The 118814-nt window shown below is 44.3% G+C and overlaps 6 protein-coding genes across 8 annotated transcripts; 3 read left to right on the plus strand and 3 right to left on the minus strand.

The window, feature by feature from the left end:
• Window positions 1–23727: 23727 nt before the first annotated feature.
• LOC148836445 (ICOS ligand-like) lies at window positions 23728–29330 on the plus strand. 2 transcript variants are annotated; one of them, XM_088913517.1, is made up of 5 exons: window positions 23728–23813; window positions 24908–25246; window positions 25569–25850; window positions 27479–27626; window positions 28486–29330. In XM_088913517.1, exons 1-4 carry the CDS (start codon window positions 23753–23755, stop codon window positions 27622–27624), a joined length of 828 nt encoding a protein of 275 aa, XP_088769643.1. In that variant the 5' UTR covers window positions 23728–23752; the 3' UTR covers window positions 27625–27626; window positions 28486–29330. The 2 variants fall into 2 exon arrangements, with proteins under 2 accessions (XP_088769643.1, XP_088769644.1); XM_088913518.1 differs by having other exon boundaries at window positions 28709–29330.
• A 3308-nt stretch (window positions 29331–32638) lies between these two features.
• Window positions 32639–41253, plus strand: LOC148836446 (CD276 antigen-like). The gene is made up of 5 exons (XM_088913777.1): window positions 32639–32756; window positions 33696–33800; window positions 35403–35738; window positions 36770–36964; window positions 37634–41253. Exons 2-5 carry the CDS (start codon window positions 33740–33742, stop codon window positions 37675–37677), a joined length of 636 nt encoding a protein of 211 aa, XP_088769903.1. The 5' UTR covers window positions 32639–32756; window positions 33696–33739; the 3' UTR covers window positions 37678–41253.
• Window positions 39554–53228, minus strand: nit2 (nitrilase family, member 2). The gene is made up of 10 exons (XM_088913776.1): window positions 53134–53228; window positions 51508–51626; window positions 49715–49835; window positions 48996–49084; window positions 47661–47754; window positions 47186–47260; window positions 46313–46391; window positions 45770–45868; window positions 44777–44832; window positions 39554–40195 (listed from the first exon to the last, which is right to left on the minus strand). The coding sequence occupies exons 1-10, from the start codon at window positions 53159–53161 to the stop codon at window positions 40101–40103; spliced, it is 855 nt and encodes a 284-aa protein (XP_088769902.1). The 5' UTR covers window positions 53162–53228; the 3' UTR covers window positions 39554–40100.
• A 560-nt stretch (window positions 53229–53788) lies between these two features.
• On the plus strand, window positions 53789–54186 carry LOC148836448 (histone H2B type 2-F-like). Its single transcript, XM_088913906.1, has one exon. It carries the CDS (start codon window positions 53809–53811, stop codon window positions 54184–54186), a length of 378 nt encoding a protein of 125 aa, XP_088770032.1. The 5' UTR covers window positions 53789–53808.
• Window positions 54187–56303: 2117 nt separating this feature from the next.
• tbc1d23 (TBC1 domain family, member 23) lies at window positions 56304–91565 on the minus strand. 2 transcript variants are annotated; one of them, XM_088912829.1, is made up of 19 exons: window positions 91461–91565; window positions 84277–84388; window positions 81783–81888; window positions 74595–74799; window positions 72453–72576; window positions 71265–71389; window positions 70519–70565; window positions 69587–69690; window positions 68905–69027; window positions 68569–68661; window positions 67947–68117; window positions 67705–67747; window positions 67011–67120; window positions 65236–65378; window positions 64333–64377; window positions 61352–61440; window positions 59622–59757; window positions 58681–58875; window positions 56304–58154 (listed from the first exon to the last, which is right to left on the minus strand). In XM_088912829.1, the coding sequence occupies exons 1-19, from the start codon at window positions 91496–91498 to the stop codon at window positions 58073–58075; spliced, it is 2091 nt and encodes a 696-aa protein (XP_088768955.1). In that variant the 5' UTR covers window positions 91499–91565; the 3' UTR covers window positions 56304–58072. The 2 variants fall into 2 exon arrangements, with proteins under 2 accessions (XP_088768955.1, XP_088768956.1); XM_088912830.1 differs by lacking the exon at window positions 64333–64377 and having other exon boundaries at window positions 91461–91517.
• A 7581-nt stretch (window positions 91566–99146) lies between these two features.
• tomm70 (translocase of outer mitochondrial membrane 70) lies at window positions 99147–114834 on the minus strand. Its single transcript, XM_088913405.1, has 11 exons — window positions 114496–114834; window positions 110470–110770; window positions 109265–109374; window positions 108670–108818; window positions 107623–107830; window positions 105302–105436; window positions 104723–104830; window positions 104021–104137; window positions 103371–103468; window positions 102885–103007; window positions 99147–100436 (listed from the first exon to the last, which is right to left on the minus strand). The coding sequence occupies exons 1-11, from the start codon at window positions 114745–114747 to the stop codon at window positions 100283–100285; spliced, it is 1755 nt and encodes a 584-aa protein (XP_088769531.1). The 5' UTR covers window positions 114748–114834; the 3' UTR covers window positions 99147–100282.
• Window positions 114835–118814: the final 3980 nt, after the last annotated feature.

Below are 118814 nucleotides of genomic sequence, written 5' to 3' on the forward strand. Positions count from 1 at the left end.
AAAGGGGAACTGCAGTTCCAGTTACTCAGACCGGTTATTAAATCTCGGTAACAAAATAAATTAATTGATCGAACGAAGCGCAAAATTGTGAACTTTGTGGAAGTACTGTAAGTCACAATTGTTGTCACGAACTGCTGGTCTTGCTATGGAAATTGCTCGAATTGCGACTTGATGCAGCCCTTCCTGCTCACTAGTCACCATGATGACTAATGTAATGCAACGTAGGAATGAATAAGTACAGGTTGTGCAGCAGTCATTTCGTTGCAGAAATGTTCCAACGTGATCGGCATGTAGAGTTTAACAAGTAGTATTTGTCAGCAAAACTGTCTCAAAGCTGAGAGCAATGTTTCCATTGGATTAAAGGAGATGTATTCACAAGCCTGCCTGTGTACAATGTCATAGGGCTGCTTCGCATCACCTGATGTTTTGTTGCGTCCTTCTGAATGTGCATATCTGTAAATTTCATCTATTTTTAGATGTAAATTTGAGGTTTTGCAAGTTACAGTGTACATTTTACTTTTATTGTGGTTTGAATTCCACTCATCAATGTTGGGTCTGTCTAACCCCAGAATATAAAAGTTGCATTGCATTTCCCCTTTGACATCTGGGAAAACTGAGCCTGGTGTGAGTGTGTTTGTGTGTGCTCTGTGATGGTCTGGACTCCCATCCCATCCAGGGTTAGCCTGCTTTGCACCCATTGCCTGCTGGGATAGCTCCAGCTTCCCTGTGACTCCGTTTTGAAATAAGTGGTTAGGAAGTGGATGGAAGGACGTTCTCAATTTGACCTGTCTCTTGTTTTTAGAGCTGTGCGACATTTCTGAATTTGCTCTTTTGAACAAATTCTTCTTTTCTCAAACTCAATAAAATGGATTGAGGCACAGGTGTTTAAACGAGAAGAATTTGCTTACAGTATGTATGTCTAAAGACTAAGAGACAGAAGCTACTGCATTAGCATGTCACAGGTGTGTGAATGGAATCCCAGAAACACAGACAACACTGAACAACAGTGAAGAACGTAGCTTAGCCGTGTTCAGACTTTCGAAAGCACTTAACTAGTTATTGGAAGCGAACAATTCATGAGCTGGATAGATGATATAGAGTACATGGGTACTTTGTTATCAATACCACTGAATACTACAGTGCCGATCATCTGATAGCATATTTAAAGTACATAACCATATATCAGCCCCAAACCTGGATATACACCTGTAAGACTACTATGTGTTTTTTGTTTTAGCATCTGAAAGACATTAATCAGTGACAGAAGACCCTTGACTTAGATTGTTAAACATTGTTTTTGTCCAAAGGTGGCAGCTCATTATCCATCCAACATCCAGGTGGGGCTGCACACTGGTGGTGGTGGAGGGGAGTCCTGTAAAGCGCTTTGAGTGGAGTGTCCAGAAAAGAGCTACTATATATTGTAAGGAATTATTATTATTTTGTGCTCAGCTGCAAACCCCATTCAATTCGTTTGTTTTATTTAATTAGTCACATTTACATTTAAGCAGTAGTATAGCTTATCAACTCTCTATTACAGAAATTGTGGACATTAAATTCAAATTCATCATTTCATAATTGTCCTTTTTTTTGCAATTACTTCTTAACTCATGTTCTGTAATAGGGTGTTTTGGCACAAAGAAACTTAAAATCATTACACAAACATCTACACAAAAAGGTGGTCTCCTTTTAACATAAAAAACCCCACAAATCTCATTTGGTAGTTGGCAGTCAGCTGATCTAAGGATATTAACCAGCTGTTTCTTGAAAGAAGCCAAAGTATGAGCACCAACCACATGGCTAGTTCATACTCTCACTGCCCTTTGATAAAGAGGTGTTTCATATTCTTAGTTTTTAATGTGCTTCCAAATAGTTTCCACATGTATCCTCTGGTACGTTTTGCACCGGTCATTCTGAAGAAATGCGCTGTGATGACATTTGTTGGTCATGAACACTTGTATTTATGTGGAGGTGTGTCCTTATGTGACCCAGAATGGACAGATGGACTCTGGGACCTGTGAAATTATTGTAGAAGAGAAGTCATTGAAACGCTCAGTACTAATCAAAGTTAAAACAAACATACTAAAGAATTTTCTCAATGAAAATGAGCAGCAGAATAATATCTATAAAATTTTGTAACAACATTTAATATGTTTATATTTTCAAAGTATAATCTTATTGTAAAAAAGTGTCAGAATCCCCCTGTAGGTTAGTGGAAATGGCTTGTAAGTAAGGCAGAAATAGCTATACAGTAGTGCTTTGGAGATAAAGAACTTGAGGGGAGACCCAAAGACTCATTGTGTTTTCAAGAAAGACTTAAGATCTGTGAAGAAAGATGATAAAATAACATGCTAGAATAACAACAAATTCCATATACAACGACATTTTCAAATATTGTTTGAAAAATCAAAGCTCTCAACAATCTTCAAGAATATCTTCTCCTTGTAAAATGAAAATCCACCAATGTTATAGAAATGCTTCATACTAGTTTTAATTTATATGGCTCAATTAAATACATCCTGTTGACAAACGCATTATAATGTAACCTATAATGTATTAAAGATTGATAAAAAGTGATTTTTTATACAGTATACAGTAGGTAATGATACAAAACTACAAACATAAAGGCTACTTAGTGGATATTCATTTTTATGTTCAACGCATTATTAGAGAAAATTAAGATCCCACTACAGTATAAGAATAGGATTTTGTGTTGCCCTAGTTCTTAATGAGCAAACATTACTTAACATCAATAACAATAACATTTTTAAAGCTTACTACTGTGTTCCTCCTTCATTGTTTTATTTATGTCCAGGCAAAACCAAAAGAAGCAGGAGAATCCAACAGGATGAACAAATTCTAGAGCCCGAGCTTGCCACCGCTAGAAGGAATAAACACAGAATTAAAACAAAACCTACAAACATCATTGCAAAGGCTTTCTACGGGATCATTTTCACTGTACAAGCAGAGCCTTGTAAAAAATATTCACCCATTAGATTTCCACATTTTGCAGTCGGATAGGATGTTTAAAGAAAAATGATTTAAACATGATTCTCAATTGCATAAATCCTCAAACTCTTTGGTACTGCAACACTAGGTTGGTTCAAGTGCAAAAGAGTGATTTAAATTCACCAGGACAGCACCCAAGAATTAAATGTGTTGAATGGTTTATTGAGCATTTTAGTCACCGTAAATTTGGCTTAAGCTATTTGTGCTTAACCCTAAGGACATGGGTCCCACTTGGAACCCCCATGTGGAGTGAGAAGTGACCAAGGGGCTGCTGCAGAGGTGGACGCAGAATAGAGGAGGGGTACAGGTGTCATCGTGTATAAGATAAGATCACTTTATTAGTCATATACAGTTTCTTGCATTAGGAATTTGTCTTTTTGCATATCCCAGCTTGCTCTCTATGAGACACAGGCAGGGAGAGAGAAGCTTGGGGTCAGAGTGCAGGGTCAGCCATTTATTAAGCACCCCTGGAGCAATTGGGGTTAAGGGCCTTGCTCCGGGTCCCAACAGAGTAGAATTCCTCTGCCAGCCATGGGATTCAAACCAGCAACCTTCCAGCCATAGGCACAGAGCCTGAGCCACGGTGCCACCGCCCCACCCCATGTGAAGGAGAGAAGGGGATTATGAATATTATTTATATTTTTTAATGTGAAATGACATCAGGAGTGATTATGAATTTCTGACAGCTGACATTGACTGAACTTGGCTGTTGCCATTCCTCCTGAACTTTTGTTCAATTAAAAAGTCACCTAAAAAGCGTCATTTGTGTGATTTAAGTGGCTTAACTGGTTTCAGAGCACATGCATGAGTCTCTGTAGGAGCCTGAGTTTACCTACTCTGGTAATCTATTCTGAAGGTATTGAATTTCAAGCTACAGGTCACATAGTGACTCAAGAAATCAGCATTAATACGAAATCTTATTTATTTTATCAGGAATAAAGTGGAATAGCAGCACAGATTAGGAGCACTTTTGATACAGCAAAGTGCATAAGCAGGAAATTAAATGATCATCATACTGTCCAAACACTACCGAAATCGTGAGCAACAGACAGGACCCTGGTTAGGCCACTGTGAGGCCAAGGGTGACTTAAAAGTACAGTATCTGCAAAGTTCTTTGTCTGAGATGGCTGTCCGTGTTCATATATTGAAAATATCCTGGTTCCTACCCAAACTGGACGAGTATGGTTGAGTGGAAATACTACAAACATGTGTCAGAAAGTTTAATGATCAGACAAGAGAAAAACCTTTTGGTCTCAATACAAAGTGTTATGTGTGGCACAAACCCCACACAGCACATCACCCAGTCAGCACTATCTTTGCTGTCTAGCATGGGGGTGGAGGCATCATGTGATGAGGAATCTCCTCATCAACAGGGATGGAGATGTTTTGTCAGGATTCTAAAGGAAAACCAGCTTGGATCAGACAAGACATGCCCAAACAATGGGCTGAAAAATTACACATTAGCTGGAGAATGACCTATAGCAGAAGGCCAAAGCCACACTGAAGTGGTCTGAGAATTAGTGCCCTTGAGAGGCCCAGTCTTGACAAGTCTTGACTTGAATCCAATAGAAAGTTAATGGTGAGGCTCGACAACTACAGTCCATCAAACTGTAGTCAGAACTGGAGAAAGTTTGTCAGCAGGAATAGATATAATTACATCATCCCACCGTGCAACACAGATAGATACACATCCCAAACACAAACAGCAGCAACTGCTGACAAAGGTTTTCTGCCAAGTGCACTTTTAAATAACCGAACACTTATGCAATCAGAAACTGTTATTTGTATAGCTTGTTTGGCTGACATTTTAACTCTTTCAGTGATCAAAACTATAACAGTCTTGAGTTCTGATCATTACCGTTTAGAAACAAAAACTTTATGAAAAAAAAACATTTCATGGGTCTTTCACTGATTAGATCAGGCTATAATACTGATTAGAGCGTTCATTGTAATTAATAGAGACTCCACTGTCTTAACTGATGTGATTGCACAAAGGTGTTCCATGGAAGATATTATATATTCATATACAGTTTACATACTGTATGTTGTGAAAAGGTTTTACATTACTATTACTTTTTCTGATAAATTATGAATCAACAAAAGCTTGTAACCCCCCCAAAAAATACTACCTTATAGGACTTCAAAATATTTGAAGTGCTTGTTGGCCATTTTTATTTTTTGCATCATATCCATATTTTACGGATATTAAAATTTAACAGGGGTATTTTTTTAAAACACACACTTTTATTTGCTTCGGAAAAGAGTATGCACACACACATTTCATATATGAGCATCCAAAGGTCTACATGTTTCAACACCGTACACATAAATCAGCAGAATTACAGCAGATTCCAAAGCCATTCCTAGTCTTTTTTAGATTTCCAGAAAGGTGAAGAAATAAAATTTAAGAATCAAGATTCTTTCATGGAAAATGTGCTCCATTTTATCGAACTCTGTAAAAGATCATTCTGGTCAAATGATGTTTAGAAGGTGAAAATACAGTACTTAAAAGTCTTTACAAAGACTTTTGGACATTTTGCTGTATAACTCAATGTTTTAAAAATCTTGTTTATGTGCAAGGTGTTAAAGTCACCTTCTAACCTTCCTCATTTGTACATCCTGTCCCACATGGTGCAGATGTGGTGTTGTGGTTTCACTCTTCTGCTTTTTAAAGCAGAGCAAGTCAAGCAAATAAAGTGAGAAGACGGGGTTCAGGGTTACAAGAAACAGTATTATTACCCACGCTTGCTTTCATGGAATGAATTTTGTCCCCATTTACTGTTTAGCAAAAGTTTTTAAGGTGCTATGTCTGCAAATCTGTAAATACAAACATGAAATTAACAAACAGATGAAAATGTAAAACAGTATGAGAGCTTCCTAGTGGTATCACATTTAAAGTCTTATGTCATTATTGCCCAAGCATACTGTAAGCGCTTTTGAATAACTCAGGGTTTGTATGTCTCTCTCCAAGTATTCTATATTCATCTTTAGAAATGGTCCATATCAATGTCATAGCACTAAATATTACATAATACCATTTATTATCATGAAAATACACACAAAACCCTGACCAGATTTTAATGAGAAGTTTTTTCCTGCAGAAATCATATAAAAGCATTAGCACCTTGTACTTTTGAGAGATCATTTGTTTCGTGCAAATGACTTACTTGAGAGTGTTTTCCCAGCTGTAAAGTGGAGCTCCCACTGTCCAGAGCTTGGCTTCTGTTTTCTCTGAGCACAGTAATATACTCCAGTGTGATCTTCTGTGACCTTAGTGATGTTTAGGTGAATAGTGTCATCTTGTCTGAAGATCTGAAAAGCACTGTCAGGCTTTGTGTAATAGACTGGATCAGGCAGAGCAGTTACATAAAAAAAGATAATCATCGCAACTGGAGGATCGTCTGCGCGCTGGTTATACAAGTAAACATCATTTCCATCCATTTTGCAATTCAGATGAAAGCTGCCTCCAAGGGGAACACTCACTGAAGGGTGACTTTTGTCTTCTAGCTGTGGGCTGCAAACTCCACCTGGAATATTGAAGCTGGTTTTAACTGTCAGTGAAATCAGGTGTGTGAAATTAAAGACAGAACCTTGAACAGAGTACTGACAGTTTACATTTTTCCATATGGCACAGGCCAAAGAATAGGTAATGACTTCACTTTGGATTGAAGAAGTGACACAAGCTGTCTCATATACAATGTATACTGTATCAATGGGAGTGTGTTAGGTGTAACTTTAGTTTTTGCAATTGTTACAGCTTTTAGGTGACTGAGAAGTGTCACTTAGATTTTAGATTAAGTTTGTGATGCTTGAAAGAGTAAACAGTTCAAACTTCAAAGCAGAGAGGATGTTTGATGAGGTCTGGGGGGTCCCTTGAGCGGAAACAATTGTAAAGCTTACCTTAGTGTACCTAGGTATGTTGTGGGTTAATGATTGTCAATGAGCAGTACAGAAATACACAATATAAGATTACATTAAGATCACAGAGAAAAAAAGGGAAGAAACAAGAAGCATGGAACAAGGAAGGAGAGAAGAGTCCGGAGCAGTTGGGACTTGAAGTTTGCACCAGGCGAGAGCCCCTGCTTCATGATTATCCAAACCAAACCTGACTGGAGCCCAGTATTTGACCCTTGCTAGAGAGAGCGTGCTGTTCTGTGTTTTTAGGGAACTTGTATTTCCGGGCTAAATTATCTTAGTTAGAAACGTCTTTCCTGCTAAGAGTGCATTTTTATGGATAGGGATATAGGCTCCATTGCATTGTATTTAGTTAGAAATCAGCTCATCTCTTGTGTGGCCTCTGTAGGCATTATGAGTTTAATACTTAATAGCAGTCTGGGGTTTTCTAGGTGACCAGAATGTTAGGCCTCTGAAACGCCTTGTTTGTAAATACTGTATATCAATGGTTCTCAAACTGTGGTATGCGTACCACCAGTGGTACGCAGAGCGCCCCCAGGTGGTATGCCAAATGACCCTGGAAATTTGTTGTGTGCACTTAAAAATTGGGACGGGTTTTTATATATTTTCTATTTTAATAAACTTAGTTTCTATGTCAAATACGCAGCCTACATACGTAGCTATGACGATACAGTATGTGCTAATACTTGAGTGGACACAAGAGCTACTATGTAATTCTATACCATTGTATAGGAACGCGTGCTACGAACCTAAGTGACCAATTGTATTAAAAGAAGTTTATCTGTAGCAGATAGGGGGGTAGGAGAATAAAAACTTCTTTTAACTTCTGAGATGGACTCCAGATTGTCTTTTAAGGGGAAACGTAGAAGAATTTCTCCAACAGTGCCAACAGAACAATTTATCGGAAAGGAAAACCTCGCAGAAATCAAGTATTATGTAATGGCTGAAAGGAATAGTCACCAAGAGTACTGATCTTTCTGTTCTGTAAGCCGCTACCAACAAGAACTACAGGAGAGCACATATTTCAGCTTCTGAATGAATTTATCGAAGAGAATGACATCGACCGAGTGAAAAAAATGCGTCGGTGTTTGTGCAGACTGTGCTAGAGAGATAACAGGTAGACACAGCATTGCACGAATTAGGTTGCTCCAGATATAAAGTGGACACACTGCAGCATCCATCGTGAGGCTTTGGCAATCAAGAAAGTGCCTGATGATTTAAAATCTGTGTTAGACTCTGCTGTCAAAGTTGTGAATTGTATCAAGGCTCGACCAATGAATTCACGTCTGTTCAGTGTGCTTTGTAATGAAATGGGCAGCAAACATGTGCAGCTTTTGCTACATACTGAAGTGATATGGTTATCAAGGGACAAAGTGCTCATGAAGTGCACTCCAAGATAGAGATGTTTTTTCATGACAAGCAATCTCCTTGGCAAGTCTATTTGATGATCCAGTGTGGCTGGTAAAATTAGCCTACCTGGCTGATATATTCTCACGTTTGAATGAGTTGAATATGGGACAGCAGGGGCTCTCTTTAACAATTTTTGACATGTCTGACAAGATCACTGCTATGAAGAAAAGGCTGCAGCTGTTGTTAATAAAATCAACGCAAGTGATGTCTCTGCTTTCCCAACTTTGGAGAACTATTGAACCCTTTGGGCAAGGAATGTTCCTGTCTTGTGTACAACTACGCCACCTAGAAATACAAACGGAGTGCTAGGCCCCCTCTACATTACCACAGGTTCTGTTTATCTCCTAGAATCACCAATGCAAACACACAGAAGCGACAAGCATTTTTATCGTATAAGTGCCGTCTTTAGTTTCTAACTATATTCACATTCGCTATCACCCAAAGACACAACGAAAACAGCATTTGCAGCAACAAAAGGTCCTTCCAAGGTTCATAAAAAATCCAGAGGGACAGCAGTCTTTTCTGTAAAGTACTGAAAAGAGACCACTCGAACATTTCTTCTTGGTACCTGGAAAGTTTTTGATGGCCCATTTGAAGGAGAGGGGTACTACCCAGTCCAATTTCCCCAGTGTCCATTCAGGTTACACTAGAAATCCTCCCCCGGGATATATTCCATTCCCCTCAGTTTGTATCGGCTAGCAGGGCCAGTTTCTTTGCTCCTTGCCTTCAGGTATTAAAAGTCTCTGTACAATACCTCTGTTCCAATGCCAATGTCTCCCGTGGTCATCAGTTCCTGAACCAATAGGTCCTTGCCTCCATGGTTCTGCACTCTGCACCAATAGGTCCTTGCCTCCATGGTCCTGCACTCTGCAGCTTCCCTTGTGCTGCCTGTGTCGTCTCCAGGGTCTTGTGCGAATCGGGAGCACGCTCTGTTCCGGCTCAGATGTTTTTACTCCTCCCCTCTGCCAATCCCCCTCAGGGGGGTTTCCACTATCCCTGTCAGAAACGTGTTTGCCCAGTATTTTACCAGGAGGAAGCTTGTGTTGTTTGAGAGGTGTAAGAGTGTCGAGCTTAGGTATTATGGGCCCTTATCACTTCTTTGTTCACTCTCCAGCTCTCCCTCTTCCTCCCTTGGTCTGGCTAAAACTGGCTCAGCGACTCCCCACAGCTCCAAGCATCAGTACCTAATTGCTTCCTGAATGACTTGGGTGTGACCTTGTTACTGACTGTTCCCTGCTAGGCCCTTCTTTGCACTTCTGTCCTCTGCCCTATGTGCTCCTCTGACACTGACCCCTCTTGGTCCTGGCTGTCCTCTAACTCAGGGATGTTGCAGAGACGCAGGTTATTGTGATGTAGTGTCCTTTCAGGGCCTTCCCTGCCCTCAGGCCTAATCCTGTATACCGGACTTTTGTCGTTACGGGTCCCACTACCACATGGAATTCTGGCCCCCACCGAGGAGCTAACTTACCCCTGGCTCGGCTCCTAAAGTTCCGGATGAGCACCCTATCGGCGTAAAACTAAATGCACCTTTTGACCACCTAGGTGACCGATTGCCTCATGGTATTCTCTACAGAGCTCATTTCTATATCTTGGGGGCACAATTACTTGCATACTCTTACCAGCCCCCCCCAGTCCCCTCTGTCTCTAGGACCAGCACCCCCTCTTGAACCTTCATCTTACTCCAAAGGAGGAGATACTTCTGGACCCCTCCTCGACAACAGTGTTGCTTTACTTCCTGGCTGGATTTCCCCTGCTCAATTCCTTCCCATATTACTTGTAGGTCAGGATCCTCCTGCTGTCAGGGCCCCCATGCAAAAAACTCTGGGAGTAATCCAGTTCCTGCTCCTGCCCCTCCTGGAACGGCCTGCTGTGCTCAAGCGGATACCTTGGCAATACCTGTGGGCCTCTTTGACAATATATCAGCATTACGGTTGAGCACCCCTAGTCTATACTTAATATCAAATGAAAAGTTTGCTAACTGAGCCACCCACCTCTGCTTAGTTGCACCAAGGTGGGCAGTATCCAAATGCACTAGGGGGTTATTATCTGTAAACACCATAAACTCTGCTCCCCACAGGTAGTCCTTAAATTTCTCCGTGACTGCCCACTTCAAAGCCAGCAGCTCAAGCTTGAATGAACTATAGTTCTGATCGTTTCGTTCTGCAGGATGGAGACTATGGCTGGCATATGCAATGACCCGCTCAACTCCTTCTTGCTCTTGGGTCAACACTGCCCCCAGTCCCTCGAGGCTGGCATCAGTGTAAAGCTTGAATGGCAGTCTGAAATCTGCATAAACTAGGATTGAGGCACTGAGCAGCTTCTCCTTCAGTGTCTCAAAAGCTTCCTGGCAGGCCAGTGTCCAATCCACCTCCTTTCCTTTTTTTCCGAGGGCAGCTGTGCCACACAATAAGGCATTCAATGAGGCTGCAATCTTTGAAAACCTTGGGATGAATCTTCGGTAATATCCCATGAAACCCAGAAACGAGCGCACCTGGCACACCGTCACAGGAGGTGGCCAGTCTTTTACTGCAGATCCTTTTTCAGGGTCAGTCTCAACTCTAGCTTTACTGACCACATGCCCCAGGTACTTTACCTTTTTGCGGAACAGAACACATTTCTGAGGTTGTAGTTTTAAACCATGATCTTTCAGTTTCTCAAACACCTGTTCCAGATGCTGCAGGTGAGTCTAAAAGGTGGGTGAGTACACAATCACATCATCTAGATATATCAGTAGTGACTCATTTATCATTGGCCCAAGGTAGTGCTGCAGCAGGTGTTGAAAGGTTGCAGGGGCATTACACAGTCCAAAAGGCATACGCTTAAACTCGTACAGCTCCACTGGAGTGGTGAAGGCAGTCTTTTCCCTGTCCTGTTCACTAACTTCCACCTGCCAGTATCCGCTGGCCAGGTCCAAAGTAGAGTACCACTCTGTCTGTGACAGTGTTGTGTCTGTAAAAAGACATCTCGATAATCCTATACGTCATCTTCTGCAGTCCTACTCAACTCTGCCAATGGCTGTCGTGAAGGGAGTTCCAAGCAATAAGATAAGATCACTTTAGTGGCCCTATACAATTTCTTGCATTAGGAGTTTGTCTTTTTGCATACCCCAACTTGCTCGCCAGGAGACACACAGACAGGGAGAGAAGCTTGGGGTCAGAGCACAGGGTCAGCCATTTATACGGCATCCCTGGAGCAGCTGGGGTAAAGGGCCTTACTCAGGGGCACAACAGAGTAGGATTCCTCTGCCGACTGCAGGAGTTGAACCTGCAACCTTGCAACCACAGGCGCAGATCCTTAGCAACAGTGCCACTGCTCCACACATTCTGTATGCACAAGTTCTGTAATGCACACAGGGACCCGTCCGTCCTTGGTCCAGCCCACGGACCTAACCACCTGCCACTCCACTAACATGCAGTGACTCCCTCGCTGGGAACACTCTGGGACCCGGGCCCACACCACCATTTCACTGTTTGGAGGAATCTGGACTAATCTGTCATGTCAGCCTGGCCCTCCCGATTCGTCCTTCGGATTCTTTCCAGCCTCCCTTCCACTGGCATATGGTGAACATCCTCTCCCACTCACCCCGGGACTGCCGAGGGACATGGGCTTGAAAGGCTTTAAGATGGAGCTGGAGCTCCAGTCGTAACTCAGTACGTAAGGCATCTGCCAACTGTCCTGGTGCAGGTCCATTTGAGGCCAGGGGGAGTGTGGTGATTGAGGCACTGGCTGTAGCTTCGCATTCTCCCCCCCAGTCTTCCTCTTGTAGCAACCATTCCTCTCGGGCCAAATCCTGGAAGGTCAGGGCGGCCTCCCTTCGAGCTTGATGCTGTAGCTCCTTCTGTAGGGGTCCTGGCTGCAGACCCACTAGAAACTGTTCACGAAGAATGTTTTCCCTGCTTATAGAGCCCCCTGGTCCTTCTGCCCTCCAATGTTTAAACAGCTCCGCAAGCGGAGGATAAATGCCTCCAAAGATGCCAAAATTCCCTGTCTGGCCTTAAAAAACTCAGACCTAAGACTTGCTAACAAAGTCTTTTCCTTAAACAGTTCATCCAGTGCAGTGAAAATCCCTGCTACCGTTGACTGAGCCGCAGAGTCCAAAAGTGAAACTTTCATATTTTCTATTTGAATAAAATTAGTTTGTGTCAAATACGCAGCCTACGTACTTAGCTACGTCGATACAGCACATGCTAATACTTGAGTGTTCGTACTCCTCTCAAGCTTTCAGAGCTCAGCGCCACATTCGCCAACAGAACAAGTGATCAAAAATGAATACCTCGTAAAAATCAAGTATTATGTCGTGGCTGAAAGGAATAGACGCCAAGAGTACTGACGCTGGCTCCGATAAATCACGCACACCCGTTGAGAACGAGGCGGATTATACATCAGCCACTAGGGTTTTACCATATTTGAACATAAAAAAAGAGGACACCCTGAGGAACTTTCCTATTGCCTTATGTGGGAAGGGGTTGGGATGTTTTTTTAAAAATATCCCACATTTTATGTTCATTGGTATAGTAACTGTGATGATGTTTAACTGTGTGAAATGCATAAGTCCCCTCTGCTGCAGTAACAGTATCCTGTGTTTTAATTTTATATTTTACAACATAATCTGTTAATTTGGGTGACGAACTCTCTCCTCGAATTGCCTTTTTGTGTTTGAGTCAACATGAGCTTGCAAGTCAAGTACACCTTTATTCGCCAAGGAGACAAAAGTACGAGGCTTACAGACCAAACATTCAGCTCTCTTCCACTTCGAAAACACAGAATTTGTTTTTCCACGAAGGTCCCAAGGTGAACTAGAGAGGTTAAGACACTCTCTCTCTTTCTAACTATCTTTAAAACTTTTGTTAATTATTCTTCGTGGTGAAAACAACGGGGTCGAAATCCCGGAAATATTTGAAAATTCCCCCCTAGACGGAGATATAAGGATCAAAATAGAGGAAATGTTGGGGGAAATCCAGACATATGATAACCCTATCGGCCACCAAAACTAGCTCTTCTGCTGAACCTGACACAGACAGCACTGCTAGCGTAAGCAAGTGTTGGAACAAGGTGGTATGATCCAAATTAACTAAGTGCTCGGTGCTATTTTTATTATACTGTATATGTGTGTGAGTGTGTGCATGCGCACACTCATGTTGGTCAGTGAGATTTTCTGGGGTTCCTATGAGAAGATGACTTGTAGGTGGTACTTGGATGCTTTGGTTTGATCAGGGGTGGTACTTGGTCCAAAAAGTTTGAGAATCCCTGCTCTAGAAAATAATGATAAAATGTGTTTGAACATAACTGTGCTTCTATTTATTAGTAATATTATTTAACTACTGTAATTGCTGGGATAACGAGAATAATAAAAGTCTTCCCACAATTCAAACTAATGTGCAATTTTTCTTCTAATTACAAGCAAGTCTGCCCTTTATCTCTTCACCCATAATATACATTTTGGGTAAACTTCCAGCTAACTCTAAAGGGAGATTTTAAATTCCTTGACTGATCAAAAAATATGCAGAAAAATTTGGTATTTTTTATCTGAATTGTCAGAGAGTCTTGGAGAGTCTTATGACTTATGACAACTAACTGGAAGTAGGTAACAAATATAAGCTTCAGTGTTTCAGTTAATGTGATGTTATGATTTTTCTCAACAGGTTTCACACTGCTTATACTGTAGATCTCCTGTAGATTACATGTTCATCATTGAGTGTATCGTTGAACTTTTATCCAGGATTTATACTCACTATTTTTTCCTTTTCCAAATATGTACACATCCTTGATTTTTTTAGCACAGTAATACGTTGCTGTAATATTCCTCTTCTGAAAGTTTTCTTGCTTGATTTCTGCTTTCTCAATCTGCACAGGATTGTGATTTGGACACTGTTTATACCAGAGCGAGCCTTCGTCCGTCTCTTCACAGGTAACATCATGTTGGTTGTTCGCTACCCTAGATTGTTGGGTACAGCTGATGTCTGTTGAAATGAAAAGGCATTCAAATAATTATCTATACTTTTTTAAAGGAATTTCTGATGGTCATTGCTCTTTATTTAGGTTTTCTAGATTTTTCTGCTTGACCATTAAAAAAAGAATGAAAATGGCAAGCTCTCTGAAGTTGAAGTAAGACTTCTGTATCATGCAAAACCTGTCATTACGTATGGAATTTAACTGTTTGGAAATTTGTGAGCACTGTAAAATGAACTAAATTAGAGAGTCATTCTACCCAGATCATTTATAATACTGTTTGAATCAGAGTTCCAGTCATATGGACAACCAAGACTGCCCCTGATATTCACATTTTTCAGATTTTCAGATATTCAGATTTAACCCACTTCACAGCTGCAAAATGAATTCTACAGAGTTATGAACCTTGTCTAGTACTGTACATGTCTTATCCCTTACTGTTTAACAATACCCACTTCGAAGGCTTGTAAGATAAAAATTAGTTTTAAAGGGCCAGACAGAATTTTTGTTCTATTCTGCTTTCCTGGAACACCAATATTTATGTAGTACTTGTACTGAAAAAGATATACAACATATTAGCAGAAGAACTAATATACAAATATTTTTTTCAGAATTGTTGAGTATCATTAAATATTAGATAGATCAAGATTTTAGTATAACACTGCATAGGTGAATTTTTCTGAAAGCTTATTCTATTTCTCATATTTCAAAATATTTCAAAAGATTTTATAAGCAAAGATGAAATGCGAACCAACTTACTGTATATGCAACTCCAAAATAGATTAAATTAATTCGTAGATGTATACAGTAATAAAAAAATGTTAATAAAATGTATACAGTACTTACTTAACAGGATGAAAATAATGGTAAATTTCCTACTCATCTCAAACGTATCTTTTCCGGTACTAGGGATGTCTTCCAGTATGTACTATATACTGTAACTAAAGCTTTAGGAATGGAAGAATCTGAGCAGAAAACTGTACTAGAGAGTAGGCGGGTTACAATGACGCATAATGCTTTCATTAGCACTTGTATAGAATGCTTACATTTTTCTCATAAGAAGTTTTTAACAGAAGTTAAAAGAGGAAGGTTAGATCCTCATTTTGTCCACTTCCATTCTCTTCTACATACAAATATATCTAATAATAATAATTGCGCTTCCCTGGACACTCCACTCAAAGCGCTTCACAGATAATGGGGACTCCCCTCCACCACCACCAATATGAAGCCCCACCTGGATGACGCAATGGCAGCCATAGTACACCAGTATGCTCACCACACACCAGTGGGGAGGAGAACAGAGTGATGAAGCCAATTCATAAATGGGGATTATTGGGAGGCCATGGTTGGCAAAGACCAGGGGAAAATTTGGTCAGGACAACCGGGTAACACCCCTGCTCTTTTTGAAAAATGTCCTGGGGTTTTTAATGATCACAGACTGCCAGGAGTTGGTTTTATGTCTCATTCAAAGGACGGTGCCTTTTTACAGTATAGTGTCCCCGTCACTACACTGGGGCATTGGGACCCACACAGACTGCAGGGTGAGCACACCCCTCACGCCACCCCATCTACACCTTTGCAGGTTGGCTCATTCCTCTCAAAAGTGAGGGATGAGCGTTTAGCCCCATCCTTACAAGCAGGCTGCTATTCTCTGAGCTAGGCCAAATACCTTCCACACATTTCACCCCTCTATCACATTCATTAGCAACCAACTCAACTACTGAAAGAGTTTTGGAAGAAGTGTTGTACAATACCTGCTGTAACTCCTAAGTGCAAAGGAAACAGAGCAGAATATTTGAATAGTATAGCACTATCAGGGTGAGAGATTCAGGTGTTTTCCCACTAACTGGGAATCCATCCACTTTCACAATTGTCAGTGATGTACTAGGGAAGTTAAACCATTACTTACTAAAGTAAACTAAACCTAACTCTAACTATGTGACTTCTCCATCTCTATTCATGATAGGTATCTGCTTTGAGAACTGTTGCTATTCAATCGCAATGTGAAACACTTACTGTAAGGTAAACATTTGATCTGTGCAGCATTATAGGGATCCCTTTAGTATTTACTTCAGCTCTTCAAAGCATGCATCTATTTTTGTGTTTGCAGGACATGGTATCCCCATTTGATGTGCCTATGATCAAAATAATATTCTTCCATCAACACTTTCTAATGAACAGAAAAGAAAGGATTTAAATGTCACCTCGATCCACTGCATTCCTGCCTTGGACCTGACCTCATCTTCACCCTACAAAACCATCCCCACTGGGCTTGACAGTCAGATTTGCAACCCATCAACACTTAATTAAGAACTTCAGTCCTGCCAGTTACAGAGACTACAGAGAGTTACAGATTTTGTAACTATGTCCAAATCAATACTTCATATGCTGATACGCATAAGAAAATGTCTTCTTTTGTCAAGCTTGAACAGCAGTTTAAAAATCTAGGACTGTTTAGGTGCAGATACAAAAATGTCTGGATTTGTTTTCACTTTGACATTATAGAGTACTTTGTGTTGATGAGTGGCAAAAAGTCTCAGTTAAATACATCATGTTTCCATGCCTTAACATCATAAAATGTAGCAAAGTCCAAGGTGGGTGAATACTTTTGCAAGGCACTGTAAGCGCTTATTAACAATTTAGTCACCCGACAATCCATCTTCCCATCTTGTATTATTCACAGGATACGATAATATCCCATCTTAAACACATGCTTGTGTGAAGACAACAAACAAGATTTTTTTTGCATTGCTCCACTTTTAATATCAAAACGTGCATAAATCCAGCCTTTATACCATTCATGGGGTTTATCTTGTGGCAAAACATTGATTTCTTTAGCGAACGCAATGCCCCTGAGCCAAGCAGGAGCATCCCAGCTGTGTGGAGGGGGTGTAGTCCCCCACTGAGTCTGTGGGTTGAGTAGTCCTCCATCACACTGGAACAAGGAGGGCTAGTACTAATTCCCCAGCTAAGGAGGCTGGCATGATATGACCCATGCTCAGTGCTAAAGCAATTTGGAGTGGTGAGCACTGGATGAGCATTTATGTCATGTCTCTTATCAGTACCCAGGAATGCCTGGCGAAGCTACTGGTTTGCCCAGCAGACTCAATTCTGAGAGCAGCTTCAGGAGAAGAGCCAAGTCCTAGTCTATAGTAAGTCTCAAAGCCAAGAACATACACAAAAAGTGTCAAACCATCCCCTTAGTAAATTTAGATTTGTGCTCTGTACACATTATGGAAAATTGTGATCCAGAGAGCTTGGAAAAACCCTAAGATTAAAGCATGAGGTCAGGGTACAGTGTTCTCTAGCCGAATAGAAAGAGGAACAGTGATTCATGTCACTCACCCCCCCCCATCTGAGGTTCATGCAGGAAACTCACAAGGGAACTGAAATGTAGAGGGCAAACAGCAACAGTTACTGTTAACATGATGAGTTTCGATCATATCCATTACTAACTGTTATTTGTGAGAAAGCTCTTCCAATGAGGACACTCTGGACCGTTATGTTATTACTTTGAAGACAGACTTTAAAACTGATGTGACAGATTCATTGCAAAGGGAAGCTAAAAGAAAAGCCAAAGAAATGCTGACCATGCAAATGTGGAGGAAGCAGCCTAGTATAATCCAAATCAGCAACATTTCCTTTTAGTAAAAAAAAATAATACAATGTCTTTTCTTGTCTCGTCTTTTCTGTCAGTGCAATTTCAGCATGGTCTGACCTGATTAAGGTGTGTAGACAAATTATTACCTGGTTATTAACTAAGGAAAACATTATTGCTATGGCTACAATCACAGCTTTAGTTGATGTGCAGCTTAAAAGGATCATTTTGCACTTTTAGATATTATTACATGTTAAATTTATAAAAGCCTGTGAGATGGCCAATGAAAGAAGTGTCAATTTCCAGGGTAGATCCATATTCAGATTTCTTTATTTTCAACTGACCTGTGGTACCTTTCAATACCAAACAAAACAAAAGGCTAACTACTTATTGGAGTCTTAATTTTATTTTTAATAAATGGCTTCCCTATCTAGGAGACAAGACTAATTCCACACACACCCCAAAACTCCCTGCCGTATAAATCAAATACTTCATCGTGGTTTAACTTTAGTTTTCATACATTTTCTCTGCCTCTCCCTCCATCTTTTCCTCAGAAAGACAGCCCTGTTTTTTTCTGCCAGCTGTGTCTATGTATCGCTGGGTTAGTTTCTGATGCCATTTTAGCACTGTGAGTCACCCTGTTACCCAGAAAAGCCACAATAATGACTTTCTGTGGAAATCTGAACATGGACAGCTACAAAGTCCACTCCAGAATGCTTCCTCACAGAGCCATTAGAGCCAATTTGTAGAACCAATTAAAACTGAGCTTAATTAAACATTAATTAATTAACTGTTTGTATGTTAGCATTCTGCAAGCATCTAAAATAGAAGGAAGCTGTAATGTAAGGGGAAAAAATACAGTGGCATAACATTTATATAATACTGTTTTTTTTTTTTTCAGGAAATGGGTCATGCATTTTTGCTCAAGTCTGTTCATGATTAGGTTTCCAAAAAATTACAGAACTTGTTTACCTAACTCACAGCAGGCATAGGGAAGATGTGGCCAATTTCGTCGTATGCCTTGAAACTACTAAATCGCGATATCCATTCTACCTTTAATAAAATAATTAACAGAGCCACTGCAGAGTGACTTAAGGTCAAATTAGAGAGGAAATCGCCTGTACTACCGATAAGCTCTCTCTCCAAAGAAGCAGTTTCATTCTGGGAGTCACTTCATCGAACAGGTCAGGCTGATGGAATCCCTGTCATGGTTTTGCTAAAAAGGTTTCATGTTCCTCTGAGGTACAACAGGCGATAAAACATAGAAGACATTTAGCGTTAGCGTCATCTTGATTAAGGTCAGACAGCTCTCCAAAGCCTGCAAACAAATTGTCATTGACATCCACAGGTTGGGGGATGGCTATAAAACAATCCACAGAAACTGCTGCAAACGATTGAGTCTATCCTCCTAAACTGTAGTGTCTGTTATTAAGAAATGTGTTTACCTCTACAGCAGTCACCATGCCAAACAATGTTAGACACTGTGTTAGACACTCCTTAATGTTAGTTACTGTTCCTTTAAGAAGAAAAGCAGCATGGGATGTAGTTTGGGACCAGCTGGGGTGGCGCAGTGGTTAGCAGGGATGGCTCACAGCGCTGGGGCCCTGGGTTCAACACCTGGGGTTCTATCTGCGTTGATTCTGCAAATGCTCTCCATGTTTGCATGGGTTTCCTCTGTTTGTTAGTTAATAGAGCTTGTTTTTTTACAGCAGAGTGTGTCAGTTCTCACCAATTTACCCTGTTCGTTTCTCAGCCTGCTGGCACACACGCAGATCATGGCAAAAGGGGAGCAAAAGGTAGAGAACACTATTTTTATAGAAACTACACTAAAGAAACAAGGCATAGTGTAGAATGCCACCAGTTTACCCTTAACAGCACTACATGAGTGGAGAAGCCAGTGCATATTTGTTTGGAGGGGTCCTCAGAAAGGTCAAAAGGTTGCAAACAGATAGGAGACTGTTTATATGCCTGAAAGTTTAGCTAGAGAATCATACCATTGCTGGAATAATAATAATAATAATTTCTGGACACTCCACTCAAAGCACTTTACAGGTAATGGGGACTCCCCTCCACCAATGTGCAGCATCCACCTAGATGATGCAACAGCAGCCATAGTGCACCAGAACACTCACCACACATCAGCTATCAGTGGCGAGGAGAGCAGAGTAATGAAGCCAGCTCATAGATGGGGATTATTAGGAGGCCATGATTGATAAGGGCCAATAGGAAATTTTGGCCAGGACAACAGGGTTACACCCCTACTCTTTATGAGAAACACACTGGGATTTTTAATGACCACAGAGAGTCAGGACCTCAATTTTACATCTCATCTGAAGGACAGCACCTGTTTACAGTATAGTGTCCCCATCACTATACTGGTGCATTAGGACCCACATAGACCACAGGGTAAGAGCCCCCTGCTGGCCCCACTAACGCCACTTCCAGCAGCAACCTTAGTTTTTCCCAGGAGGTCCCCCATCCAGGTACTGACCAGGCTCACACCTGCTGAGCTTCAGTGGGTTCCCAGTTGTGAGTTGCAGGGTGATATGGCTGCTGGAATGCTGAAATGGAGAGGATATCAGAGTCTAATGTTATTACTAAAAATGGCAACCAGGTATAGAAGGTCTAATGAATGTCTGTTCTGTATATTGGTAAGGGTTTTATGTATTTGTGTGTCCAAGTAGTCCAGACTACCGTGCTATGAGTTGTTTGTCTTGGGATTTTTGTTTTACACCATTTATAATGGTACAGCCCGAACCCTATTTAAAGAGTGTTGCAAGACCTAGTGGTGGTGAGTCATTAGTCTTTGAACGAAGAGCAAGCTGCTTGTGATATTATTTTTTTTTGATAACTGCTTAAGAAACCCGGTTAGTGCTTTTGTGGCCATCTGCATACAAAATGTTAATAAAACTGGCCTTTTGTTTGTTTTGAGTGCTGACTTGCCATCGTGTATCTTTTTTTCCTCTCTGTGAACAGCACGTTCTCCGACCAAACACTATCCACGCAGGAGGCGTTGTATGACAGAAGGTTAATTGACATCTGAGAAAATTGGCCCTGGTGTATTGTAAGTGTTTGTGTTTATGTCTGTGTCTGTGTGTGCTCTGTCATGTTCTAGCATCCCATCCAGGATGTATCCGGCCTTGCGCCTGTTACTTGCCTACTGTAGATAGACTCCCGCTCTCCCCATGATCCTGAATTGGATGAAGCAGTTAGAAAATGGTTGAATAGAATTAAAAGAAAATGCAGCCAGACCAAATGGGTGGGGGAAAAGTGTATTAATTGTGGCCTTTTGAGAGATTTCAGGGTAGAAGGAATGAAAGGACACTCTTGGTGGCTTCTTTTCCTGTTATGTGTTGCAAAACAGTTACTCTTGTTCACTAAAGCAGTATTTTCCAAGCCTGGTACAAGTGAATAACTATCTTCTGGTATATCCAACTGATTTCTTAACGCAGGCTCCTTGATTTCATTTTCCAAATTGTGGCATGTTTTATTTTTTCAGCTCTCAAAAATTCAAACGTGGATGTGGAATTGATATCAAACCTGTACCAGGTCCTAAGTTTCCCAGCTGCCCTCTTTTATTTATTCTGCCTGAAGTTTAATCAAGTCTGCAGAGGTGGGGGAAAAATATTTCTTCTGAGAATGTTTGATTCTGAATACATTGACATTCCCACCTGTTTCTGTTAATCATCCATTGATCACCAATAATGAGCTGATAAATAAAACAATTTATTTATCAGAGTCAAATTCTTAATTGGCAAGTTGAGGAGTGACTGCACAAAGTTTTGAATGCTAACCTTGTTGGAAATAATGTATTTTTTTTAAACAATCACTAGAGTGCAGAGCAGAAAACGTTTAAAGATAGTCACATTAGTGGGATGCATCAATTAGCACCAGTGATTAAGGTCCCATTTGGAACTAAAATCAACAGGTGCAGTGTTCCCCCCCTCCCAGGGCTGGGGTTACTAACTGCTAAAACTCATACCAAATTACCATATACTATTTACAGATTACGTTTTTACATATGTCTTACAAAGTTAATTTTTTCCTTTTATTAAATCATGGTCATTCCATCCATTATCCAGTAGCAAAACTGTTCATTTCAAAGCAGGGGTGTTGATCTCACTTACAGGAGGGTCTGGTCTTTACCAGTTTTAATTCCAACCCGAGTTGTCAATTGAATAATAAAGATGATTTTCTTAATTTAATCTTAAATGTAATGTTTTTTTAAGGCTCTTTTACAGTTGATTACCCAAAACGCTCACATCAAGTAAAGTGACTTTCAAAACACAACAGAGCCTTGTTACAAGTAATTACACTTCTGGTTACTGTAATAAGCAGATCCACTGTGAAATTGAGAGGAGCAGCAATATTGGCTCAGTGGTTGGAATTGCTCTCCTGCAGTGCTGGGGCCCTGGGCTCATTTCCTGAGATGCAGCCTGCCCGGTGTTTGTATGTTCTCGCCATGTTTGTGGGGGTTTCCTCCCACACTCCAAAGGCATACTGGTAGGTTAAGCGGCTTCATGGGAATTTGGCCCTGGTGTGAGTGTGAGCATGTCTGTGTGCACCCTGGCATCCTGTACAGGGTATATCCTGCCTTGTGTCCCCGTTGCTTGCCGAGATAAACTCCGGCTGTCCCCTTGAGCGTGAATTGGAAGAAGTGGTTAGAAAATGGATGGATCTAATTGACAGCTCATGTTGGAACAGTAACCAGATGACACTCCTGATTTAATGTCTTTTATTTAAGTGAACAAGCTCTTCTCTTTACAGACAGGGTTCCTTGTTTTATCCAAATTATTTTTGGACGTCTGTCAGGGAATCAGACTCAAACGTGTTTTACGGACAAATTCTGTTTGTACATGTTTGTGCAGTACCTTCCTTTTTGATTTTAATTATATACTTTATTAACAGTATATGGAAGAATTTTGGTAAAAGGTATTAATCTCTGTGCAGCTAATGTTCATAATTGCTTTACTAGGATTATTAAAAAAATAAACCTTTAAATACCTATTATAAGTGGATCTGAATAGAACTGACAAATATTCTTTATTAAAAGGATACCTCAATCTGTTGCAATACTTTTCACACCTTGTGACCTAACACCTATTGTGACATATGTAGGCGGGCTGCTTAAAGAAGATGTTTATACACTTTCACTTTCTTTCAGGAAAAAGCTGAATGGGGTAAGTACAATTGTTTTAAAACAATTTCAAAAAGAGTTGATAATTGTGTATATATATTATATCACATATCTTAGAATTATGGAATTATTTATGCAAAGTCTCGTAAATTAGGATTTATGAACAAAGTTTTAAATGTATACATGACAGACAATTCAAATAAGTGGACATAGCTTTTCTTAGTTTTTGTCATATCTAGATGTTTTTAAATACCCTACCAAAATGTGCTGTCTTGTCTGCTGCTTTGTGTACAATTTGCAAGCCAGATAGTGTACAGTGTATTGATAGGATATTCTTAATAAACAGTCAGTCCCGCACTTTAAAAAACAAAACCAATATTCCTGTACCAGCTGCACTTGAAAATGTCTTCCAAATAAGACTTATTTACTGTAAACTCTTTAAAAAGCTTTATACGTCAATAATAATGTGAATTATATAATTGAGAATGTGATTAAATCACCTGAGAAAACAAATTGAAAAACCTGCAGCTACCTGGAATTATTACTCTGTTAAATGTAAATAAATGTAGTGCAAATGACTGCAGTTTTATTCTGAAATGAAGATAGTTTAATAAAACAATAATTCACAGAATTTAAAAGAATATAAATCTTCATCTTGAATCCTTTCACTGTCCTTACTGCTATGTGATAACATTATCACAGTACTTCTGGTCTGTTTTGTCCTTTTCCCAGGAAAAATGTCTCTGTATTGTGTGTTGGGAGTTTTCCTGTGCTGTATAACCCTCATCTTGAGCACAGGTAGGTTCTGCATCATATAAAAATATATAAATTGGATCATTATAAGACGGCAGAAAAATATCACAATTGAATGCCCTTCAATAATCTAACTGTACCTGTTGATGTCCATTGAACAAGATGCTTCACTCAGATGTCTCCAGTAAATTTCTGAAATAGCAGTTTGAGCAGGGACATAGGTCAGAGAGTGTTGGCATCAAAGGAACAAGTAGAGGCTAATTCCACGCTGAAAAGTAGAAAGAAAAAACAATGTTCTAGGTGTTGAGCTTTCTTCAGGTGTAAGAAGGTTTAACAGCCTAGACAATGTTCTACTTTTCAATTTGAAACTAACCTTTATTTGCTCCAGGATTTACTGTACATTTTGCTGATTAGAGTTTTAAATTACATCACTAGATCACACTTGGTCATGTTGCGAGTCAGCTATCAGTGGGATTTGCAAGTGGTGAGACACGGGAAATGAGATGCAGAAAGATGCTCTTTCAGTCTGCACCCTATTTCCTGTTATAGAGTCTGCAGCCTTATACAAGATGAACGGCTCTGAAGGTGGATGAAAGTCCATCGCATGGCAGACAGACGAACACAGACACTCACACCAGGGCCAATTTTCCCAGAAACCAATTAATGTCTTTGGACTGTGAGAGGAAACCGGAGCACCTGAAGGAAACCCACTCAAAGGAAGAACATACAAACTCCACACAGATAGCACCTCAGGAATTGAACCCAGGGCTCCAGGGCTCCAGCGCTGCAAAGCAGCAGTTCCAACCACTGAGCGCCCATACTGCTCAATCAGTTTAGAACATCTCATTTACAGTGACAGCTTGGAGACCCATTTATACAGAAGCTTATTTACTGGAGAAATCTGAGTAAAGCATTTGCCCAAGGGACAATAATAGCATTGTCCCACTGGGACTTAATCCACTGTCCATTCCACCCACTCTTTTACACTGTTGATATATACTGTAAATAACACAATGATTTCTGATCAGAAATTGATAGAAACACAGCTTCTATTACGCATAATCATTCTGATTGGATTTCCACATTCTGTACTGCACGTACATTCATGCACTCCATGTATGTTTTTTCTTCCTTTCCAGACAAGGACTGTATTGTTGGAATTATTGGACAATCCACTTTGCTTCCCTGCGTGTATAACAATGGAAATCATAATATGCTGCTCAGTGAAATTGGCATCGAGTGGAGAGCAGACAGTGTTGTAGTATACAGCTTTGTCTATGGAAAAGAAATTCAGGAAGTACAGAGCAAAGACTACGCCAACAGAACTCACCTCTTCACTGAAGTACTAAAGAAGGGCAATTTCTCACTGAGGCTAGAGGACATTAAAGTGAAAGACATCCAGTACTATAAGTGTATTTTTAATCAGAAGGGATTTGGATCAAGTAAACATTTAGATCAGGTTTGCCTCACTGTTGCAGGTGAGAACTTCATGTGTGAATTTTAAATACTAATATGTGAAGAAACCTGAAGTGAAACGCAAAACCCATGGTCAGAAAGAACCTTTTGCTACATGATCAGAGCTCAGTACAGTTCTGTGCTGAATACCGAGAAGGGACAAATCATGACAGGGTCAGAGCTCGGGTTAAGATGTTACTGAATAACAGAGTGACTCATTCAGAAAGCAGCAATGATTTCATGTGATTGACAGATGTTGTCAAACTACAAATCATTATACATTTCTACTTTCTTTACTTGATGTTATAAGCGTTCATAGTATGACTGTTTTTCTCTGTTCAACAGCTCATTACACAGATCCAGTGGTACAGAGAGATGCAGAAGGAGGTGAAGCCCAGTTCAACTGCTCCTCTGGACAGGGTTTCCCTGAGCCCACAGTCCACTGGCTTGTTAACGGAGAGCGCCCCCCTGTGGACACAGTGAGATCAACTGTCACACAGGAGCCTGACACTAAACTGTTCTCTGTCAGAAGCCTCATCACTGTCAACATCACTCAGGAGATCACCGTGTCCTGTAGTATAGAAAACCAGAGGCTCAAAGAGAACAAGACTTCAGCAGTCATTTACTGTAAGTTTTACATACTTTGTATTATTGTAAAGTAACTGTATTTAAGATTATATACCTACATAGCTCACCCTGTGAGACTTTCTGCTCAGAGAACAGCCTGTTGATCAATAATTCACTGGTTACCCCAGCTTCCTTTATTTCAAAGTGTAGGTTACTTTGGGATAATTAGCTATCTGTTCAAATTCAAATTCCTATTATTCTGTGGATGGAAGATCCAGGCTTTTGTTTTATGGAACCTTCACAAAAGAAACTCTCAAAAATCTGATGTTTTGAAGATCCAGGATAATAATAATTATAATAAGAAGAATTCCTTACACTTATTTAGCACTTTTGTAGAAATTCCACTCAAAGCGCTTTACAGGTAATGGGGACTCCCCTCCACCACCTACAATGTGCAGCCTCACCTGGATGATGTGATGGCAGCCATAGTGCACCAGAACGCTCACCACACACCAGCTATCAGTGGAGAGGAGAACAGAGTGAAGAAGTCAATTTATATAGGAGGTTTATTAGGAGGCCAAGATTGGTAAAGGCCAATGGTAAAGTTGGCCAGGACCTGGGGTAACATGCCTACTCTTTTTGAGAAACACCCTGGGATTTTTAAATGACCACAGAGAGTCACGACCTCGGTTTTACATCTCATCTGAAGGACAGTGCCTTTTTATAGTATAGTGTACCCATCACTATACGGGGACATTCGGACCCATCCAGGCTTTGGGGTGAGCACCCCCCTACTGGTCTCACTAATACCTCTTCTAGCAGCAATCTTTGCTCAAGTTTTTCCCAGGAGGTCTCCCATCCTGTTTACCAGGCTCATGCCTGCTGAGCTTCAGTGGTCTACAAGCTGTGAGTTGCAGGGTGATATGGCTGCTGGCAAAGGATATTTCCTCTCTAATTTTTTTTTAAAGATGTTCAACACAAACACAAAAGTCTCAAAGTAAACAGACTTCTTAACAATTCTGACTTAACAAGTCTGACTGTCAAGTCATCGTAATTGTATTCACTTTTTATAGGGTAGGCAAAAACATACGTACATCACTCATTTCTGCAGTTTCACATTAAGAAAGCTGTGTCATTTCTACTTGTTACAGAAACGGTGAAAGCAATATGCATGTAACACAGGAATGGTAACTGACACGGTGTTGTACATCATGTATACAAAAGACAGAACACGTGCTCCTTTCGATGTTGTTATCCAAAAAGAGGAGTTTGACAATATTCTTCTGTTGTTAAAGTCAATGCTACTTTGCACAGGACAATATTATTGCATATGTAATGCAAGATTAATATAGTAGGCAATATTGTTAATAAATTAACTATTGCATTTAAAAGCAATAATATCTCTTCTAAGTCCAATAATTTTCTGTTAAAATGCAATACAACTTGAATTTTTTCTCCTTGTTGCTCATAAGCTACTTGTATCCAATCTGCCTACTTATAAAGATGCAAATAGTTAAATTTATTATTATATTTATGTTCAGAGGCAAATACACACTGTGGTGTACTTTCTTCAACTCATTTTATTTACTCGCAGCCAATGAAACATTGCAAGCAGGTGTTTCTTCAAACACCACCTGCAAAGAACTCCAGGATGTGATTTTGACTCGGATATTTCAATTTCATTTCAGACAGCATTCAGAAAGATGCAAACACTGGCACCAACACTGCAGCAGTGGTCGGAGGAGTAGTTGGAGGTTTTCTGATAGCTGTTCTGATAGGTGTAGCTATGTGGAAGAGGAGGGAGTTATTCAGACTGTGTGGTATAGCCCAGTGAAGGTAAGTGAAGTGACCTAATGAAATATTTGTGTCTAAGCTTCCCTGTTTGCTAATATGTGTGTGATGTGTGTCTCAGCGTCTGTGCTGACTGCACATTGTGTGTGTGTTTCAATGGGATCCTGATGAGATTGATGAATGTCCTGAAAAATCTCTGAGCACCTGAGAACTGAAGCGCTCGTGCCTCCTGAGCACAGGTAACACAGCCCTGTGGTGAAATTAAATGATCTCACTCCGTACTCCACATGTTGTCAGAATCTCATTGCCCTGTTCGCTGTCCTGTGATGCTTGCCATTCACATGGGGGCAGAGGCCTGGTGTTTCTGGCAGTGGAGCAGCACAGTGTCAACTCAGGCCCTGAGTGTCAGTACGCTGTCACAGTGCAGGTCCCCAGGCTTCAGAAAGAGCCAGGTACAGTAGATCACAGCCTGAAACTCTGTTGCAGGAGAGCAGCAGGTGTGGGGACCTGCAATTCTAGTGTAATTCTTTCGGATTTTAAACATCTCAAATGGTTTGTGGAGCAGCAAATAATTTAAAAATATTCAGCACTAATATTGCAAGAAATAGCAATTATTACTAACTGCAATACGTAGACTTCATAGTTGATCACTTTTTTTGGCTAGTATTTTAATCTGAAATATGAGCTTGTTTTAATAACTGTTAAATGATTGTTTCAATGCTGGAAAGAGCTATACAAAGCTTCACAATCTTAAATCTTTTCTGTTTCTGAGGAACAGTTGAGTTTTCCAGGGTATATAGTTTGCGAAGCACTACCTTAAATAAAAAGTGCTGTCAGTTTCAGTTAATTTGTTTCAGCTGTCAGTTTGTTTTTCACATAAAACAAGCCTCAATGTTTTCAACAGACAGCTGAGTGTCTTGCCCATCGCACTGGATTGTGTTGTTGAAGTGTACAGCTGGCACTCAGACGGAGATGAGCTCTGGTCCCTCTGCTGTGATGTCTTGTACAGGAAGCCGATCCCTGCCTATGGAACGATGACCCTCTCATGACTGTGTCTCTCGCTCTCTCTGTGTCTGTGTGCTCTGGGCAAGTGAGAAAGCTTACCATCTCTGTTTTCTCTGTTGAAGGAATTCAACAAGTGCTTAGACCATTCATTGCTTTTATACACCACTTGTTATCCCATGGCGCTAAGGAGAAACTGGATTCGGGAACAAATAAAGAGGATGAATAGAAGAATAATGGGCTAAATATGCTGACCAAAGAACACTTGAACACATTCTTTCCCAATACCATATTTCTGCTTAACCAGCATCCTCCCCCTACAACTCCACATTTCAGCCGAAAAATGTTGAATTAGTATTATTGCCAACTTGGTTCATACGTCCTGTACATTTTGCACGTACGAACTGGTGCGTTTTCCCATCTTGTTTACAGAGTTGCACCTTACTCCTCAGACAGTCCTTTCGCTCGTGGTCTGAACATGCCATGTGTCTTGCATGTACTATAATGTCTATTGTTTGTATATTTACACTGTACTGTAAAATGTGAATGTATGCATTTTATACTGTAATGTCTACATGTACTGTGAGGACATATTGTGACTGTGTTTTGTGTCTCCCCATCTTTTGTATATTGTCCAATGTAATTGTCAGTAATGTAAATGCTCCTTTTGCACCTGTGTGATCTCTGTGTTGAGCAGGTTCCAAATGTACCTGGCGTACAGGCAAATAAAAGTGATTCTGCTTCCGAGAGATACCACTGGTGTTGCCTTTTGAAACAGAACTTTAAATTCTAAACTTACATTTTATTTAAATTATTTTAAATACTGAACTTGTTTCCATTTTCAATTGTTATGAATATTCTGTACAGAACAAACTGCCAATTACATCATTAAGGTGACTGGAAGTGTCTCTTAGGTTTGAGATAAGGTTTGTGACACTTGGAAGAGTAAACACTTCAAACCTCAAAAGAGGGAGGATGTTTGCCGAGGTCTGGGGGGTCCCTTGAACAGAAACAATCCTAAGGTTTACCTTAGTGTACCTAGGGAAGTTATGGTTTAATGACTGTCAAGAAGCAGTACCGAAACACACAATATAAGATGGCATTAAGAGGGAGGAAAGGAGAAGGAGGGAACAAGAAGAATAGAGGAGAAACAAGGAGCAGAGAACAAGGAAGGATAACAGTCCGGAGGAGTTGGGACTTGAAGCTTGTGCCAGACAAGAGCCCCTACTTCATGATCATCCAAACCAAACCTGACTGGAGCTAAGTGTTTGAACCTTGTTATAAAGAGCATGCTATTCTGTGGTTTGAGTAAACTTGGGTTTCCTGGGTAAAAGATACCTCAGTTAGAAACATCTTTCCTGCTTAGGGTGCATTTAATGGATAGGGATATAGGTTCCCATTTATTTTGTGGCATCCGGGATGCAGAGAGAGATTTAACTGCAGGTTGCTTTGGATTTAGTTAGAAGGCAGCTTATCTCTTACATTATGTGGCCTCTGTAGGTGTTAAGACTCTAACTTCTTCAGGTCCTTAATGAGCCCGTAGGTGGTATTGTTGTTTCTCATGAGACTACAGGAAATATGTTTTGGTTATGTATTACAGCTGTCTTTAGATAATTCTTCAAGGTCAAGACTGCAGACCTACTAACAGAGAACAGTTCAGCTAAAAGAGTGCACAGGAATTTGGTGGTCTGTTTTGGTTACTGTTTACAAGGATCATTTTTGCTTTTAATTGCAAAAGTAATTTTCTTCTGACTATAGATTACCACTACTGTACTATACCTTCCAGTGCAGTGCGAGTCTGTGATGTGTATTGCAGTAATGTGTGAGTCTGTGCTGTACAGTATATTCCAGTGCAGTGCCAGTCTGTGCTGTAGAGTATATTCCAGTGCAGTGCCAGTCTGTGCTGTACAGTATATTCCAGTGCAGTACCAGTCTGTGCTGTACAGTATATTCCAGTGCAGTGCCAGTGAAGGCGACTTCTCCAGTGCCTTCAATACCATCCAGCCCTTACTTCTAAGGAGGAAGCTGGAGGAGATGCAAGTCGATGCCTCCATGACCTCGTGGATCACTGACTACCTGACAGGCAGACCACAGTCTGTGAGACTTCAGAACTGTGTGTCTGAACAGGTAGTGAGTAACACAGGGGCTCTTTCTCCATTCCTCTTCACCCTCTATACTTTGGACTTTAAGTACAACTCAAAGTCATGCCACCTGCAGAAGTTCTCAGATGACTCTGCAATTGTGGGATGCATCAAGGGTGGGCAGGAGGAGGAGTACAGAGGACTGGTCAGCAGCTTTGTGGAGTGGTGTGGGGAGAACCACTTGGAACTGAATGTAACAGACAAAGGAACTGGTGGTAGATTTCAGGAGGAAAAAGGTCAAACCTACTCCTGTCTACATCCATGGGAGTGGCATGGAGACGGTGGACTCGTACCTGGGAGTGCATATCGACGATAGACTGGAATGGTCTAAGAACATCGAGGCCATCTATAAGAAGGGACAGAGCCGACTTTACTTCTTGAGGAGGCTCAGGTCCTTCAATGTATGTAGTAAGATGCTACATATGTTCTATCAGTCGGTTGTAGCGAGCGCCATTTTCTACGCAGTGGTATGCTGGGGCCCTGGGATTAGAGCAGTGGATTCTAACAGGCTGAACAAGCTCATCAGGAGAGCAAGCTCTGTCATTGGGTCTGACCTGGACCCCTTGGAGGTAGTGGCTGAGAGGAGAATGGTGTCCAAACTAAAGGCCATCATGGACAACAACTCCCATCCCCTCTATGACAGGCTTGTAGAAATGAAGAGCACGTTCAGCAATAGACTGATTCATCCACGGTGCGACAGGAAATGCTACAGGAGGTCATTCTTGCCTTCTGCCATAAGACTGTACAACGCATCCACCTTGCGCCTGGGCAGAGGCAACATTGACATTGACCTGTTTCTGGACTGAACGCATCTACACATCTACTGCTATATCTGTTATTTTTCTTTTCCCGTTTACAACCGTTTTTTGTTCAATATATGCCAGGGACCCGTGCAATACATTTATATTTATATTTATATCTATATTTACATCTATATATTCATAAGTGCAATACGATTTTTCTGCGTACTGTTCTGTTCTAGTTTGTTCTTTGTGTGTCCGGACTGTGAGTAACACTTTTAGTGCACCCCCCACTGTACTGATTGTATTGTATGTATTGTATTATTATTATTATTGTATCATTCGTTACACTGTGGCTGTGTTGTCTGTGTTAAGTTGCTGTTGCACTGCAATTTCCCTCACGGGATCAATAAAGTATCTATCTATTTATCTATCTATCAGTCTGTGATGTGTATTGCAGTAATGTGTGAGTCTGTGCTGTACAGTATATTCCAGTGCAGTGCCAGTCTGTGCTGTATGTTCCAGTGAAGTGTGTGCCTTGCTGCTCTATTTGTGGGAGCAGCTCTGTGGGTTCGGGTTTTGTATGTCTTCCCGAAGGTCACACTATCACTTTAATAAACGCTAAGCCAATTCAGGGTCATGGTGTTGTGGAGCCTATCCCAGGAAACAATGGTTGCAAGGCAGGATACACCCTGGACAGGTCCATTGCATTGCAGTCCATTGCAGGACACTCACAGACCCAAACAAGATCACACCAGAGCCAGTTTTCCCAGACATAAATTAATCTACCAGTATGTTTTTGGATTGTGGGAAGAAATGGAAAAAAAAAAAACCCAGAGGAGACCCGTATGAACACGATTAGAACATTGAAACTCCACGCAGAAGCACCCCAGGGCCCCAGCATTGAAAGGCAGGTCAAAACAACCACATAAAAATTAAAATACAAGTGTCCCATTATTGCATTCCACCATTTCAGCTGTGAAGATTTCCAGTTTCTAGACCTCCTGCTCGCTCGATCAGAAGAGCTGCACACGGACCATGTCTCATCGCCTCAGGTCCTAAACGCTTGTTATGTGAGCAGATATGAAGAATGCGAGGAGCGTGTTCTTGTGTTCCCCTTGTTTACAGTCTGTTGTGGCTTTGGGCAGCTGCCAGCGAGGCAAACAGGCACTACAGAACCAGTTGGGGAAGAAGTAATGATTGCGGAAAAGCTGCCAGACCTGTCAAACTCTTTTTGCATTTGTACTTTGCATGCGGAGTCTGGAGCTTCTAAAACAAACTTGAGACGTTGGGTGAGTGGCAGGTTAAACCTTTTTCTCCAGCATACTCAGAATAACTTCTTAACCTGTCCTGTAAAGTTATCCAGTGAATTACAGGAAGACCCTCTGGGCATTGCAGGCTTGAAAAGTGAAGGACGGTGCAGTAATTAGGACAAAAGCAAGCTGCCATTAGTATATGTTAGAATGTGTTAGAATGAGGTTTTTTTTTAGCATGATATCCAGAGAAGAGCTATCTGTGTACAAGAGACAAACAATAATGTTAATAATTTGTTTAATTAGCAATTTTAACTGTACCAACAAGAAACGGTAAACCTAATTTTAATTTAACAGCAGGGATTTGGCGTGTCACAGCCAGTACAGTGTCTTTCCTATCACCTCAAATAAAATAACGCAGCCAACTTGAAAACTACAATTTGATAGTAATTATAAGGAATGGTAAGTATCTAGAAATTCTAAAGTGTTTACCGCTTTGATAAAAATATCCGAGCTTTGAATGCAGTATTTTTCACATAGTAACATGAAGAGTATTTTTATATATTCGACTACAGTACATGAGTAAGACTTGATACAGTAGAACAGCTGCATAGAGAATACTATACAGTATATGATATAATGGTAGTAGATAATAGAATACATTCAGTATCTTATGCCTTTGAAACACAAGGTCAGATAAAGTGGTTCTGCAATCTTGCACCAGGCTTGTTGAGGCTGGTCTTGTCCCTGTAGATAAAGGTAGATAAACCGCTTGAGAATTTTTGCATGTTTGTAGTTCTCCCAGTTTCATTTAATAACCATGTTGCAAAATATGCTTTGAGTGTTCTGCTCATTTAAGTTACATGCGATAAATAAGAAGCATATTGTCACCTGGACCTTATGAGTAAGTGTTTTTGAAGGGGAAAAATGTGTATCTCAGCCTTCAGTCCAGATGTGTCCCTGCTTATGTCCCACCAGCCCTTTCTTCCAAAAGGCACAGAGCTCTGTCTTCAGCCAGCAGAATGGAGCTGCCCTGGAGGATTGGGCTGTTTCTGAACTTCATTAGCTACTGTGCGTCCACAGGTATGTCCAGCACAGTTACTGTACATTAATGGCATGTGCAGATATTAACATGGAACTCTGCCAGGTAACCATAAGCAGCCTGGCATTCCTGCTTATTGATAATAAGGACACGAGAAACATTAAAAAAACAGGAGGCAATTTTGTTAATCTAATTAGTTTGACTGGTGGGATGAATTGATCCGAAACAAATCGAGCCATCCTGTTTTTGTAATGTTTTGAGTGGTGCTTTGTCAGAACCCAAGCGCAGGAGACTGGAGGGTGAAAACGAGATGATGAATTATGGGCCGGTGGGGCTTGATCTGCCCAGACCGGTCAGTAATGGGGAGAAACGACGATACCAGGAGGAGAAGCCAGCCCAACTGCATACCTGGCGGAAAGAAAGGCTGCTCAACAGCCCTGCGGAAAAAGGGAGTCTCGTGTATGGAAGGAATCTGAATAGCGAGACCCCTGAAAGGAACCGAACAGGCTTGGAAGGGCAGACCCTCAGGGGTGTCAGGGGGGGCAGGTCGGTAAACTAGAGGGTTGACACCGCCATAAGCAGTTTGAAATGTGATAGTGAAAATGATAAGTGTGGAAAGAAGTGCTGGCTAGAATCAGAGATTGCGTCAGGCGATGCAAAGAGCTGAAGCTGCTGTGGAGAGCAGGGGACTGGAAGCCAGGTTTGCTGTCAAACAGAATCCCCCGGTGGGAAAACAGGGAGCTTCGTGTACGGGAGAAACCAAATTGTGGGTTTCCTGGGAAAGGAGCCGGAAGTCTTAGAAGGGTAGGCATGAGGACGCTGAGGCTGCTGTGCAGAGCAAAGGCCGGCTCAGTGCACTGGGGCAACGCTGGAGCTGAAAACTGTTGCTAAGGCTACGGAGAAACCGAATAGCAAACTTCGTGACAAAAAGAGAGAAAGATTAAGGGAGGCTCGGATACAGAGAAACCAAATAGCAAGCCAGCAAAAAAAAGGACTAAACAGGTTTCAGGGCAGTCCTGAGACTACAACTTATGTGCAAGGTAAAGACTGTCTGCTGTAGCTCAGCAAGATAATTGTGGAAAGTGAGACAAAGGTGCTGTGACAAATCAACCAAGTGCCGTCAATGCAGGGCCACAGCTTTATATAGAAACATGGGAATTGAATAATAAGCTAATTAACACAGATCACTAAAAGGTGATCCGGTCAAGGCAGCAAAACCCCTGGAAACTGTGAGTCCTCGTGAGAATGTGGCAGTTTCCCAGGAAAACCGCAAGCCGAAGGACACCGGCATGACAGTGTTTCTTGAAAAAAGTCAGCGTACAAGTTTGAACATGGCTGAGCAACTTGTTCCATGCTCCCGCAAAACTTTGCATAGAGTGCCTCTTGTTCTTACTTTTAAATGCACTTACCTGTATGTTACTTGTATGTTATTATAATACTAACAAGCATCTGATTGCAAACCAGATTTGTAAGTCCGTGTATTTCCTGAGAGATTAGCATTGGGAGGATTAATATATATGTGTGTGTAATGTACAGCATGGGCAAGACACGAGTCTGATATCTGTCCTGGGCACGGGGTCTGATCATTCACTCCCTGTATATAACTACTGGCAGTCTGAGCTCTGCTTGCTTGCCTGGCGCAGGTAACGACTGTGTCATCAGCGTCACTGGGGGATCCTCTGTGCTCTTCTGTGTCTACCGTGGAGCACGGGGGCTACCGGTGAGGTATCTGGCCATCGAATGGAGGGCGGGGGGCGCTCTGGTTCACGGCTTCGTGACTGGTGCTGACCAGCTGGGCCGCCAGGACCCCTCGTACAGCAACAGGACCCAGCTGTTCCCCGCCGGCCTGCAGGCGGGCAACTTCTCCCTGTGGCTGTCCGGTATCACGGCAGGAGACGCTCAGGACTACGGCTGCTACTTCACTGACAGCGGGGAGGGCCCATTGCAGCGCCTGTGCTCTGTGTGTCTCACTGTGGCAGGTGAGACCCCATCGCTGTTTGTGAGTATGTAGACCTGCGGGTGAGGCTTGTAAATACTGTCTGCTGTATAGGAGTGGGAGTTCGCTCCGGGCACAGCATGGCAGAGCACTATTCATTAACCACACACACTGTGCACATAGCAGAGTGTAGGTAGGTAGGTAGATCTCCGGACTTGTCACTGGAGGGTTGTGGGTTTGAGTCACTGACAGTGCTGTTGGGCCTCGACTAAAGGTACTGTACCTCAGTGGCTCCAGTCCGCCCAGCTTCATAAACGAGGACCAGTGATGCTGTAGTATAAGCTAATAATCTATTCTCTGGTTTTGTCATTCTGCAAAGTGCTTTGAGAAGCTACTTTTAAAGGCACTATATATTTTTTTAGGTGGCTTTTCAAGGTGATGTAGTTGAGATTCCTATAATTCCTATAGGATAAGATTCCTAGTTCCTAGTTCATTCATACTGATGACATGCTCTTGGCAGTCGGCAGGGAGTTGGCATTCACCCCCTTCCATGTTATTATATCATTTATTAATAGAAAGCCACTGTGGTTACACTTATTTAACAAAGAGTTATCTTCTCATTTTGAGCAACATGGTGGAGCAGTGGCTAGCATTGCTGCTTCACAGCCCTAGAGCCCTGGGTTCAATTCCTGGGGTGCTGTCTGTATGGTGGTTGCATGTTCTCCCCAAGTTCCCATGTTTCCGCTGGGTGCTCCAGTTAGCTCCCACTGTCCTAAAACATACTGGTTAGTTAATTGACTTCTGGGACAGTTGGCCCCAGTGTGGGTGTGTGTATCTGTGTGTGCCCAACAACGGACTCCAGCTCACCTGCAACCCTGAACTGGAAGAAGTGGGTAGAGAACAGATGGATGGATATCTTCTAATATTATTTAGAATTCAGCGTTTTAGGGTTAAAACTGGGTATAATAGTTTTTACATACACATTTTGTGTATTTTTGGACTACAGAACTCTAGATGACACAGCTAGTGTTGCTGTTGAACTTGCACTTATTTGAGTTTTAATGCCTTCACCAGTGGATCGATCAGGCCGCAGATCCGGACTGCTGATCCGTCCCGCGAGTGCCCTGACATCAGGGCGCACTGGCTGGGAGGGAATGTGGCTGTTCGGCACAGTGCTGTGCGTGACGGTGGCCATCCTGGTGGCTGGAGTCCTGCTGTATCAGAACAGCCTGGACAGGAAATCAGAGAGGACACCCCAAGCAGATCAAGGTAACTCTGCCCGCCACAGTGCAGTGTTCCTGGACAGTATGGTTTCCCCTACCTGTTCACAGGTGTGAGATCAAGGAGACTCAACCTTTCTTCACATCTCCAGCACTGCCAGTGACAACACTTACCCAGCAACACTGGATCACTGTATATAAAACAGCTTTCCTGAGACATCTTGCTCAGGGCTATTCTAATTTCACCCATTCCATGACGCTCCGTTCCAGCGTCCACCTCCACAACTACTGTATGGATCTTGCAGTGCTCATCATCACTTAGATAATTAAGGAGCTGGTTGTAGCAGAATTCTGGGATGGAACTGGAATGGAAGTACAGCAAGTGGTCCTGATCTACCCGTTGACCCGCGAAATGGTCATGGGAAAACTCATCCTTTTTGTTCAACTACCCACATTCAACTAAAATAATGGAAAACTGAATTATATCAAAATACAAAAATGTGGTTTACTCATTTTTGGTTTTTATGTTTTAAGGCTGCTAATGATTACAGATGTCATTACAGATGTTAATACTCCCACGACGTAGCTCTGGAGAAAAAGAGGACGATGGGACAGATGATAACATGTGTCTGAGCACACAAGTCCACTGTCAACTTGTGTGTAAATGCAGCACCCAGCTGGTCAGTAACACTGCGTCTGCCTTGTGTGCTTCATCCAGAGAATCTGAAAGTGGGATACAGCGAGGGGATCGAGGAGGACTAGGACAGGGTGGTCCTGACGGAGACGGATGAAGGAGCTGACCAGGAGAGAGGCAAGCTGTTGCCAGGGGAGACGCAGGATCAGCTGTCACAGGGCACATCCACAGAAGGAAGAGGCACATAGCCTCTATATACAGAGTTTTCCCACACACCATAGCTCTGAGTGGACTGAAATTAGGGAAGCTATTGAGCTTGAAACGCAAAGTTTGAGTGACACTTTCCCAGGACTACGTTTATCATGAACATGTGCTCTGGTCTGCCATCTCTCTGTCAGTCTCAATCTGGACAGGACCTCAGACCTACTTGCAGACTCCCTCTGTGTCCATGGAGCAATACTGAGTCAGCTCGAGTCTCAGGCTGCCAACAATAATAATCAATTATTTATTTCAAATTGCTACTTTAGAGATGCTACTGATCCCTGCCACCACCACCCAGAATATCAGTGTTAGTGCCATCCAGTTCAGCACAGGCATATTAGTGATTCAGCAGTGTTTAATTAATGGATTTGTGGATTTACAGATCTTGTAAAAGCAGCAAATCTAAAACCAATAGATGTGCATACTGTAACTTGTTTTTCTGCATCGTGCCTTAAGGCCACAAAGGGCTACCTGAGGTTTCTGAATGCGTAGGAAGAAAGTAATGGTGTAACTGACAAAGAGCACCTGGCTGAGATTTGACGGGTGAATGTGATGAATTACTACTACAACACTTCGTGTCAGCAACTGGTGGGACAGTTTTATCCTGAGCTGTTGCAAACAGAGTAGAAGAAGATTCCGTTTAGGGTGAATTACAATTGCTAGATGACCAGATTGGTTTCTTCTCAACAAAACTAAGCTGTATGTGTAACAGCCAAAGTTGTCGTATCTGTAGAAAACACTAGGGAGGCTGAAGGTGACTCCTAATAGTGTCTTACCGTCAGACTGCTCCTGCTCACACAGAACACTGCAGCCCACCTTGTCTTCAATCTCCTCAAACACTCTCATGTTCCTCCTCCTTGTCTCTCTACATCAGCGTCTGGCCCACATCAGATTCCCTACCTTGGTTTGGGCTTGAAGGGCTTCCAAGGGGACTAAGCCTGCATACCTCCCAACCTGAAGGATCTGCTTCATCAGCCCGACTAGCAGTGTCATCACTGGCGGGCTCTGAGTCCCGGGTTCGTGCTGCCCCCTAGAGGTGAAATAATCTACCTGCCACAGTCAGAACTGCAGGCTCACTCCCCATCTTCTGAAAGAAACTGAAATCTGCCCTTTTCATATACAGTACCTGACTCCAGATGCCTGTGACTGACCATCACTTACTGACTCGGCTCTTATGTCACCACTTCCTGTCTGTCAAGCAGCACTGAACCATCTCAGTGATCTCCACCATCCTGGCACTTGATTAATACTGTGCTGACTGTGTTCTGTGGGTTTATGGCAGTTTTATTTCACTGTCATCTGCACCTTTTGCATCTTGACTGGATGTGATTGTGACTTGCATTGCAAATGTCAGGACGTTTACAGTGTATATATCCATCAAGAAAATGCAGACTTGCTTTTTCCCCTACAGTGAGTGCACTTAAAGCACCTGCCGAAGCTTCATGACTGTGAATCAAGAGGGAGCCCTTGTCTGGGTGGAAAATGTGAACTAGGGCAGCAGTTCAACCTGCCTTTCACTGAATTCCACTACAGTTTCACTTGCCATACAAGAGCCCATCACACAGTGAGCTGAATCAGAGGTGATCCACACTGAAGGAGATCAGGCTAAACCAGCTCTTTCCTTAATAAAAACTCATTTCTTCTCACTGGACAAATGCAACAAGTCAGGAATGTAACCCCATTGAACAAATGTGTCAGAAAAGTAATTAAGAAGCTAATCACTCATACTATACCATTGTATTAACCATAAAATACTTATTTTTAGTTGCAAATCAATCAATTACAAAAAGAGGTTTTGCAGATACTTTCGTAGAGAAACTTGCTAAAAGTTTTGAGATTTTTTTAAGTGCTCCTCCATAACTACAGAAAAACAGAACTTTCTTAAGCCTGGTGAAGATCTAGGCAAAATCATGGTATAAGAAAAGTTTAGGTATCGTGATTGAGTTTTCCTGACATGGGCTGTCCGCACTGCTTCTGCACATGCAACAGTCATTGATGAGCCAAAAGCATCTTTATAAATCTTTGATTAGCAAAGAAGCTGACAAGAAACATCTCCAAAGTGATGTCCAGAAATTCCTCACATTTACAATCCTTCGCTTGGAATACGCCAGCAGTCGGCCTCTTCCAAAGCCCTCAGCAGAACTGACTCCCAGCCCAGCCCGGCATCACAGACGTCAGTCCAGTGCAGTCATGGAGGGTGTTGAGATTCTGCAGTGGGATCGGCGCCGGGCAGCAGGAAGTCACTGGTCTCTGATGAGGGGTGCACGTTTTCGGGAAGCACTGGGGTCCCCTAACCATCCTGCAGGGCGCTCACCTTGTACAAGTCGTGGCGCCTCTGTGCATGGATGGGGATCTGCTGCCTCACCTCTGCGAGATACTGCAGGTCTGGAACACAGGACGCACAGTGTCACAGCTACCGCAAGGCTCCCATTCCACAGCGGTGTGAGCCGCTCTGGGTTTTACAAGCTGCCGATTGCCGTGTATGGACCAATACCCAGTGCTGGCTAATTCCGATTTGTCTGGCAGACTTTTCCACTAATCTGCAGCACGGAAACAAGATTAAGCTTTTATTTTCTTTTACCGTTTCTTCAATACAATTTTCTTAAGAGCGTAACATGCATAAAGTCTAAAATGACCAGGTCGCTATGCTAAGGGGGAGCTTATTTGTATCCCTGTTGTCACAATTTACTTTTTTTTACCAAAGTTGGAGTAAGTCATACCTTACAGATATCTAGGCGTCTGGCTGGATAGCTTTTTCACGAATAAGCCACAAGCCAAGATGGTTTCCGCAACATACAGTATCTTGTTTTCCGTATTGCCCCAGGTGTGCACAACTGAAGATGTCTATACTCATCTTGTACAGAATGGCCCTTAGGCCTGTTCAATCTTGAACCACAATCCCATACGATTGATCCCTGGATCGATCACAACTGGATCAATGTTGTCCCTCTCAACATTAGGATCTTTACTCTTTTTTCTTTTATTGGCTCTCCTTGTGTACTAGACAGAACCTTTGCTGGTTTAAATTAATTGACAGATCAGATATTTTCAGCATTCCCTGCAGTTGCCTCTACCATCTTACATTTTAAGGCACGTTACTTTTGTCAGATTGTACCTTCGAAGAGCACATTTATTATTTTTAGACACAGGAATAATTAGCCATGTGATCTAAAACTATAGTAGCTACCTTTCTGTCTGAAGGCATCTTCATTTGTTTCATTAAATTATTTCTGACCCAGTGTTTGCGATTGCTAATATTACCATGTTCAGTTCTGTTATGTACATATTATTAATCATACTTTTATTTCTTTCACTGCCTTGTTTTCTGTGCAACATTAATGTGCATGTAAGCATATTGGCCAGCTTGCTACTGTAAATGGGACTGGGGGTAAATGGGGGTAATCTGGTTAAATAATAACTAAATAAAAAATAAAACATCCAAACACTGAACCCTGAAGACAAGTTTGGAATATAACACAGGGGGCGGTGTAGATACTGTGTATAGGTTGAACAACAGACATGTCGAAGTGAAAACAATGCCCTCTGCCAGAAGGTAGTATCTGTAGGCAGGGTGTGAATTATATCTTGGCATTAGGGGGAGCTCACTCCTGGAGGTGCGGGGGACACATTACACATGAAGGGCCAGTCAACTAGCTCATACAAAATGAGCACCCTATTATATATAGTTATAATTTAACAGGAGTTACTCTGACCTTAAAATAGGAGTGACCACAGAGGTCTGGGCTCAGCTGTCTTTGGGGTCCGTCCTGTTGCCCGTGAAGTTGTCTGACGAGCAACTCCTAGCAGCAACAGTCAGAGCGCCCAGTTTTGGTTGTTTTGTGAACCCCAAATTAGCAAGTAAAGATCCCTGTTTTCTCTTGGGCATGATTGTCACGTTTCAGTAACATATATAGAAAACTGAATGTCAATGGAAATGTTCTCTGCAAATTCACTGTGCCCTTTTTTTTTGTTGAGAAAACTTAACCAAGAGTGACTCGTTAGTTTGTCTGCTTGTTAGGTGAAAATCTTAAGAAGAAACGTTGCCTACTTTTGTAACAGCACCACCATGGCCTTGATCAGTCATAGTATTAAGTTGCTTAGCTATTTCTATGGCAACAACATGCTCAAAACAGAAACATAAATGTAGTCTATACCGGAAAAAAAGTGACACATATAAATAAGAAATTTTTATAAATTGACAGGTTCCATATTTTAGAGACCCCCCAAAATTTTGCAAATGCTCTCTTCAGGGGAGCTCGTGCCTTATTCAGAGGAGCTAAGCTCCCCCTGGCTCCCCTGTAATTCTCACCTTTCATCAGACAATTTGCATCCATGCCTGTCACTTCTGCAAAGCAGGTACTGTAAGTGCTCACTTTAGGAAGTGTCATGTGAGTTTCTGTTCCCAGTGCCCAAATATTTCACACCAGGTAAAATACTTAGAAATAATAATGGAAGTCTTGTTCCAAAAATCACCCTGCAACTCACAACTGGCAACCCACTGAAGCTCAGCTGGTGTGTGCCTGGTCAGTACCGGGATGGGAGACCTCCTGGGAAAAACTAAGGTTGCTGCTGGAAGAGGTGTTAGTGGGGCCAGTATGGGTGCTCACCTTGTAATTTGTGTGCGTCCTAATGCAAAGTATATTGATGGGGACACTAGACTGTAAAAAAGCGCTGTCCTTCGGATGAGACGTAAAACCGAGGTCCTGACTCTCTGTGGTCATTAAAAACCCCAGGGTGTTTCTTGAAAAGAGTAGGGGTGTAACCCCGGCGACCAATCATGGCCTCCTAATAATCCCCATCTATGAACTGCCTTCGTTACTCTGCTCTCCTCCCCACTGACAGCTGGTGTGTGGTGAGCGTTCTGGCGCACTATGGCTGCCGTCGCATCATACAGGTGAAGGGGAGTAAAGTGCTTTGAGTGGAGTGTCCAGAAAAGCGCTATATACAGTGGTGTGAAAAAGTGTTTGCCCCCTTCCTGATTTCTTATTTTTTTGCATGTTTGTCACACTGAAATGTTTCAGATCATCAAACAAATTGAAATATTAGACAAAGATAACACAAGTAAACACAAAATGCAGTTTTTAAATGAAGGTGTTTATTATTAAGGGAAAAAAAAATCCAAACCTACATGGCCCTGTGTGAAAAAGTGATTGCCCCCTAAACCTAATAACTGGTTGGGCCACCCTTAGCAGCAACAACTGCAATCAAGCGTTTGCGATAACTGGCAATGAGTCTTTTACAGCGCTGTGGAGGAATTTTGGCTCACTCATCTTTGCAGAATTGTTGTAATTCAGCCATATTGGAGGGTTTTCGAGCCTTAACCGCTTTTTTAAGGTCATGCCACAACATCTCAATCGGATTCAGGTCAGGACTTTGACTAGGCCACTCCAAAGTCTTCATTTTGTTTTTCTTAAGCCATTCAGAGGTGGACTTGCTGGTGTGTTTTGGATCATTGTCCTGCTGCAGAACCCAAGTGCGCTTCAGCTTGAGGTCACGAACAGATGGCCGGACATTCTCCTTCAGGATTTTTTGGTAGACAGCAGAATTCATGGTTCCATTTACCACAGCAAGTCTTCCAGGTCCTGAAGCAGCAAAACAGCCCCAGACCATCACACTACCACCACCATATTTTAATGTTGGTATGATGTTCCTTTTCTGAAATGCTGTGTTACTTTTACGCCAGATGTAATGGGACACACACCTTCCAAAAAGTTCAACTTTTGTCTCATCAGTCCACAGAGTATTTTCCCAAAAGTCTTGGGGATCATCAAGATGTTTTCTGGCAAAACTGAGACGAGCCTTTATGTTCTTTTTGCTCAGCAGTGGTTTTCGTCTTGGAACTCTGCCATGCAGGCCATTTTTGCCCAGTCTCTTTCTTATGGTGGAGTCATGAACACTGACCTTAACTGAGGCAAGTGAAGCCTGCAGTTCTTTGGATGTTGTTGTGGGGTTTTTTGTGACCTCTTGGATGAGTCGTCGCTGCGCTCTTGGGGTAATTTTGGTTGGCCGGCCACTCCTGGGAAGGTTCACCACTGTTCCATGTTTTCGCCATTTGTGGATAATGGCTCTCACTGTGGTTCGCTGGAGTCCTAAAGCTTTAGAAATGGCTTTATAACCTTTTCCAGACTGATAAATCTCAATTACTCTGTTTCTCATTTGTTCCTGAATTTGTTTGGATCGCAGCATGATGTCTAGCTTTTGAGGATCTTTTGGTCTACTTCACTTTGTCAGGCAGGTCCTATTTAAGTGATTTCTTGATTGAGAAAAGGTGTGGCAGTAATCAGGCCTGGGTGTGGCTAGAGAAATTGAACTCAGCTTTCCAAAGATGTGATAAACCACAGTTGATTTATGTTTTAACAGGGGGGGCAATCACTTTTTCACACAGGGCCATGTAGGTTTGGATTTTTTTTTCCCTTAATAATAAACACCTTCATTTAAAAACTGCATTTTGTGTTTACTTGTGTTATCTTTGTCTAATATTTCAATTTGTTTGATGATCTGAAACATTTCAGTGTGACAAACATGCAAAAAAATAAGAAATCAGGAAGGGGGCAAACACTTTTTCACACCACTGTAAGTATAAGGTTATTATTATTATTCTATAGTAGGATTAAAACAAATTAAAGTTACTTAATGTATAAGAACCCTAAAGGTCATCCAATAATGACCTTTATCTATACAATTATTTTGGTTGTTGAGTTGCAAGAATGTTAAATAAAAATCTGTGAGGTAGTCTGCCATCAAGCACCTTCTCTTTAAGGGTCCCATTCCTACTGGGTGCCCCAGTGTTCCCACTGGGACTCAACAGAACCAGTCTGCTTCCTATCAGACACCTCGGACACACAGACACTTCTCCTGCTCCTCTCTGAAAACTGTAGCTTGGATCTGAATTGGGTTTTATGCGTCAACTGTACGGCAGTGGAGCAAAGGTTTGGGGGGTTCGGTCAGGCTGTAATGGGGACTCACCGATATCAGCGTACATGATGGTCTCATCCGCGCCAGCCTTCGCCACCACCTCGCCCCTGCCAACACCGACACACAGGTGAGTTGCGCTACTTCCTCTTTCTACACATCTGTTACACAGTTCAGGAACGGCACTCACCCACGGGCGATCTGATCACACTACAATATCCATTCACGATGAATGAACACAAACCAGCAGGGCAGACACAGAGGAACAGCTGGACACAAACCAGCAGAGCAGACGCAGAGGAACAGCTGAACACAAACCAGCAGGGCAGACACAGAGGAACAGCTGAACACAAACCAGCAGGGCAGACACAGAGGAACAGCTGAACACAAACCAGCAGGACAGACACAGAGGAACAGCTGAACACAAACCAGCAGGGCTGGCACAGAGGAACAGCTGAACACAAACCAGCAGGGCTGGCACAGAGGAACAGCCCAACACAAACCAGCAGGGCAGACACAGAGGAACAGCTCAACACAAACCAGCAGGGCAGACACAGAGGAACAGCTGAACACAAAAAAGCAGGGCTGGCACAGAGGAACAGCTGAACACAAACCAGCAGGGCAGACACAGAGGAACACCTGAACACAAACCAGCAGGGCAGACACAGAAGAACAGCTGAACACAAGAAGATACAACAGAACACAAACAGGAGCAACTAAACCCTCACAGAAACAGCTGAACACAAACCAGCATAGCAGACAGACACAGAGGAACACCTGAACACAAACAGGAACAACACAGAACAGCTGAACACAAACCAGCACAGCAGACAGACAAAGAGGAACACCTGAACATAAGAAGGTACACCTGAACACAAACGGGAGCAACTAAACCCTCACAGGAACAGCTGAACACAAACCAGCAGAGCAGACAAACACAGAGGAACAACTGAACAACTGAAGCAGACAGAAGAGAACCACTGAAAAGGCACCGAACAGACAGCAGGCCACCAACTCATTAGGCAGATGTCAGGACGGCGCACTGACCAGGGGCTGACCACACTGCTGTGGCCCCAGGCAATGTAGGGTGCTTTCTCATCCCGGGCTGGGGAGGCTGTGGCCACATACACCTGGTTATCCACAGCCCTGAGGATGAGGAGGAAGAGGAAGGGTTAGAGAGAGAAAAAACTAAATGTTTGCAGAACTCCCGTCTGCACTACCCTTAATCTTTCATCTGGAATGAACATCACAATTCAATTAATAATACAATTAAGGACAACACAAGGGTGTGAGGTATATTCACGTCCTGGATTAGTGGATTGTGTGGAGTCAGAGTGTTCTCTTCAGCTTCACGTGTGTTTTTCTCCTGGTGTTCTGGTTTTCTCCCAGCTTCCAAAGACTTGCTTTGTTAACCCGTGTCTCTATCTTGGACACCTACAGAATGTGTGTTGACCCTGTGATGGACTGGTGCCCTTACCAGCTCTGGCCTAAGAGCAGATACTGGCAGGCTGTCCCATGTTTTTAAAAAATCATGATTTACTCACACCCCTTTTGCCTGATCCGAGATGGTATAGTCCTCAAGATACTAACCTGCCCCTCTGCAGCAGCTCCCAGTGGGCTGGTCCAGTGGTCATGTTGAAAGCTCCTGGATACACCAACAGATGGCAGCCTGAATTCAGGATGGGAGGGGACACACCGGAGACCAGTGAGAAAACTGCAGACAACTTTCAGATCTTCACCCAAGATTCATGATTCTACCACAGGCTTAGAAATGGCAATCAAGTGTTTAAATGCCAGAAAGTGCTGAATTTTACTGTTACACAACTTGGCTAAAAGTCAAAATGAAATTCTCAGCCAAGGTCTGCACTCCTCTGTCCACTGATGTTAAAACACCAGGCCTGCAGAACCTCCATTTGTTGCAGTCAAGGTTCACATCACCCCCTGTCACAGACAGAGAGAATGAGGTCTGCCAACACATCGGCAGAGCATTAGTCCATAACCAGAAAGCTCGCACAAAATATTAAAAACTTAATAAATATTGAAACTGATTATGCTTATATTTAAAGGGAAACCCCTTCCAGGCTAGGGTGTGTACATGTCTTTCCTTGTAAAAGAGTGGACCGTGTATGCTAATTCGTTTTGAGACTTCACAAAGAAGAATAGCAATTCTTTTCAGCTTTATGTTGAAACAAACAATGAAGAGTGAGAACACAGAGCGTGAATTACGGGTATAAATATTGATTAGCTCTCATCCAGTCACAACACTGTACACAGCACTGTATTGGCAGGAGACGTCATTAGTATTCACACACAGAATTAATTTTGACACATTAGATCGGTAGATATAAATCCAAAGGATTGCTGCCTCAAGGAAACAGTCCATCTCAACAGAAACAGGTTTGTTCACCTGATTTGCAGAGAAAGCGTTGTGTGACCCCAAACTCAGAGTATGTCCACTCTCACCTTTCTGGGCGTAGATCTGGGCCAGCTCAGCAAACCGCATATCGTAGCAGATGCCCACCCCAATCTTACAGAATGCTGGGAATTAGGGCACAAGGGAAGATGACACCAATCAAACGCATATCAAGGCAAAGAGCAAATAATTATGGTTTAAAAATGATTTACAGCAGGGCTACGCCACTTGAGCCCTCCCAGTTCGCTCCATTCCAGAGTTTTGTTTCAACCAGCTCCTTAATTATTTAACTGGTAACTAATAGGATCAATATAGTAATTAAGGAGCTGAATGTAGAGCACTTCAGGAATGAAAAAGACTGGAAAGCCTGCAGGTGGAGTAGCCCTGATTTAATAGTAGATATATAGCTTTCTTTCTTCGAGGCAAACTCTGCTCTTAATTTTCTGGAAAAAAAGTCCAATTTAATGTTGCAGTATCCAGCCAGAGTTTATCAAGGTTGGAACAGTGTGAAGGAAATACACTCACGGGTCTCAAACACGGAGAAGCTGCTTCCTGGGCTGAGAGTCTCCGACTCCTGGAAGCGGATTTTCCCAGGAACATCAATGTCAAAAAGGTGGATCTGTTGAGGGAAGGGCAGAAACTGTGAGGGGAATACAGGCTTTTAAAATACAGTTATGAAAGTCGGGAAAGTACAGGGGATTCCAGGGGGGGTCGACACAACACAGGGTGAGATCAGGGGTTCGAGACTGGATTATAGAACTACCAGGCTGTGACTGGGATCCCCCAAGCAGTGGCACACGATTGGCTGAGCGGTGAAATTAGCTGTCCAGGATCTCTCTGCAGCCTCCTGGGCACTTGAAGGCATACAGTAATGTAGGTATGACAGCATGAGTATGTATTTGTGAGTGTATACAGCACAGTACTACCAGTAATGTACAGTAGTACAGCATTACAGTAATGTGGAGTTCAGTACTGACAATGAAGAGTGTGTCAAATACAGACCAGACAGTGGGATGCCAATGTGTATGTGTACTACAGTACTGATGTCTGTGTGTGTGTGTGTAGTAAAGTACCGGCAGGGGGACACCTGTGTATGTGTAGTACAGCATTGGCAGTGGAATCCCAGTGTGTTGTACAATAATGACAGAGCGAGTACATGTGTAGTACAGTTCCTACAAAAGGACACCTATTTGTGTAGTAAAGTACCGATAGTGGGAAGCCTGTGTGGGTGTGTAGTACAGTTCCTACAAAAGGACGCCCGTGTGTGTAGTTCAGTACCGACAGTGGGAAGCCTGTGTGGTTGTGTAGTACAGTACTGACAGTGGGATGCCCGTGTGAGTGTGTAGTACAGTCCTGACAGTGGGATGCCCGTGTGGGTGTGTAGTACAGTACCGACAGTGGGAAGCCCGTGTGGTTGTGAAGTACAGTACTGACAGTGGGATGCCTGTGTCAGTAGTACAGTACTGACAGTTAGACGCCAGTGAGGTTGTGTAGTACAGTACTGACAGTGGGACGCCTGTGTGGTTGTGTAGTACAGTACTGACAGTTGGACGCCAGTGAGGTTGTGTAGTACAGTACTGACAGTGGGATGCCTGTGTGGTTGTGTAGTACAGTCCTGACAGTGAGACGCCTGTGTGGTTGTGTAGTACAGTCCTGACAGTGGGACACCTGTGAGGTTGTGTAGTACAGTCCTGACAGTGGGACGCCCGTGTGGGTGTGTAGTACAGTACCGACAGTGGGACGCCCTTGTGGGTGTGTAGTACAGTACCGACAGTGGGACGCCCTTGTGGGTGTGTAGTACAGTACCAACAGTGGGACGCCCGTGTGGGTGTGTAGTACAGTACTGATAACAGTCCCCACCTTCCTGTGCTTGAGCAGCAGGGTCCCGTCAGGAGCGAACACTGGACAGGTGTTGTACAGCTTCCCCCCATCCTCCTCTGGGATGGATCCTAAAACACATAGACAGCATCTTCTCATGCACAGCACAGGGCTGCCTGGACACTGGTCTTAAACATCTAACAGCATATACAACACATCCAGAAGAGTAAGAATAAGAAGAGTTCCAATTATGCACAATGGCCTATAATAGAATTCTGAACTATCGAGGGATGCCAGCCAGTGAAACATTATGACTCTGGACCTCTGTTTTCTGCTGGTTACTGATTAAAACAAGGTTTAGCTGTTTGTTGGCTATATGGGTAGTGCATTTTCATCACTGAGTTTTTGCAGTGCGCAACTGAAAATTACTTGGCACTAAATTTTAGAAATAAACTTTCTTCTTATTTCTGCACTGTGGTATTTATAGTGGTGACAACCTGAATATCAAATGCATGCATCATGGTTTTCCCTGTTATATCTAAATAACATCTGGAGTGAAAACTTTCTCAAGAGCCTAATGCAGGAGATGCCATGAGGACAGCTGTTGAATCTGATACCCGGCCATCTATCAAGAAATGTCTGGATGTCATCCTTGGATCAATGTAGCTACTATATATCCTCTTGTTTCAGAACTTACTTTTGTTCTTGAACATACAGTCATGAAGGGGTGGATGACAGCTGGGAGAGATCAGGCGTCTCACCTCCGATCAGATAAACACCATTTTCCTTCGCTGCCTCTGACAACATCTTTGTGGAGTCCCCAGGGATTGGTTCAGCATACTGGGGGAAGTATCCTGTGCCATATGGAGAGTTGAAGCACTCCTACATGTCCAGTCAGGAAGAGAGAAACTTCAGTTAAGATAACAACCTCTCAGTTAAAGTACAGCCTGCCTACACTGCACTGTGTGACTTTTTGATCTGACGCTACAAAACTAGAGTTGTTTCCAATGCTTTGGCACTCTTATACTGGAAGACATTTACAAATCAACTAGGGGTCACAGGAAGCAATAACATTTGTAGCATTTTTTAAAGCCTCTCAACGTATTCAGTCATAGTCCAAAAGAGGGCAAGAGAGCACATCCTTCCCCACAAAGGGCAAAAGGAATAAAACCTACTGCATGGCAACTGTCACAGATGGGCTTGTTCAACATCCACAATGACAACTTCTGCCCTGCCTAGATATTTTAGAGCCCAAGCCAGGTTTATCGAACAAGCAGACCCACACTTTCCCAGTGGGAGTCAATTACCTCTGGGCAAAGCCTGGGTCACGTTATTATCTGGCTGTGGCCCGGATTTTCCCAACACAAATGGCTAAGAGCAGCAAATGGTGGTTGTGTATTGGTCAGAGTTCTCTTGGCTTTCACTGCTAAAGTGACTCTTTGGACCCGCCTGGAGCCTGCAGACTAGCAGTGACATCACTGAGAGATGCACCTCTCCTCCAATCAGCACTACCTCTCCTGTAAGACTCTGTAAACCTGTAAACCTGGGATCAATCTATGTCTTCTGCATCTGAGAAGCCTGAGGTTAACAGGGAGATAGGGGATTAAGTCTGAGTTTGAACAGGGTTTCCTTTGAAAGAAAGGGGCAGGGGCTGACACAGAACATTTCCAGTACAGAGGTTAGTCCTCTCTGGACCTGCTCATGTGGAGTTTGGGACACAAGGTTCATGTTAAAAACAGTATTTTCATGATTTGCCTTAGAAGACTACACAACAATATGCTGCACACATACTGGGAATAGGCACAGCTGTGCAGTGGTTAGACCTGCAGTCTCAGAGCACCGGGGCCCTGAGTTTAATTTTTGACCTAGAGCGCTCAGTACATGCAATTTGTAGGTCCCCTCCATGTTTGTGTGGGTTTCCTCTGTGTGTTCCAGTTTCCTCCCACAGTCCAAAGACATACTGGCAGGTAAATTGGTTTCTGGGAAATCTGGCCCTGGTGTGAATGTGTGTGTCTGTGTGTGCCCTAAGACAGAACTGGTCTGAAGACCATGCAACTGAGGAGTTAGTTCTGTACAGTGACCGTACTGTATGTGTCAGTCAACTGGGTGCCACAGGAAAGGATCTGCAGAATACAAGCCTACACTACTTGAGTGTCCAGCAGCTCCTCCTGCTTTATGTAGGCGTTTTCTGCAGTGTATCGACAGTACATTCCCACTCACATACTTAGTATGTGAGGGCCAATGATTGATCATGGGTGGGATAAGGTTAAAACTTTGTTGCATTATTTGAATCTGAGGACATTTAAAATTAAAATTAAAAACCTCAGTAAATATCTCTGAACCCTAAGGTTAGTCAACCCCGTTAGGCAAACGTCTGCTCACTTTCTTTAAACAGCAGTAAACTCACTGCTCTGCCATGACAATAAAATCCATCCCTATTTCCAGTCCCGTGATCTGAACATGAGGCTGCATCCATCCTGTGAAAATGACAAGAGACACCTCGTGTCAAGCTGCTCTCCTGGAATGATAAGGAGGGCTGGAGCACCATACTCACTGGAAGGGTCACGACCTTTGCCCCTTGCCCTGCTGCCTCCTTGATGAGTCCGCGCGCCCGGTTCAGGTTGTCCGTCTTTATGGTGGACACGTGGAGCTGCACCAGAGCCAACCGGAATGCTGCACGAGACCACAGCCCTATGAATGCAGGCCCTCTGGAGCACTGCCTTCACCTCCCACACTCTGGAACACTCTATAACATTCCAGAACATTCCACAACACTCCAGAACACTCAGGAAATCTGGCCAACATTCTGTTCCCAGGTTACGGTGCACCTTGGCCAGACACTGTTCAATTCAATTCAAACTATACACCAACAGTCCAACACAACAGTACACGAAAGAAGACAGTACAGCAGTGTTTCAGGAGATTTAGGAGATTTACTTTGCATTGTTTGACAGTGAGATTGCAGAAGGGATGAAAGATTTCCTGAGCCTGTTACTGTTACACATGTAGTACCGATGAGAGGAGTATTAATTTGCTATGGAGGGGCTGAGCCACACACTCCATAATGCACTTCACCTCCTTTAAAACTCTCTGGTTGTAGAGGGAGTTTAGGTGTATTTGATTTGCTCCAATAATACATTTTAGTACATACTGCATTTTTACATCGGAGGGGTGTAACTTCACTGTTTTAGGGGCACCATCCATGCAAGTTGTCAAAATTGATTCCAATTAGCCCTGTGTGTAGCTCAACTAGATGATTAACAGCTTGGAAGGATTGAACCTGGAAGAACCATTGGCTTTAAGGAAAAGAGCTCAGCAATTCTGCAATGTACAGAAAGGATTTCAGGTACAATATAAAATAACAGCCTAACAACACCATTAATAAAGGAATGTGTGCATAGAACTAGTAAATACTTCAAAGGACACACCGAAAATCCTTGAGAATACTACCACATGTTTAAAAACATGAGTTTAACAGCAGGCTCAAGGACTGATGTAGTTCTGTCCAGCAGCTCTGTATCAGAAACAGTGACAACAGACTGAGCTCAGCACCGCGTGAAGACACACACTGACCAGTGAGTACAGAGGTTAACCAGATTAGGAATCACGGGTCTGTTAAACCAGGGACCAGGGTGCTGGACAAACAATAACCTGTCCCCCTGATCACTGAAGGGACACTGAGCCTATGAGAGGAGAGGTGGGCTCTGCTAGTAATGGACTCTAGTCACAGACACTGGCTCTGTCCTCTGCCACTGACCCCTACAGCCTGGGTTGAGAATCAGACGGACAGTTCGCGGCCAACTGCTTAAATAGCGACGGACAGATACAGTAACCGAAAGGCGTCTAAGGATTTTGGTTTCTGAAATTGTGACAGAGCAGCATATCGGAAAGAAGTCCCAGTGTAAACGTCAGAATACCAAGAGGAGGTTATTAAAATGCTGATTCACGATCACTTATCAAAACCACAACAGCCAGTGAAAGACAGATAAATATAACATCAGAATATTATTATGCTTCACAGAACTCTCCTGCATTGCAACCCGAGGGCTGGATTTTACTGTTCTACAGTTGTCAAAGTTTTCAAAAGACATTACAGCAATCCGCCACCCATATTAACGTTGGTTTATATGCTGCCCACATTTTAAGTATTTCTTAAATCGATCAAGGATAACATACTTACCAGTCATTGCTTTTGCTAAAGTGGACATAACACTGAATTCTCTGTTGCAACACACTTGAACTCCACCGATTCTGGAGAGGAAGTCGGTACGCCGCGACTGCAAAGCCTTCTGGGTGTTGTAGTTGACGCGTCCCTAAAACAACCTGCTGTAATAACAGTCACCAGACTATCCAGTTTAGGCCGCTGCTACCGATAGCTTCAACGGTTACTTACCAGCGGAGAAATCAAGACAACAGAACATAAATGGTAAATTATATCATTTTAAAAAGTCTGAATATTCTAACCAATTAAGATGTTTTAATTAGAATTAAGATACGCCATCTTTAATACTAAATATAAGAGAGTTCCGTAATATTTCTATTTATAGAATTGACATATGTAGATATTTACCAAAAAGCTCCCACGTTCTAATTTAAACCCGCAGTCCTTTTCTGACTGGTCTGCCGTCTACACACAGATCTTCGTAGCCGTTCATTCATAGAATCCGCCGTGTACAGAGGAGGCGATTCTCATTGGCTAACACACACTCATTGCTCACCAATGAGAAACTGGCCTCCCGGCCATCAATACCTAATTTGCATCCAGGCCCTAATAAAAAAGGAGCCGCACCTGCAGCGTCACTATGTAGCTGCATCGCATGCGAGGATAGATACGGTGTTGTCTTGAATGTGAACGATGCCTGACCCTGCCAAGCTGCCGGTGCCAAAGAAAGGCTCAAAGAAAGCCGTGACTAAAATTGGGAAGAAAGGAGGTAAAGGCCGAAAGGGACGCAGGAAGGAGAGTTATGCTATCTACATCTACAAAGTCCTGAAGCAGGTGCACCCGGACACCGGGATTTCCTCCAAGGCCATGAGCATCATGAACTCCTTCGTCAACGACATCTTCGAGCGCCTGGCGGCCGAGGCGTCCCGCCTGGCTCATTACAACAAAAGGTCCACCATCACGTCCCGGGAGGTGCAGACCGCCGTGCGCCTGCTGCTGCCCGGAGAGCTGGCTAAGCACGCCGTGTCCGAGGGCACCAAGGCCGTCACCAAGTACACCAGCTCCAAATAGAGACCTTCCTCCAACCGCGTCTGGACTGGCGTGCGATATTTGGTGCCGCTGAAGGTGGCCGCACTTTGAATTGACTGTCATCGGCTGATAGTGAAGTTCCCGGCCAGACTGATGACTGGGTTTAGACCGGGTGGATTTGATAGACTGTCCCTGAAATGCAACTCAAAGACGGTGTGTATTCTGAGCGGAAATCTGTGGGTATCGTTTCTTAGTCTCAACTCGGAAAGCGCTCTCTCTCTCCTGTGCGGAGCTCTCCACGTCAATTTAATAGTAGCTGAGCAATTCGTTTAAATCGAGTGCAGTTATGTTCCCTTTTGCTACTCCCGCCTCTCCGCGTTCTAGCTATTGGACTTTTTGCCAGAATGCGAGTCTGTTTTTTTCGTGCCTGGGACACCCCTTCTTTCGGAAATCGGCGGTCAGTATGTGGATCCCTGCTCCGTCCGGCCTGGACTGGGATTTTGCTGGTTAACAGGGGAGATTTAAAAGGACACAACAGTAACGGCTCATCAATTCACATGCTTGTCTTGGGTCTCAGCTTCCCGAATTAAGTTCAAGAAAAAGGGCTTTTTTTTTTTTAAAAGGAAAAATAAAGCACTGCATCTCCATGTATAAGCTGTGTGGCTTAATGTACTGTTATTGGGGGGGGGGTTAATTTTATTACATGCTAGAGTAATCACTTCTTACCCCTTTGTACTTGCTCTGCTTGAGTTTAATTGATATTTGGAACAGAGCCCATTAACAACTCAGAAAATTAAAAGATCTTGGACCGTGTGGAGACTAGTGGCTCAAGGTTTTTGTGCTATAACGAGGGTAATACCCTAATGTAGTTGCTGGGTATCTCAGTTTCTGCACTGTCCAGGAGTAGTTTAAGCTGAAGCCTTAAGAGCTGAAGATCACTTTATTAGCCCTATACAATTTCTTGCATTAGGAATTTGTCTATTCACATAACCCAGCTTGCTCTCCATGAGACACATGGGCAGGGAGAGAGAAGCTTTGGGTCAGAGTGCAGGGTCAGTCATTGTACAGCACCCCTAGACCAGTTGGGGGGTTAAGGGCCTTGCTCAGGATCACAAGGGAGTAGGATTCTTCTGCTGACAGTGAGATTTGAACCAGCCACAGGCGCGGATCTTTGGCCACAGTGCCACTACTCTGCCGCTTGCACAATAACCCTCTGAACATCCACAGGCTGTTTTTGCGAATTGGTACTTGGAAATGACCCACTCCATTAGGAATCTGTGCCCTACCACATTTAACTGAACAAGCTTAATGCAATACATTTATTCTAATGCATGCAGGGTGTCCCAGTATTACACCACCAACCACAGAGCAGACACTAATGCCAGCATTTGCTGCAAGGCCGTACTTGGTAAAGGCAATAGGCTGATTACTATTCCAGACCTGATTTAAGAGTGTATGATTGCTCATTTAGAGGTAGTGCTGTGGATAGGACAGGGAAGAAGCTCTTTCATAAAGAGCTGAGAAACTGGTTTTGCTCTGCTATGAGAACTGAAATGTGTATTTGTAACTTGTATTTTGAAGCACCTTCCAACCCCTCTACTCCTTTCACCAAAACAAAATGAGTGTTGAAATTGACATGAGGGTGAATAATTACTGCCGGTGGTTCTCCAAACCTTGGCTACCTCCTTTCATTTGCAGTTCACCACTTCTTGAGCCTAATTTGTGCATGCACTGCTCACCAGTTTTTCTAATGTCCTCAACAGGAGCCAGGTTGACGTGAGGCCCTGTGCTTCTTATAGAGAGATGCATCATGGGGGAATGAATATGCTCCCATCTCTGGGGGGAAAGCACCTTAGTGTTCATGTACAATGAGGTAAACGAAGCTTAAAGTGTAATATCTTACCTCCTACAGCACCAGTGGAACTGTAGGTCCTATGAACAGGACTGAACAAGATTATGTATTTAAAGGAAGTGCATACTTTTTTTTTTCCTTAAAACACTTTCCCAAACCTTTTTTTTTGTCTCATTCTTGCTCCACCACAGGCATCACCCGTTAACGGCAGCGAGTCGCGGACGCTTGTAATGAAGGGGAAGAGGAACAACTTCCTGTCTCGACACACCGCAGCAGTGTGGTTTGAAAACAAGAGCCAGGGCCAGAGTTTGCTCTGTAGATTTATTAAAGTACAACAGAGGGTTCCCCCCCTTAAAAAAAAAACCCAAAACAACTTTAAGGTGCAGTTTACACAAAACAATTACTACAAATTTTTACAGATAGGAAAAGCTGAAGCCTATTAATGAGGGTCATTTGAAAATAGTTGTGGGAGGGAAAAAAAATATTCCCCATGAGTTATCCATGAGCACCTGTGTCTCCTCTCCCCCCACGCCAGTGTTTGCACACTATACAGGTCTGTAGATTTAACAACCCTCCCCCCCATCCACATAGGGAACTGCTACAGTGCACTGAAATTCGTATACAGACTGCAGGGAAGGAAGATTTTAAAAACTGGTTTAACAAAATCATGCTTCCCTGTCATCACACCTGCCATTTAGGTTTATGGTGGTGTGGTCACATCCACTCTTCCAGATCTATTGTTTGTGATTTGTAGTTAACACGTGTAAAATATATACAGTAAATATTTATATTGTTACACCAAAATTCACTTGAGGCCTGTCTGCTGCACACAGGGGTGGAGGCTTTCTTTTCCTATCAGAGCAGGTAAAAAGCAGCAGAAACCCCTAGGCTCCCCTTCTGTGCCCAGGGAGAGCTCCAGAAATTTAAAAATCTGGAGCCCAGACTGGGATGAGGACAGGGAGACTGAAGCCAGCCACAGGAAGGGAGATAATGTCTTGAGTTCATGGTGGGTGCCCACAATATCCTGTCAATCCCACACCGATCCCTTTCCTTGTGTGAGAGATCTCAACCGGAAATTTGTTTCTTCCCAGAATGCACTTCTTCCAGGTCTGGTGTTTGTGGTTTAGAGTTAACACAAGTGTAAAATATATACAGTGAATATTTATAGAGTTTCACCTAAATTCACAGCAAGGTATGGGTTAAGGCTAGAAGCTTATAAGGACAGGTATCAAAATGATTTAACCTTGACAAGGAATCAGAACTTTATCATATTTCATTTACAAGCATGTGTACACAGGAGCTGGCCTGAGCAAGCTGGACAGTCTTTCCCTAGATGCGTCAATCGAATGAAGAGTGACTTAATCACCACTACAGAAACGGCACAGGGTTCTCATGTACACTGGCACTGCCTAAACACTGGAGTAGAACTCACTCATTCAGGATCCCAAAGCAGCATTACTGGGTTCAGAGAGAGGGCCTGTTCTCCCAGTGACTCCTGCGCTCTCTAGTACTTGTCCAGCAATGGTTAAGAAAAAGAAATCTCTGTGAAATTCAAGCAGTTTAGTCAAATGAAAAGATTGCTGGTTGTTAAAAACAAAAACTAGTCAATTTTCAGTGATCAAATATCCAACTGAAGTGTTTTGCAGAGCTCCTCACTGAACAGCCGTCTTAGCTTGGACTGGAGTGCTCACAAACTGTTTTGCACCTGTTCTCATTAAGGCTAGAGGTCAACACTAGAAACAGAAGGTAAGAGGAGCTATAATAATACACTGCATCTTTTAATTCTTTTTTCTTAAGATCCAAAGAAAATTAAACAGTGAAGAATTATGGAATCATCATAATTTAGAATCTCGAACGCTCTCTTCCCGGGAGTCGTCTTGCTCTCCTATAGTGCTCAGGATCTCTCGGAGCTCACCGTGCTGGCACACAAGGAGAAGACAACACCGTTTCTTTCTTTTTTTTTAATCAGTCCAGAGAGCTGAGCTCCCCTTTCCCCTGCGGACACGGACCCCTCTCAGTTCCTCACTCCTGCTAGTTGGTGGCGCTATCCTCCTCTCCGCCACTGCCCTACTGCTATCAGCTCTCCAGGGCGTCCAGCACCTTCATGATCTGCTGCTTGATTGCTTTGGTGGCGTCCCCGGCGTTGGGTATCAAGTACCTGGGAGGGGCAGAGCACAGAGCACAGAGGGTGAGGGGGCATTACAGGAGCTTTAAGTGCAGCCGTCTTCAAACCAGGCCAGAACCAGGGAGAGAGTTAAACCAGGCCAGAACCAGGGAGAGAGTTACACTCCCAGCCAGAAGCAGGACCACGACGCTTGAGGTTACACTGAACTGTTCGCGCCCCGGTACCAGGGAAACCCTCAGAGCAAAGCACTCCCTTGTTGGGTATGCAGGCTCATGCACAATCTCCCGTTTCTCACACTAGTGCTTTCATCTCATGAGAAGCAACATGCAGTCACTCCTGAAGCCCCTTGGACTCTGAAATTAAAGAACCAGGCACAGTAGCTGACTGGCAAAAAGGTTAGTCTGTAACCACACCAGTAAGCATAAAAGGATTTTGATCCTTATGGAAAGCCTAGGACAAACAGTCTAATTTGTGCCAGTTATTCAAACCAAAACCTGCATGGTAGCCCCTCCACCCTTCCCGTGTGCTCTGACGGTTTCTGCAGACGGAGCAGGGTTACCTCTCCACTGCCAGCACCTCCACGCCCGCGGAGTTGCTGTTCCCGAATTTGAAGGTGATGAGCTCGGGGTGTTTCTTCTTGGAGGTGATCTTGACCACGGAGTTCAGCGCCTGTCGGGACTGGATGTAGGCAAAGTCCTTCCGGGAGGCGATCTCGCGCAGGCAGTACATGTGTGTCGCCGTCACCAGGAGATGACTGCACGCACACACAAAGTAGACGTGGACCGGTAAGGTAGAAACAAGCACAGCTCTTTCAAGCATTATGCTTTCACAGAAAAGAAAAACTGATGACCAAAAATGTAGTTAAAATAATTAAAAACAGTTACTAATCTTCCATTGCATGGGTATTGCATGTATATTGCAACATTTCAATGTCAGTAGAACCCTAACAAATGGGTATTTGGGGGTTTAGACAATTTTACCATGCGGCTTGAAACAGCAGAGTCCCAACCTAAATCTCTATCCCATTTCACTGTGACAACTCCACCTTTGTGCCCTGCCCTGACAGGATTGGCTCTAATGTCTCTCTGTGCTGTGCTCAGATTTGAATCGGTACAAACGTGTTCAAGGTAATTACTTGAAAAGGGCTACCTCAGTGTGTCTCATACTCAGTTCCTACCAGGTGTTGTCTTTTATAGGTTGTTCTAAAATAGGTTCAGATTCTTAGGTTTTTCTAGTTAACCTAATGGTTTTCTTAGACACCTACAGGATATTTCTTAAGTATTACAGTTAATCACTCAGTAAATGTACAGTCCATTCTAAAACACCTTCAGGACTCGTATAATTATGCAGTTAGTGCAGCTGTGGAACAGATCTGGGGTGGAACAATACCCAGAAGACAGGAGGCCCCCCAGGAACCGAGTCCAAGGGCCTACTGTCTCAGATCACATGGCTGCAAACGTGGAATGCCGTGCGCAGCCTGCACACGCGCTCCCGTCTCACCTGGGGAACATGTGTCCCGTCTCCTTCACCTCACTGCAGGGCACGTGGTATTTGATGTCCGGCTTGTTTATCCAGGTCTGGATGTTCACAATCTCCTTCCTGTCGTCGTCTGACATGGAGGAGCTGTCGATCTCATCTGCGGAATGACAAAGAATTGGCAACCGGCTGGAGCTCCTGAAGTCGCAAAAGCCCACTCAATTTAAACATATCAGCAATGTTCCCTCTAAGCCAGGGGTGGGGAACGTCTGTCATTTGGTCTGGCCCTGCCAAGGCAACCGCAGGCTGTTTGGCAAGTGTTGTATTCTTAAAATAAAGAGTTGTTTAATTTACCAATTAACTGTCTGGTTTCTTCAACTTTCACTCAGGAGAAAAAATCTGCCTTTAAACTTGAAAGAAATAATGATTTGACATTTATCGAGATAATTATCGATATCGACTGATATGAAAATTTTTATCGTGATAATGTTTTTGGCCATATCACCCAGCCCTACGCAGGCGGGACTCAAAATTCAATAAATCTAGGAGCTTTTTTCATAGCAACATAAATTTATATTAAGTGAATCATAATAATAACGTAAATTTTGAGGGACAAGCAAGGAACGTCCATTACGGGATAGACAGGACACATACGAGTACATGACAGGACAGACACACATGCTTCTTGTCGGCTGCCCGCGGCACATCTGCCTGTATTGCAGTGACTCAGAGGACAGTCAGTGCCAGGCAGGCTGGGAGTGTACACGTTGCGAAAGTGTTAAAACACAGTGTTTTACGAACTGCAGGATGAAGTCAAGCAGTTCATGGAGATGAAGGGAAAACCTGTCAGGGAACTCAATGATAGCAAGTGGCTGTTTGATCGACTGCGCTCCAGACTGACCGACGCAAACCTGGAAAAGCAGTTGCGAGTAGCAACATCATCAATACCAGCTAACATCACACGCCTCACCAAAGAGAAGCAGTTCCAGCCATCACATTAGGGGTGAGTTAATTATATGTTTGACCAAATATAGCAGGCTAATTTTTAAATTGATAATTTTGTACAGTATGGCCCGCGAATGATGTTATCCAATATCCAAATGGCCCTTGGCAGAAAAAAGGTTCCCCACCCCTGCTCTAAGCTGTGCACATGTGGGCGCGCACAGGGCATGAAATCAGCGCACACAGAAAATAGAAATGCGCACAAAAAAAATATGATGATAATAAAACAAACACGGTTGGCAATTGAAAATTGCTAAATTGACCACATGAGACTGGGTGCGAGAGGCCCAACTTGGCTGTGTGCATTATTATTGCTACTCGATAATCAATATCTATGCTCTCGTAGCCTCGTACCTCACTGCTCATATTTTCTCGACACTCAGTCTCTATGACTGGGCTCGTTCAATCGCTGTCCCGGTCTTTTAGATCTCTATTTTTCTATATGAATGACTATATTAACAAAAAATAATTTCAGGTTTACAATTTTACACACACTAAATTTAGTGCGCACACGTTTTTGTCACTGGGGGAAAAAAGTACACAACTTGAAATTTTTGCACACACAGGCCATTAAGAATTAGAGGGAACATTGCTTATCAGCACCAATCCTGTTTTCAACTCCACACAGGATTCCTGGGATAGGCTCCTCAACTTTTTAAGACGACAAAAATAGGTCACAGTAACAACAGGAAGGCCCTGAAGATCCCCGTTTTCTCTTAATTAAGATTGTGATTGCCTCTTTCTTGGATTACCAGTGTCATACTCCTCCTCGTCCCCGATGCTGAACACAGGCTTGACCCCGCGGTACGGCTTCCCCACCCGGTCACTGCTGCTCACGTGCCTGGACAGACGGGAACAGCACAGTCTCAACAGGGTCCCAGGACATCAACGCACCCGTGATGTGGCACACAGAAAAAAACCCTCATCGGTTCAAAATGGCACAGACGTGACTTCTGCCAGCTGCTATCCTGAGCCTTCTGGCTTTTGCTGCTGTGAGTACGTACTGTTTTTAAAATATAATAATAATAATAATAATAAAAAACTTTATTTTATATAGCGCCTTTAAAGGTGGCTTCTCAAAGCGTTTAAAATGAAAACTCAAATCTGAATGTGGCCAACAAGGCATGTGGCATGATGCTTGTAAGTTATTCAAGAGCAAGGAACTCGGATCCAGTTGTTTTCCCATTTCTGACCACATACATAAATATTAATTACACAGAACGAGCCTAGCAACAAACAGCACTATTAAGCATTCAGCCGTTAAAAAGACAGATGGCACAAAGGCCTTGCGCATTTTGCCTTTCTGCAATGAAAAGAAATGAACTAGGTTATTAAGAGGAGAAAAAGAATCATTAGTTTAAAAAAAGGTAGAAAGAGGATTTCCTACTGCAAAGAGATGACAGCAGTGGCCCTGTTTGAGAAACTAACAGCCAAAGAGTTAAGAAAACCCATTTAAATCATCTCCCTTCCTCTAGTGATCCACATGTGCTTGAATTTATATTCATATACTATATAAAACAGATTGATCTTTATACTTGTCCTCAGGTGAGAGAGATGTAAGAAAGGGATTGCATTCCCATCGATTTCATTATTTCATCCTGGTACACCACAAGGGAGAGAAAAGGACAGGCTGGTGTTGCGGTAATAACTGTCCCTCCTGAAACATAATAGGTTATGTCTCAGCTGGAACGTGGAAACGGAGAGGACTCTAATCCCTGCTGCACAGTCTCTAGTCTTATCTGAATAAAACATTTGGCCTGATTGCCGCAGACCGGGCCAGTGCAGCAATCCAAGACTTGGCTGTTAGCTCTTTAATGGCAGATTGGTTGATGTGCTGACAGAGTCCCTGGTGTGATGTTCTTCCAGGCAGACAGATGGCACTACAGTGGACTGGCGCACTGTGATGGCAGGCGCTGCTGAACAAAATCTGGCAGCGATGAGGACGGGCAGGCGGACAGATAGAGAACAGAGCCGGGGCTCGGATCAGAGGTTAAAGACGTAGGAGCTAAGGCGAAGCCCGTGTTAGTGACGAAACGCCGGGACTGACGCAGTGGTGGCACTGAAGCCCTCGGAGCCCAGCAGGATGCCACAGCTGTCTGAAAGTATGCCTGGAGTATCGAAAGCACCATCAGCAGTAAATACAGCTCCTTGCCCCTTGAGCAGAGCAAGGAGCTCAAAGTGCTGCCCTGCTTCCTGCGACAACTTGCATCTCCGAGATCTTAAAAGGACAGGAAGGAAGGAAGCATTTAGCTGAAGGTGTTTTATACAACCAGACACAGCTCTGCCTTGCGGTGTGTGAATGTTTGTATGGGTACTACTATCCACGGGAGGACACAATTTGAGGAAGCGTCCCTACAGTGATGGCAAGATCCTGAGAGACGATGGCAGGTGAAGGTTAAACATTAAAAAAGTGTCTAAATGTTATGGGAAGCTACGTGAAGTGTTATATATAAAATATAAAATTGGTTTCAGTAAGGAGATACTGTACCTAAGGCACCACGCCCAGAGACAGAAACTATCAAAACCTTTATTTTTACAACCTGTGCAGTCTCACATAGGTCGGTTTTAATCCATTTCATATTTCTATATATGGATAGAAATGGACTGGAGGTGAAGTCAAGATGTAAGGTGCATTGATAATTAATAATAATAATTGCTTACATTTATATAGCACTTTTCTGGCCACTCCACTGGACCACCACCAATGTGCAGCATCCACCTGGATGATGTGACGGCAGCTAGTGCGCTGGTACGCTCGCTACAGATCAGCTATTAGTGAGGAGGAGAGCAGAGTAATGAAGCCAGTTCATAGATGGGGATTATTAGGAGGCCATGATTGGTAAGGGCCAATGGGGAATTTTGGCCAGGACGCCGGGGTTACACCCCTACTCTTTTCGAGAAACGCCCTGGGATTTTTAATGACCGCAGAGAGTCAGGACCTCGGTTTTACATCTCATCCGAAGGATGGCGTCTGTTTACAGTATAGTGTCCCCGTCACTATACTGGGGCATTAGGACCCACACAGACCGCAGGGTGAGCGCCCCCTGCTGGCCCCACTAACACCTTTTCCAGCAGAAACCTTTTTCCCCAGAAGGTCTCCCATCCGGGTACTGACCAGGCTCACACCTACTGAGCTTCAGTGGGCTGCCAGTGGTGAGTTGCAGAGCGATATGGCTGCTGATAATTTGCCAATTATCCACCAGAGAGAGAACACGGCTTCATTCGTAATCACGGTGCCTTTGCACAGCCACACATTTCTGCCTCCTTAAGTATGGGCTGGTAGCCCTGTAGCATTTCTTGGGCCTCATTGTCTCCAAGCTCACTTCCTGTATCGGGCCATAGTGATGACAGGTTGACGTCCCCTTGCACGTCATTGCTTTGGCCCGATCAAGGAAGTGAGCTTGGGGACAGCTGAAAACCGAAACTGTCTTCCCTGCCTACGAGGTGGACTGCCTAGGATCTGTTCCACTTATTGTCTCCCCCCGTACACATGCATATATACATTTAGTTATGCTGCAGACGTGCCGTGGAATTCCCCAGGGTGTGACGCAGGTGGCGCGAGTGTGGTGTGAGAGAGAATGTGCTCTGTGTCAGCCGGCTCTCCTGCTGGGCTAGCCGGGGGGCGGCACCAGGGTCACCAGGCTGGCAGTGCCACGCGGGTTAAGGGCGAGGGTGAGGAGGTGCCAGTGCTCATGCTGTGGACACAGACGCAGACTCGGGGCGCGGCTCTTACCTATCGGGGACTGCCTTTTCTGGCCAGGGCAGATTGAAAGAGATTCTATTGCGCATTAAAGACACCAGACGCACCAGGGAGGAGGAGGAGGAGAGGCGAAATAACATGAGAAAATTAATGAGGAAGAAAAAATATATATTTCCTGCAGAATTACCCAACAAAACAAAAACAAACAAAAATGGAAATTGTAAAGAAATGTATACCAACAGTGAAAATGCCTAGGTAGTAATGACAGTTATTAGATCTCAGACATGTTGGAGAATTACAAAAAATTAATTAACAAGTATTAAAAGGACTTGAAAGAACCCACAAAAGGTACCAGAGCGCCAGGTGGGCATGGGGCGAATGCCTGCGACAGAGATGGGGTACCAGGAGTAGCTCAGTGGCCTCTCTCGGGACAGGGCTTCTTTGAGTTGATCCGTGATCCGACCCCCCCGACTCCAGGAGTCTCACCCCAGCAGGACTGGCCAACAATGTGCCAGTCTCTGCCTTTTCTATATTTCACAGAATCAGTTCAAACATTTAACTCTTTGTTTCACTCTAGTATGAGAATATTCAGAATATTAGTACTCAGTGCTACAAATCGGGGACTACTGTACAGCAAGGTCTTGGGCCTATAAAGCCATCTGCTGCTTAACACCTGTGAAAAAGCGATAAAATTAAGGCTTGACTGAACTTATTAAACAATTTTCCTCTGGTCTTGTGCCATTGAGGATTTAAAGACATCAAGAAAACCTCTGGGACTACAGCCTTCAAGGACTCGAGAGATGAGGTGCCCTCATCACAGCTGGGACTGTGGCTCCTCGGGATGAGGGTCAGACACCCCCAGCATTGTGAAGGGTCTCTCTTTTCTCTCAGTGGGCCACCTCTGGGAATATCTGGATCCAGTCAGGCTCAGCTCACCTGTCCACAGGGGCGGAGGTGTTCTCAATGAAGCTGATCACCTTTTCCTTCACATTCACAGACTTGGACTTCAGGGCGAAGGTCATCTTGTTGACCAGGGACTTCACTCCTTTGCCATCGCTGGCCCCATTCACAGACTCGCCCTGCCAGGGTAGAGAAAGGTAGCCCATGAGAGTGCGCCTCCTGCAGGCTCCACTTGGAATTACGTGTGGAAGACGGACCAAAGTGCCTGTTCTGATTGCACCATTGTTTTGTCCCCAGCTTAAGAAAATAAAGCGTGGGATCCTTCCACAAAACTAGATAGCTGCTTGGCTAAATAAACTACCACCAATCAAGCCGGATTAATCAAATGGCCTCTCTTCTTATTACCTAAAATTATTATATTCTCAGATCAGAGATTGAAAACTAGACTTTTTCCTAAATAATATTAAGTCACAAAAGGGAAAACTGTATTCCTCTAGTCTACGGTTTTCATTTGATAGAGACAGCCAGGATCACTGAAAGAGAACTGGTTAAGATCTTGCACTGCAGCGGGAATAACTTTGCTTTCCGGTGATGTTTCCAAAAGAATGGGAATATAAAATATTTACTTGCCTGCTCATATTCAGATGTTCACTTATTAAATTTCTCTTATTAAACTGTAGAACAGTCTAATTGATGAATATTTACATGCTCCGATAGGCAAATGTAAAACTATACCACATGAGGGAGGGTGACCAAGGTGTTCGGGCTTCTCATGAAAGCACCCTATTCTAAAAGGTATAACAATGGACATCCTTGAATTAATCTGCTTTTATCTGGTTATCTCACTTGAGGCAGTTACAATGACTGAACATTTCACCTTTTATTTAAAAAGTGACCCTCTCAGTTATGTAAGTCTTCTCAGAGTATCCAAAGAGAAGACAGGATAAAAAGGACACACACTTAAGTAAAGGAGTAAGGGAATAGAGAAAAGAAAGAGTGAAACAGTACCTCCTTTAACACATCAAGTGCCCAGAACCTATATAGGCAATTTGAGCACTAAAAAGTCTAGGATTGAGGCCTTAAGTAAGGGACTGCTGTATTCTATTAGTTGGAAATACTGACTTCCTATCCACAAGGCTAAAATACATCTCTCATTGTTCAGTGATGCACTATTTTAAATAGGGCAATACGTTTCAAATTGTTTAGTGGACATTTTAGAGTAATTAAGTCTTGAATAGGATTCATTAATTTGATATGAGAAAGGTTCCTCCCCTTCTTTCTTCCAGTGCTTGTGCCTCAATTTCAAGAAATGTTCTATTTATTTCTACAAATGTGGAATGCAGAGCTTTGCTTCTCATGGAACTATAAAAAAATGAACACGAAGGATTAAACATTGACCCAAATGTGTACTTGTTATTTATTGTAAATCGCTGTCCTCTTTTAAGTTTGCTGTCTGGTTATGAATTTGTTATGCAGCTGTGCCAGAGAAACAAAGAAAACATGCCTTGTGAGGCTCGGTATTCTTGACGAAGGGTAGGTTGGGAGAAGCTAGAATCAGGATATGATTTGTATTAGATATTTATCTCCCATTCTTATTAGGAAATGCCCTGGAGAGCACAAGAGTACTGCGGTCTATCTCCAGATGGTGATGGCCTCCAGCTGACTGTGCCTGCCAGACAGCCCCAGATAGCTTTCGTCTTTGTGCATCATGAAATCAGCGTGTGTGTGCAAGCTCTATTGCAACAAACAACGTCCTCATTCTATAGGGGCTTTAACTTTCACGTGCTCATGCCCCGCCCAGGGGGACTCACGTCAGCTCCGGAGCTGAGGCTGCCTCGAGCCCCAGAGGTGCTGACGATCCAGTGCACGTACACGTTGTCCGGTCCATCCACGTTGATGTCGGACAGGTGCTGCTGCAGAGCTGAAACACACACAGTTACCCAGTGCACCCTGGGGTGTGGATTCCTGCCTTTATCTGGGCCAAACTACAGACTGTGGGGCTGGGTCACAGATCTAATATAACTGACAGAGGTTATTAATTATGTTAAAGCAATCCATCTACCCAGAGAGAACAAGCTCAGTGACCTTAGCCTGGACACAGAAACTGGGCAGACCTGACTTCTTCCCCAAAATAATTAATATCCCTGAACAGCTTCCAGAATCATAACTTCTATCAATCCTACTGGGGGAGGTGGGGGGAACTCAGAGTTTCCAATATGGGAGAACATATGGTAGAATGTTTATAAAAACAACCATGATGGTATTGTTGTACGTGTTCTACTACCTGGTATTGTTGTGATAACACTGTAATTCACCGTTCACGCCAATAAAGCTCTCTGAATTAAAATTTTTGACTCAGCCTTTAGGTTTTACGGTTAGTATTTTTTTGGAGTGGCTGTATAGCCATAGGCTGTAAAGAGCAGATAAAAAACATATTTCTTGATCATGCTACTAATTTACTTATAAGTCAACAAGGCCAGGAGAGAATGCTTTCTGCATACTTACCCATAAATCCCCCTTTCGCAATGCTAACATACTCCTTGTTTTTCTGTAACAGAAAAAGAAAGTATTAATCAAATCGTTCCAGGGTAGTACAGAGGAGTTTCTCTCTGGAGATGGAGAATGTGATGCATACAGTACAGTGTTTTGTAAAGAATCCCCTGAGAAGCACTGCATTTGAATCAATGAATTACAGTGGCTAAGAACAGAAGATCCCTCTCCCCCAGGCTGGGCGTGTGCCCCCTGACCTGCAGGAAGTGGGCGAGCACCATGTTCATGTACATGTCTTCCTCCTCGCGCCCGCTGCCCATGAAGCACAGGTGCTCCCCGCTGGCGATGGAGCAAGACTCCAGCGACTGCTTCTGAGCCTCCAGCAGGGACTTCACCGACAGGGCGAACTCTGAGGGGTTCTGCAGCATCTGCCGTACAGACCGATACCCGAAGTGAGACAGGTGGGACATGGCGCAGAGACACCGAGACACGGGGTCAGTACGAGGCAGGAACACAGACATGGCGCAGAGACACCGAGAGACGGGGTCGGTACGAGGCAGGAACACAGACACGGCGCAGAGACACCGAGAGACGGGGTCGGTACGAGGCAGGAACACAGACACGGTACGAGGCAGGAACACAGACACGGCGCAGAGACACAGAGAGACAGGGTCAGTACGAGGCAGGAACACAGACACGGCGCAGAGACACAGAGAGACGGGGTCGGTACGAGGCAGGAACACAGACATGGTGCCGACACACCAAGAGACAGGGTCGGTATGAGGCAGGAACACAGACACAGCGCCGACACCAAAAGACTGGGTCAGTACGAGGCAGGACTGACACAGAGAGATGATAGCAGACAGGGAAAGTCCTTACCAGGTCGGAGTCCAGGTGGAAGGCTGTGGAAAGGTGTCCGGCGTTGTACTGCTCCGCCGGCCGGCAGTCCACCACAAAGAAGCGCACCCCCTCCTGCCAGACAGACAGAGCTTAACATGAAGATCACGAAATACATGTCAACCACACGTCAAAATCACAGGCAGCAACAAAGAGGGTTTCTCCAAATTCTGAAGAATGCGATGACTTCAGGTTGTAAGAGAGCGCAGGTGTGGAAAGCGGTCTGAATGGGGACAAGTCTGAAGGCCTGATGCGGGAGAGGAGTGCAGCCCTGGCTTTGTTCTGGCTCAAGTGACGTCATGCTGTGACGTGACTCACCCCTTGCTGCTGGTTGGCCTGCAGGATCTCGGGCACGGAGACGGGAAGACACAGGGCCTGGCTCAGGTCCATCTCCTCCTCCTTCAGAGCCACCAGGCTGCTGCCGAACAGGTTCTGGTTCTCCTGCAAGGAGACGGGCAGAGAGGCAGGAGGAAGAGGTGAGCTCAGTGAGCACAAGACTGCTGTCCCCCAACACGAGGGCCCGAACTTTTCATTCATTTCCATATCCTGTGACATTACAGAACTTTGAATAGTCACAGGTGCAAAAAAGAGCAGATGAAAAACATATTGCTTGATCACGCTGCTAATTTACTTGTACCTGAAGAGACAACAAAGATTTGTAGAGTAATGAGCATAAGGAAAATGTACAACTTGATAATATTACACTTCTACATAGCTGACACTTATAGTGTACGTGTAATAAATATGACACTTCTGTCTGTCCATTAATAAATTAAGCTTAAAGTGCATATTGTCATTTCCCTCTTATTTAAGGAATTCACACATGAAAATGAGTACGCATGTAGAAGGGTTTAGTACTAAACTGAAAGGGCTTCTCATTCAGATCGATTCAATCTGCGTTCAAGGGCCTTTCTCAGCGGTGATTGCACATTTCTAGCTCTGACAGGAGGGCAGGGGAAGAGGAGTCTCAGGGCTGCTGTCTCAGCGGCACGTTCAGTACCTTCCTGAGGGACAAGGGCGTCTTGCTGTAGTAGTACTGGGCCAAAGAGAAGAGATCCTCAACGTCCTCACATTCCAGGTGAGCAGGGGAGCTCTCCAGCATTTCTGGAACACACACACACAGAGCCATGAATCAGGAGCCCCCGTCTCCCCCACCCTCAATTAAACAATTAACAATTATTTTCGTACTTTAACACATACAGGATGGTTCGTAAGGTCTTTTATAGCTGACAGCTCAATCATTCCCTTCATTAAAATTACAGTTGCCTACAACACATTCTGGATCTAGGTTAAAGCTTATTAAATGAACTGCACTTAATTAACTTATTAGCCCCAGAATTAACATAACCCTGAAGACACAAGGCCTCCAGGAGCAGAGTTTTACAACACTGCTCAAAAGGAAGAAGAGTCTGGAGTGACAATGCTAATAAGACTATAGTGAACAAGAGGCGCTGCTTTATCCAAAGCATGGTGGGAGTGTGGAACAAGCTACCCAGCCATGGGATGGCTTTCCTTACAGGAACATCTCGATTGATCCAAGGGTCTTATCAACTACTGAAAGGCCTCCTTTTTTATGACTTCAAAGAAATCTGAGGAGATTTTATAAGATCTACTTCACCTCTAGAACAATTACAAAAGGGGTTAAATCTGAAACGTCCAGCACTTGATTATAACGACATGTTTTCAGAAGCCTTCAGCTGTGAAAGCCTGAAATGGCTCAGACTGCTCCGTAATCAGAGTTGATCTTCCAGCCTGGGTCTATAGCTGCCCTGCTGCAGTGTCTGTGACTCTGCATCATCACAGGGGCAGCACTCAGCACAGAGACAGTAGCAGAAAGAGAGAGATAAAAAAAGAGATGTAGGAGAGAGAGACAGACTGGCTCTCAGCCTCTCTCCAGTCACACACGGGCAGCACGATCCAGAACACACTTACTGATGATGTCCTCTTTACTGTCTCCTTCCTGAGCAAGAATGTTATCTCTGGGGGAAAGAAGAAAAGACGAACTGCTGAGCAACCGATACCAGCTTGATTACACCTTTAAGGCTTTTAAGCAAGAAAAACATACAGTCACAGAAAAGTTAACACGTAATCACTTTTTAAATTAACACGTGTCTACTGTACTCAAGTTAATTACACACATTTTCACGATTTACATTAAATAACTTGCTAGGTGTGTTTTGACGGGACAGATCTTAACATCTGCTGACTGAGAATTTACACTACCCTTCCCGTATTTTGGAAGCTGTGCAGTTTGTCTAAAGGTCTGGTACACAGATAAACCACACAGTGCAGCTGGATTTACATCAGCCGGTGTCCAATTCAATTAGAGGGCGTAGTGTTGTTTGTTTTTTGTTCCACCCAGGCTCTCAGTTCCACAAACTAGTCTAATTAATTAACAGCGTTATTGTTAATACTTCTAACCAGGCTTTAAGGTATGTACAGGTAACTGTACTTTCACTGAAAGTGTTGTTTTCGAATAGTCAACTGTAAAAGGCCTTAAAAATCCTTTGTCCAATTAAAATTATAATTAGATTAATTGTTTAACTGACATTTTGGGTTGAACTAAAAAGCAGGAGACACCAGGCCCTGCAGGAACTGCAGTAAGAGGGTCTGAGACTCCTGGAGAAGACTGTCGGGCTCAGACGGGCTGAGGCCAAGAGACCGGCGCTGGTACCTACTTGGCGTTGACAAGGATGATGAGCATGAGGAAGAAGATGACGAAGGGATCGGCCTGCTGCAGGTAGACGTCCCACATGGCCTGGGTGACCTCAGGCGTGCAGTGACTGGCAAACAGGCTCCCCAGCTGCGCAGAGGACAGACGCACCAGGGTCAACAGTCAGAAGGAAAAGCCCTACCTCTGTATACAGAAGAAGCCACACTGGGATGTTTTAAAATTAGACCATATAATTCAGTGGGTGTGAACTGCACGGCAGAGATGTGTTACCCACATGAACCCAGGCTACTGATCTAGGCAGCTTATATACAGCTCCAAACATGAACTGGCACCCTGTACTGAAACTAGGATATATTGTTCAATATTAAATGTAATAATTCTTCTTATGAACACTAACTCATCTTACAAAGTGGAAGGTACTCTGTTCTACTGAATTATCTAACTTAAGATTTAAGGTGACTTTTTTAGTTTCCTAATCTAAGAAGTAGGGGGAAAACCATAATCTTTCTCTTCTCCTGGGCCAACGCACGCTATCTTCCATGTTTAGATTGCTCATGACCTTAGAAGAAAGAGTAGGGAGTTCCAGCCTTCCACAGTCACAAACCTGGAGTGTTGGTGAATGTCTCATACCTTAGTCACTAACTGCTGTTTAAAACCAGAAGGCATGGGCCTACTGTGTTCAGGTCTGCAGTAGTCTGAGAAGATCAATATTACTACTGTGAGGAGCAATGGCCAAATGAATGTTCTTTAACTTAAGACATCAATCATTACTGTTTCCTCACAGTTTTTCCTTTTGTTTTCTTCTAAAGAACTTGATCTACAAGACAGCTCTGCTTTAATATAATGACTGGACATTTTTCCTCCTCTCGAGAACAACATCATAAACGTCCCTCCCCGTCTGTATCCTGCTTTGGTCTGCACCGTCCAACTGAGTGCCAGCTTGGAGTCCTGAAAGGACCGCTGATGTCTCCAGCGGCGATACTTCCTCCAGCGAAGAAAGAAAAGTCTTGATTTGAAGGTCTTCACAGACAGATGTGTAAATTCACAAAACATTCAAAATCCACAGCCCGGGGGGAAAAAAATACCCCCACCTTCATTAATAAGCCCGTAACAGGGAATCATTTCCGAGCGCAAGGGAGGACAGACTAAGAAATCGGAACAACAGCGACGGAGAAAGACGGGGGAGAGTTACCCAGTTCATGGCGTAGGAGTCTGGCGTGATTTTCTTCGTGTCTAGGAAGGAGCAGAGCTCGGGCTCGTGATACTGCAGCAGCAGCCTGTACAAGTGGAACGGCCTGCCCTTTGGCACGCAGTCCCTGCAGAGACAGAGCACAGCACAGATCAGTGCTCAACACACAGGCAGAATACCACCTCCTGTAAAGGATGAGTAGGTAATAATATAATAATAACATCACTTTATTAACCCTATACAATTTCTTGCATTAGAAATTTGTCTTTTCGCATACTCCAGCTTGCTCTCCATGAGACACACAGACACACAGATAGGGAGAGAGCCTGGGGTCAGAGCACAGGGTCAGCCATTGTACAGCGCCCCTGGAGCAGTTGGGGTTAAGGGCCCTGCTCAGGGGCCCAACGGAGTAGGATTCCTCTGCTGGCTGCAGGATTTGAACCGGCAACCTTCCAGCCACAGGCGCAGATCCTTAGCCACAGAGCCACCGCTCCGCCCCGCTCCGTTATACCACACTATAGAAGAACCATACAGTATGGTCCATGTATTCACACCATGTATGGTCACTTGCACTGTTAATCGCCTTGGGTCAACCGTGTTGTGAAAGGCGCTATTTAAAAATAAATTGAATTGAATTTAGTGGAGCAGATAAACAGGGCATGGACAGGCGTAGTAAAGTATCATAAACCATGATTAAGTGAAAGCATGGGAAAACGGCAGATTTATCAAACTGTTCCGCCGAAAGAAGAAACACTGATTTTCAAAACTTGAAAACTAGAACCAAATCATTCCAGTTACATTTCTAAAAGTGAATCAGATTACTGCACATCGTGGCTTTCTCAGGGCTTACATAAACCATCTTCAGTGACAATAAGCATCATCCGATTCAGAGACCTCGTTCTTATGATCTCCATTTTGAAAAGCATGCCGTTTGTCCGCAACTAGACTGAACTGAGGAAAGTCGGAAGCCAACACAGGATTCAGCAGTGGTCCTTAGTGAAATGGTGAGTGATCACTCAGAAAAGGATGGAAACATACAAATAAATGACGGAACACGTTATTACCATTATCTACAGTATCACCATTTTCCTAAACTGGATTAATAATTACCCTGTTTTCTGAACCTGACTGTTAAGCTGCTGAAGGCAAAATTCTAGAAAAAGTCAAAAGCCAAAAAATGTTTCATTTGTGTCAATATCCTGTGTAGTTTAGTTTCTCATGTCTTTCTGGAATTCAATTCCTAACAACTGTGAAAACCCCATAGTGAGAACATTCAAATGCACAGACAAGAAAGCTCTGGATTTTCAGAGTGCTGTTACTCTTGGGGCGCCCTGTGCTGCGTTTGAAATACAACTTCCTTTTTTCATCCAGCCATTTTTCTAAGCGCTTTTATCCAATACAGGGCTGCAGGGGAGCCAGATCCTATCCTGGCAAGCAACAGGCACAAGGCAGAGCACATCCTGGACTGGACGCCAGTCCATCACATGTAGAGAGACACACACACACTCTCACCAAGAGCTGTGCTCCCAGAAACCAATGAACCTACCAGTATATCTTAGGACTGGGGGAGGTCACCTTAGCACCCAGAGGAAACCCATTCCAAAACAGGCAAAACATACTAACTCCACGCAGATACACCCCAGGAATTGAACCAAGGCCTCCAGCACTGCAAGGCACCGACGCTAACCACTGAGCCCCCATGCCATATTATTTGTCGAATATTAAAAAAAGCCCTCACTCTATAAATAGCACCTCTCCTCTTATGTACACAGATCAGTGAAGCACAGCCCAGTTCTCTTAGTTCCTAAAATCTGAACTGCAAACCATGGCATTAGTGTGGACAGCGACCAAGTCCCAGGGGAAACAGTACAGCTGACACAGTTGGTACAGTTGTACAGTACCTTGACCCAGGTGCTTCACGCCAACTGTTCCAGTATAACTCCCAGCTGTATAAATGGGTGCAAACACCCATCATGTTGGATCAAAGCATCAGCCAAATAAATTAGTAATGGCAGTAAAGAACTCAGTTAAGCAAACAAGATGCTGGGTATCTTAATACTTAGTTAGCGTTAATATTTAATAAAGGAGTGCTCTTTAAACAGGAACTGATCCCACCGCAGAACGCGGAGGGCAGGAGAGGGTTACCTGGGGATGTACTTATTCATGATGGCGTAGAAGCAGTTGTACAGGTCGCTGCGGGGCAGCCGCAGGGTCAGCAGGGGCCGGAGGAGGTCCGGCCAGCTGAGATCCGCGGTGAAGGTGATGTTCCTGGACTTGCAGTAGAAGGTGATGACCGACTCGGTGTCCGCCAGCGCGGATGACCTCTCCTCCTCCGACATGGACAGTGGGTCTGGACACACAGCAGGCGGTTAGAGGGGGGGGTTTCTCTCCCCAGTGTAAGAGATCAACACAGTGAAATGTGTCACAGGGCTTAATTTATGAGGACCCTGTAAACATTTAAAACATAAGGTTTTTACCTTGCCACACCAAAAGGGCAGATTTTCCACTCTCGAAAAAGTGTGGTCGGCAGACCCTAGTGGAAAATGTTCTCATCGGTTCTCTAAACCATAATTCTTATTTTCTATTCTTATGTACTGTATCAAGGAGCACTCTCTCAAACCGAGAAGATTTCTCAAATAATTGAAAAAAACTATCATTAAAATAAGAACAAGGCCACATCATGACGAATCAAAGCCCAGATTCCGAATGATGTGATTGCACCAAACTCTAATTTGATATTCAAATGCACTTTTTATAATAATAAAATCTAACAATGGAATATGCATCGATTATTCATGGCTCCTTCTCTTAAGAAGAGATACTGCATCTTAGTCCCACAGAAAACACCGAGCATAAAAAAACAAAACAATTTACGTGCAAGCTTTAAGAAAAATAAAGTCCGCACCACCCGGCATTTCCAAATGAAATTTGTATCTTAAAAACTTTTCTGAAAGTGAAAACATATGAACCAAATACAAAAGTCCTATTATGTTGCATGTAAAATGTGCTAATTTGTTTCTGAGGTGTAGATAATCAAGTATTACTCATTTATGCTCTAACATAACACTGAATTGTCAAAGAAAGAAGAGTTTTGCTTGTTTGTGATGGTTAATTACCCTATTTATTCTAGTACAGTACTCAGGATAAAAAGACAAATTGTGTAAAACTCCTATGAACACAGATGTGCTCAGGAGCTGTGTTGTGGGAGGTAATGCTCTGAGGACTGCGAGTCCTCCTGTGGCTCTGCTGTCCCGCTTGGTGCTCTGTGAACCCTGAACACACACTCCCTCTCCTCTGCACACTGCTCTGCTCTGCTCTGTCCGCGTCTGTCATTTCTCAGAAGAGTGTGACCTTTCTCTGCCAGGTCTTACACATCCACAGCAAGAGCAGGCTTGTCTCCTTCATCACGAGCTCCCTACTTCTGAGCGGACAGCGAGTGCCAGAAGGGCTAATCACTTCACACGCTGCTTGGATAAAGTCAAATGCACTTCTTTTTAAAAAAAAAAAAAGCCCTCACGATTTTCTACTGTATTGAAAGGTGATTCAACCGCAGTCCCCTCAGAAAGAGAACATATTAAAAATACTTATGCAAACTCATAGTCCACACTCGCTGTCTTAGAACTAATCTCTCCTCCACTAGGAGAAACAGCCTGTTTTTTCTAGTCTCCCTGCACTCTTCACGATAGATTCCACCACCTTTACAGCCCCCCCAAGATAACCAAACACACTCAAACACGACTGTAGGAAGCACTCCTCTTATTGCCAATTCACTTGCGGAGAAAGCAGTGCTGTTTCTGGACAAGCCCACACAGGCACCTCATCTCAGAATGGCAACGGCAGGCGTTTTAAGGAAATCTGATAACATGCCAGTTCTGAGGTATGGCAGATACCCAGAATTCCCTCTGCTCTTCCTGGTGCGATACATAGAATCGGTAACAAATAGCTTCCTTTATTCTCTGAGAACACGATATCAGTGAGTGCAAGGTCAGGGGGAGAAAGACAAGCAAGAGATGTGAGAGAGAGAGAGCGATGGAAAGAGAGCTGGAGTCTAATGTGTGAAACTTGCTTTTCCCCCATGCTGAACTGTACTTGTCAGGAGTGTGGCGGGGCTTAGTTAAGTTCTGACAGCAGTTGGAAGGTGGTGGTTTCTGTCTCGTGCCAAAGTCTTTTTGTTGTATTCTCAACTCCCCTTACACAATCAATCCAGGAAGCTTCCACGATTTTACAAAGCACCTGCCTCAGCAGAGGTGCTTGTGCAAAGATCCCCCGAGCCATATCAAATAAATAAAACATCCCCGACCCGGCCTTGTGTGAGAGGGGGTGTATAGGTACAAAAGAATTAACGGAGGGCTGGGACCGGTGAATGAGAACTAGAATGCTTGGCCTCTTGTTGTTGTTGGATGCTGCATCGCCGCCATGGATCCAAGAGGGACATCATGGATATAGCTATCGTTTAGGAGGATTTTGCTGGTTTACAGAGATCTGCATGGAGTACTGACATACAGAAGACATGATGGATGGATGGATTAATACCCCCATTCATTTATTTCCTTCTTTTAAATGATATAATGTTAGCATGCCCAAAGGGGTTGGGCGGCCAGTTGACCTTGGACCCCTAGAGGTGTTTTTTCTCCTTACTGAGGAGTTTTTGGTTCCTCTCCTCCGTTGTCTTCTGGTCTTTTCTGTTCTGTATGCACAACATGTATGGTCACTTGCATTGTTAAGCGCCTTGGGGCAACCTTGTTGTGAAAAGCGCTATATGAAAATAAATTGAATTGAATTGTTGAGTACGTCTCTCTGGCCTTCACGGGAGAGAGGAGCTCACTCTGCCACAGGTGCTCATTCTTCACCAGAAGATGCAGGAAAAACGCAGAAAGTCAAGCGTGCTGGAAAGGGCTCTGTGGTTCTACCCGAAACAGGCAGCACCTTGTGTCACACGTACCACCCTGGCGCTGCACGGCCACTGTCCGCCAAGCCAGTGACCCTGACCGGTTTTCTCGCACTGCTGGCTCATGGGATTGCCAGCTTCAAAGACTGTGTGGCTGCTACGGTCCTTGGTTGGAGTGTTATTCTTTTTTTTTTCTAATTGCTTTCTCCTCTTTTCCCAGGTGTTGCCAATTAATTAGGTAGATGAGGTGGGAGGCATTTAAAAGGGGAAGACGACATAGGGGGGCCCTGAGAGATCGGATATAGGGGAACGGAGATAGTTGAGGGGTGAGTGGTTTTTGGGATGGGGAAAGACGTGTTGTATGTTTCTTTTTATTTTGGTTTTGGTTTGGTTAGTTAGTGTAGATAGGTGTAGAATGTGGAAGACTTGTTTTGTGGTACTGCTTTATTGTTTAGGCATGACCACTTTTTTTCCCCGGTTCTAGTCTATTTAGTTTGCTTTTTTTTATATTAAGTTAGCTTTGCTTGGGGTTTTTCTTTTTTTTTTCATCCCCCTCCCGATTTGAATACAAACGTCGACCTCTGGTTCCCTGGATCTGCGATGATAATAAAATGGATCTGTTTTCCCAGGGGAATCCGATCTCTCAGGTGTTCTTTTGATGTTGTGGCTTTTGGTCAAACCCTAGACAAGGTCGTAACAGTTTCTGGTTGCTGGTGCAGTGCTGCCGCCTCTCTGGGACATAGAGGCTCATTTTCATCAAGCCCTGATCTGCTTTTAAGTCTCTTATGCACAGAATTGCACTTTTTGGTCTTGTGATCTACACTCCCCTGGCGTTGGGCTGGCAATGTCAAATGACAGCGGTCTGGCCTGCTGCCACAGAGGCCCTGGTATCGGCGCATCAGGGCTCAATGCCTCTCCTCTCACTCCCCCGCCAACATCTTTCTCCATCACCGCCGTCACACTGAGCAAAGCAGAGACGGCGCAGATTTCCCGATTATTATTTAATTGTTCTGGTCTGTACTGTGCACGTTGGGTGAAAGTGTTGTCTTTGTACTGTTGAAAGCAGAGACGGAGCAGATTTCCTGACTGCACAGAACCCTCCACTGAGCACAGACTAACAGTCAGTTATTATTATTTATTGTGCTGGTCTGTACTGTGCACATTAAGTGAAAGCGTTGTCTTTTGTACTGTACACATCCCGAAAGAACAGAGCGGATACATGTACATATGTATCCTATGGAGGATCTACGTGGTGCTTTGGAGGCTACCGACTGGGATGTGCTGTGCGAACCACATGGGGACGACATAGACAGCATGGTGGACTGTGTCACTGACTACATTAACTTCTGCGTAGACAACACCATCCCCACCAAAGAAATACACTGCTTTTCCAATAACAAACCCTAGATCACCAGCGACCTGAAGGCTCCTCTGAATGACAAGAAGAGAGCCTTTAGGAGGGGGGATAAGGAAGAGGTCAAGCGTGTACAGAGGGAACTAAAGCAGAAGTTAAGAGAGAGCAAGGACGCCTACAGGAGGAAGGTAGAGGACAAGCTGCAAAGGAATAGGGTGAGAGATGTATGGAGCAGCATGAGAGAGAGGGGAACCTGGAGGAACCTGGATATGGCCAACGAGTTGAACCAGTTTTTTAACAGGTTTGATTCAGGGCCCTCTGTGGCTCAACACCCATCCCCCCACAGCCACACGCTCCCTAACCCTTCACAGCTGCGACTGCCCAACACCTCCTCCATCCCCCCACAATCATGGCCGCCTACAGCTACAACCCCCAACAGCTACTCACCCCCCCATCCCCCACAGCTGCCATTTTTCAACACCTCCGCCATTAACACCTGCAGCACTGACAGCGCTATGAGCACCATCCCCTAGGCCAGGCTGACCATCACGGCTGACCAGGTGAAGAAGGAGCTGAAGAGGCTGCACCAGGGTAAGGCCACAGGACCAGGCAACGTCTGTCCCAGAGTTCTGAGGGCCTGTGCTGATCAGCTGAGCAGAGCGCTCCAGCGACTGTTCAACCTGAGCCTGTGCTTGGAGAGAGTCCCTGTGCTCTGGAAGACATCATGCCTGGTCCTGGTACCAAAGAAAGGGCGCCCCTCTGTCCTCAATGACTACAGATTAGTTGCACTGACTTCTCACATCATGAAGACACTGGACACTGGACACTGGAGAGGCTGGTCTTATCCCACCTGAGACCCCTGGTTAGCTCATCACTGGACACCCTATAGTTCGCCTACCAGCCCAGTGTTGGTGTGGAGGATGCGATCAACTACATGCTGCAAAGGGCCTACTCACACCTGGATAAGGCTGGCAACACCGTAAGGATCATGTTTTTCGACTTCTCCAGTGCCTTCAATACCATCCAACCCTTACTTCTAAGGAGGAAGCTGGAGGAGATGCAAGTCGATGCCTCCATGATCTCGTGGATCACTGACTACCTGACAGGCAGACCACAGTCTGTGAGACTTCAGAACTGTGTATCTGAACAGGTAGTGAGTAACACAGGGGCTCCTCACGGGACGGTTCTTTCTCCATTCCTCTTCACCCTCTATACTTCGGACTTTAAGTACAACTCAAAGTCATGCCACCTGCAGAAGTTCTCAGATGACTCTGCAATTGTGGGATGTATCAAGGGTGGGCAGGAGGAGGAGTACAGAGGACTGGTCAGCAGCTTTGTGGAGTGGTGTGGGGAGAACCACTTGGAACTGAATGTAACAAAGACAAAGGACCTGGTGGTAGATTTCAGGAGGAAAAAGGTCAAACCAACTCCTGTCTACATCCATGGGAGTGGCGTGGACATGGTGGACTCGTACCTGGGAGTGCATATCGACGATAGACTGGAATGGTCTAAGAACATCGAGGCCATCTATAAGAAGGGACAGAGCCGACTTTACTTCTTGAGGAGGCTCAGGTCCTTCAATGTGTGTAGTAAGATGCTACACATGTTCTATCAGTCGGTGGTAGCGAGCGCCATTTTCTACGCAGCGGTATGCTGGGGCCTTGGGATTTGAGCAGTGGATTCTAAAAGGCTGAACAAGCTCATCAGGAGAGCAAGCTCTGTCATTGGGTCTGACCTGGACCCCTTGGAGGTAGTGGCTGAGAGGAGAATGGTGTCCAAACTAGAGGCCATCATGGACAACGTCTCCCATCCCCTCTATGACAGGCTTGTAGAAATGAAGAGCACGTTCGGCAATAGACTGATTCATCCATGGTGCGACAGGGAGCGCTACAGGAGGTCATTCTTGCCTTCTGCCATAAGACTGTACAACGCATCCACCTTGCGTCTGGGCAGAGGCAACATTGACAGTGACCTGTTTCTGGACTGAACAGTAAACGGCTATATCTGTTCTTTTTCTTTTCCCGTTTACAACCGTTTTTTGTGCAATATATGCCAGGGACCCGTGCAATACATTTATATATATATATCTATATTTACATCTATATTTATATTCATATGTGCAATACGATTTTTCTGCGTACTGTTCTGTTCTAGTTTGTTCTTTGTGTATTCTGGACTGTGAGTATCTTTTTTTAGTGCACCCCTCACTGTAGTGATTGTATTGTATGTATTGTATTATTATTATTGTATCATTCATTACACTGTGGCTGTGTTGTCTGTGTTAAGCTGCTATTGCACTGCGATTTCCCTCACAGGATCAATAAAGTATCTATCTATCTACATAGGGCACTCCCCTCTCTCAGTCAAAAAGCTCCCGTAGATCCAAGCGCATGTATCCAACGAGATTTCATGCTTACTTGTTTGGTCAAGACAAATGACCAGATACACTGGCCATCATCAGGGTATACCATGAAAAAGAACATTTGTACATGCGGCGTTAAACAGGATAGAATATAATTCTGCTTTCAAAAACAAACTTTGTGTTCTGGCGAACTGCAGTCTGAGGTTGCAGCCTGGCCTCCCTAAATTTCTGCCTTAACTCAGATGAAGTTATCTCTCGCCCTTCTACCTGCTCTGCTGTGGTCGTGAGGCTGCTGGCGCAGAACCCACAGCTCAGTACCCAGGAGAGACCTGCACTGCAGTGGGTGGATGAACTGGGTACCCCGTTCTATACAGTTCCTTGAAAAAAGTATTCACGCCCTTTCAGACTTTCTGAGGTTTTGCATATTTTCGTCACCGATTGTTGGCAGAGCTTAATGTGGGTCCCAGGGGTATATAAAATGAGGCTAAGATAAAACACCAAAGTTAGGTGCTTGGTTTATGTATGTTTCATGTTGTTAAAGTTAGTTTGTATATGGAACATCTGAAAACTCTGCGCTGAACTGTACAGTTCCAGGATTGAGCTGTTCTTAACTGAACAGTTAAGTGCTTTTATAACTTTACCGCACAGTAACAGTCTCCAAGGGCGAGATACAGCACTGCTCATCCCAGGGCCCCGATGAGCACCCAGCCTGACGAAGAGATGACTCACCAATCAGCTGCTGGCACCTGTTGTGAATGAGAGTCTGCTCGGGCAGGTCTAGTGAGCCATCCCATGAGGCCAGGCTGTCTCCCTTCCCCGCCACATTCAGTGCGATCTGACCAGGCACAAAGAAGAGAGTGTGAACCACAGACAGAATAACCTCAGAATCAAACAATGGGTCTGGGGGTGCTGGGAACTGAAATACTGCGATTACTTCAAATTCATATACAAAAGAGGTACTATTTCTCCTGACAAAGTAAACCACGATAAGTCACTGATAACTGGATTGATTTACTGATTTCTGATGATGATTATTTAGAAGATGAATAAGGAAAAAGTACTCTAATCGGGACTGATCCACACGCAGTTTATTTGTAATTCCACACATTACTGCACAGTTTCAGATGGCAGTGAAAATGGCTGTTTAATCCAGTTTAAGCAAAAACAACTGGCAACAAAATCACAGCATGAGTTGATCTCGCATTTCAAAAGGACTTACATCCCAGGAGTTCACAGCGAAAGGCAGATTTCCTAATACTAACCTTGCTGCTGAGCTGCCCTGCAGCCAGACCACTGAGTCATTTGCTCAGTCCAATTTTATACAGCTATTTGCATAAAAGGAACAGTTTCTACTTCCCTTGCTACACATTTCCCTTCCAAACATTTTAATTAAAAAAAAATATCGCTTGCTTAATAATTCAACCTCCTGTTATGTAAATATATTGCATTCCCATGGTATATACTGTATTTCAAATTTACACAGCCTGCAGAATCACCCTGCTCCTTAAGGATGTGATTTAGCCACCTGCACAAGGGTCTCACCCTCCATGTGCCCCTGACCTGAGATTTTCCACTTCCAGTCCCAGAATTCCCATAGTGAAAACAGGTTGGGGCTCCTGGGCTTGAGTTTTAAAATCACACCTTTGACAAACCAGAGCTTCAGATTCCAGATCCAGTGTAGCACAACGTACAGTAAGTCAGAGCCCGGGTGACTAATAACGGATGATCTGAAACTATAAACCATCCCATCGCTGTGTGTTAGTCTTTCGCTTTCTGGGAATGCCGAGACAGGAACTGCAGGTCTGTGGAAACAGGACTCTAATAGAGACTGCACACAGGGAGCTGCCTGCTTCTGTAAACAGAGCCACGGGCTGAGAATTTCTCTCTGTGAGGTCCGCTGCCTGCTATGAGGAACAGCAGAAAGAGGGATGCACAACTGCAGAGTTACTGCTCGGTCTTCGTAGTCCATGCAACAAAGGTAGGCTTTGCTCTCCCCAAGAGAAACGAGATATGACTGCAGGATCGCAGACATATAGAAAACACAGAGCAACACCACACTCTTCAGTCCTGTCAGCTGACTGGAGACAGGACTTGGCAAAACGAAAGCATTTTCAAGCACAACCTTGCAGCTATAGAAAGCGCAACCCAGAGCCAAACAGGACAGCCAAAGAAAATACAAGGACAGGGCATTTTCATTATTTCCCCTGGCAGTTCAAAATTTTAAAACATGCTTTATTAATAGATGACATATACATAGACGCACTGGGGCCCAAAGACTCAAATGTGAACTCATATTCAACCTGATACACATAGCCCTCCTATCTAAGGTCCTAATTACCAAGTTACTCTAGGAACTTGTTACTCTCTTAGCAGGTCAAAATTAATACCCCCACTTTAAGTTATTAGTGTAATCTAAACAATCGGGTGGATTAGGGTAAGTGCATCCGTAAAGTCAACAAACATAGCTTTGCCTGCATGAGCTATAGAAGAGAATTCTGGTATAGAACGCCTGTGGTTCCCTGCCATTCATTCACAAGCTGCAATGAATGAACGTCATTCGATATTGAAAAATACAAAGGATCGCTCTTGCTCACACCTCACACCTAGGAGGATAATAGAACCACTAAATGGATAAATTTGGGTGCGGGTGCTGCTCAAGGTAGCCTGAAAATGCTCAGGGAAGAACATACATTGAGCTGTTTCCCCTTAATGTTGTGCCACAATGATTACATTTCAACTACGATAAAATGTCTAAAAACAGGCTCCTATTTTATTACTGATTCCAATCCCCTATTATTATAATGAGATGGGCCAGTCGGATGGCTTTGTGCCGTGCTGATGGCAGACCCTGGCAGATGTCCAGGAGCTTTTTTAATGGTCACATTTAAAAAAAAAGTAGAAAAGCAGACGTAGGCCTACAAAATTACTTAACCATCAATAACATCTAGTGTGTTCTTCAGACTAGGCCCACATGTTGTCTGTATAAAGTCAATGCAAGAGATGAATCCCTCAGGAAGCAGAGGATTCTGGGTAGCCGCCCTGCACTCACCAACATGATGGATTTTGATTGGCTATTGAGTTGGCTGCTGTTGGTGTATTTACCATCTCTCACCTACCCCATTGTAAAGAGCAGTCCGGCGCACAAGAAGCATATTTAGCCAGTGCTGGTATAAATAGTTTTGCTGTCTGGTTTTGCGCCCTCTCCAGTCAGCCCACTGCTCACCTTCCAGATCTTGGCCCTCTGTGTGGTGGGAAGCTCTCGGCCCTGGATGATGTTCCTCACTGTCTCCAGGTCACAGCCGCCAGAGTCCAGAGCCTCCGCCAGCTCCCGGTCCCTGAGAGAGGGCAGAGAGGGAAACACAGGGTCATCATGGAGCCGGTCCTCACCACCAGCTTTCGTGCCTGGTGTATCCCTGAAGCCTGAGGCCCACTCCTAGTTTTTCAATTCCAAATGCCTTTTGAACTTCTCTTTTTAAAAATTTTTGATCCTCAATCCCATTGACAACAGGCATTCCCCAATTCCTGTCAGCTCCGGTAACAACAACATGAAACTGAACAGGAACAGATACAGAAGGCCTCATTCCAGTCCCACATTTAACACAATCCGGTCGTCTTGAAACTGCCAATTATGTGCGGAAAGAAAACGCGCCCGACTCACACCTTCATTCTGCCAGAATAAATACAGTGGCTATCAAAAGTATTCATCCCCCTTGGACTTTTAAATTTGACTGTGTTACAATATAGAATCACAATGTATTTAACTGGGATTTATTGCTCTCGATCAACACAACACACTCAGAATGAAAACAGAAAATAACTGATTGCATAAGTACTCACCCCCTTTTACTATGACACACCTAAAATGGCTCTGGCGCAAACAAATGTCTTTGGAAGTCACATCATTTGTAGAATGGAGTACACCTGTGTGCAATTAGGGTGTTTCACGTGAGCTCATGATCAATATCCCCTTCTCTGGGAGGTCCCACAAGTTGATTAGTACAGCTCCTAACAAAAACTACATCATGAAGACAAGAGGACTTTCAAAGTAAATCTGGGATAGGGTTAGAGAGCCAAATTTTTTAGAATTTCTTTTCAAACTCTGACACTTCACGTTTTCTATCAGTCAATGGCAAAAGCTCTCCGTTAAATTATGATTCTATATTAAAACACAATTAAAAAGTAAAAAGGTCCAAAGGGGGTGAATACTTTTGACAGCCACTTCAACATGTTGTAAACAGGCCTGTTTCTTACAAAAAAGAAGAAACAATATGGGTGGCGTCATGGCTGACCACTTGGCAGTGATATTTTTGACACAAGGTATTGCCCCACAGTTGGGAGGAACAGATACTAGACAAAGTGCAAAATCCCAGCTCCCGGAGAGGAGGAAGGAGGTCGAAGTCCCCGTCGTCTCCGGCCTCTCCTGCAGCACCTTCATACTTTGAACAGACAGACCCGGGCCGCCAGCTCACAACAGGAAGTGAGCCAAGAGGACGCCCATATCAGCACTGCCCGTCCTGCTGAGAAAACTGCGCTTAATAACTAATCTCAGACTCTACACAAGTATGGGGGTAATCAGATCAGCCCAGTTCATCACTGGAGTACTGCTCCCCTCTACTGTGAATATTTTTACAACTCGCTGTCTCAGGAAGGCTGGCAGTATCGCTAAGGACAACAATCATCCTGGTTTCTCACTTTTCTCTCCCCTTCCCTCTGGTAAGCGATACAGGAGCATAAAGGCACGAACCTCCAGATTGAGAGACAGTTTCTTCCCATATGCTGTCAAATTACTGACCTCTACCCCTGCCACTGAGTAAACTCATCTACATTACTACACCTACATTACTACTCACACTGATGTGTTTTTTTCTCTTCTCACACTGCGGGTGCTGACTAGCTTTTTAAAGTTGTATTTATTTAACTCGTCGTTGTTGTTGTAGCTGCTGTTCTTGTGTGTGATTCCTTAATGTCGTTGTATGGGAGCATCCATGCAAATAAGCGTTTCGTTGCACTTGTGCATCTGACACATAAACTGAACTGGAATGAACTGAATCCTATCCAGGATTCAGAGACGGGCAAGTCCACCTCCTTCGTGGGTCACAGGGACATGTAGTTTTCATTCCAGTTCCAGACGAAATTACTGAATCGAACTGATTATTTGGATAAGTCCAATCACATGTTCTTATGCTTTCGTTGCAAATTAAAAAGCCAGAAAACTTGCAGCTCAGGTCAAAGAGCTGCCCATCCCTGATGGACTAGCGTTCTCAGGGATTTACACCGCTCTGCTCTGCAAAGCCTTCTCTCTGGGAGGGAACAGGACTAAGCTGAGTGTGGTCATGCAGGAAGCACTTTATGCATTTTCATTTTCAGCCCTCTAAAACAGTGATAATCTTGCAGTTTTCAAGTCTTCTGCTATGATCACTACAAACACGGGGGGAAAACAACTGTCCCACTTATTCCTACTACAGAACTCTGGAATCCTAGTGAGACCTCGCCATCTTCTCAAGATTCACAACCCTGCGTTTCTTCCTTCCCAGGCTATTACTCAGTGTATATATATACACATCAAACAGAAACAAGAAATGGACTTCAATATTTCGAGCTTAATGTTAACAGCCAAGATTTCTGCGTGGCTATCTCAGTGTTTCAGGGCTCATCAAAACGTTCCGGCGTCACTATCAGGACAATCTGACGTGCAGCTGGCCCAGTATGAGTGGCCGGAGAGTAGTGGCCGCGAGGTGACCGCCACTGTAGACACCGAAGAGGCCCGCCAGCCCCCAAACGCCTGCCAGCGCCACGGGGCTTGAGAGATCCCAGGGCACACCCAAGACGGGCATCGACGGGCACCTCTGTAGCCCACCCACCGCAGAGACCAGGGCAGCTGGTACTCCTCGGTAGGGCCCCCACATTCAGGAGCCCTCAGTCGCTGGGGACAGTGCTCTCCAGGAGCATTTCAAAATGAACGTTCCTGAGGTTTATCCACAACTAATACTGTATTAAATTGATCAGCCCTGCCAGAGAAGAAACAGGAGAACCTCACGCACCGGTGCAGAGAAAAAACATGAATTGTCACAGTCTCATTTACAGATCTGGTGGTACTAATTACGGGCAAAACTGTGCCAAACATCACGTGTACCAGGATTTCATACACCTTTGTTCTTTGCTTCTAAAGCGAGCTGCTCAGCTGTGGTTTACCCACTGCCACCTCAAGCTTACTCTGAAATCAAAAGCTGCTGACTGTCATGGTCTGGAGAGGCAGAAGGTTTTTCTCTCTTCCATCCATCACAGCATCAGGATTTTTTTTGTTACATACCTGGTTTTTTAAAAACGATCTAGTACGTCATTTTAGGATTGGAGGCGCCTTTGAATTTCCATGGCAGCTGATTACCTAACTGGGTCAGCCTGAAAGCTGCAAAGCTAAATCCATGCACAGACCCCCAGGTAAATTATTTCTAACCCGAGCAATTTTTTCACGCATTGAAAAACATGGAGTCCAGCTCCTCTTGGTCTCCCTGTCCAGAGAGAGAAAACCTACTACCTTAGCACTGCAGGACTTGACTCTCCAGGTCCTTATATTTCACTCTGATACACTTCCTGTCCATCTGTCTGCAGTCACAGTTTGAACAAAACCTGTTCAAGAAATTGCTAAATTAAAGGAGAAATCGGAGTGAAACAAATACAAACTCGACAGAATCGCAATTCAGAACATTTCAGGTGAAAGGGTTGAGCAATGGTGATGCAGTGGTTAGCATTGCTGCCTTGTAGCCCTACAGCCCCGGGTTCAATTCCACACTGAGGTGCTATCTGTGTGGAGTTTGCATGTTCTCCATGTGTTAGCATGGGTTTCCTCTGGTTGCTCTGGCTTCATCCCACAGTCCAAAGACACACTGGTAGGTTAAACATTTTTTGGGGGGGGGAAACTGACCCTGGTGTGTGTGCGTGTCTGGGTGTACCCTGCAATGGACTGGTGTCTCGTCCAGGTGGTACCCTGCCTTGTGCCCGCTGCCTGCTGGAATAGGCTCTAGCTGCCCCCGCGACCCTGGAATGGAAGAAGCAGTATGAAAATGGACTGACTTCTAAATATCTCTGTAATGCCACACTGCCAGTTCACAAAAATCAGTCTGCGCAATGCAGCCTTCCAAACCAAGATACCAGCCTCTTTTACCCCCAGGAAGAGACATGCACCAGTAATTCCTTCAGTTACAGGTCCCATTCAGAAGTTTGATCTTGGATCCTCCTTCCTTGTTAAGTACTATGTGAACACTCAATAAAAGCACACCACATGCTTGATACCGAATAAATCAGACTTTCATAAATAGCTAATGTAGATTCATCATCATACAGCAGTGCTGGGGGGCTCAAAAAGGCAGCAAATCACCATCTCATCACGGCCGAATGCGAGCAGCGGAAAACATTTTGTGAAGGGTTCCGCTTATTATTTTAGGGCTGCTCAAGAAACATGTCGGACGCACACGGGAGCAGCCAGAGCCCTTTTTCGGAGTTGTGAGGTCGCTGGGGTTAGCGTTACTTCGCAGAATCGCACCGCTTTGAAACGGGGGGGAAGATGTGCAGGCCACGGATCACAGCCACCCACAGCCCTGTCGCCGCCTGGTTCCACCAGTCCCCTTCATTCAGAGGCTCAGTGGTTCCGGCTGGAATAACAGTGCACAGCCGCCTGGCAGAGAGGGGCTCTCTATATAGATTATTCTATAGCTGTTCATTAACCAGCTTCCCCCACGGCATCAATAAGCTCCCTTCAGGATGCTGAAGACACCGCAGCTACCGGAAAACAAAACAAAACAAAACCCTTTGAGAACTCTCGTGCGCTTTTAACTGTGACAGAGGCCACGCAATACGTCGAGCAGGTTTGGATCTTTTGCAATGCAAACCTGAGCTCCGACACACGTTTGGAAAGATGGCTTCCGCAGCTTTCATTAAAGAGATCAGGACGTTCCTTGCTCAAGCGCACATCCTGTTGTCAGGGAGCTCCTCGCCGGGTGCACGTGGTTCGGAAGAATGTCATGCTTCTTATCACCATCTAGGCACCTCAGGAATGCACCCCCGCAGCCCCATGACAGCACATCTCACATCGCAGCACACCCTCGCGTGACCTGGAAGCGTTACGGCTTGAAAAACAATTCGACACCAGCGTCAGTGCCGATGTCTTCAGGAGGAAATCTGGCCCTGAAGCAGTCCTCTGGGATGTTCATCCCATTCCGGATTTTATAGACTCATGTCGCATCTTGTGTTGCCAGCAGCCATATCACCCTGCAACTCACAACTGGCAACCCACTGAAGCTCAGTAGGTGTGAGCGTGGTCAGTACCTGGATGGGAGACCTCCTGGGAAAAACTAAAGTTGCTGCTGGAAGTGGTGTTAGTGGGGCCAGCAGGGGGCGCTCAACCTGCGGTCCATGTGGGTCCTAATGCCCCAGTATAGGGAAGGGGACACTATATTGTAAACAGGCGCCGTCCTTCGGATGAGATGTAAAACCGAGGTCCTGACTTTCTGTGGTCATTAAAAATCCCAGGGTGTTTCTCCATAAGAGTAGGGGTGTAACCCTGGCGTCCTGGCCAAAATTCCCCATTGGCCCTTACCAATCATGGCCTCCTAATAATCCCCATCTATGAATTGGCTTCATTACTCAGCTCTCCTCCCCACTGATAGCTGATGTGTGGTGAGCGTTCTGGCGCACTATGGCTGCCGTTGCATCATCCAGGTGGGGCTGCACAGTGGTGGTGGTGGAGGGGAGTCCCCATTACCTGTAAAGCGCTTTGAGTGTAGTGTCCAGAAAAGCACTATATAAGTGTAAGCAATTATTATTATTATTATTATCTTTCCTGTCGCCGACTAAAGAGATTCAGCTCCTATGCCGTGTCCGTGTAAGTCTGCGTCACTGCCCTTTTGGGCCAATACCAGAAAAACACAGCGCTGTAGCCAACAGGTTTACCATCATCAACATGAATAGACTCTAGAGTCGGAATACAATCTGCTTGTTACTTCTGTCACACGAGGTTAAATAATCTCGATTCAAATATTAACGATGTCCCACTCCTTACAGTGCTTTGTCCACACTAGTTTTATCGCAGTCAAATATTTCCATTCCCATAATAATCCCCCAGCCACAAACAAAACCCGCACCACACTCACACTGCCTTTCACGACAGTATCAGGTCACCACATTAGAGCAATCCACGCCCTCTGCTTTACTAACACCACCTTTTAGACTTAAACAAGCTTACAGCCTGGGGTGGAAGTGAACATCTGTACTTTCCCATCCCGGTGGAGACATTTGCGGAGTGACGCAAATAGTTCATTTTTTTTTAAATTAAAGCAGGAAGTGAAAAGTGTGACCCGCAACACGGCACAGCGTTATCGATAACGGCTAAACTGCACAGAAAAGAGACATGTTTTTGTCGCGCAAAGAGTCGTGTCAGCACCGCAGGGAAACGTCCTGTGATTGAGGTCAGCCGGGGGGGGGGGGACTTTTTTTTTTCTCGGGAGCTTCGAGGTCGATTCCCACAGATCATTCGTGAGAACCCACCCGCTGCCTCTCTCCGGGACACTGGACTGTTACATGATCATAGGAGATTACGGTGACAGAAAGAAGTAGATCTGTTTATAATCTAATTGGATAATGATAATACAACGAGCATTCAAGCAGGCTAGAAGAAACAAGAAAGAATCGCACTCCGCTCTCTCTCGGAAAGGGGAAGTGACACCGGAGAGCAGGGAGAGACAAATGAAGACCGTCCCAGAGAAATAACGGGGTACCAGGAAAAACGGGACACCCGCTAAACCGATGATAGGTCCATAAGTGTCAGATTTGTTGTTGAAAAAAGTATTTCAGCTCGCCAGCAGCTCACGATGAGCTTGCGAGTTTAGACACCCAACGCCGCGGTCACAAGGCTGTACGCTTTCCACTCGTTTCGAGACAATAATGAGGGGGTGAAGAGTCAGCGGGTGTCCACATGTGCGCTGTAGTCTAATATATGGCTGTCCTGGCTGTTGTTATAATTATGGCGATGCGCCTTACGGATCTCACGAAGATGCTCTCGATCCGAAATGGTCCGAAAACCAGACTCCGCGACCGGATAGCCCCACAGACCTGCGGCTACGATGGCCCCGGCCGCAAGCAGAAAAGAGAGTTTCGGCTACAGCCGCGACGGGAGGCTTAATCTTTCAGCCCCCCTGGATGGTTTCGGGAGATGTCCGTACGCAGCTCCCCGAAAGTCTTTCTCTCCACTGCGCCCAAGAAGGGAACTGGAATGTGTGACACCCCGCTCCATTGCACGGGCACCCCGACAAGCACAATCCCCTCTCCGTGAGAGAGACAGTTCCACCCCCCGTTCTCAGGGCCATGTTTCCCCGCAAAAAAGGACCCCCCAGCCACCTATCGCTGCTCTCTTACCAGCCGCCCTGGAGCACAGCCTCGCCAGCCTCCGCCATTGCAGTTGCAGTCCACGTCAAGCCTGCCGTAAATAGCAGCCTCCTGTCGTGAAGTAAACCTCTCGTATTTGCCCTGTCAAGAGACCGACACTGCCGCAAAACTGTGGCCAAACATTGACACTTGATGCTGTTTTGTAATGAGTAATTTGATTGCCCTCCAAAATAGCTATTCCTCATAATAATATACTATTCCCATAATAGCGTCCTAGTCCCAGACTTAAAATGCTACATTGCTGTCTTTTGTATGCAACGGTTATTCTACAACAACCATGCATAAACAGTATGTACAAACTATTGCTTTTATTCAGCTATAACAGTAGCACGGTATTTAAGTTTACTGTGTTTGTTGTACAAAGTTACAAAAATCACTGTTCATAGAGATAATACAGTATCTACATCTGTTATATTGAAAATCTAACTGCAGGTTTTAAGTTAACACCTTGCAGCTGTGGGGACCCGGGTTCAATTCCATCCCTTGGATGCCATTCGTGTGAACTTTGTGTGGGTTTCCTCCAGGTGCTCTGGTGTCCTCCCACAGTCCAAATGCATACCAGTAGATTATCTGGCCTTGTGTGAGTGTGTGCTTGTCTGTTTTTGTGTCATTATGCGCTGAGGCGATACTGTTGTGCCATCCAGGATGTGTCCTGCCTTGTGCCCATTGCTGGCTGGGACAGCCTCTGGCTCCCCAGCAACCCTGAATTGGATGAATTGGTTAGGAAATTGCTTGATTTTATCTTAATACAAATGGCAAATTGAAAAGCAAAGTTGATATTGGTGATCCATTCCAAGGTGTGGATATTCTGTAGAAAGGAATCGAATGATAAAGAGAATGGGGACGTCCAGGAGTACTTGCAAGTCTTTGCAAATTCTGGGGTTACATGACAGCAAAGTGTCCTGATCTCTTGGTTAGTGCCTTAAATAAGCAGCATTCAGCTGACTTGCACTGGGGAAACAGAGATGGGCCAGTGATCATCCCTCCTGATGTTCTAAAAAAATATAATTTGGTTAATTTTACATTTACAGAAACAAAGATATTTCTGTGTAAACAAATTCACTTACCATGTGAATTTGAAAGCTTGGTGTGTGACAGAACATTTGAATTTGTCAGGTGGTGGCTAAGGCCCAGAACTTATTATTTTTTTCATGTGTATAACCACCTTGATGATAGCTGGCATTTATTGTGAGCCAGCAGCCTCACTGCACAGCAGATCGGGTAGAGAAGTGAGAAACTGCCTCACCAGTTGAATGAGGTTGGGGGTTTCAGGTAGGCCAGACTGCAAAAACCCAGAACGGGATTTAAGCAGGGCACCACAGTTAACAGTGCTATTCCTACAGTCACACAAGACTTGTAGATGCTGAGCAGTTGGGACCACAGTTTAATGGAGAACAGTAAATCCTATAACACGTTATCCCATTAACATACTGGTCCACCAACACCACTTACAGCAGCAGTTTGTCTTCTAGGTCTCTTCCCCCACCAGGACCCACCAGGTTCAGCCTCATCTGGCTTCTGCCATCACATGAGGTGCCTTCATATCTTTATGCCAGACCAACATGAATAAAATAGCACTTAAATTGGTTAACATGTTTTTATTTGGTGAATTTACATTGTTACAACCCATTTACAAAAAAAAAAGTCCAGATCTTTTAAAATTAGTTCTTCAGTGCAATTCGCAGCAACGGCCCACAGTCCAAGATGAGGAGGAATGACAGAGCGAGTGGGACATGCATTCTTCTTTGGGATCTCCAGACTGAGCGCTTTTTCCTGGCCAAAAAACTAACATAAAACAAAGTAAAAGAGTACAAAAACACCCCTCGATCTCCACAGTAGTGTTCTCAGGTAGGAGCAGGTGTACCACATGCATTTAGCCAAGTTCTTTTTCCACAATAGGAACATCATCAGTTAGCAGAGCCCGTGGAATACACTTTAGAGTCCCCTGCACCCAGCAGGTGCAATATTCCCATAATCGATTATCAGATGAGTGCTTTTGCTTTTTCTTGGCAGTTTTGTGTGCAGATCTCTCTAATGATCTGTGCCGGAGGATCAGAGGTCGGAATCTTTTAGTTCTCAAGATTACACAGCAAGGAGAGGCAGGTGGTAATATCATTATGAGGGTCAGGCAATGAACAATGTTTGAGCAGTGGGACCCGTTCAGACCGAAGTCTCACGCTCAAGTGTCAGCAGATGAGCTCTCCAAAAGAGATAAGCCTGTCTGGAGTTAATCTTGGGACCAGTTGCAGCTGTGATGAAGACTGCAAGAAGGAAGACTACATCCTGGCATCCCAGCTGCATTCTGGGAACACAGCATCTTTAATGCAAGGATTATGTCACACACAATCACATCTGGCTAGCAAGCAGTTTGGCCACTGGGGCAGCTTCCAGTTCCCAGCGCCCGGGCTCTTGGGGACCTGTGAACAGCTGAACTGTGTATCTTTTGAGGGCTTTCCTTGCTCACTGATGCTTCACTTGAAGGAAAAAAAGATTCAGTCTGCCCGAGTTGCAGAGTGGAGACCTAAAGCTTCAGCCTCGCAGAGATAAATGCAAACAAAATCCTCAAAAGACAATAACGTTGTGGCCCAAAAATTCAGTTTTAGCAGATTAAGGTAATGTCTCAGTGTAACAATTCAGCTTGAAAAGATTAACGGAAAGCATCTCAGACAGTGAAAACACGGAGAGAGTTTAGTGTGCGCCAAACACATGCAGACAATTTACACAACTACCCACACACTGATACTATACAGGGCTGCTGTCAGCCTGATGACTTCCGAACGGATTCCCATTTTGGTCACTGAAGGAATGATTCACTCGCTGGCCAAATTTTACTACTCAACTAGAACGTGAAAGCTTGATGTTAAAATCACAGACACTGTTTCAGGACTATTTTTTCCCCCTCAAGCTAACAATCTGAAAAAAAGAAGTGGACTGTTTAACAGTACAAAAATCTGAAATACTCTTTCCCATGAAATATAGGATTTACTCTAGAAAAACAGCTCGTACAGTGATAAGAACTAGGCAAGGCTCAGGCTCAACTTATACTAAAAAAAAATACAGCATTTCAGCAAAAATGATAAGTAAAAATGCCATCAACCCTTGCTAACAACTGTGAAGCACCGTGGCAGACATGACATGACACTTGGGAGTCTACGCCAACCTCAAAACGCTAACACTTTCACTGGCAGCTGTGCTTCTGCCTGACAATTAGCAAAACAACTCTAACCTCTTTACCCAGCAACTACTATGAGGAGCAACTTCTTACTGAAGTTTTTTTTCTCCCCCACATCGTGCCTGGTTAGAAGATGAAAGACACAAACCTATTTTAACATGGATGGCAGGTAAAAGAGGGGGCAAGTCTCAGATTCCCTTCAGTGCTCACTGAAAAGGAACATGGTCCAAACTGCTACCGCCACCACCTCCCTGACCAGCAAGTCTTCGCTCATTTTGAGTGTCCAGGCCTCTATGGCAGCAGGGCACCCATTCCACAGCACCCAGTGCTGTACCTTACAGAGGTGTACAGCAAAGCACCGGATCTGCAGAAGATCTGGTGCCCGCACCGAGACAAGCCGTGCAGACTGTGGGCCTGGGCCAGTCTAACGAGAGACAGGACTGCACGGCACCGTTCGGCAGTGGACAAGACGCAGACTCAAGCCTCTGCAGTCTGACTCCCCAGCAAACACCCCCAGAAGAGAAACCTACTACAGCTGCCCAGAGAGCATTTCTTTCACAAGAACTACAACCAGCGCTGGCCATATTCTGGACAAAACCTCCAACGCCCTTGACAGAAAGGAGAAAGAACATGATCTACAGTTTGCCGTAGCAAACTGAAGGCCCAGTCAGACTGAAGAAACGGATATACCGTAAAGCAGTTCAGTAACCAAAGAAGTTGTGGAGCTCAGAGCAGGGCTGTGTGTCAGACTGGGCACTGGGAACCACTGTGTGAGACAGTCCCAGCAACAGCCAGAAGCACACAACTGGGGGAGAACTCGGCATGGAAAAACCTGGAACTTAAACCACCTAACAAGCTTATACATTCAAGGTATATGCTCAACCTTCAAATTGCTCATTACAGCTTTCTTTCACAAAACTGAGTGCACATTCCTATCTAGTGCACCGTGTCTTTCATAACTGTGTACAGGTGTCGCACTGCTCTGTGAATCTGAAGACGCCAAAAGAAAAGCATAATGGGTGTCAGCATGAAAGTAGATCTACAATACTGACTGAAACACTAACATGCTTCACAAGCTTCAGTGACTCTTGCAGCCTGAGCTCATGTATGTTTCTGTTGCGTTAATGAGACTAAGAACACAAGACGTCCCCTGGATGGGACAGCAGTCCACTCTAAGTTAACTCTCTACAATCTGTGCAGCAGGTGGACTAGAACAACTGGAGGAAACAGTCTTAAATCAAGGAAAAAAAAAAATCTGAATCCATGAGCCTCTTAGTGATCTCATGTTCTAATCGCTGCTACCACCAAAACACTAAAAGAGGTGTCAATTTGTTATGTTCCAAACTCCAGTTGTCATCAACATCTAGGAGCAGGGCTGGAGGGGCACGGCCTCTGCAGGTTGCGCAGTTGCAGGTACTGGCTTGACTGGACTGCTTTAACGGTGCTCCCCAGTGCTTAAGGCAATTGAAAGAGACTGCACTGGGGTCCCTCCAGGACCAGGATTGGACAGCGCCTACGGGGGTAAAGCACACAGTGAGTGGACCAATTTCCTCTCCAGTGGCTGCAGGTCCGAGAAGCCTCACCTAGTTACCTGGAGCACGCTCTGCAATGTGGCAGTGAGGGGCTCTGCTCCTCTTTCCTCCTCTCCAGCAGTTTTAAACACAAGTTACTTTCTTCTACAAAGCTACCGTGCCTAAATTTACTGTATATATATATAAAAAAAAGGTCTCCCCACCTGCCAATCCCTCAAAACATAAAAATAAAAACATCTGAAGAAAACAAAAAAAAGTAAAAGCTAGCTAATGTGGAACTCAGTCGTATTTCACTGTAAAATCCAAGGCTTAAAAAAAAGCTGTATAATAGAGCAATCTTACAGAACTATAATTACATTAACATTTATTTATAAAGAGAAAACCCCACACATGCTGTACAGAATAAAAAAAAACTCTAAAAAGTAAAAAAAAAATATTGTACGGCTTTTCCTCCTCCTTGAAAGATCACACAATTTTCCCCAACTTCAGGAAAACGATACATTAAACATTTTTTACGTCTTATTAACAGACTAAAACATGCCTTCCATCTCCCTCTCTGCTGCTTCAGTAGCGCTGAGGGGATACTGGGATGACCGGTCAGGCTGCTGGCCATGGGCACGTCAGGATGACCGCAGGACCTCTTGGTGAGGGCCTTCAGTATCTAAACTGAGGCAGGGCCTCACTGGCAAGCAATTGGCAAGGTTACTATCCCGGCACCAGCTGGCCGCACGAGGAAACCTCATTTTTAGCATCTAAGTACTAAGGAGCTTGGCGTGATTCAATGCAAATTCCACAATTAACTGCTTCTCTAGCTGAAGCAGAGCACTTTTTTCCCCCCCATTTTCACGCCTTTTGATTGCGTTGAAAAACAGCGCCACGAAACGCCACCCCCAGCCGCCCGCCCGGAAAATGGAAAGAAACAAAGGTGTGAGAGCTTTGCGCAGGTCAAGGTCAGCTGGTCTTGAGCAAGCCAGCAATCTCCCCAACCCTCCCTCTCCACCACCACCACCCCACTTAGGCTGGGCTGGGGAGAGAGGAGTGGGGGGTAACGGGGTCAGGGCGTGTCTGCTTAGTCTGCATGCAGAAGGAGGGGGGTAAAAGGGCCTGAAGAAGGAGGAAGAGATTCAAAGGAGCACAGCAGCCTCCCGTCCCAATCCCTCTCCCAGCAAGACGGCCAGCCAGCCCTCCGCACTGGTCAGGGAGCAGGACGAGGTTTGTCTTATAGGGGGAGTCAGTGGGGGTTCCAGTTGCTGACCACTAGACAACAGAAGGCAGAGGGGGAGCAGCTACAAGGAGTTAAGTAGAACTCTCTCCATTCTCAATCTCAAGCTAGTTTTTAATTGTTTCATTTGATCATTTTTCAGGAAAACAATTTTTTTAATAGCGCTCCAAACCACGGTGTACATTACCATCAGGTTTTACCCCCAAAAAGGTAAGGGGGAGGGGGAGGATCAGGAAACAAAATTCTATATTTGAGGTTAGTGCAGGGATTAAAACAACCTGTAAATACAGCGCCCTTCAAATTTATCCACAACCAGGTAACATTCTTAGCAAAGGAAATCCAGGTGTACACCAAGATTTGTCAACCTTTAAGAATCTAAGGCATAAAAAAGGAAATTTACATTAATGTATAAATACACTGCTCAAATTTATCCATACCCTGTAAATGTTGAAAACAAATGCTGTATTATTAATTAACCAATATATTTTTTAATCACTTCAAATGTTTCTAAAGCCTCATACATACTACAGAAGCCCCTGGACGTTTTCATATATATAACAATTGATTTAACACAGAAGGAAGCTGTACTGTCTGAGATGTCTGAGGATTTGTGGTAAAAGAGCTAGCTTCAGCTATAAAACAGAATCCATAAGACTTTCCAGCTCCGATGGGCGTAAGAGCTTTGTACTCAAACGTGCATCAGAAAAATGGTGCGGAAGGATAACTCTCAACCGAGATAAACATTCGGAAAGCTATCCAGACAGAAGCTCACTGACTCCTACATTGTGTGGCTAGATGAAAGATAAATGGAGCTTGTGGAGAGCCCCGCCAGGAGTACGATCAGTACAGAAAGGTGAAGCTCCTCATCAAAACAGGCATCATCTTTCCCATTACGTTAGTTAGCTACTAGTGACCAAAGGGGCCAGGACAAATTGCCTTTCCCTCTTTCTTCTCAAGAACAGAACTGTCTCTGTTCTACTTTAATATACATTTTGCATCCCCTTGTCCATGTGTCCTGGTTAGAAATGAGTGAGAAATTACAAAGTTTACCAGGATATTTTAGCCTTCACCTGTACCTGCTACCAAGACACTCAAACTTGGCTACACGCAGAATACACAGCACGCCAATAAACATCAGAGTGGTTGAATAGCACTGGGCAGGAACTCGACATTCTAAAAGGCTATAGGAAGGGTTTCTTCGATAGTAGCCAAAAGACAGCTTCTAAATCAGATTGCCAGGATATGAATAGATCTGACGGGCTCCTGAGCGGCTCAACCAGTAACGGCGCTTGCCCGAATGCAGGTTGAGTCAGTAATCGCAGGTTCGAGTCTCAGTCGTGTTACTACAGCCGACTGAGACTGGGATTCCACAGGCAGTGTTGTATAGTCGGCTGAGCAGTGCTGAGGTTAGTGGTCTGGGCTCTCTGGGCTTGCAGGCCCTTCTGCAATCAGCACTAAGGCTCTTGAGCAAGGACCCGGGACCGGGACATTTTAAAAGACAAGTGGCTCGAAGTTGGGTAGGTCGGATGAGGCCACCTATTCTTTCTCATTTTCCCCTGTGAGCGGTTTCTAGGGTTTGTAGCTGTAACTGCCAAAGCTTTACTGTGTGGCTTTGTGCCAAAAAAATAATTGTTGATTCTCAACTTATATAAACAAATAACATCTGGCATTAGAAATCAACCTTTTTGGCAGGCGTTTTATTCAAACATATATTGAACGGCATGCATATCTTTTAGTGTTTTATTTATATTAGAAAATACAACCGTATTTTCATGATAAATCAACTTTTTGACTCAGGTTATACATGAATTTGGAACCAACTGTACAGTGCAAATAAATTTCTTAGAGGAGAATTGTTTCTTCATTATTAAAGAAACTGACTTATCTAGTTAAAGCTTTCATTATGCTGCACTGCTGCTTTACATTATTCAATAGGCTGTTCAAAATTACCATTATAATACTGTTGTGTGTGTGACTTGTTTCTTTCAAACAAAAGGTCCAAAGATACACTATCCTAAAATCAATGTTTAAAAATCACTTATATCACAACTTGAAGACAATCTGAGCTCAGATCACTTTAGGCCAGAGAAATTAAGTCTTTCCACACTGACCAAATTACTTACAAAAAAAAATCAATTTACAATCACTGCAATGGCAGTCTGCTCTGGTAGCCTCTTGGATCACAAGATGGGACACTTTCCATCTACTAATTCTTCCATTTGGCTGTTAAGCCTTTTTGTCACCAGTCACAAAAATATTGAATCTTGTTTCCTGTCCCCTTATAAGGGAAATAGATCTAGTTACCTTCCTTCTGAAAAAATTCCCCTACTAGAAAGTTCTAAAATGAACAAATAAGGTTTGATACAGTAGCTTTAACACAACGATACATCCCGAAGACGGGCGGATGTCCTGGTTAGTTTTCAGGACACAAGGAAAATGCTTTACAAAAAGCCCCAGTTGTGAGCATGATGGATAATGTGATAATGTTGCGCGGGACCCCAGTATCGCCACCCACAGGAGTTTAGTGATGGAGATATCGCTCGCGCGCACACACAGACCCGTCCCAAATCTGCCTGGCAACAGCACCCCAACAGGGCGATGGTCACCACTGGCATGGAGGAGGAGAACCCTGAAAGATGGCACTTGGGGATGTCTCGGGGTGTCGCCCCCGAAGAGCCAGCTGCGCTCTTCAGACGCACTGGGGAGCCCACGTGATACAGACATGCACGGTCACAGGACAGCTGTTGTTTCTTTTTTTCTTTCAACATCATTTACAAAAACCACCCCCCCCTCCCCCGAACAAAAACAAGGTATTAGCAGTTATCTGACGGTCGGGCTCAGAGGCCGAGGGGCAGCCGGGTGAGGGTTACAGCGTGGGGGGCTTGAGCCCGTATTTCTTGGCCACCTCTGTCTGGGCGTAGGCAGCGTCGCACAGTGAGTACAGGTGAGCCATCTCCATCTCCGACTTGGCCAGGTTGATGGCGCGGTTGAACATGTCGATGGCTTTGTCAAGGTTGCCCCTGTGAAAACATTCCAAACCGGGTGCGTCAAACCACGTGCAACTCAAGCTATTTACACATAAATTGTAAGAAGAACACCAGAACGGTTTCAAGCAAGAGGAGGCTGTTCAGCCCAGCTAGCTTGTTTGGCAGTTGGCAGCTAATTGTTCCAACTCCTCTCAATCATGAGAAACCAGGATATGAGCTTCACCAACATGGCTGGAAATGTTGGTAAAGTCCCTTTGGAAGGGACTCTCACTTCTATATAATGTTTGTAGTTCTTACAGATATTTTACAAGTATTTTTTCTAGGCCTATTTTTTACTTCCAAGCTTACAAGATTTATTTCCCAGACTGACAACATCCAGGATCACATTCTCTCCACCATGCATGCACTACTATACCTCCTCCCTGCTTGCCTACTTTTTCTGGCTCTCCTCTTTCTAGTTTCTCTCAACATGACACCACACACCTTAGTAAACTGGCATTGCATATGAAATCCACCACCTTTAATTGGATTCTTATGGTTTTATTTCAATCTTGTTTTTCTGCCCTGTGATTCTCATCATAATAAACATGCACTGGTGTGATACCAATAGCCATTAAAATGGCTTCAGTTACCCTTGTGCCTAAAAAAAACAATATGGCCCTGGACAATCTTAAACAATTTTTGCCCTATATCCAACCTACCTTATCTTGCAAAACGTTTAGAACGTGCTGTGGCATTTCAATTAAATAACCAACAGCTTCAAACCCTTCCAAACTGGTTTCAGACAATCTCAGCACAGAAACTGCCCAAGTTAAATTCACTAATGATCTTTTTACGGCTTCTAATTGTGGTTCCCTATCTATCCTTATTCTCCTTGACCTCAGTGCTGCTTTTGACACGGATCACCATGTCATCTTTCTTGTTTTGAGACTGTTTGGAGTTACTGATATTGCTTTTTTAAGTTGAAACATTTATCTTACTGTTCATCAATGCCTTATCTTTCTTGAGGGTTTCAGTTGTTAAGTTGGGTTCGTGAAGTCTGGTGTTCCTCAGGACTCGATACTGGGTCCCCTGCTATTCAGCATTTACATGTTCCCACTTGATCAGCTATTAAGATCACATAGTCGGCACAGAAATGATGATTCAGGTGACACTCAAATCTATGTCCATACTAAACCTGACACTGAAGCAGCTGTTTCGGATCCTCCGATATTGCATCCCTGACATAAAATTCTGGACGATTCAAAATTTCCTTCACTTGAACTGCAACAAAGTCTGAAGTCATGCGTCTCGGTACCTCCCATCAACTTTCTAAAGCTAATGAAGTAACCTTACATGTGGATGGCACTGCACCTGAATTTAAATCTAAACTGAAGAATGTGAAGGTGATATTTGATGCAGGCTTGACCTTTAACCCATATGTGCAAAGTACAGTAAAAAAAAAGTGCTGCTGAGAAAATGAAGCTTATTAAAGATTAGCTTGGAAACTCTTAAAATCAGTTGCCTAGACTTACATGGCTGTGAGCACTAAATACAAATATGCTGTATGTAACAAGATTCACTCATACTTTTTTCATTATCCCTGAAAACGTTATCTGGGAATCTAAAAACAACTGACTGAATTTTATTTTTGTCTGCACAACAGTGTTACTATGATTCAGGTTCTGAACTTGTAACTGGAAGGTGAGGCATCTTGCTGCATCCTTGGACTTCATTAACATGGCAGCAGAAAAATGTCCAGTAAAATGTCTAATTCTTCCATCTCAGAAATATTGCCGGCTTATGTCCTATGTTTTCTCTCACTATAACAGAAAAGCTGGTTAATACATTTGTCTTTTCTAAAACTGATTACTGCAATGTCCTACAAGCTGGCGTAACAAAATCCACACTAAAAAGAATCTGGCAGCAAGAATCCCGATCAGGTCACACGCAAGTGATCACATTACTCCTGTCCTGGAGTCCTTGCACTGGCTTCCTATTAGGATGACTGTAAACCTCAAAATCCTTATGCTCAACTTTAAGGCTCTGCATGGCTTGGCACCTCAGTGCCAATCCGACGTATCTTCCTGCTCCCCACCTTGCAACCTCCATTCATCTGATTCTGGTGTCCTGTTTGTGCTCTGGTGTCTGTGTCTGCTCCTTGCATCTTCTGCTACATTTCTAATCTCTTGTGTTTCTGTGTGCTAATTTTACCTCCTGTTACCGTTTTCGTTTAACTGTTTTTTCCCCCCGCTTTGCCTGTAAAGAGCTTGGAAAAGATACTATTAATGGCAATACACGACAAAGTTTATTATAAAGGAGTCAAAACCCCTCTTGTGAGTTCTCCTTTGTGCCCACCAGGTGGCAGAGTATTACACACAGGTAGCAGTGCATTACGTACCGGGATGATGCATTGTCCTGGTTTAAACAGAAAATCTCACAAAAAAACTACATCCATCAAAGGTACACACGTGGTACATGCAGAGAAGAGACAGTCCTCACCTCTGGACTTCAATGGTCCCCATGGTTTCATAGGCAAAGTCACACTTGTTGTCGATCTCAATGGCTTTGCTGATGAGCTCCAGGCCTTTGTCAAGGTCCTGCTTCCATTGCAGTTGCAGCAGCCTGAGCAAACAAGGGAGGAGGGTTACAACGCAGGCAGCTTTTACTGCGCATCACCAGCTGTACAGCTGACAATTCTCTGCACCGATCCCTTGTGAATATTGAGACCCAGCTGTAGATCATATCACACACTAAAAGTATAGAGTACCAAAACTCCACAATAAACACCAGAAAACAGCAGCTAAATAGCAAATGAGCTAGAAGGGTGCTAAGAGACGCAGCGGGTCAGTACACAACTTGAAGATGGGGCAAAATGTCTGAGAGCTCTGCGTCAGATTTCTTATTGCAAGAGCCTGCCATTCTTCCTCCCACTGGCAAGGAGAAAGTGTGGGGCTAACATCTGGCGGACCTGAGGTGTGGGCTCACCCTTTGTGGACATATGTGGTGGCGTTGTCGGGTTCCAGTTCGATACACTTGTCATACATTTCATCTGCTTTTCCAAACTGCTGCTGATCTGTCAGAGCCTAGGGGCCACAGAAAGAAGTATTTATTTCATTGTAAGTGTTGGGCGCATTGAAGTCTCCTAAAAGCATGTTACAGTTACCATTTATATTACACAAATTCAGCGGAAAGCAGTCAGTAAATTCCACGAATGTCGCTTTCAGCGGGAGCTTGTGCAATGTACAGTGAACAAAGTGGACTAATCTGATGTGCGGTGGTGGGTAGCGAGATATGAGGAAAAACATCTGAAGAAACGGCGCCAATGAATTTGAAATATTGTTACTCCATGTGCCTGTACAAAGTTCCACAACACATGCATGCAAATAAGATATGCAGCGACTGAAAGTCTGCAGAGCGAAAATCGGAAACAACCGACTTCCATCTCTACAGACGCATTATTAGTGAGCTGTCCAGGAAGTGTCCATGCAGAGGGATGTGCAGATAGGTGTCCAGGCAGCTATGGAAACACTGTGACGTGCAGACAGGCGCACAGGCCCTTGTATAGACGCTGTGATACCGAGGTAGCTACGCAGACAGTGCGGCATGCAGGCAAGCATGTGACAAGGTGTGCCTACCTGTGCATACAGAGCATAGCCCTCAGCACACTTGGGGAACCTCCTGATGACGTCTTCAAAGCCATTCATGGCCGTCTGCACCTGTGAGGGGTTGTTTCCAGTGTAAGCCTTTCGATACTGGGAAACAGGACAGAAGAGCAATAATTAACCAGGAAGTCCTTTGTTCCGCAAAACATAAACCCGCTCTGAACTGCTTCTGACCGATCACCACAACAGGCAAGATAACTACAAATCCTGCTACTGTCCAATCAATACATCAGGTGAGATAACTATACATTTCTGGAGTGGACTTTCTGGACTCAAAACATTCTTCAATAGTGTCATTCTGCAAGACCTTTTCTGCTGTGAACCAGAGCCTGCTGGAACAGTGCTGAGAGAGCTAACCTGCAGCTCCACTGAGCAACAAATCTGATCGTTAAATGGGGCAGAAGAGAGAACAAATTAATTTCCAATAAAGGTGTAATAGATATGGACGTAATTCTCTTTGGAGTATTAAGTACCATGAAACTATTCTGTAGAAGCAACCACAGCTCAGCGGAGGTATATTGTTTCTAAAACAAAATTATTAACAACTTGTCTCCATTAAAATGTTCACAGAAACAAATGTAATAAAATTAAGTGGATCAACAAGCCCCCCATCCTGACATGAGATACCCATGACTGTGCTGTGTGGCCAGCAGCACTGCTAGGGTCCAAACTCACCAGTGCAAAACACTTCTGAGCCTGAGCCAACGCCGAGTCGGGCCGTAGGCGGATACACTCGTCAAAGTCCTCCACCGCCTCCTCCACCTGGTCCAGCAGGATCTTCAACTGGGGAGACGCACCCACATGGGTCAGACTCACACATAGGGGGCAGCGGTGGGATACTCTTTCACAACTGAATCTTTACTCTATTCCATTACGTGCACCACAATAAAAAGAGAAGGCAGTTCTCAATATTCATCTTCATGAACTTAGAAATTAGTTTTACTTATCACCTTAGAATCACAAGTAAGGGTAAGTCACCCCAAAACAGTAGTGCTCCCCATTTCCCTGCATTACATTTAAGCCCAAAGTATTAAATACATCCGCCTTCTGCCAATTAAAAACACAAAATACAGCAGATTATGGCCTTTCTCTGTGAAAAAGTCTCTTTTTTCCCTGAACAGGACCACAGTGAGAGGTGAAGTAAAGAGCTGATCAGTCAGCAGGAAATGTAGCAGCAGCGAGCGCAAAAGGCAGGGCTGAACAGTTACAGGTGCGTGATGGCCGCAGGTGTCGATCAGCATGCGCTGGGCCTACCTGTCCCCGGTGGTGGTAGACGTCGGCGTTGGGTGGGTCGATCTCGGCCGCCGTGTTGAAGTCCTGTGTGGACAGCTGGGGCTGCTGCTGCTGCATGTACATGCTGCCGCGCTTGATCAGGGCGTTGGCCCGCAGCTGTCCGGCAGAGAGAGGGGGAGAGGAGAGGAAATGCATCAGTGCGAGGGGATCCAACAAGTCGCAGGGCAAAAGCGAAGTCTGGAAGTGAGTTTATTTGATTGGCCAACTGGACAGCAGAACAAACCAATCGACTCTAAAATACAGTCATTTTCAAGGGCTTTTTATAACCCAAGCACAGTCATGACCAACCTCATTTTGTTACCAGAAATGTCACGGTTAGGACAAAGACATAACATAGATTTAAACACGGGAAATAAAAGGGAATACATGTGGTGCAGGATTTTTTTTTAACAGCTTATCAAGAATTTTACCAAATGTCTGCAACCTTCTCCAGTCTCAGGTTTCAGAGGTCACCCAAAATCAGCTTCCTAAAGCTGGGGGACGCATGTTAGCTACCGATCAATCCAAACCATTTTAACTAAGTGTGTCACTTTTTCAGGGTGTCAACGTTATCTACAACGTTATCTACTGTATATACATCCAACCAAACCTGACACTGATGTGGCTGTCTCTATTCTATCTAATTGCATCTCTGACATAAAAATGTGGATGACTCAAAACTTCCTTCATCTTAACTGTGACAAGACTGAAGTCATGCTTATTGGCACCCCCCGTCATCTTCGTAAAGCCAGTCCTATAACCCTATCTGTAGATGGTTCTGTACTTGAGCTTCAATCTAAACTGAAAAACCTTGGGGTTATATTCGAGTCTGGCTTAACATTCGACCCAGTATGTGCAGCATACTGTCAAAACATCTTTTTTTCACCTCAGAAATATCGCTAGACTACGCCCTGTGCTATCACTAACTGTGGCTGAAAAGCTGATCAACACGTTTGGGTTCTCTCGAATTGACTACTGTAATGCTCTACTCGCTGGGGTATCTAAATCTACTTTGAACAAACTGCAGTATGTCCAAAATTCAGCAGCCAGAATCCTGACCAGGTCTAGTGCAAATGATCACATTACTCCTATCCTGGAGTCCTTGCACTGGCTTCCAGTCAAATTCCATGTGGACTTTAAAATCCTCATGCTCACCTATAAGGCTCTGCATGGCTTGGCACCTCCGTACCTTTCTGAACTATTATCGCCCTACTCCCCACCTCGCAACCTTCGCACTTCTAATTCTGCTCTCCTTACTGTCCCCCAAGCCCGTCTACATTGTATGGGTGACAGGGCCTTCTCCTGTTATGCCCCCAAACTCTGGAACTCTCTCCCCAAGGATATCAGAGAGTCACCTTCTCTAAACTCCTTCAAATCCAGACTCAAAACCCTCTTCTTTAGAAAAGCCTTTACTTAACTGGTTCCATTCTTCACCCCTCTGCTTTTCCTAGTACCACCATCCACGGTCTCCTCTATATATTGTAATTGTGTTTTATCTTGTGTATTATCTTTATTTATTGTTGTTCTCATTCTGTAAAGTGCTTTGAGAAGCCACCTTTAAAGGCTCTATATAAAATAAAGTTTATTATTATTATCTAGTCTTTAAAGGTGTGCGGCTGAGCCAGACATAACATCAAAGGCTATGATGAGAACCAAAACTTCACTATCACGAGGTGTTGAATCAATATGAAATAACAAATGTTTCCTTTAAAGAATGTTGCCTTCCACCACCCTCTCCGCTAAAAAAAATGGGTGCTGTCAACCCCTGTTGGCGTGAGACGTGTTTGGGACATTATCAGCACGAGCAAGCGCCCAGTGAAACACTCCATGCTCTAAACATGCCATAACTGTCAAAGCACACTAATGTATATAGTAAGGAAAACATTCCTGTTGGGGGGGGGTATATGTCTCTAACTTTCTGACCTACTGTTTTTCCCAAATGGCTAGCTACCTTGTTACACTGATACCACACAGCTCTCACTCTATTGACAACTGCGTAGAAAAAAGACTAAGACTTACAAAACCAAACTGTGATCCACTGAGTTTATTTTACGCAAGTTAATATAGGCACGTGCAAAAAAAAAAAGTCAAGCGCAGTAAGATCCGTCTGCCCGAACACTTTTTTGGCCAGATCAGCACTGCACTGTTGAAGTGATGGAATGAGATCACCTGGAGAGGGTAGCTCATCTCACCACAGGACAGCCATGCCTCCTGCCCTGCCAGCAACCCAGCTGGACAAGGCATGGGCCTCATGCACACAACCCTCCCCCGATGGACAAGCCACAACATGGCTCCCGCGGTACCTTGACGTTGGCGTCCTCCATGTTGATGACCTGGTCGAGGTCCGGCCGTGCGGCGGCGGCGTTGCCGATCAGCAGGTAGAAGGTGGCGCGCAGCAGCAGCGCCTCGGCCAGGTGCTTGCCCCGGGACTCCACCTCCTTGGTGCACTCGCTGATGATCTTGTCATAGTTCTCCTCGGCCATGTACTGCTTGGCCTTCAGGTACCCAGAGCTGGGGAGAGGAGACAGTGAGCTACTCAAACCACTCTCGCAGCGGCTGTAGTGCAAAAAAAAATCTAATTATAGCAGGTTACAAATGGGAGGAGGATTGGTAGTTAGGAGCTTATTGATCCAAGTTTCCTCCAGCTGTTTCTTGAAAGGAGCCAGGGTATCAGCTTCAATAACATGGCTGGGTAGCTTGCCCGACAGTCTCGCAAGCTTTTCAGTAAAGAAGTGCATCTTGTTTTTAACGCACTTCTATGTAGATTCCACTTGTGTCCTCTCATTTGTGTGTTCATTCTGGAGATATCGCCTAGGTTCACTTTGTCAGCACCTTTGAGGAGTGTGTCAGTACCTGACATCCCGTCTTTAGGAAGCACAGAAATGCATTAGACTATTCTCCTCTTTTTACAGGTTAACATGCACTGTAGTTAAAGCCTTTGACAGCATTTTGACAATTGCACTGCTCTCTCTCATCCATCTTCTTCCCACTTTTTTCAATTCAAGGTCATGGGGGAGCCAGAGCAACAGGCGCAAGACAGGATACACCCTGGCCAGGATGCCAGTCCACTGCACGGCACACACAAGTACTCACTCCAGGGCCAGTATATCCAGAAGCCAATTAACCTACCAGCATGTCTTTGGACAGTGGGAGGAAACTGGAACACCAAGGGGAAACCCATGAAAACACAGGGAGAACAAACAAACTTCATGCAGATAGCACCCCGGAGCTCATAATTTATCCCCGTGCCCTGGATAACCACTGCTCCACCGTGCTGCCTCCCTCTCTCTATAGGTGCAACTAAATTTAACTCTCAGAGCTCCCCTCCCTTACTCCCCCACATCTCTGACCTCTCGGTGACCTCAGCGGCTTCTCCCTCCTTGTCCTTGTCCTCATCTTTCTTCTCGCCCTTCTGCAGGGGCTGGGAGATGATGTCATCGGTGAAGGAGCCAAAGTAGGACTTGATGAACTGTGGGGATGGCATGAGGGGCTCGCGGTTCTGCAGAGGAAGCAGGAGAGGGGGGGGGACAATTCAGACAGGAAATAGCTCTTCAGATTTTCATGTCAGGTTTTTCTTCAATTTTTCGATTACAGATTATTTCTTTACAGAAGACACTGGAAAATGTGAGGAGTGCTATGAACTTTTGCTTATTTTTTCTTGTTTTCAAGGGGGCACAAATAGACTGCAATAATAGCTTTGCAATAGTTTTCTAAAAGATCAGCAGCACACACAGTCCGTGGGCAAAACTTGGACACAGATACATGAGAACACCAAGTGAGAGGAGGCCAATCAGTCCATCTAGCCTGTTTGACAGACGGTTTGATGGCGGGAATGGATTAAAGGATCTTAACCAGATAGTTCTTGAATGAAGCCAGGATATTGGCTTCTACAACATGGCTGGACAGCTTGTCCCATAAGGCCGCACTGAGGGGACGCACACACACCTTGAACTTTTCTTTCGCTTTCTCCTTCCCCAGTGTCTTCAAGACCCGGTCCGCCAGCAGCATGCTCTGTTGGTTCTGGAAGGCCTCGAGTATGCACACGGCCGTTACGTCTGAGGAGAGCACAAGAACAGGGTGAGAGTCCAGCCCAGCATATGGCGGCCAGTCAAATGATCTAAAGGACAAAAAAGAATCTTTGAGGACACCTTGCATAACCCCACAGAAGCATTACCGAAGGATAGGGAGAAAATGGAGGAAATGCCAAGGACTTGTTTTTGTCAGCAGTAATAAAAACAATGCTGCAGTGAGTGCTGTGGCTGCGTCACTATTGCGACTGTCATTGCGTTATTACAATTTCTATCTTTTCATGCATATAGTTTTACTGTAAACATGTTTAATGCCTTTCAGCTGACAAGCAATGATGGCTGCTTTGGCCAACCTAGTAACTGGTAAGGCCACCAAAGTACGTGTAGCCCCAGGCCTGTGTGGCAGTAGATCAGAGGCCCTGCAGGTTATCCCTGAACAGGAGGAACCAGCTCCCCAGCTTTGCAGCTGTTTCTGCTGTCAAAGGACTGTTAACCTTAGTGACAGAGTATTGCTGAAATTTCTCCAAAGCTATATTCTCCTTTCTCCGTGGACCAATGTCAATGAGGAATGCAAACATGCTGCTGCACCCCCTGTCTACTCTAAACCCGTCTTAAACTTAATGGACAGTATCTGAAACACACAAACCCACAGAAAAGCAGAGGAAATTACCATCCCCTCTACAGTGAAATATGCATCATGTGCACAGGGGTGTAACAATGCATCTAAGGAATTAAAAAATCCATCACCTGAAGCAGGATAACATGTACGCTTTTTAAACGATCAATACACATTTGCTACATGTTGTGTCTGGGTTCACAGTAAAACAATGTGAGGAACAATGACTGTGTTTGATCCACTCCAGGTTTCCAGGAGTGCAGTCCCTTGGGTTTGTTTTTCACATTTTGTTCCTTTATTTTCATCTCATTTGCAGGAAGGAGCATGCACCAGTAGTAGCATCCAGTTACTTTTTCTGCTTCCTTGGATCAGTACAGTGTGCCTGAGAGCCCTGAAAAGGTCTCAGGACCTGCCTTCGGATTTGCACATCGGCCCATCAAAGGCGGGGGGTAGGAAGGAGCAGAGAGCCTACCCAGGTGCAGAGACGCTACGCAGCCAAGATTTACCTTCCAGGCATTCCTTTCTGTTGTCCAGCTTCTCCTGGGCCTTGGCCCTGCGGAACAGGGCCTTGATGTAGCGCGGGTTCAGCTCCACGGCCTGCGAGCAGTCCTGCACGACCTCCGCCCACTTCATCTGCTGCTCGAAGGCAGCAGCGCGGTTCTGGTAGAAGGTGGAGAGGTCTCCCTTCTGCTCCTTGGGACACAAGCTGATGGCCTCCGTGTAGCACTGGATGGCCTGCTCATACTTGCCTGCCTTGAAGTACTTGTTGCCCCTGGTCTTGGCAGCTTGGGCCCGATCCAGGGGGCTCTGCGGGGCGAGAAAACAGTCCGTCAGACGAGAGATCCACGTGAGTCAACCATCACCCATCAAGAACTGAGGAGTCACGCCTGGACTCAGGAAGTGTCCTGAGATGATTAGCAATCAGGACAGGCATCAGTTAGTAGACTCTGAGAACTTGTAACTTAATATTTCTTACACATTCAAATATAATAATATTGATTCTTGTTTTATATGTAGTAAAAGCCAACACAAAAGCCCAAGGCCTGGTCTGTCATCCCGTATGTTTGTTAAAAAATGAATATTGTGTAACAGACAGTACAGCATCGGAATTGGAGATTCAAACGCAAAGTATTTCGAATACTGTTGGTTTCCCTGATTGTTGGAAATTGTACTTAATTACAAGCGGGATAAATGTATAAGCCATTATTTGCATATGAAACGACGGGTCCCACTTTAATGTGTTTTTCTGCATGATGAGATTCAGTTCAATGAATTTAGCCAAAACGAATAATCCACTTAACCGCCTGAAGCCGTTGGCTCTGCTTGCAGTTGGTGCTTTTTTAAACCTGGACAATCATACAAGTGTTCTGTGGATGGCCCGCAGCTGGGACAGTCCTTGATTCAGCTCCAGTGCCTTTTCAGTTCTTAAACACAGCAGATCTCATAGCAACAACCTGGCAGCAAAAAAAACCAGCCCATAAAACCATCTTCTTAGAGGAGTACATTGGCCTTGTTTAAATATAAATGTGGAATTAATATAAGCTTACTGTACTCACATTTTTAGAAAAGGGACCTAATATACAACAGTACTGAGCAGCAGCTGCAGCTTGCAAATCATCTGTCATGTGCAGTTTATTACACATCGGGCAGAGTTTTCAGCTCCCTCAGGTCTTTTTTTTTACCAAACTACTTTTGATAAAGAAGAGGATTTTTAGAACTGTGTGACACTCCATCCTCCTGATAACATGGAAAAAAAGCAATGCCCTTATTCCAGGGATATTTAGAGCAATGAGACTGCACCCCCAAAATCTCAAGCTCCGAGATGCACAGGTGCAAACCACAGGCCCCCCAGCACCCCATCAGCAAGGAACGCAGCACCCACAGCTCCCTGGAGTATGCCTCACCCTACACACCCCAGATGCCACAACTACAGAACTGCTGTATAGCCCACTAGCAAACTGGAGGGGTTGCTCCAGCTCCTAAGCGCTCTTCTGTAGCTCTGGCTATAGTCGACTGCAGCACTCTTCAAATCCATATTTGCTGCCCTGATCCAGGCGATATTGAGACTCCAGTGACATTTAGGAAATGTACACTTCCTAAATGTCAGTTTCACACTGTGACTTTAATTTGAAAAGACATCCCATTCACAGTTCTGCAAAAACTATTGCTTCCTCTCTCTACACAAACACATTTGTAATACATGCACATGTATTAATAGAAAAGCAATCACAACTCCCTCTCTGAACAAACATCTCCTGGCGTTTTCAATCCCACTACAGATCAAAGGGCTTCTCGATGAACTATGACTGACAGCTCTGGTCAATCATGCTGGTGATCGAGCCCCCTAATTTTGTTACAAGCCACATGCTGTACCAAGCAAGAGCCCCCCCCATCAACTCCACACACACCCACGATAAGGGCTGTTAGAGACACAGTAACTTGGAATAGAATCATTACAAGGACGCCTCAGTGAATCACGGCTGTTTGAGAAATCCAAAGACTAATCCTGAGACGGTTCAGCCTTCAGGCTGTTTTGGCATCGTTTCTGTAAGTTCAGCTACTCTTGTGCCCCAGTGATTCAGACACCCTGGACATTTGGAGTCCATCCCCTGCGGTCTCTATAGTACCACCAGAGACTCTTACAACTCTGTATAAATTAGTGCAAACAAATGTGGTATCTAGAGGACTGCGGCTGTAAAGCTCATCACATTATAGAATAATCATTCTAATCCTGTCTACCCCCACTGTGTCTCTGCTCTCTCACTGTGAGGAGAGTAACTGATAGGATCAGCCAATTACTGAGGATTCACCAGCCATGAGCAAAACGGTAGAGATCCGTGCTCCCCCATTGCACTTATTCACAACCAGAGCTTGCAAGTATCTCAGGAGTGGCACCTCCCAACAGCTTTCACAAAGGATCACAGAGACGGCTGGGTGTCACAGACACACAAGCAATGCCCCCACCTTGCTCGTTGCCCCCCCTCACTCTTTCTCCCCTGAAAGAAACTACAATTGCAGGCACTGGCACTATAGGACAACACTTCTGCTCTGCTACAGGAAGAAACAGAAGTGTCAACTTCCCCTTGTGAAGACGATTCCCACTGTGAAGGCTCAATTTGCATCATGCCAAAAGCCACACAAAAGCTCTTCTCCTTTTTTTGACTGGACACTACAAAAGGATTCCAGCAACCCTCCCCAAGATGCACACAAACGTGAAAATACAGCAGGTACATGTCCTCCTGTGAATCGCACTGTAGACACCCAAATCACACCCACTTTCACATTGCCAGAGCACCTCTGAACTTTGCCCCAGGCTGTGCCTACACTGCGTTTCAGCACAAGAGGCACACAACGGTGCATAATCACAGGTTCAGTCACCTCTACATGCAGCACTTCTATTTATCGGGTCTTACGATAAATAGACAGAAATGCACAATCTGCATGCAGGGGGGCTTTGAAATAATAAACTGGTTCTCGAGCTTTTCCAGAAGCAGAATGCAAATCAAGACTTCAACTGCACAGCCAGAGGCTTGGTAAAATTTTGGAATGCTGCACAGAAAGCGGGGCCTAGTCTAAGATCTAAGATTGGATATTGTACGCATCTACACAGACGCACACAGCAGGAAAACAGCTCTTCTCTGCGATATCTTACCAACTCCGGCCTTCATGATGCCAGAAATGGACATAACTGCTATGCAATGGGAGTCTTTTTTTCTCGCTATGTGAAGGAGAAGCTTTTTTTTTGGAAAGTAAAACAAGGTTCAATGATGGCTCCTATCTCCCTCCCAGCAGCTGTCAAGTTCTGTTGCTCTGCAAAGATTTCCACTTCATTTCAGGATCTGCTTTGCTCTCTACCGCGGTGAATTACCTGAACAAAATGATTCGACCCTACGTTCAGGGGACTTTCAAACGAAGCTCCTTCGTACCGTGTAGCAGCAGGTACATCGCAGGTCGTGAGAATATTTTCATTTTTTTCATCCGAATAAAAACAGGTTTCCCAGCATTTCAAGTAATTTTGACAACCCCATGCTGAAAAGGGGAGCTTTTTTAATCGAGATTAACAACCAAAATAAAGCTCACGTTCAGGATTTATTTTAGGGGTAGAAACACGTCAAATAGGTTTTTCCATGTAGAAGGAGGTTCCACGGGTAAATCAGAGATCAATAAAACCATATATCACAAAATAAGTGTTGCGCTGGCTGCCAATGCGTGTTGATAGACACGGCACCCCAGAGACACCCACATCTCTCGCGACACATGGCTTGTGTAAAAAGCACACGCTGTCCACCTGCGCCACTCCCAGTTTCAGTCACCGATTCAGCCAAAAATACACCAAGACGACAGTCCCAGAGCAAAAAACCTGCAAGCACACAACAGCATAGGTCGGACGTCAACCCATGCAGGCATGTGTCCTTGAACGATCTTTGCAAAAGAAGGGTGCCCCCAATAACCGCTGCTAGACAGACCCCATCACGCCGCAGGGGCGGGAGGGGCGCGGGCATGGGGGGGGACCCCTGTTCCGGCCAACCTACCAGGTCCTCTTGCTCTCGTCCGGCTCGGTTCGCTGCGCCGTCCTGCTCAGGCCGGCCCGTGACGGGGCTGGCGCTGCCTTCTGGAGTTGTCCTCTCCCCGTTGCGCTTGCCCTGGTTCACCTTCCTCCGGGTGCGATTCCACAGATACACGGCCCCGACCCCCAGCACAATGGGGGCCCCGACCAGGAGCGCCAGCTGCCACCGGGGCAGACCACTGCCAGACTGCGGCTCGACAGGCTTTGAGGCCGCCATCGTTTACCAAGCAACAAGCCACAAGCAAGCACTGCACCGCTTACCCTAGCAGATCAGAGCAGGACTCCTCTGCATCATGGGATACTGGCGGGGACCCTGCAACCCATTCCGGGGCAACAGTGAATGAGTTACGTCATTTCCTCTCTTACTCCAATTCCAGAAGGGACATGCGCAGTTCAGGGTGGGAAGTGGTTGTGCATACAGGAGAGGTTTTTTTATTTTTCTCTGTTGTTTGGAATTTTATATTATTACAACAACTGTATATATACAATGCATGATATATGCATATATTTATCAATGTATAATCAAGGGTTATACTCTGAATATACGATCTTCGGGGTACATAATACAGTTGTATTTTACAATAAAAGACTGAATGAGGCAAAGGTACTCACAGCTTTCATATTCTCACATTTAGATAAATAGTCTGGTGTCTATTTCATATTGTTTAAATGTGTCTCTTCCCAGACCATTTCATTTTATGTGTATAATATCGAGCATGTATAGTGATTAAGTTAATGACAATTTTTTTTGTATTTTTTCCCGATGGGATTAAAAGTAACATAACATCTATTTCCCTGAAATGTCAAAGTTAAAATCCTTCTTTCTATAGTTTTTCAAACCCAAGTGAGGGTCTTGAGTAATGGGACCCATCCTGAGACGCTGACGGAGAAGTCAGACGAATAGCATTTTATGTGTCTCTAATCCAGACTGCAGTTACGCACATAATTGTATCTTTATTTTTTCCTGTGTTCAAGTTTCACTGACACTTTTGTGTTTTTTATTGTATTACGTGCTATATAGAGGGTGCCTGTCGCACGGTTTTTAAAACGTTTGTGGAGTTTCAGTGGGAGATTCAGAGCGGATGTCAAATACTGTATACCATCAGAAGTAATTAAAACAATTTGCATTTGTGTGTCAAAGTATGTGCAAGGCTACAATGACTAAATATAGGTCTGGTGAAAAATATATCGTATATTTGATCTAATCAAAAGCAAAATCCCATGTTCGTTGCTGAAGAATATTCTGTCCATTCTAACATGCTCGTGGAAAACACGTGTTTGTAGATTTTCTGGCTATCCCTTCCAGTTTTACCGTGGTTATGATAATATACTAATTACCAGAAAAGCTTTAGTGTGCGTTATGGTAATTTATTTCATAGCGAACTTCTTGTTAACAGCAGTGCAGGCGTCACCGGTAGGGGTCTACGGTAACTCGTCAGTGTACGGTTTTGCTAAATTATCCTTCTATAGTATCCTTCTATAGTGATAGATACTATTGACTGTGGAAGACAGCTGGAAATGGGATTCCTTAGCCACTTACACGGAGCTGTGAGAATTTACCATTTACATTCTACAAAACAAGAAATACGAAGCATTTTGCTGGGCTGTGCTTTGTGCTAGAACACCAGAGGTCGACAGCTTGCCTTTCCTTACTGCTTTCAGTTATATTCAAGGTGCTTTATTGGCATGACAAATGAGTAAAATCAATGTCAGAACAAATACAATTAACATTAAACAAAAATCTACAGACATTTACAATAAAGACACAATCATAAGATATTTACATATAAACATATGGAGCATTATTAGGAGACAGGCTCACTGTTCCTCATGCTGTGACAGGAGATCACATACTGGGCTTCCAGTTCAATTGACTTCCTTCCTCCCTCCCTCTCCCAGTAGGATTGGGAGTTGTTGTGATTCTGGCAGGTGTGGGAATGCTGGGATTAGATTTGTAAATTTTGGGGAAAATGTTTGTCTAATCCCAGAATATTTGTCGCAGTGTAGTAGGAAACAAAATCAATCATCACGTTTCCGTACGATACAACGATCATCGGCTTGATCACGAACGGTGATGAGTCCGCGTACAGGGAGGAAATAGAAACGCTGACAGCATGGTGCCAGAACGACAACCTTTCTCTGAACACCAGCAAAACTAAGGAGTTGATCGTGGACTACAGGAAGCATCGAGGAACAGACCGCGCACCCATTCACATCAGCGAGTCCGCAGTGGAGAGAGTCAACAGTTTCAAATTCCTAGGTGTCAACATCACAGACGATCTAACCTGGACCCACCACACCAATCTCGTAGCCAAGACAGCACGGCAGCGCCTATTGTTTCTCCGCAGACTAAAGAAGTTCAGCATGCCGTCACACATCCTAACACATTTTTACAGGGGCGCCACTGAAAGCATCCTAACCGGCTGCATCAGTGCCTGGTATGGTAACTGCTCCGCCCGAGAGCGCAAGGTGCTCCAGAGGGTGGTGAAACTGGATCAAAACACTACCGGCTGCGCGCTACCGAACATCGAGGATATTGTAACGCATACAGCCGTCATTGCAGGTTGTTCGGGCTGGCTTACCAGCGCGGTGATGTCACCGCCCTTCCCTGTGAATAGCAAGGACCGCAGCCGTCGGGCTGACAGGAGATTTCCCTTTAGCTCAACTGGCTGGGTCCCTGTTAAGTGACGCCGGAGGCTCGGGTTCGAGTCCCCAGCGGTGGCGGGGCCGACCTGAGGCTGCAGCGGCGAGGGCGCATACCCACGTGATACAATATCTACTTTGTTAGATGCCTGAAGAAGGCTAGGGACCCCAGTCACCCTAACCACTACTTGTTCTCTCTACTACCATCAGGAAAACGATACCGAAGTATACAGACTGTATATACAGTATACGGTAAGACTGCTAAACAGCCAACCACAGCAGACGCCCAAACGGCCGCTGGCGAATAGGGAGCCACTTTTATTGACAGGGTGCACTGGTGCCCTCCTGTCACTTGCACTCTCAGGACACATACGAAGAGCGCTAAATACCCCCTATCCTTGTGTTACTTTCGCACAATCTGTAAATAGCAGCAAAACTGCTATTGTAAATTGCAATTAGATTAGATGTTAATCTAATCCCTCTACATTCCTGTCCTTCTACTCTTCTATCCCTCTTAACGAGCTCGTGGACAAAGCATGTCATTGCCGACAACACCGCTGTATGCTGTACTGTCTGTGCATTGATAAATAAACCTTGATGATTGATTGATGGAAGTGCATCTCTATCTCTATTTCTCCCTGCTGGCAGTGGGAGCACAACCTGTCCTCTCTGGGCAGCCGGGTCTGTCTGTGTTGCCCAGTTTCTATGGCCAGTCGGTGGTCACTGAGCCTGTACTTCGTCAGGGTCTTTTTATTTTCGCTGTTTCTTATCTTGGTTAAATATTCGGCTAGTGTGTACTGTCTGTTTAGGGTTCTGTAGATTTCTAGTTTATGTTGTGTTTGTGTGTGTGTCCCAGTGTGTGAGATATTGCTGTTTGATCTGTGCTGTGATGTGGTTGATTCTGATTGTGGTGCTCTAGCAGTGCTGTCCTGAGGCTGGTTAGTGTCGGTGTGGCTCAGGTCGGTGAGCCTCAGGACCAGCTGGCTCAGAGGGCTCTTTGTTGGGCTCAGCTCTTGGCTCAGCAGGGCCTTGTGATGGTAGGAGTTTTGGTTGCTGTTTTTTAGGTGTAGCCAATACTTCTGATATGAGCCAATACTCACTTCTGTATGTTTATCAATAGTGGGTATTGGCCTAATTCAGCTCTGCACGCATTGTTAGGTGTTTTTCTCTACACATAGAGGATGTTTCTACAGATCTCTATGTGCAGAGTTTCATCGGGGTGTTTGTCCCATTTTGTGTAATCCTGGTCTGTGAGGGGACCCCACACTTCACTGCCATACTGTATAGGGCAATGGGTTGGATTACACTTTCAAACATTTGGAGCCAAATTCTTGTTGGTGGGTTGATGTTGAAAAGCCTCCTTCTTACTGCGTAGAAGACCCTGAGTGCCTTCTCCCTCAGTGCCTTCACTGGCAGGTCAAAACTCCCAGATGAGCTTATAGTCCTCTAATGGGAAAGCTGGGGAATGGCCTGCCGATCAATAAACAGTACTCTTCTGCACTCTTGTTTCCCTGCATGGAGCTAAACGGTTTCAACCAGTCGTTAAGGGGGATGGTCATCACTGGCTGTGTTGAGGATAGAGCAGACATGGCGGGCAGTGTGAGTGTAGGTAAGAGTTACAGACCTGTGCTTCATGTCTTT

The sequence above is a fragment of the Atractosteus spatula genome, chromosome 4 (genome assembly GCF_055471065.1).
Source record: "Atractosteus spatula isolate fAtrSpa1 chromosome 4, fAtrSpa1.hap1, whole genome shotgun sequence".
NCBI classification, from domain to species: domain Eukaryota; kingdom Metazoa; phylum Chordata; class Actinopteri; order Semionotiformes; family Lepisosteidae; genus Atractosteus; species Atractosteus spatula.

What these genes read in the sequence shown, in the direction of transcription:
- LOC148836445 (XM_088913517.1), top strand. Translation starts at nt 23,753, where the DNA reads ATGTCTCTGTATTGTGTGTTGGGAGTTTTCCTGTGCTGTATAACCCTC. An exon ending in AACCCTCATCTTGAGCACAG is followed by an intron (nt 23,814 to 24,907) that starts GTAGGTTCTGCA and finishes CTTCCTTTCCAG; the next exon opens with ACAAGGACTGTATTGTTGGA. An exon ending in GGTTTGCCTCACTGTTGCAG is followed by an intron (nt 25,247 to 25,568) that starts GTGAGAACTTCA and finishes TCTGTTCAACAG; the next exon opens with CTCATTACACAGATCCAGTG.
- LOC148836446 (XM_088913777.1), top strand. Translation starts at nt 33,740, where the DNA reads ATGGAGCTGCCCTGGAGGATTGGGCTGTTTCTGAACTTCATTAGCTAC. An exon ending in TAGCTACTGTGCGTCCACAG is followed by an intron (nt 33,801 to 35,402) that starts GTATGTCCAGCA and finishes TGCCTGGCGCAG; the next exon opens with GTAACGACTGTGTCATCAGC. An exon ending in TGTGTGTCTCACTGTGGCAG is followed by an intron (nt 35,739 to 36,769) that starts GTGAGACCCCAT and finishes TGCCTTCACCAG; the next exon opens with TGGATCGATCAGGCCGCAGA.
- nit2 (XM_088913776.1), bottom strand. Translation starts at nt 53,161, where the DNA reads ATGTCCACTTTAGCAAAAGCAATGACTG. An exon ending in CCAGATCTACGCCCAGAAAG is followed by an intron (nt 46,392 to 47,185) that starts GTGAGAGTGGAC and finishes TCCTGAATTCAG; the next exon opens with GCTGCCATCTGTTGGTGTAT. An exon ending in GAGCTGCTGCAGAGGGGCAG is followed by an intron (nt 45,869 to 46,312) that starts GTTAGTATCTTG and finishes CCTCATCCTCAG; the next exon opens with GGCTGTGGATAACCAGGTGT.
- LOC148836448 (XM_088913906.1), top strand. Translation starts at nt 53,809, where the DNA reads ATGCCTGACCCTGCCAAGCTGCCGGTGCCAAAGAAAGGCTCAAAGAAA.
- tbc1d23 (XM_088912829.1), bottom strand. Translation starts at nt 91,498, where the DNA reads ATGGCGGAGGCTGGCGAGGCTGTGCTCCAGGGCGGCTG. An exon ending in AGAGGGCCAAGATCTGGAAG is followed by an intron (nt 81,889 to 84,276) that starts GTGAGCAGTGGG and finishes GTGCCTGGTCAG; the next exon opens with ATCGCACTGAATGTGGCGGG. An exon ending in GAAAAGGCAGTCCCCGATAG is followed by an intron (nt 61,441 to 64,332) that starts GTAAGAGCCGCG and finishes CCGTCTGTCCAG; the next exon opens with GCACGTGAGCAGCAGTGACC.
- tomm70 (XM_088913405.1), bottom strand. Translation starts at nt 114,747, where the DNA reads ATGGCGGCCTCAAAGCCTGTCGAGCCGCAGTCTGGCAGTGGTCTGCCC. An exon ending in GCTATGCTCTGTATGCACAG is followed by an intron (nt 103,469 to 104,020) that starts GTAGGCACACCT and finishes TGTGGCCCCTAG; the next exon opens with GCTCTGACAGATCAGCAGCA. An exon ending in GGGACCATTGAAGTCCAGAG is followed by an intron (nt 100,437 to 102,884) that starts GTGAGGACTGTC and finishes ATGTTTTCACAG; the next exon opens with GGGCAACCTTGACAAAGCCA.